The 144,179-nt window shown below is 42.1% G+C and overlaps 1 protein-coding gene and 1 long non-coding RNA gene across 9 annotated transcripts in view; both read left to right on the plus strand.

The window, feature by feature from the left end:
• The first annotated feature begins 16,746 nt into the window (after positions 1 to 16,746).
• FCRL5 (Fc receptor like 5) lies at positions 16,747 to 80,149 on the plus strand. Of its 6 annotated transcripts, none has more exons than XM_043452832.1 (19): positions 16,747 to 16,880; positions 32,234 to 32,254; positions 34,286 to 34,540; positions 35,625 to 35,876; positions 36,162 to 36,446; positions 38,598 to 38,867; positions 43,371 to 43,634; positions 46,293 to 46,571; positions 47,844 to 48,122; positions 49,397 to 49,675; positions 56,535 to 56,813; positions 61,336 to 61,614; positions 69,454 to 69,732; positions 70,175 to 70,291; positions 70,976 to 71,003; positions 72,351 to 72,433; positions 72,637 to 72,705; positions 78,600 to 78,631; positions 78,710 to 80,149. In XM_043452832.1, exons 1-19 carry the CDS (start codon positions 16,784 to 16,786, stop codon positions 78,797 to 78,799), a joined length of 3,537 nt encoding a protein of 1,178 aa, XP_043308767.1. In that variant the 5' UTR covers positions 16,747 to 16,783; the 3' UTR covers positions 78,800 to 80,149. The 6 variants fall into 6 exon arrangements, with proteins under 6 accessions (XP_043308767.1, XP_043308769.1, XP_043308768.1 ...); XM_043452834.1 differs by having other exon boundaries at positions 43,371 to 43,499; XM_043452833.1 differs by lacking the exon at positions 70,175 to 70,291.
• A 35,649-nt stretch (positions 80,150 to 115,798) lies between these two features.
• LOC122431628 overlaps positions 115,799 to 144,179 on the plus strand; it is a 107,412-nt gene continuing 79,031 nt past the window's right edge. For all 3 annotated transcript variants that reach the window (XR_006266581.1, XR_006266584.1, XR_006266582.1), the window contains exons 1-2: positions 115,799 to 116,015; positions 129,373 to 129,437. This is a non-coding gene — a long non-coding RNA (uncharacterized LOC122431628). The remainder of the gene's footprint in view (positions 116,016 to 129,372; positions 129,438 to 144,179) is intronic.

Genomic DNA, 144,179 nt, shown 5'->3' on the forward strand with positions numbered 1-144,179 from the left:
CATAAGTGGCTAGTCAGAAGTCTTCTCCAGTGGACCTTCCATAATCAAACAGGCCCAACACAAGTTCTAATTCTCTTTTTCTAAATTCTTTCTAACTATTTGAGCCCATCATTGGAATTTGTGATCATGCTAGTGCTGGTATTAGAAGGTGATTGGATCTAAAAACCTTTGGCTGAGGGCAGCCTTGGTGAAAGAGTCACTGTGTGAACATTACCGAACACAAGTTCATGTGCTCCACGAGCAGTGAGGCCAAAAAAACTGAAACGTCAGAGTTGGGAGCAGAGAAAGATCTACTTGCAGGACCATGAAAGGAGATGGGCGGCTCATGCCCCCTCCTCCCAAACTCGAACTCCTCAAAGGGTTTCAGCAAAGCATTTTAAAGGCCAGGTGAGGGAGGGGGGTGACAGGTTACATGATCAGCTTGTGCACAATTCTCCCATTGGTTGATGTTGAAGTAACGGGGTTGTTAATTTTATCAGTCCTTGTGTGTCAGTAGATCTGGGTGCTATGTTCTCATGATCACCAAGAAGCTAATTTCTTATATTTGGTGGTGGTTTTTAGCATCTGAAAAACTCAGGAAATACGCATGAGATACTAATATCTGGGTACTTCAGAGAGAAGCCAAAGCTGAGGATATGGGGGAGGGGTCTGTTCTGGGTAAGCTCCAGAGGCTGCTGGTTGGTTACATGAATGAAAAAAGAGAGCTGAGTTCAGTGTGACAGGTTAATAAACTTCATAACTGCCATTTATGCAGCATCTATTATATGCTTGTGATATATACTTTGCAAACATCTCATTTAATGTCAAAAATAACTAGAAGGCAAGTATAATTAATACCAGTTTTATAAATGAGAAAACTGGGTCTCAAAATCTCCTCTGTCCATGAGATTCTCCAGGCAAAGATACTGGAGTGGGTTGCCAGTTTCTTTTCCAGGGGATCTTCCCGACCCAGGAGTTGAACCCAGGTCTCCTGCATTGCAGGCAGATGCTTTACCAACTGAGCTACATGGGAAGCCCTACAAATGAGAAAACTGGGGCTCAAAATCTTGCCTAGTTTGCCAAAAGTCACCCAGAGGGGAACTGACAGCCAAAGATTCAGTTTCATGTCCATCTAATTTGAATACCAATGTTCTTCCCATACACCAAGCTTCCTCTCTGACCAGTTATCAGTTTATACAAGGCAGATGGTGTACTGAGAAGGCCAAGTTGGAAAAAAAGAAAAACACAGAGAGAAGAGTCTTTGCTCAGAGATTGTATGTGAGGTTCACCTTGGCAGGTCCAGCAAGTATTTTCAGATGGGGAGAGATTTGCTTGGCCATCCCAGTGAAGGGTGCCTCTTTGGATTACCTTTTAAAATGTAATCAGGTAGATAAATTAATAAGAAATAAAAATCAATAGAAAATGATGACTAGCACATATTCAGAGGTTGAACTAGGTGGAGGAAAAGGACAAAAATTAGAGAACTAATAAAAAGTTGGAAGGCTGGGGAGCTTTTGTTCTTTGCTACCTATTTAAGGTAGCAAAGCCACAGGCACATGAAAAGAATGTCCAGCTTTCCAAGACAGAGGTTAAGGGCAGCCTAATCTGACCTTATATCTTTTCTGGACATGGTCAGGAAAATGGTAGCAAGTATGTAAATTGACCCCTAGGGGTTGGTAGCTCCCCTCAGAACCCTACAAAATTCAGTGGTAGCTATTAGACATGTTCTTTCTTTGTTATCTATGATGATGATCTAGTTGCTAAATCGTATCCGACTCTTGCGACCTGATGGACTGTAGCCTGCCAGGCTCCTCTGTCCATGGGATTCTCAAGGCAAGAATACCGGAGTGGGTTGCCATTTCCTTCTCCATTTCTTCTGTTATCTATGACTGTTGCTCTTATCAGACTCAGGTTGATGTAGACGGTACCTTCATGGAAACTGTGAAATATTCAAATGTATTGTTAATAAATCTTGTTGTCCTAGCCAATAAGATTCAAACAACAAAACATACATTCACAGAAATACTCATGAATGCTAAAACATGAATGAGACTTGGAAACATACTGAGTGAAAGAAACCAGACACAAAAAACCACGTATTTTAGAATCAATTTCTATGCTCAGAATAGGTAAATCTACAGAGAAAGAAAGTAAATTAGTAATTTGTTGCCTGGGCTGTGGGTGGGAATGGAGAGTACAAATGGGTGCCAAGTTTCTATTTGGGGTGGTGGAAATTTTTTCAAAAATTAGATTGTGGTGATAAAGCAAGTGGATTATATCATTGAAAATTATACTTCAATAGAGTTGTTAAATATATATAGATTCATCCAGTGATTTTCAATAAGTGTTCATCACCGCAAATAAAGGCAATCTGGTAAAAAGATTGTAGAGTAGAAAGTGCATATTTAAAACAACGACACATTTTGGTTTCATGCAGATCTGAGTTTTGAATAGGTTGGCACCAACCTACTTATAAGGGTGGTGTTGTCTCCTTTATAAAGATGAAGGAGCCTGAGGTCAAGTTTGAAAACGTGCTTGAGGTCATCCCTCTTGTAAGCGGAAACACTATGAATCTTCCTGGTAACAGAGCCTGTGCTTCTTTACTTCTCTGTCACTGCAGAACCATTGCCTGTTAGACTTTCCCTCTGGAATATGACCTGATGGTAACATTTAAAGTAAATTCTACCTTTTTCTAGATTTGTTTATGCTGCCAGCACTCCTTCTTCATCTCTATCAATCCTCTCTCATCACTGCATCTGAGATTTTCCCTCCAGCTGTTGATAGCCAGAGAATAGAGAGGTTCCAACCCTTTTCCACAATGATTGACAGAGCCCTTGAGCTACATGGTTTATCCAATGATCATGAGATTACTGTGGCTAATTCCTCACATCCTACTTTAAATATGTCTCTTCCTTTGTCCTCCAAAAACCTCTAGCTTTATCCTGTACTGTTATAGAGAGTACAACATTTATTTACAGACTTCATAAAACCAAGTTTCCATTTCCTGCCACCAGGGACCCAGAATAGGTCCTTAGTAATTGCCTTTGAGATATAATCATTTGACCATGGAAAGTGTTGCTGCTACAGACGGCTTTCAGTTCAGTTCAGTTCAGTTCAGTTGCTCAGTCGTGTCCAACTCTTTGTGACCCCATGAACCGCAGCACGCCAGGCCTCCCTGTCCATCACCAACTCCTGAAGTCCACCCAAACCCATGTCCATCAAGTTGGTGATGCATCCAACCATCTCATACCCCATCATCCCCTTCTCCCCCTGCCCTCAATCTTTCCCAGCATCAGGGTCTTTCCCAAGGAGTCAGCTCTCTACATCAGGTGGCCAAAGTATTGGAGTTTCAGCTTCAGCATCAGTGTTCCACTGAACACCCAGGACTGATCTCCTTTAGGATGGACTGGTTGGATCTCCTTGCAGTCCAAGGGACTCTCAAGAGTCTTCTCCAACAAGGACAAGCTTGTATCTGGATTCCTATTCAAATGTTAGTACCTGTTGAATTTCTTTATTGAATTGGTTAGGTTAGTCTCAGATAGATCTGGGATGAAAGCCTGCTTCACTACTGCTTAAGAGTCTTCAGGCTTACAAGGTACTTGAAATTAAGATACTTAGTTTCTTTGAGCTTCAGTTTTCCTCATATATAAAATGAAGATGAGAATACCAACCTGACAGAAGATCGCCTCTGTTATTTCACTATTTAACTGTTTTAGTGTTGATGCAAACATTAAATAACATAATGTATACATAGTACCTGGTGTGATGTTATATTATCGTAAGCATCCAAAATATGGTAACTATTAGGAAAACCATCACTTTGAGCATATCTACCACATTTTACTTTCTGAGACAAACCACAAAAGATAAAAAGAGTTAAAAAAACCCTCTACCTTGAGTGAACCTTTTTTTGGGGGAGGAAAGGCTTTAGCAAAACAATTTTTCCAAGCATATTTTGTCTTGGTATTTAAACTCATGTAAAATTAACTCATGTGTATTTCAAGGAGAAAAAAAATCCATCTTTTTCTGATTCATTTATGCTTAACTTAGCAGGATGTTTCTGAAGAAGAGTTATTGAGTATCCAGGTCACTCCCTGTCATCCTCCTTAAACTTCTATCACTTCTTTTTTCATCTTAAATGTGTAGATTAATTTGGTAATATTTAAGGTCATCGTGTTGCTCTCCACAAAAATGATGCAATGCTCCATTTATCAGCTTTTTTAAGTCAATAAATTTTATAATTTTCTTAAAGTACTACCAAATTGGGTCTAACTGCTCAAAAATCTTTACTCAAGAGAAGCAAATGTGGGTAGAAAGGAAAGTTGCTTTTAATCAGAATGTCAGCATCTGGGAGATGGTAGACTCAGTTCAGTTCAGTTCAGTCACTCAGTCATATCCAACTCTCTGTGACCCCATGGAATGCAGCATGCCAGGCTTCCCTGTCCATCACCAACTCCTGGAGCTTACTCAAATTCCTGTTCATCAAGTTGGTGATGCCTTCCAATCATTTCATCCTCTGTCGTCCCCTTCTCTTCCCACCTTCAATCTTTCCCAGCATCAGGGTCTTTTCCAAGCAGTCAGTTCTTCTCATCAGGTGGCCAAAGTTTTGGAGTTTCACTTTAGCATCAGTCCTTCCAATGAATATTCAGGACTGATTTCCTTTAGGATGGACTGGTTGAATCTCCTTGCAGTCCAAGGGACTCTCAAGAGACTTTTCCAACACCACAGTTAAAAAGCATCAATTCTTCAGTTCTCAGCTTTCTTTACAGTCTAACTCTCACATCCATACATGACTACTGGGAAAACCATAGCTTTGACTATATAGACCTTTGTTGGCAAAGTAATGTCTCTGCTTTTTAGTATGCTGTCTAGGTTGGTCGCAGCTTTTCTTCCAAGGAGCAAGTGTCTTTTAATTTCATGGCTGCAGTCACCATCTGAAGTGATTTTGGAGCTCCCCTACTTCCCAAAAAAATCTGTCACTGTTTCCATTGCTTCCCCATCCATCTATTTGCCATGAAGTGATGGGACCACGTGCCATGATCTTAGTTTCCCAACTACAGTGTTTTAAGTCAGCTTTTTCACTCTCTTCTTTCACTTCCATCAAGAGTCTCTTTAGTTCTTCTTCACTTTCTGCCAGAAGGGTCATGTCATCTGCATATCTGAGGTTATTTGTATTTCTCCTGGCAATCTTGATTCCAGCTTGTGCTTCATCCAGTCCAGCATTTCTCATGACATACTCTGCATATTAGTTAAATAGGTAGGGTGACAAAATATACAGCCTTGATGTACTCCTTTCCCAATTTGGAAGTGGTCTGTTGTTCCATGTCTAGTTCTAGCTGTTGCTTCTTGACCTGCATACAGATTTCTCAGGAGGCAGGTCAGGTGGTCTGGTATTCCCATCTCTTTCAGAATTCTCCACAGTTTGTTGTGATCCACACAGTCAAAGGCTTTGGTGTAGTCAATAAAGCAGAAGCAGATGTTTTTCTGAAACTTTCTTACTTTTTTGATAATCCAACAGATGTTGGCGATTTGGTCTTTGGTTCCTCTGCCTTTTCTAAATTCAACTTGAACATCTGGAAGTTCACGGTTCACGTACTGTTGAAGCCTGGCTTGGAGAATTTTGAGCATTACTTTGCTAGCATGTGAGATGAGTGCAACTGTGTGGTAGTTTGAGCATTCTTTGGCATTGCCTTTCTTTGGGACTGAAATGAAAACTGACCTTTTCCTGTCCTGTGGCCACTGCTGAGTTTTCCAAATTTGCTGGCATATTGAGTGCAGCATCATTTTTTAGGATTTGAAATAGCTCAATTGGAATTCCATCACCTCCACTAGCTTTGTTCATAGTGATACTTCCTAAGGTCCACTTGACTTCACATTCCAGGATGTCTGGCTCTAGGTGAGTGATTACTCCATCATGTTTATCTGGCTCATGGAGATCTGTTTTGTATAGTTCTTCTGTGTATTGGTGCCAGCTTTTCTTAATTCTGCTTCTGCTAGGTCCATACCATTTCTGTCCTTTATTGTGCCCATCTTTGCATGAAGTATTCCCTTGGTATCTTTAATTTTCTTGAAGATATCTCTAGTGTTTCCCATTCTATTGTTTTCCTCTATTTCTTTGCGTTGATAACTGAGGAAGCGTTTCTCATCTGTCCTTGCTATTCTTTGGAACTCTGCATTCAAATGGGTATATGTTTTCTTTTCTCCGTTGCCTTTTGCTTCTCTTCTTTTCTCAACTATTTGTAAGCCTTTCTCAGACAACCATTTTGCCTTTTTGCATTTTTTCCCCCTTGGGGATGGTCTTGACCACTGCCTCCTGTACAGTATCACGAGCCTGCATCCATAGTTCTTCCGGCACTCTGTCTATCAGATCTAATCCCTTGAATCTATTTGTCACTTCCACTGTATAATCGTAAGGGATTTGATTTAGGTCATACCTGAATGGTCTCATTGTTTTTCCTACTTTCTTCAATTTCAGTCTGAATTTTGCAATAAGTAGTTTATGATGGTAGACTCGGTGTCCCGCAAAAACCACCTCCTAAAATTCTGCTCAGTAATGAAAGCTTTAAAGGGAAAAGGAGAAGTAATCTCAGTTAATCATTGAGCTGTGAGGTCAGAGTCATTGCCATCTCCTACTACATACAGACTTATTGTATAGGCTTGTCAACTTCTTGTGATATTTCTTTTGATGCCATCATGTTTACAAAGTTTGTTTGTGAGGTTACTGAAGGGGAAGTTAGGGGGGAGATCTGGTCATCTGCTTTATTTATTTTTCATTTCTACTTCTTTTATCTACAGAAAGAACCAATAGGTAAACAAGGTATTATTTGATCAAAAATTTGAAAGATGCTATGGCTAGAGATGAGAAGAGCATGGAGGTGCCTGGTTTAAGGTTTGTGACAAGACGGACAAAAGGGGCATCCTGCATAAAGCTCTTTCCTGCCAAAGGCTACTTACAAAAGGATTTGTACATTATTTTCCTTTTTTTCTTTTCATTACCTTCATAGGTTTCTCCTGCCCTAGACCCCCTGCTGCTTTCAGAACCACATGTAAGACAGATCATGTGGTATTTGTCTTTCCCTGTCACTGAGTATAATGTCCTTGAGGTCCACACATGTTGCCACAAATGACAAGATTTCACCTTTTTAAGGGCTGAATTCAGTTCAGTTCAGTTGTTCAGTCATGTCTGACTCTTTGCAACCCCATGGACTGCATGGATAATGCTCTACTGTGTGTATGTACCACAGCTTCTTTATCTATTCATCCATTAATGGACATTTGAATTGTTTTAATATCTTAGATATTGTTAATAATGCAGCAAGGTCTTGTTGTGTTTCAGTCACTCAGTCATGACTCTTTGTGACCCCTGTGGACAACAGCATGCTAGGCTTCCTTGTCCTTTACTATCTCCTGGAGTTTGCTCAAAGTCATGTCCAATGAGTCAATGATGCCATCCAACTATCTCATTCTCTGTCATCCCCTTCTCTCCCTGACTTGTCTCATTTCCAGCATCAGGGTCTTTTCCAATGAGTCAGTTCTTCCCATCAGGTGGCCAAAGTATTGGAGTTTCAGCTCCAGCATCAGTCCTTCCAATGAATATTCAGGACTTATTTCCTTTAGGATTGACTCCTTCAATCTCCTTGCAGTCCAAGGGACTCTCAAGAGTCTTCTCCAACACCACAGTTCAAAAGCATCAATTCTTCAGCACTCAGTTTTCTTCCTTTCTTCCTTCTACACTATCATCCATACATGACAATTGGAAAAGTCATAGCTTTGAATAGACAGGCCTTTGCAGCAAAGTAATGTCACTGCTTTTTAGTATGCTGTCTAGGTTGGTCATAGCATTTCTTCCAAGGAGCAAGTGTCTTTTAATTTCATGGCTGCAATCACCATCTGAAGTGATTTTGGAGCCCAAGAAAATAAAGTCTGTCACTGTTTCCATTGCTTCCCCATCCATCTATTTGCCATGAAGTGTGGGGACCAGATGCCATGATCTTAGTTTTTTGAATGTTGAGTTTTAAGCCAGCTTTTTCACTTTCATCAAAAGGCTCTTCAGTTTCTCTTCACTCTTTGCCATAAGGGTGGTGTCATCTCCATATCTGAGGTTATTGATATTTCCCCTGGCAATCTTGATTCCAGCTTGTGCTTCATCCAGTCCAGCATTTCTCATTATGTACTCTGCATATAAGTTAAATAAACAGGGTGACAATATACAGCCTTGATGTACTCCTTTCCCAATTTGGAAGCAGTCTGTTGTTCCATGTCTGGTTCTAACTGTTGCTTCTTGACCTGCATACAGATTTCTCAGGAGGCAGGTCAGGTGGTCTGGTATTCCCATCTCTTTCAGAATTTTCCACAGTTTGTTGTGATTCACACAGTCAAAGGCTTTGGTGTAGTCAATAAAGCAGAAGCAGATGTTTTTCTGGAACTCTCTTGCTTTTTCTGTGATCCAGTGGATGTTGTCAATGTACCTTTCATGCCAACATGTTCATGTACCTTTGCCAACAAAGGTCCGTCTAGTGAAGGCTATGGTTTTTCCAGTGGTCATGTATGGATATGAGAGTTGGACAGTAAAGAAAGCTGAGTGCTGAAGAATTGATGCTTTTGAACTATGGTGTTGGAGAGGACTCTTGAGAGTCCCTTGGACTGCAAGGAAATCCAACCAGTGCATCCTAAAGGAGATCAGTCCTGGGTGTTCATTGGAAGGACTGATGTTGAAGCTGAAACTCCAATACTTCGGCCACCTGATGCGAAGAGCTGACTCATTTGAAAAAACCCTGATGCTGGGAAAGATTGAGGGCAGGAGGAGAAGGAGACGACAGAGGATGGGATAGTTGGATGGCATCACTGACTCGATAGACATGGGTTGGGTAGACTCCGGGAGTTGGTGGTAGACAGGAAGACCTGGTGTGCTGGGGTTCATGAGGTCGCAAAGAGCCGGACACTACTGAGGGACTGAACTGAACCAACAAGGGTTCCTTTCCCTCCATATCCTTGCCAACATTTGTTATTCGTGGGTGGTTTTTTTTTTTTTTTTTTTTGGTGATAGCCATTCAGGTATATGTGAGGTGTTATCTCATTTTGGCTTTATTTGTATTTTCCTGATAATTAGTGATGTACCCATTGGCCATCTGCATTTCCTCTTTGGAAAAATATCTATTGAATTCTTCTGCCCATTTTAAAATCTGCTTTTTTTTTTTGCTGTTGAGTTGTATGAACTTGTTAGATATTAACCCCTTATTGGTTATATTATTTGCAAATATTTTCTCCTTTGACATGCAAAAGCTTTTCATTAGGTCCCATGTATTTATTTATTTATGTTTTTCTCTAGGCTTCTCTGGTGGCTCAGAGGTTAAAGCACCTGCCTGCAATGCAGGAGACCTCTGTTCGATCCCTGGGTAAGAAAGATCCCCTGGAGAAGGAAATGGCAACCCACTCCAGTATTCTTTTCTGGAGAATCCCATGGACGGAGGAGCCTGGCAGGCTACAGTTCACAGGGTTGCAAAGAGTCGGACACAACTGAGCAACTTCACTTTCACTTTGTTTATTTTTGCCTTTGTTTCTTTTCCCTTAGGCAATTGATCCATAAAAATATTACTATAGTTGATGTCAAGGAGTGTTCTGCCTATGTTCTCTCCTAAGAAGTTTTTCAAATCTGAATCCATTTTAAGTTTCTTTTGGTATATGGTTTGAGAAATTATACTAATTTCATCCTTTTATTTGTAACTGTCTGGTTTCCCAGCACCACTTACTGAATTTGCTCTCTTCCTTGTGGTTTAATGAGTTTTTCTTTCTTTCTTTTTTTTTTAACTGTTATATTTATGTTACTTTCTCTTTCTCTCATTCTGATTTATTTGTTTGCTTTAGTATTTACTAAAGGATAGCTTCGTGGTTACCAGGAGGCTTTCATATAATAACATAGCACTCTATTTTAAGTTGGTAAGAACATACGTTTGATCCCTAAAACTCAACATGTTTATTTTCCTCATCACAGTTTATGTCTTTATATCTTGTGTATCCCTTAAGTAGTGATTGTAATAGTTATTTTAATTACTTTTGTATTTTACTTTTTATGCTAGCTTTATAAGTGATTGAACCACTACTTTACTATATATTTGTGCTCTGTATCTAGTGCCCATGACTCTGCAGCAGGCCACTGTCAACCCACACCTCCCACAGAGACTCCTGGACATTCACAGGCAAGTCTGGTTTAGTCTCTTGTTGGGACACTGTTCCTTTCTCCTGGCTCCTGGCTCGCTTGCACAAGGTTTTGTTTGTGCCCTCCAAGAGTCTGTTTCCCAAGTCCTGTGGAAATCCCATTGGCCTCCAAAGTCAAATTCCCTGGGGATTCTTTGTCCGTTTGCTAGATCTCCAGGTTGGGAAATCTGTTGTGGGTCCTAGAACTTTCTTAACAGTATGAGGATTTCTTGGTATAATGGTTCTACAGTTTGTGGGTCATCTGCTCATGGGCTCTATGGTGGGGCTAATGGTAACCTCCTCCAAGAGGACTTATGCCACACGCTGCATGACCAGATCTGTCCCCATGGCAAGCCACTGCTGACCCATGGCTCTGCAGGGGACGCTCAAACACTCAAAGGCAGGTCTGGCTCAATCTCTGCAGGGTCTCTGGGTCCTGGTGCACACAAGATTTTGTTTGAGCCTTCCGAGCATCTCTGGTGGATATGGGGTTTGATTATAAACACGATTTTGCCCCTCCTACTGTCTTGTTGGGGTTTCTCCTTTGCCCTTGGATGTGGGGTATCTTTTTATAATGGAATCCAACATTCTCCTGTTGATGGTTGTTCAGCAGTGAGTTGCAATTTTGGAGTTCTTGCAGGAGAAGGTGAGCACACATCTTTCTATTCTGCCATCTTTACCTTCCCTAGGGTCTTGCTTATTTCAGACCTTACAGCACAGTTCCAGAGATTGGACACATAACTATTCTTGAATCAAACCTACTTGGAGCCTAAGCCTGGACACCATTTTTCCTGGTGACTGGGGATTCTTTAAATCTCCCATGAAGCACGGTTGGGACAAAGATCATAATATGCTCCTGCCATCTTACACAACAAATTTAAGGCAGCAGAGTAAGAAAGCTAAGATGCTCTTCCCCTACTTCTCATTCCCGCCCCCGCCCCCTTTTTTTTGGTCCTTTCCAGTCTCCTAAGATGAGCCTGGAAACCTAAGATGAGCCTTATCACTTCCACTCCCACCCCTTCACCCCCAACCCCTTTCCACTCTGCATCCCATGGCGGGATCACCAGACTTTGCCTTTCACTTACTTTGCCCTTCACTTTAGGAAACATCACTGAGAACAAAGCTAGTGGAGATGATGAAATTCCAGTTGAGCTATTTCAAATCCTTAAAAATGTTGCTGTTAAAGTGTTGCACTTAATATGCCAGCAAATATGGAAAACTCAGCGGTGGCCACAAGACTGGAAAAGGTGTTTTCATTCCAATCCTAAGAAAAGGCAAAGACAAAAAATGTTAAAACTACTGCACAATTGCACTTATCTCAGGCTAGCAAAGTAATGTTCAAAATTCTCCAAACCAGGCTTCAACAGTACGTGAACTATGAACTTCCAGATGTTCAAGCTGGTTTTAGAAAAGGCAGAGGAACCAGAGATCAAAAGAGCCAGCATCCGTTGGATCATACAAAAAGCAAGAGAGTTCCAGAAAAATATCTGCTTCTGCTTTATTGACTACACCAAAGCCTTTGACTGTGTGGATTACAACAAACTGGGAAATTCTGAAAGAGATGGGAATACCAGACCACCTGACCTGCTTCCTGAGAAATCTGTATGCAGGTCAAGAAGCAACAGTTAGAACCAGACATGGAACAACAGACTGCTTCCAAATTGGGAAAGGAGTACATCAAGTCTGTATATTGTCACCCTGCTTATATTCATATTTAACTTTTATGCAGACTACATCATATGAAATGCTGGACTGGATGAAGCACAAGCTGGAATCAAGATTGCCAGGGGAAATATCAATAACCTCAGATATGGAGATGACACCACCCTTATGGCAAAAAGTGAAGAGAAACTGAAGAGCCTTTTGATGAAAGTGAAAAAGCTGGCTTAAAACTCAACATTCAAAAAACTAAGATCATGGCATCTGGTCCCCACACTTCATGGCAAATAGATGGATGGGGAAGCAATGGAAACAGTGACAGACTTTATTTTCTTGGGCTCCAAAATCACTTCAGATGGTGATTGCAGCCATGAAATTAAAAGACACTTGCTCCTTGGAAGAAATGCTATGACCAACCTAGACAGCATACTAAAAAGCAGTGACATTACTTTGCTGCAAAGGCCTGTCTATTCAAAGCTATGACTTTTCCAATTGTCATGTATGGATGATAGTGTAGAAGGAAGAAAGGAAGAAAACTGAGTGCTGAAGAATTGATGCTTTTGAACTGTGGTGTTGGAGAAGACTCTTGAGAGTCCCTTGGACTGCAAGGAGATTGAAGGAGTCAATCCTAAAGGAAATAAGTCCTGAATATTCATTGGAAGGACTGATGCTGGAGCTGAAACTCCAATACTTTGGCCACTTGATGGGAAGAGCTGATTCATTGGAAAAGATCCTGATGCTGGGCAAGATTGAAGGCAGGAGGAGAAGGGGACGACAGAGGGTCAGATAGTTGGAAGGTATCACCAACTCGGTGGACATGACTGAGCAAGCTCCAGGAGTTGGTGGTGCACAGGGAAGCCTTGTGTGCTGCAGTCCATGGGGTCGCAAAGAGTGAGATATGACTGAGCAACTGAACTGATTGACTGGCTTCCTATATATTTATCTTTTTTACTGAAATATTTCCTTTTTTTTTTTTTTTTGTTAGAAACAAGACTTTCTTTTCTGTTTAAATAAGTCCCTTTTTACACTGCTTGTAAAGCCAGTTTAGTGGTGAAAAGTCCTTTAGGCTGTGCTTCTCTCTCCTTCTATTCCAGATGATAACTTTTCTGGGTAGAGTATTATTGGTTGTTTTTTTTTTTTTTTTATTCTTTTGTTTCAGCACTTTGAATATATCACTTCACTCCTTTCTGGCCTGCAGTTTCTGCTATATAATCTACTGATAATATTATGAATGGTCCCTTGTATGTAACAAAATGTTTACTCTAGATGCTTTTAATATTTTCTCTTCATCGTTAGCTTCTACCATTTTAATTATAATGTGTCTTGGTGTAGGTTTCCTTGGGTTCATCTTAATTAAACCCTGAACTTCCTGGATCTGGATATCTATTTCTTTACCCAAGTTAGGGAAGTTGTCATCCAATATTTTTTCAAGACTTTGACCATTTTCTCTCTCTCCTCTCCTTCTGGGACCCCCATAAGCTGAATGTGTGTCCACTGAGTTTTGTCTTATCAGCTCCTTAAGCTCTCTTAACTTTATTTGTTTATTTTTTTATTGCTCTAATTGGGTGAGTTCTACTGCCTTGTTTTAAAGTGGACTGCTGCTTTCTTATGTTTCATTCAGTCTGCTGTTGAATATGCCTACTGTATTTTTCAGTTCAGTTTTTGTATTCTTTAGCAGTAATTTCTTTTTCTTGTTTTCTATGAAATTGAAGAGGCACCTCAATTGAAATTTTATTCAGATTGCATCCAACCCTATGTCATAATGTCACACGTTATATATGTCACAATGGTCTAAGAAATATCTTAAGGTATGTAATATAATAATCTTTACTCTATGGGAGTAAGACATGAAATGATAAAGGCAAAAATAACATTTCCTTTATTTGTTACTGTATTCATTCTTTCAAGGCAATATCTTTACTTAAAAATGACCTGTAATATAGTCTTAATGATACCCTGGGCATAAGCTTTCACTAAGACTGTTACGGTTACTGTCCATGAATCTATGGCCTTTACAATGTCTTCACAATTATTTTCAGTTTATACTGATCCTCTGAGTCCACAGTTGAATACATTTGGTCATTGTCTTCTCTAGCTCACATCTCTCAGCTGGCATTACCTGGCAAATCTCACTGGCACCTGGGAAGTAGTGATATGTAAAGAGTTCCCAGTTTTCAAATGTAAATATCCTTGGGTTTCTTTTGCTATGTGCAGCAGATAGAAAACTGAAATCAGCAGTATTCCTATTTGTTCCTATTTGTCACTTTGTCGTATTTTCCAACTTTTTGTTGACATTTTCTGTATCTATTTATTCTTCTCCCCAGGTCAGTGAGAATTCTTATGACCATAACTTTGAACATTTTGTCAAGTAAATTACTTACCTCTGTTTCATGAAGCTTTTTTCTTTCAAGGTTTTATCTGATTCTTGTATTTGGAATATATTTCTCAGCTTTCTTTATTTTGCTTGACTCTGTTTTGATTTGTATACTGTAGATGTTTCAGCAGCCTCCCCCAACATTGAAGAGTGGCCTCAGTAGAAGACAAAACTTATTATTCAACTCTGCTCCAACTCTTTGTCATCTCTCTAATCTTTGTGCTTCTTCAAACAGCCTATTACATTTTTAAATGCTCCTAGTATTTGAGAATGTACCTAGATCTCTCAGTGTTCCTAAGAGGAGTATCTCAGTATCTTGCTTCAGGCTGTTTGAAAGCCAGAACTCAGGCAGCATCTTTTAAAAGTATGCAAATATATACAGCTTTGTGGGAACTTAAACATAAGTCCCACTAGCCAGGTGATCTGATGATGTACTCCAGGTTGCAGTGGCAAAAGCTGGGGCTTCAGACAATGGTATAGGCTCTATTTTATTAAAATATATTTGACTTACAATATTACAGTGGTTTCTAGTGTGCAACACAATGAGCAAAAACTTGAACATGAAGAGATGCTCAATTGCATAATTCACCAAGGACACGAAAATTAAAACTGCATTAAGATAATCCTAGCATACTGGCTAAAATGTACAAGATTATAATACTAATGTCAGCAGGTATTTTACAGTAATGAAAACTCTCAAACACCAGTTGATAAAGTTGGAACTAGCACAATCACTTTCAAAAATAATTTAGCAGTACCTTCTAAACTGAGCTTTCTAAAATAGTGTTATAAGCCAGGAATTCTATTCCCAGGTATATAAGCAACAGAAATGCAAGCCCACATGTACCAGGAGACCTGTACAAGAATATATGTAGTAGAGTTATTTGTATTAGCTTCAAAAGCAAGTTAAAGCTCTTTGTTGCCTTGAGGTCTTCCTGATGGACTGAGATGGAATAATCTCTATTTATCATTATATGCTTTCCTTGTCTCAGAGTGAAGTAGGTAGGATGTAACATAATATATGTATGTGATATGCATTTTAGATATGAAATTAAATGGATTTCTTGGTGGCTCAGATGGTAAAGAATCCACCTGCAGTAAGGGAGACGTGGGTTCCATCCCTGAGTTGGGAAGATCCCCTAGAGAAGGGAACAGCCATCCACTACAGTATTCTTTGGAGAAGGAAATGGCCCACCTGCAGTAAGGGAGACGTGGGTTCCATCCCTGAGTTGGGACGATCCCCTAGAGAAGGGAACAGCCATCCACTACAGTATTCTTTGGAGAAGGAAATGGCAACCCACGCCAATACTCTTGCCTGAAAAAGTCCATGGACAGAGGAACCTGGTGGGCTACAGTCCATGGGGTCGCAGAGAGTCGGACACGACTGAGTGACTTCACACTCACTCACTCATAGTATTCTTGTCTGGAGAATCCCATGGACAGAGGAGCCTGGTGGGCTACAGTCAGTGGGATTGCAAAGAGTTAGACACCAGTGCGGCACTTTCACTTTCACTTTACAAAGACCAGGATACAGACGCAGAAAGAAAAGGTGGGGAAAACTGTTTGAAAATAAGAAACTGGCATTCCTCATGGCAGGTAATGTCAGTATACCAGCATAAAATCCTGACTTTTAAAAAGTTATCGAAGCAATTCACATATACAGAAATTTTAAAATAAGCCAAACTGTATAGAAAGACATTGGAGAAGGAAACGGAAACCCACTCCAGTATTCTTGCCTTGAAAATCCCATGGACAGAGGAGCCTGGTGAACTACTGTCCATGGGTCACAAAGAGTCGGACACGACTGACTGACTAAGCATATAGCATGTATAGAAAGACATAAAATAAAATATCTCCTTCCATTCCATAGTTCTGCAAATATAACCACTATTTTAGGTTTATTTCCCAGGAAGTAAGAAAGGATTCTTATACCAATTTATTTATACATGTACTCTATTTTTTACATTTACCCCAATGTAATATTAGTATAAATACCAATCTACTCCCCACTTTTTTCTCTTCACATTGATCAAAGCTGTCTTGCTTTCTTATATGTGCAAGCTTATCTCATTCTTAATGTCTTCATGGTGTGTTATTATTTAGATGTATCAGAATATTCTTAAGTAGTCCAATGGTTATTCTGGAGAAGGAAATGGCAACCTACTCCAGTATTCTTGCCTGGAGAATCCCAGGCACAGGGGAGCCTGGTGGGCTACAATCCATGGGGTCACAAAAGTCGGACACAACTTAGTGACTAAACCAACACCATGTTTATTCAGTCCTATAATGTTTCTTCCAGTGTTTAGCTATTATGAATGATGTCATAATAAACATTATTTTAGATCTATCTTCCATGCTTTCCTTAACGCATTTTTCCAGCAATAGAAATGTGGTGTCAAAACCCCTAACATTTATTTTTATCACTTTGATCACAGAGCAGGAAACTTTGATTAGTAGTTAAAGATGGGAACTCCCACTTCCTTTTTTCTAGTTTACTAATGCATCCTGCTCTTTGAAAAAGCTACTTCACAGATGCCTTTCTTAGTGCTAGGGTGATAGTGTACAGCTGTGAGATCAATGACAAACACGCTATTCCTGAGAAAGCTTCTCTTTTGGCCTCAGCCCTGGGCAGACCAAGTCTTCATGCTGCTGTGGGTATCACTGCTGATCCTGGGTAAGTAGAACAGCTAAACATGGGCCCTGGGTGGGGCCATGGGGTTAGGACAGCATCTCTCTACCATGGACCTGGCTTTTTTGGGGGTCTCAGCCCCTGCTCAAAGATTCTTTCCTGCCTCGAGAGATTATGTTCTCTGACTTCACTATATAGCTCAGAGATTCTTCTTTTGAGGCTGCAAGAGTGATCAGAGCTTCAACTTTACAGAGAAGAAAACCACAGTGACCACAGCACTTAAGGGCACTTAAGGGATTATTCATTTTTTTTCTATAAAAAAATACTACATCATGAAGTGCAGCCAGTGTATTCTGTTTGCTTGTTCATATGGTCTCATTCAGAGAAGACCTTAACTTTCTGTCTGCAAAGGAGGTGTGTTTATTCCTTATGTGACAATCCCAGACTGTGGTGCTGGACATGGGAGTGCAAGTTTTCTAAGACAAAAGATGTCCCCTTCTTTGGCACACAGATGCAAATGATATCAGTGATTGGCAGTTAAAGAGCACAAAGAAGGGGAAATGAAGACAAGGACTCACGGGGGAAGTGGGCAAGGCAGGGGAAAATCCTAAGATGCTTGATATTTTTTTTTCCCCCTTTGGGTTTATTGAAGCATAATTGACAAATTAAAATTATATGTATTTAAGATGTATAATGGCAACCCACTCCAGTATTCTTGCCTGGAGAATCCCAGGGACAGAGGAGCCTGGGGGGCTGCCGTCTATGGGGTCGCGCAGAGTCGGACACGACTGGAGCGACTTAGCAGCAGCAGCAGCAACAAGGTGTATAAGATGTCTTGATACACATATATTGTGCAATAATGACCACAGTCAGCTAGTTAGCATTCCTCTCACTTCACATAATTAGTCACCTTGTGTGTGTGCTAAGAACACTCAGGATCAACTCTCAGCAAATTTCAACTTAACATTATTATTAACTAGTCACTGTACTCTACATTAGATCTCCAGTACTGCTTCATCTTACAACTGAAAGTTTGTTCCTTTGAGCAACATGTCCTCAGTTCTCCTACAGAGTACTCACTGTAGCAAACACCATTTTAGTCTCTGCTTTTGTGAGTTCAACTTTTTCAGATTGCACATGTAAGTGAGATCATGTAGTATTTGTCTTTCTTTGTAGCTTATTTCACTTAGCATAATGTCCTCCAGGTTTATTCATGTTGTCACAATGTCAGGATTTCTTTCTTTCTTTAAAAGTTGAATAATATTCCATTGCATATATGTGTGTGTGTGTGTATACACATACTACCTTTTATTTATCCATTAAACAGAAGACAGACACTTAAATTGTTTCAATATTCTAGCTACTGTGAATAATGTTGTAATGAATATGGGAGTGCAGGAATCTCATTGCGATACTAATTTCATTTCCTTCAGATATACACCCAGAAGTGGGATTACTGAATTATATGATAGTTTTACTTTTAATTTTTTATTTATTTATTTATTTATTTTTTATTAGTTGGAGGCTGATTACTTCACAACATTTCAGTGGGTTTTGTCATACATTGATATAACTTACAGACTGTTTCTGCATTATGACTGTGTGAATTATATTCTTGCCAACAATGTACAAGTTTTATCAACACTTGTCATCTTTTGTGTATTTGATAATAGCCAATCTAATTAGTGTGAGGTGTTATCTCCTGGTTTCCATTTGTGTTTCCCTGATTCTTACTAATGTTTGAGCATCTTTTTATAAACTTTTGGAGATTTTGTCTTCTATTGAGAATATCTATTCATATTCTTAACTGTTTTTTAATCAGGTTATTTGTATTTTGCTGTTTACTTGTTAAAGTTCCTCAGACATTTTAACCCCTTATTGGATAGATGGTTTTCTTTTATTTTCTCCCATTTCATAGGTTACTCTTTATATTGTTGATTATTTCCTTTGTTTGCAAAAGTTTTTATTTTTGATGCAATCCCATTTGTTTTAGTTCTTATTTTTGTTGCCTATGCTTTTGGGGTCATATCCAAAACTCATGTTCCAGGTCAATGCCAAGAAGCTTTCTCTCTTTTAGCAGTTCCCTTTTAGCAGTTTTACAGTTTCAGGTCATACATTTAAGTCATCTATTTCAAGTTGATTTTTGTATATGATGAGATACAAAAATCCAATTTTATTTGTTTTCATGTGGAAATTCAGTTTTCACAGAGTGATTTATGGAAGGAAGTGTTCTTTACCCTCTGTCTGTTTTTGGTACGGATTTTGAAGATCAGTTCAGTTCAGTTCAGTCGCTCAGTTTGTCCAACTCTTTGTGACCCAATGAACCGCAGCACGCCAGACCTCCCAGTCCATCACCAACTCCCGGAGTTTACCAAAACTCATGTCCATTAAGTCGGTGATGCCATCCAACCATCTCATCCTCTGTCGTCCCCTTCTCCTCCCACCTTCAATCTTTCCCAACATCAGGGTCTTTTCAAATGAGTCAGCTCTTCCAATCAGGTGGGCAAAATATTGGAGATTCAGCTTCAACATCAGTCCTTCCAATGAACACCCAGGACTGATTTGCTTTAGGATGGACTGATTGGATCTCCTTGCAGTCCAAGGGACTCTCAAGAGTCTTCTCCAACACCACAGTTCAAAAGCATCAATTCTTCAGTGCTCAGCTTTCTTTCTAGTCCAACTCTTACATCCATACATGACCACTGGAAGAACCATAGCCTCGACCAGACAGATCTTTGTTGGCAAAGTCATGTCTCTGCTTTTTAATATGCTGTCTAGTTTGGTCATAACTTTCCTCCAAGGAGTAGGCATCTTTTAATTTCATGGCTGCAATCACCATCTGCAGTGATTTTGGAGTCCCCCAGAATAAAGTCAGCCACTGTTTCCACTGTTTCCCCATTTGTTTGCCATGAAGTGATGGGACTGGATGCCATGATCTTAGTTTTCTGAATGTTGAGCTTTTTTTTTTTTTTTTTTAATTAGTTGGAGGCTAATTACTTCACAACATTTCAGTGGGTTTTGTCATACATTGATATGAATCAGCCATAGAGTTACACGTATTCCCCATCCCGATCCCCCCTCCCACCTCCCTCTCCACCCGATTCCTCTGGGTCTTCCCAGTGCACCAGGCCCGAGCACTTGTCTCATGCATCCCACCTGGGCTGGTGATCTGTTTCACCATAGATAATATACATACTGTTCTTTTGAAATATCCCACCCTCACCTTCTATGCTGAGCTTTAAGCCAACTTTTTCACTCTCTTCTTTCACTTTCTTCAAGAGGCTCTTTAGTTCTTCTCCACTTTCTGCCATAAGGGTGGTGTCATCTGCATATCTGAGGTTACTGGTATTTCTCCCGGCAATCTTGATTCCAGTGTGTGCTTCATCCAGCCCAGCATTTCTCATGATGTACTCTGCATAAAAGTTAAATCAGCAGGTGACAATATACAGGCTTGACATACTCCTTTCCCTATTTGGAACCAGTCTGTTGTTCCATGTTCAGTTTTAACTGTTGCTTCCTGACCTGCATACAGATTTCTCAAGAGGCAGGTCAGGTGGTCTGGTATTCCCATCTCTTTCAGAATTTTCCCCAGTTTATTTTGAAGATCAGTTGACTATAAAAGTGTGGATTCATTTCTAGGCTCTCTGTTCTGATCCATTGATCTATATGTATATTTTTATGCTAGTTTTGATTGTTTTTTATTGGAAAATAATTGTTCTACAATATTGTGTTAGCCTCTGCCATATATCAACATGAATAGTTTTTATTATTACCACAGCTTTGTAATAGTTAGAAGTCAGAAATTATGTTTTTTCCAGTTTTGTTCTTTTGGCTCAAGATAGTTTTGACTTTTGGGGAGTCCTTTGTATCTATTCAGATTTTTTCTTTGTGACTGCTATGGGACCTATATAAAATATAATAATTTAAATTAAGAAATTTATTTAAATCAAGTATTAAAACTTTACCCTTTAATTATCCTCCATTTTATTATAGATATCACAATTTACATACTTTTACATTGTGTATACATTAACAAATTATTGTAGCTATAGTTAATTTTTAGTACTTTTGTCTTTTAAAACTTTTTTGCTAGAGTTAAAAGTGTTTTACATACCACTATATAGGATTTTATGAATGTTTATTTCCCCTCAAACTTCATATATTAAAATTTTGACCCTGAAGGTGATAGTATTAGGAGATGGAGGGGCCTTTGGGAGATGATTATGTCATGAGGGCAAAACCATCATAAAAGAGATTAGTCCCCTTATAAAAGAGGTCAAAGAGAGTCCTCTTATGCTTCTTCAATGTGAGACTATAGGGAGAAGGTGGCTGTCTATGATGAAGTGGACTGTGCCAGAGACAGTCAGCCAGTGTTACTAGCCTTCAGAACTTTGAGAAATAAATTTCTGTTGTTTATAGGTTACCCAGTACAGCACTTTTGTCATAACAAATTGTATAGACTAAGACACAGTATTTAGCATATTCTGAATTTGATTATATTAATCTTCCTCAATTCATGATGGAGTTATGTCCTAATAAACTCATTATAAGCAGAAAATATCATAAGTCTAAAATGCATGTAATACACCCAGCCTATCAAATATTATAGCTTAACCTAGACTGCTTTAAACATGCTCAGAACACTACCTTAGCCTATAGTTGGGTAAAATCAGCTAACAGAAAGCCTATTTTATAATAGAGTGTTGAATAGTTCATGTAATTTACTGAATACTGCACTGAAAGTGAAAAATACGATGACCACATAGATATAGAATTGTTGTAAGTGTGTCTGTTGTTCACCCCTGTGATTATGTGGCTGACTGGGAGCACTGGCACACTGCTGCTGCCCAGCATCACAAGAGAGTATCATGCTGTGTGTTGCTGGCCCAGGAAAAGATCAAAATTCAAAGTCTGACTTCTACTAAATGCATATTGCTTTTGCACCATCACAAAGTTGAAAAATCATAGGTCAAACCATCTGTATATTCACCTTTACTAGTGAGTTTTACAATTTCATGTGTCTTCAAGTTGCCAGTGGCCTTTAATTTCAACTTGTAGAACTTCTCATATGTGTATGTATGTGTGTATATGTGTGTGTATGAAAGTCATTTAGTCATGTCTGACTCCTTGTGGCCATGTGGACTGTAACCCACCAGGCTCCTCTGCCCATGAAATTCTCCAGGCAACAATACTGAAGTGGGTAGCCATTCACTTTCTCTGGGGAATCTTTCCAACCCAGAGATCAAACCCAGTTACCCTGCATTCAGGCAGATTCTTTACTGTCTGTGCTACCAGGGAAGCCCCATATATAAGAATACATATAATTTCTCTCAGGCTGTGATTTGCCTTTGGATCTGGGTCACAGAACTGCTTCAGCAACAGAACTCAGTCTGAGGTTGATGGGCCTGCTACCAGGGGAATGGATGAGCATGGATTCCTTGGCAGAAGAGGCAGGTGGTAGGAGCATGGACAAGTGGGGCTAGAGTTGAGTCCACAGGAGAATGGGACAGCTTTCAGTCTGTAGCTGGGATGATAGTCAGTGAGTCACCTCCTAGGGCGTGTGCCTACCTTCTCAAGTGGCCCTTCTTTGGTATTGGGCTCCAGTGGGGTTTCACAATCTCCCATCTAGATCTCAAAGCTATCAGCTTTTGTTTAAAGTAGGCTGCCAAAAATTTGCTTCTGTAAGGGAAAGACTAGAGACCTCCTATTCTACCATCTTGTTTATGTCACTCCCAACAAATGACATTCTCATTGTGTCTGTGGGCATGTGTTAAGTCTATCAATTCACACATATCAACTGGTTGGTATTTTAACCAAAGTTGAAAATATTAGAATAAAATATATTTATTCATTTGTTCAACAAATTATTCAGTAACATTAATACACAGCATTATGTTAGGTGCTAAGAATGATGAGAAGACATGAAAGTGAAGGTCACTCAGTCATGTCCGACTCTTTGTGACCCCATGTACTATACAGTCCATGGAATTCTCCAGGCCGGAATACTGGAGTGGGTAGCCTTTCCCTTCTCCAGGGGTCTTCCCCACCAGGGATAGAACCTAGGTCTCCTGCATTGCAGGTGGTTTCTTTACCAGCTGAGCCACCAGGGAAGCAGATCATAATCTGCATATCCATAATTCAATACACTAACTCTGTCTTCTCAAAACGTGGGGATCAAGCTTCATTACAATAATACTGGATCATTACTCATATTCTCCACCAAAAAACAAACAAAAAACTGATAATGCTGGTATCATGATAACATTAAGTCCAGAAGAAATGTGTCCAGTACCCAGAGTACCTGCATTATATTGCCTAAAGTGTCAAGTTTATAATGGAAATATGAGACATGCATAGAAATAGGAGTTGGAACTGTATAGTGGGAATAAAGGGCATTTGAAAAATGACCAGTAAAATGACCCTAGTGAAATTAGGTGATATCTCAGCAAAAAAGCAGGGAGGCCAAAAGGCAGAGGGAAACATTCAAGGTACGCTAAGAAAAAAACCTATCAACCAAGAATTCCATCTTGACCAAAACTACCTTCTGAAAGATAGAGACAAAACAAGATGCTCTCAAATCAATAACTGAAAAAAATATATTAATAGACAGTTGCCTCACAGGAATTACAGGAGGAGTTCTTCAGCTTGAATACTAGGGATTTCAGAAAGTAGTTCATATTAACATTAACAAAGAGAAACACTTGTATATCTAATGCTATAAGAATAAAAGGCAGAAGTAATACAATTTTCTTTTAATTGATGTCAAAGGAACTATGTAAAATCCTATATATGTCATGTGTTAGTACACTACAATATATAGCAAAGTGATACCCACATTAGCATATTTGCCATTCAAAAGCACAAGTGTGGAGTAAACTGTACTGAGCAAAGGAAATGACCATAGATGGTACATAAGTGTACCAAAATATTTGAGGGGATTATATCATTAATATAGTCTGCATGACAATAATAAAAAAAGTGAAAAGAGTAAAGCTTTATATGAATGATTTCTTGTATCTCTGGGATTAAGCTATGATAGTATGTAATCAATACATATATTTTTAAAGAGGAACCTCTAAAAATTTTTTTAGATATCTAATGGAGAAATCATTTAGAAATCAAAGTACTAGAATATATTCATTTAATGAAAAATAACTTTATAAAGGACTAAGAATGAAAAATGTTAGTTGCTCAGTCATGTCCAACTCTTTGCAACCCCACGGACAATAGCCCACCAGGGTCCTCTGTTCATGGGTTTCTCCAGGCAAGAATACTGGAGTGGGTAGCCATCCCCTTCTCCAGGGGATCTTCCCAACTCAGGGATTGAACCTGGGTTTACTGTATTGCAGGCAGATTGTTTACCTTCTGGAAGAATTAAAAACTTAAGAACTGTAAAACACAAAAGGTAAATGCCAGGTGTATTGCATCTATGTCAATAATACTAACAGTGAATGAATGATATGGTCCAAACAGGAGGAAGAGAGTTTCACCTCATATGAAATACAAACCCTTATCCAAGTATGTACTATGTAGAAGAAGCAGACTGTATTTTTTTATTATCTTTTTTGTTTAATTTTATTTATTTATTCATTTATTTTCAGCTGTGCTGACTTTCTATTGCTGAGCATGGGTTTTTTTCTAGCTGTGATGCTCGGCCTTCTCATTTGCAGTGGCTTCTCCTGTTGTGGAGCACAGGCTCTAGAGTGCTGGCTCATTATTTGCGTAGCATGTCCTCAGTTGCCCTGAGGCATGTGGAATCTTCCTGGACCAGGGATTGAATCTGTGTCCTGAGCTCTGGCAGGGAGATTCTTAACCACTAGGCCACCAGGGAAGTCTAGAAAGCACACTTTAGATGAAAGATACTAAGAGTGAAAATCCAAGTGTGTGATAGATATACCTGTGAATAACACCAACTTGAAAAGAGGCTGTATAAATATTGTGCAAAATGGACTTGAGAACAAAAAATATTAATAGAGATATTGAGGGATATTATATCATTCCCAAAGTCTCAAATGTTATGGCTTGCATCTGAAGTGAAACCTAGAAAAAAAAGGTGTAGCCTTTAATGCCTCTGCTAGCAAATGAGGGAGACCGAAAATCAGTAACATGTCTATTGATCTTAACAGACTTTAAAGATGACTCACCAAACCTGATTTGAAGAGAAAAAGAAAGAATAAAATTTAAAGTAGAGATGAATGAAATGGGGAGTGGAAAAATCATAGAAAAAAACCAGTGAAACCAAAAGTGAGTTCTATATAAAACTTAACAAAATTGACAAATCTTAAGCAAGGTTGATCTAGGAAAAAGAGGGAATATTCAAATTTGTACAGTCAGGAAGAATGAGGGATATTACTATGGACATTGCAGAAATAAAAAAACTATGAAAGAATTCTAAACAGACATTTCTCCAAAAAAGATATACAGATGGCTAACAAACACATGAAAAGATGCTCAACATCACTCATTATCAGAGAAATGCAAATCAAAACCACAATGAGGTGCCATTACACGCCAGTCAGGATGGCTGCTATCCAAAAGTCTATAAGCAATAAATGCTGGAGAGGGTGTGGAGAAAAGGGAACCCTCTTCCACTGTTGGTGGGAATGCAAACTAGGACAGCCGCTATGGAAAACAGTGTGGAGATTTCTTTAAAAACTGGAAATAGAACTGCCAAATGACCCAGCAATCCCTCTCCTGGGCATACACACCGAGGAAACCAGATCTGAAAGAGACACGTGCACCCCAGTGTTCATCACAGCACTGTTTATAACAGCCAGGACATGGAAGCAACCTAGATGCCCACCAGCAGACGAATGGATAAGGAAGCTGTGGTACATATGCACCATGGAATATTACTCAGCCATTAAAAAGAATTCACTTGAATCAGTTCTAATGAGATGGATGAAACTGGAGCCCATTATACAGAGTGAAGTAAGCCAGAAAGATAAACACCAATACAGTATACTAATGCATATATATGGAATTTAGAAAGATAGTAACGATAACCCTATATGTAAAACAGAAAAAGAGACACAGATGTACAGAACAGACTTTTGGACTCTGTGGGAGAAGGCGAGGGTGGGATGTTTCGAGAGAAAAACATTGAAACATGTATATTATCAAGGGTGAAACAGATCACCAGCCCAGGTTGGAGGCATGAGACAAGTGTTCGGGCCTGGTGCACTGGGAAGACCCAGAGGGATCGGGTGGAGAGGGAGATGGGAGGGAGGATCAGGATGGGGAATACATGTAAATCCATGGCTGATTCACAGTCAATGCATGGCAAAAACCACTACAATATTGTAAAGTAATTAGTCTCCAACTAATAAAAATAAATGGAAAAAAATAGAAAAAAAAAAAGAATTCAATGAACAAATGTATGCCAACATCTAAGATGATTTACATGAGACGCATGATTTCCCCGAAGGAAACAAATTATTGAAACTATGAAAATAAAACAAAAATAAATAAACCAAAAACCCCAAAATCAAAACAACTACAAAAAGTGAAGTGCTTGAGGGACTTCCCCTGTGGCCCAGTGGTTAAGAATCCTTATTCCAATAAAGGGGATAGGGCTTGGATCCCTATTTGGGGAACTGTGATGCCAATGCCTCAGGGCAACCAAGGCTGTGCACCACAACTGATACCTGATGAAGCCAAATAAATATATAAATATACTTTAAAAAGGTGAAGTGTCTAAATTAGTAAATCAGAAAACACCCATAAAATAAACCTAGACTGTACCTCTGAGTAGATGACTTCTATACAAAATTATCCAAAAGTTTTCAAAAATATATATTACTGTTGTTCACAAAGTCTTCTCAAAGGAGACGATACTTCACACTTATTTTGTGAGACTGTTAGTACTGTGATATGAAAAGTGAAAAGTTAACTACCAAGACAAACAAACAAGTACTCAACCCTCAAAAAAACAAAAACTGTACACCTGAGACTTTCCTGGGGGTCCCCTGGCTAAGACTCCGAACTCCCATCTCAGGAGGCCCGGGTTCCATACCTGGTCAGGGAATAGATCCCACATGCCACAACTAAGAGTTCACAAGCTGCAACTGCGGGTTCTTCCCAAATATGGGTTCTTCATGAACTTTGACCCTCTTTTTAATACTGATAAGGTATTTAATACTGATAAGGACTCCAATAGGAGTCCTTTCATGGATTCAAAGAGACTTGCAGTTTCTGAATGCTTTCTCACAGTGTTTACATTGATAGGGTTTCTCTCTGGTGTGAAATCTTTCATGTGATTGAAAGCTTTTATGACTGCGAAAAGCTTTTTCACATTGTTTACATGGGTTTTCTCTCCAGTATGACTCCTTTCATGGAATCGAAGAGAACTGTGGTATCTGTATGCTTTCTTACAGTGTTTACATTGAGAAGACATGGGAAACAGCATGTTTGTACTTAGGAAGCTCACGGTATAGAAGGGTCTTCATTCAACGAGGACAATTTACAAGATATATCTATGCAACAAGATCTCATTTAAACAATTGTTCAAGCAAAAGTTACCAATGATGGTAAAAGAGGATAGTAAGCTATATGCCAAGTCATTGGTAATGACTTCATGAAACAGAGGGACAGTAAGAGCTGGAGGGGGCAGGGATGGAGTGCAGGAAAATGTAATTTAAAAGGACTTCACAGTTGGAAGCGGCATGGAAGAAATGGGAAGACGTCCTGGTGTGGCACCAAAACAGAGGAGCAGGACAGGGTAATGGCCAGGAGCATATGATTTGGGATCAAACAAAATGGGTTCAAATAAATGGGTTAAAAATTATATTCTGCCCCTCAGTTCAGTTCAGTTCAGTTCAGTCGTGTCTGACTCTGTGTTCCCATGGACTGCAGCATGCCAGGCCTCCCTGTCCATCACCAGTTCCCAGAGTTTGCTCAAACTCATGTCCATTGAGTCGGTGATGCCATCTCATCTTCTGTTGTCCCCTTCTCTTCCTGCCTTCAATCTTTCTCAGCATCAGGGTCTTTTCAAATAAGTCAGTTCTTCTCATCAGGTGGCCAAACTATTGGAGTTTCACTTCAGCATCAGTCCTTCCAATGAATATTCAGGATGGATTTCCTTTAGGATGGACTAATTGGATTTCCTTGCAGTCCAAAGGACTCTCAAGAGTCATCTCCAATACCACAGTTCAAAAGCACCAATTCTTCACTGCTCAGGTTTCTATATGTCCAACTTTCACACCCATACATGACTACTGGAAAAACTATAGCTTTGACTAGATGGACATTTGTTGGCAGAGTAATATCTCTGCTTTTTAATATGCTGTCGAGGTTGGTCATAACTTTTCTTCCAAGGAGCAAATGTCTTTTAATTTCATGGCTGCACTCACCATCTGCAGTGATTTTGGAGCCCAAAAAATAAAGTCTCTCACTGTTTTCCCATTTATTTGCCATGAAGTGATAGGACCAGATGCCGTGATCTTAGTTTTCTGAATGTTGAGTTTTAAGACAACTTTTTCACTCTCTTCTTTCACTTTCATCAAGAGGCTCTTTAGTTCTTCTTCACTTTCTGCCATAAGGGTGGTGTCATCTCCATATCTGAGGTTACTGATATTTCTCCCAGCAATCTTGATTCCACCTAGTGCTTCATCCAGTCCAGCATTTCTCATGATGTACTCTACATAGTAGTTAAATAAGCAAGGTGACAATATACAGCCTTGATGTACTCCTTTTCCTATTTGGAACCAGTCTGTTGTTCCATGTCTGGTTCTAACTGTTGCTTCTTGACCTGTATACAGATTTCTCAAGAGGCAGGTCAGGTGGTCTGGTATTCCCATCTCTTCCAGAATTTTCCACAGTTTGCTGTGATCCACACAGTCAAAGGCTCTGGTGTAGTCAATAAAGTGGAAATAGATTTTTTTTTTCCTGGAACTCTTGCTTTTTTGACGATACAATGGATTTCGGCAATTTGATCTCTGGTTCCTCTGCCTTTTCTAAATCCAGTTTAAACATCTGGAAGTTCACAGTTCACATACTGTTGAAGCCTGGCCTGGAGAATTTTGAGCATCATTTTGCTAGCATGTGAGATGAGTGCAATTGTGCAGTAGTTTGAACATTCTTTGACATTGACTTTCTTTGGGATTGGAATGAAAACTGATGTTTTCCAGTCCTGTGGCCACTGCTGCGTTTTCCAAATGTGCTGGCATATTGAATGCAGCACGTTAGCAGCAGCATCTTTTAGGATTTGAAATAGCTCAACTAGAATTCCATCACCTCCACTAGCTTTGTTCATAGTGATGCTTCCTAAGGCCCACTTGACTTCACATTCCAGGATGTCTGGCTCTAGATGAGTGATCACACCATCGTGATTATCTGGGTTGTGATGATTTTTTTGTACAGTTCTTCTGTGTATGCTTGCCACCTGTTCTTAATATCTTCTACTTCTGTTAGGTCCATACCGTTTCTGTCCTTTATTGTGCCCATCTTTGCGTGAAATGTTCCCTTGGTATCTCTAATTTTCTTGAAGAAATATCTAGTCTTTCCCATTCTATTGTTTTCCTCTATTTCTTTGCATTGATCACTGAGTAAGGTTTTCTTATCTCTCCTTGCTCTTCTTTGGAACTCTGCATTCAGATGGGTATATGTTTCCTTTTCTCCTTTGCCTTTCACTTCTTTTCTTTTCACAGCTATTTGTAAGGCCTCCTCAGACAACCATTTTGCCCTTTTGCATTTCTTTTTCTTTGGGATGGTCTTGATCACTGCCTCCTGTACAATATCACAAATATCCATCCTTAATTCTTCAGGCACTCTGTCTATCAGATCTAATCCCTTGAATCTCTTTGTCATTTCCACTGTATAATTGTAAGGGATTTGATTCAGGTCATATCTGAATGGTCTAGTGGTTTCCCCTACTTTCTTTAATTTAAGTTTGAATTTGGCAATAAGGAGTTCATGATTTGAACCACAGTCAGCTCCCGGTCTTATTTTTCTGGCTGTATAGAGCTTCTCCATCTTTAGCTGCAAAGAATATAATCAATCTGATTTTGGTATTGACCATTTGGTCATGTCCATGTGTAGAGTCTTCTGCCTCTACCAGCTACCAAACAGTTTCTCATCTGTAAAATGGGGATAATTGTAGAATTTTCCTCATAGGGATAGTGATAAGATTACATGAAATAACATAGGTGAATATCTACCATATAGAATACACTCAAAAAAGTATTTGTTGTTGTTGTTCATCATTCAGTTGCCAAGTTGCATTCAACTCTTGTGACCCCATGGACAGTAGCACACCAGGCTCCTTTGTCCTCCACTGTCTCCCACAGTTTGTTCACGCTTTGACTATATTGACCTTTGTTGGCATACTGATGTCACTGCTAGCCTAAACAGTTTCTTGTCTGTAAAAGGGGGACAATTATCAAACTTTCCTCATAAGGATAGTGAATAGATTACATGGAATGATATAGGTTGAATATCTACCATGTAGAATACACTCAGAAAAATTATTGCTACTTATAGAACAATACAAAATCCATGGTGTTGAGGTTTTCAGAAAATGGCAAATAATCCATTGTTCTGAATATAACACTTAGGTTTGGATTACTTCTCCATCAGCCCCACGTAGACAGAGATAATATCCCTTTTGCTCACTCACTGCTGGATTTCCATTGCCGTGTCCAGTTTCTAGATATGTTTAGACAAATTCCACAAATTCCTGTTGAATGAATGACTCAAGTCTGTTCCTCATTGGCATGTGTAATCAATGTACAAACTTGTCAATTTTGCCTTCTCTGCCTCTTGATGACCCCTTTCTCAAACCTGTATCCTCTCAAACTGGAGTTGAAAGAGACACATGTACCGCAGTGTTAATTACAGCACTGTTTACAATAGCTCGGACATGGAGGCAACCTAGATGTCCATCAGCAGATGGATGGATAAGGAAGTTGTGGTACATATACACAATGGAATATTACTCAGCTATAAAAAGGAACAAATTTGAGTCAGTTCTAATGAAGTGGATGAAATTGGAGCTTATTATACAGAATGAAGTAAGTCAGAAAGAGAAAGACAAATACTGTATTTTAATGCATACATATGGAATTTAGAAAGACAGTACCGACAATACAACATATAGGGCAACAGAGGAGGCACAGATGGAGAACAAAGGAGAACAGATTTTTGGATTCACCGGGAGAAGGCGGGGTGGGATGATTTGAGAGAATAACACTGAAACATCTACATTACCATATGTAAAATAGATGACCAGTGCAAGTTCGATGCATGAAGCAGGGCACCCAGCGGCAGTACTCTGGGAAAACACAGAGGGATAGGGAAGGGAGGGAGGTAGGAGCGGGGTTCAGGATGCGGGGACCACGTGTACCTGTGGCCAATTCATGTTGATGTATGGCAAAAACCGTTACAATATTGTAAAGTATTTACCCTTCAATTAAAATAAATAATTAAAAAACCCCATATCCTCTCAAGTAGAGATACTTACTGATCTAGTACTTCTGATTAATTCATTGTTCAATAATCATTCGTGAAACATGTCTGATGAGTTAGGCACTGTTATAAATTCTGTGTGATGTGTGGTAAAAATAAGAAGTCCCCGCTGTCATACAGATTCTATTGTAGAGAAGGGAAAGTGAACAAACAAACAAATAAGTAAGATAATTTCAAATAAATACTCTGAAGAAAATCAAGTATCGTTATACCTTGCTCTGCCTTCTCTCCAGTCTTTCTGATTTACCTCTTCCAAAGTGCTCCAACTAAGTTACAACTTTTAATCTTGTCACTCTTCCACTTGAAAAGTTTCCATGGTTCCCTGTTACTTTTATGATGAAACCATAGCTTCTTACCACTCATAATTTAGACCCTGTCTGCTTGTCCAATCTGATTTCCCTTAAATTCTCTACCTTCCAGAACCACTCTCCTACCCAGCTGAACACCAGTGCTGTTTCTTCACATCTGGGGCCTTTCTGTCTCAACTACCCTCTCCATCACCTCTTGCCACACAGAAACACCTTTCCCTGGCTGACTCCTATGTTCTCATTCAGTTTTCTCAAGCATCACTTCCTTTGCTACACACTCACTCCCACGCACAGACCCTACATATTGGGATGGGTGACCCTTCTGCCTTTATGATGCCCCCATGTGTATTTTTACCATTTACACCCTGTATTATAATACTTTCTTCAGGTTTCTGTTCATCAACCCTCTCCAAATTAACTTCATGCTATCAGATACTATTTTTTAAATTCATCTTAATAGTCCAAGCACAATGACCAGTATATATAGACATTTGCTAAATGACTGCTATATTTTAAAAATAAATTTTAATGAAAAATAATAAGTGAATGGGAAAAAACAAGTATTACTTTTGAAAAGCCAAAGAATCTCTGCTCTGTACTCATCTCTGGCTCTTTATATTTTTACAGCTCCTGTCAGTGGACAGTTTGGTGAGTTCTCCTTTCTTACGTTCTTCAGTGTCACTGGATAAGAGTGTCTCTCTAATAAATATGAAATATTTGTGACAATTGTCTGAGGATCTCTAATATCTCCTGTTTCTCTTGCTGACATTGACAAGGATGTGAAAGTGTTACCCGGTTTACTTGCATTGCCCTATGGCCTGGATAGCTACATAGTCATCTTCAGACCCTCCCTGGAAGAAGCAGCAAATGCTCAAGCAGCTACTGGCCTTCCCTGGGCCTGCACTTACTCCTGTTGCAAATGAACCTCAGATCACAAGGCAGGACACCTTAACTCCATGTCAAATGTTTAGGACTTGGGATAAAACGTTCTCCAGTCATCAAACCCAAAAAACTGCTCTGAAAACATCACAGTGGAAATGTTTCATTCTCTACAATTTTCTCTCCAGGAAATGTGTGGAGGATAGAGCATCCAACAAATGGGCCCTTAAAAGGAAGAAATGCACAATAAGAGGAGATTGGGGGAAAAGATAAATTGTCTGTATCCTACATTTTTTAGAGTACTGACTCTTCATTGACATTCGTTTGGATCAGAGGGCATCTTGGATATTTAAAGACCCATGAATAGCAAGAACTGTCTACAACCTCTCTCCTGTCCAAAATCAGATGCATCAGTGTTTCATCCTTATCTAGACCATCTCTGGATTCTAGCTAACACCTTGTCCATTCCTTGCTTTACCATAATTAGCTATGATGGACTTTTTATTTATTTTTTTTGATAGTGAAACAGTTAAGTGTTTATTAGGAGGAAAAAGGGTACAGTGCATGTGGATAGATACACAGGCAGACTCAGAGAGAGAATTGCTTCATCATGGTCATTTAAATCACTTACATGGGGCATTTCTTCCTGGTTCCCTTTGGCCAATCATTTTGATTTGCCTGGTTCTGAGTCTGTATTTGGTATATCTAAGGATCCTCCCACGTGTGTGTACGCATCTCTTAGCCAAGATGGATTCAGGTGAAGAGACCTGTGTATAGATTGAGCATCGCTATTTTTTTTTTTTTTGATAAGCAAGAATTAAATTTATTAATATAGGATGCTTGTAAGAGATGCAAATGGGCAGGCGAGGAAGCTCTGTCCCCAGGATTGAGTGGGCTATAGTTTTATAATGAAAAAAAAAAGAGGAGGGGAGAAGACCTCTTTCTTCAAGTACTTGTAGATGCAGACATAAGGCATACATCATTAGCTCCTCCTTCACATCAGGCAGAAAATTGTCTGACCCTATGAAGTCAAACTAGGATTATCATATTAGTGGAAGGGTGGTGACAGTTCTTCCGTCTAGTGACCTGGGGCATATCTTGTGGTTTTGTTTATGGTTTTATAATTAAGCAAGCTTGCTTCATTGACCAATGTTCCAATAACTTTCTTGGGCTATCATTAACTTGCAATGGCCTCCCAAATTTTCCTGTTTCCTTCCCTATCTATAGTCCCCTACTAGGATCATCACTCTCTTTCGTCAAGGAGCTTTCTAGTCGGGAAGGCTTTCTTGACTTTGAGAATGAGAAATATGTGGTCTTATCTTTATCTTTTTCCATATATCATCTATAAAATGAAAGTGTTAAGCAAGTTAATATCTCAAGCTTTCGTCAGTGCCAAAATCTTAATATGATTTATCCCTTTTTTGGTGCAAAGTGCAAAACTGTGATTTTAACAACTCCTTGGGAAGTTCTTATGAGTTTATGAAAATGATAAAGTGGCAGAGGATGACTTTTTCCGGGATCCAATTCCATAACAGACTAACCAACCATTTTTCCTATTGACATTTGGCAGTGAATCTTGCTGGTATTGCAATCTTAAAACCACTTTGCTCACTGCCGTCTCCTCAGCAGACACTTTCTTCTGGGTGAGAGCTCTGGTTGAAACAAAGCCATGAACAGTGACCTTTCCCAGGGGATTTCTTGGGGATCCTCCAAAGTCAAGGCCTCTGGTCTGTGCCTCACAAACCACTGCGATGGGACTGTAGGCCACTCCACCTCAGATTCTTTCTTTTTCCTCCACAGCAACTGAAGTAAAATCTGTTATTTCCCTCCATCCTCCATGGACCACTCTCTTCCAAGGAGAGACTGCAACACTGATTTGCAAAGCACTTCAGTTCAATGCAGCACAGAAAATAAAATGGTACCGTTGGTATCTTCCTGGAGAAATACAAACTGAGACAACACAAAACACCTATGAGGTCCGTGAATCTGGAGGATACAAATGCCAGGCCCAGGACTCACACTCAAGTGATCGCGTGGACTTGATCTTCTCTGCAGGTGGGAAGGAAATGAAAGGAAAAAAAGTTTAGGAATAATAACGTGACTCAAAACCCAGCTGCATTTACTAATCCAAAAGCTATAGAACTAGGGCCCAAGAATTTATGTATTTTACAAGCTGCTCAGGTAAAAGAAAATTTGAGAAGCAGTTTATTTGAATGGTTTCTGAATCTATGTTTAGTTTGAGGCTTATAAAATTTATTTGGAATAAAAATCTATGTGAGGATTTGTTAATATTTTATAGATAGGTAGGTAGAAGATAGAGAGGGAGTAATTTCCATTTCTGTCTTAAAACCACCTATTTTGAATGAATTTGAGGCAGTATCTTTCTAGTTATAATATAATGCTCTTTAATTTAGTGAAAAAGGAACAGTATAGTAGCAAAGAGCTAAGACAATGCTTAACCTCTTTGACCTGACAATTCTTCTCTTAAGAATTTACCTACTGAAATAGTCATACAACCAAAATTGAAGAATCTTAAATAGTCAAAAAGAGAAAATTCATTAAACAAATTATCTTACTGCCATTGAAGGAAAACGTTGTGGTCATTGAAAACCAGGTTAAGGAATGATATTGATGACATAGGAAAGTATTCATAGTAAAGTAAGTGAAAAGCAAATTATCAAGTGGATAAATATTTTAATTTCATAAAAAGAAATACATACAGACTTTTATGTACATGCACATAGATAAAAGAACTAGAAAAATATATGCTAAAATCTGGGTGGTGAGTTGATAAGATTAATTTGCATTTCTGTTTTAAGCGTTTTCTCAAGCGTATGTGTTCCTTTTAAAGCCAGGGGAAAAAGGGATTTCCCTGGTGGTCCAGTGGTTAGGACTCTGTGCTTTCATTTCAGGGAGCATGGATTTGATCCCTGGTTGAGGAACTAAGATCCCACAAGACATGTGGCATGGCCAAAAATAAATAAATTAATTAAATAGATAAAATCAGAAAAAATAAATGATGATTACTTTAAGAATACTTTTTCCTAGTCCCCAGTCTTTTAAAGTCTTTTAGAATAATAGTGAAAAGAAGGGAGAAACAGTCAGAAGAAACAAACAGCTGCCCTTGTGTTTCCTACAGCCAATCTGATCCTGCAGGCTCCATTTGATGTGTTTGAAGAAGACTCCGTGGTTCTGAGATGCCAAGCAAAGGCAAACATAGTACTAACTAACATGACATTGTACAAGAATGGGAAAATCCTGGAAACCCTTAACAAAACTTCTGACTTCCATATTCATCAAGCAAGTATGAAGGACAATGGTGAATATCACTGTAGTGGAGTTAAAGATAATCACTTGGTTTCTTCAAACAAAATTAAAATCATAGTCCAAGGTAAAGTGTTCTTTATTTTGTGAAATAGGTTAGTCAAAATGAGGACTCCTGAGATTGTACAGGATAAAAAGGGCAGACTGAAATGCTACTGAATCTCAGAGAGCATTCCTACAAGGAATAGAGAAAGTACTACTATGCTTTGGGCTGAAGGATATTAGTAATCAAAGGCTGCATCTTTTCTGCCTGCTTTTATATGTTCTGCTTGTGCTGAGGATGAACTGTGTTTTTCTCCAAAGCAGTTCCAAGCCTCAGTTCCCTGAGAAATATTGTGATCCTTCTCTCTAGAGCTGTTTCCAAGTCCCGTGCTGAGAGCCAGCTCCACCCAGCCCACTGAGAGGGACGCAGTGACCTTGACCTGTGAGACCCAGCTCTCTCAACAGAGGCCAGAAGGCCAGCTCCTGTTCCGCTTCGTCAAACAATCAAACAACGTGGGGTCAGACTGGAAAAACTCCCCAGAATTCCAGTTCTCTCCCATACGGAAAGAAAACTCAGGGTCTTATTGGTGTGAGGCACAGAGAGTGAATTCCCGTGTCCAGAAACGGAGCCAGGAATTACAGATACAGGTACAAGGTAAGTGTTAGTGGGTTCTGAGATTTGCCAGAATGGGGCTGAGAAGGGCCAGGCAGAATGACACAACAGTTTGTTTTTCTTTCAGTACTGTGAGGCACAACTTGTTCTTTTCCCTCTGAGGTTTGGCTTCCTTGACATCTTTTTTTTTTTTTTCCTGGTGGGCCTATAGGCATGGGCTTCCCAGGTGGTGCTAGTGGTAAAGAACCCGCCTACCAATGCAGGAGACATAAGAGCCCCGGGTTCGATCCCCGGGTGGGGAAGATCCCTTAGAGCAGGTCATGGCAACCCACTCCAGTATTCTTGCCTGGAGAGTTCCATGGACAAAGGAGCCTGGCAGGCTACAGTCCACAGGGTCACAAAGAGTTGGACACAACTGTAGAGACTGAGCACACACACATACTCTATAGGCATAAACCAGATGCTACCACAGAGCACTTTGACTGAGCTAGATGGACTCTACTCAGCCAGATGGACAGATTCTTAGAATGCTAGATGCCTGGAGCTGAGCACTTGAGAATAAGAAAACTAAAGGGCAAGAGCTTGGGGAGCAAATATTTCTAACTGGATGTATTTAGGGATGATGTTTTTCCCACTGGGGACACAGCTGAGCGACTTTCACTTTCACTTTGTACCCACTATTGCTTTTTCCTAAGTCTCTGAAACTGTATAGATCATCAAGCATGAATGCTAACCAATGGTTAAATGCCTCTTCTGATTTATTTTGACCTATTGATATTTCAAAGGAGCATTAGGAAGGATGCAGATCTGGGGTGCAGGCTCTCCTGGGTGAGGAAGGAGTGAAAATGGTTAGCATTCTCCATCAGTTTGCTCCCATTCCCAAGCAAAAGAGATGATTCCATGTTTCTTCCAAACTGTCTGAAATTGAAAGTGTTACTTGCTCAGTCCTGTCCAACTCTTTGTGACCCCATGGGCTAGAGCCCACCAGGCTCCTCTGTCCATGGAATTCCCCAGGCAAGAATACTGGAGTGGGTAGTCATTCCCTTCTCCAAGGGATCTTCTCAACCCAGGGATCAAACCCAGGTCTCCCACATTGCAGGCAGATTCTTTACCATCTGAGCCACCAGGGAAGCCCTTGATATTAGTCTAGATATTATTAATCTTTGTTCTCCAGTCATAGGCAACATTTTTTTCTTAGGTATATGATTTGGACTGGGCAATTCAGCGGAAGTGGAGAGGGTGTTGCTCAATAGTTGCAACACAGTGATTTCTAGCACAGGATCTCCCTTCGTGTTACTAATGGAACTCAGACCCCAAATCCTACTCCTTATCTGTTCCCAGGTATCTTCCTTTGTTCTTCAAGCCTCCAGGATGACTCAAAAAGGCATTGCCCTTAGCCAATATCCTAGTGTAAAACCATAACCGCCTGGAGTGTAGAACACTTTCATCCCAGATTTTCCTATTTTAGGAGGACTGTCACAGGTCCACCTCCTCTGACAATCTAACTGACAGGCAGAGGTGTTAAGAAGTGCTTACTCCAGGGCAAGCTTGCTGTATATGCCAATGACTGATTTCCAACAAAGCACCGAAGTTGTCACAGCTTCAGAACAAGTACCTCCAGGGCCAAGTCCTCCTGTCCTTCGCCATCCCCACCACTTCAATGTTGGGCACTGGGAGTAATTTCCAGGATGACTGGCCCATGCTTTGTCAGGAAGGGCATGAGGAGAGGGTGGGCATTTTATTCTTTGTGGAATAAATGCTTCCTGGTGGCTCAGATAGTAGAGAATCTGCCTGAAATGTGGGAGACCCGGGTTTGATCCCTGGGTTGAGAAGACCCCCCTGGAGAAAGGAATGACTACTCACTCCAGTATTCTTGCCTGGAAAATCCCATGGACAGAGGAGCCTGGTGGGCTCTAGTCCATGGGGTCACAAAGAGTTGGACAGGACTGAGCAAATAACACTTTCAGAAACTGGTGGATGCTCCACCAGTTCGTTAGGAATTGAAGTTCTCCCAAACCATTGTCTCTCCAACACTTTCTCCCTCTTCCCAAGCAGAAATCTCAATTTCCCCCCAGGTCAACTTCACATCAGGTCAGCAGACTTAGCCCTTCCCTTTCTGTGACTCCTTCTTCTGTGTCTCATTCTGTGACACCCCAATGCCAAGAATCTCACGTGTCATTTTTATTCATTTAGAAATTGTCCAAATACACTACTACCCAGAGTTCGTGTTTGAAGGTCAGGAGCTGGTTCTCATCTGCTCAGTAAATGGAGCTACAAAGCCCATCACAGTCTCCTGGTACAAAAAACAAGACAGACTGCAGAAGGATATAGAGCTTCAAACTTCCTCAAAAACAGAATTCACGATCCCTGTGGTGCAAAACAGCGATGCTGGAGAGTATTACTGTATTGCCAGAAACAGTCGCTTTTCCAAACAGAGCAACTCAGTGATCATCAGTGTGAAAGGTGTGTCTGCCAAGTATCATTTGCAGAATTGCTTTTCAAACTTTGTAAAGATCATGAGGTGGTTGAGTGGGAGTGGGTGTTGATTGTTGCCAATAATTTACTGCTATGAATAATCTACCAGAAGTTAGACTAGCAGCAGGGGGATTTAGGGGTAGAATGGGTGGGAGCTTTTGGAAACTCCTATAAATGGAGGACAGAAAAAGTATTCAATGATTGGCATATATGTGGGGTCTTCATATTTAAAAATTTCTTTTTAAATGCAATGGTTCCTGAACAAATAGAATTTTAGAGCTGGAATGATCTGGGGCCGTGTCTCTTGATAGGAGGGCCCTCTTTCTCTTGTAGTAGATCACCTTCTCTCTGTGTCTTCATATAATCTTTCCTCTCTGTCCTTGAAGAGAGAAAGGTCTCTGGTATCTTCCTCTCCTGTAAGGAAGCCAGTCCTATCTGATTAGGGGATCAATCTTCTCTTATGACCTCACTTAACCTTTGTTGTTGTTCAGTCTCTAAGTTGTGTGCCACTCTTCGCAACCCCATGGACTGCAGCATGCCAGGTTCCCCTATACTTCACTATCTTCCAGAGTTTGCTCAAATTCATGTCCATAGAGTCAGTGATGCTATCTAACCATCTCATACCCTGCCACCCCCTTCTCCTCTTACCCTCAATCTTTCCCAGCATCAGGGTCTTTTCCAATGAGTTGGATCTTCACAACAGGTGGCCAAAGTATTGGAGCTTTAGCTTCAGCATCAGTCCTTCCAATGAATATTCAGGGTTGATTTCCTTTAGGATTGACTGGTTTGATCTCCTTAGAGTCCAAAGGCCTCTCAAGAGTCTTCTCTAGCACAACAATTTGAAAGCATCAATTCTTTAGCACTCAGTCTTCTTTATGGTCCAGTTCTCATATTCATACCTGACTGACTACTGGAACAGCTGTATCATTGATGACTATACAGACCTTTGTCAGTAAAGTGATATTTCTGCTGTTTAATATGCTGTGTTTTAGGTTTGTCATAGCTTTCCTTCCAAGGAATAAGCATGTTTTAATTTCGTGGCTGTAGTTACCATCTGCAGTGATTTTGGAGCCCAAGAAAAGAAAATCTGTCACTGCTTCCACTTTTTCCCCCTTCTATTTGCCATGAAGTGATGGGATCAGATGTCATGATCTTCGCTTCATTGAAAAAGCTAGCTTTTTCACTCTCCTCTTTCACCCTCATCAAGAGGCTCTTTAGTTCCTCTTTACCTTCTGCCATTAGAGTGGTGTCATCTGCATATCTGAGGTTGTTGATACTTCTCCTGGCAATCTTGATTTCCACTTGTAATTCATCCAGTCTCGCATTTCACATGATGTGCACTGCATATAAGTTAAATAAGCAGGGTGACAATATACAATCTTGTTATACTCTCCCCAATTTTGAACCAGTCCATTGTTCCATGTCTGGTTCTAACTGTTTCTTCTTGACCTGCATATAGGTCCCTCAGGAGACAGGTAAGGTGGTCTGGTATTCCTGTCTCTTTCTTTAAAAAAAAAAAGTTTTATTTATTTATGGCTGCAATGGGTCTTTATTGCTGCACCTGGGCTTTCTCTAGTTGCAGTAGGGGCTACTCTTCATTGAAGTGAGGGCTACTCTTTGTTGCAGTGAGCAGACTTCTCATTGCAGTGGCTTCTTTTGTTATGGAACATGGGATCTAGGTGCTCGGGCTCAGTAGTTGTGGCAAACAGGCCTAGTTGCCCCATGGCATGTGGGAATCTTCCTGGACCAGGGCTCAAATCTGTATCCCCTGCATTGCAAGGCAGATTCTTAACCACTGAACCACCAGTGAAATCTGGTATTCCCATCTCTTTAAGAATTTTCCACATTTTGTTGTGATCCACACAGTCAAAGTCTTTAGCATTGTCAGAAGCAGATGTTTTACTGGAATTCCCTTGCTTTCTCTATGATCTAATGAATGTTGGCAATTTGATCTCTGATTCCTCTGCCTTTTCTAAATCCATCTTGTACATCTGGAAGTTCTCAGTTCACATACTGCTGAAGACTAGATTGAAGGATTTTGAACATAACCTTGCTAGTGAGTGAAATTAGCACAACTGAATGGTAGTTGGAACATCCTTTGGCATTGCCCTTCTTTGGGATTGGAATGAAAACTGACTTTTTCCAGTCCTGTGGCCACTGCTGTTTTCTAAATTTGCTGAAATGTTGAGTGCAGCACTTTGACAGCACCATCTTTTAGGATTTGAAATAGGTCAGCTGGAATTCCATCCTCTCCACTAACTTTGTTCATAGTATTGCTTCCTAAGGCCCACTTGACTTCACACTTCAGGATTTCTGGCTTTAGGTGAGCGACCACACCATTGTGGTTCTCCCAGTCATTAAGACCTATTTTGTATAGTTCTTCTGTATGTTCTTGCAACCTCTTCTTAATCTCATTTGCTTCTGTTAGGTCCATATTGTTTCTGTCCTTTATTGTGCCTATCCTTGCAAGACATGCTCCCTTGGTATCTCCAACTTTCTTGAAGAGATTTCTAGTCTTTCCCATTCTATTGTTTTCCTCTATTTCTTTGCATTGTTCATTTAAGATGGCCTTATCTCTCCTTGCTGTTCTCTGTAACTTTGCATTCAGTTGGGTATATCTTTCCCTTTCTCACTTACCTTTTGCTTCTCTTCTTTCCTCAAATATTTGACAGCCACTTTGCCTTCTTGCATTCCTTTTTCTTGGGGGTGGTTTTGGTCACTGCCTCCTCTACAGTGGTGTGAACTTCCATCCATCATTCTTCAAGCACTCTGTCTACCAGATCTATTCATCACCTTCACTATATAACCATGAGGGATTTGATTTAGGTCATACCTGAATGGTCTAGTGGTTTCTCCTACTTTCTTCAATTTAAGTCTGAATTTGGCAATAAGGAGCTCATGATCTGAACCATGGTCAGCTCAAGGTCTTGTTTTTGCTCACTGTATAGAGCTTTTCCATCTTCAGCTGCCAAGAATATAGTCAATCATTTAACCTTAATTATTTCCTTAAAGGCTCTATCCACAAATACAGTCATATTGGAGGTTATAACATCAATATATGTATTAAAGAGGGACACAGTTCACTCCATAACACCATCTCCATTGACTTTGAATAAGTGTCTCTATCTTGTGGGCTTCATCCTTCAACCAGTTCAGATACTATCATACCCCTTAATATGTCTGCAACCTCTCTCTCTCCCCTTTCTTGATCCCCAGCATCTGCAGAACTCACCATTTTTCTCTTTTCTTTCTTTATCCTTTGAATCCCCATATGCTTGAGTTTCCAATCAATCATAGCAGTTCTCAAATAATTTCTCTATCCCAGGGTTATGGAGATATCGGTTGTTCCAATCAACAGTTAATTATTTTCAATAACCAATGTGCAAATCCATGTAGGATACAGCAGCAGGTAGTAACATCAGTCACTCCAACCATGTAACTATGGTTACTGCTGCTGCTGGGGCTGCTAAGTCGCTTCAGTCGTGTCCGACTCCGTGAGACCCCATAGACGGCAGCACACCAGGCTCCCCCATCCCTGGGATTCTCCAGGCAAGAACACTGGAGTGGGTTGCCATTTCCTTCTCCAATGCTTGAAAGTGAAAGTGAAGTCACTCAGTCGTGTCCGACTCTTAGCAACCCCATGGACTGCAGCCTACCAGGCTCCTCCGTCCGTAGGACTTTCAGCAAGAGTACGGTACTACACCACCATAAACTACACTACCTCCTTTACCAGTACCTTACCCTCAGTACTGTTAAGGTAGTTGTGGTAGTGACAGGAAAATAGCTTTGATAGAGTCCTGTGCTGTTCCCTTCACTGGTGGCAAGCTCCATTTCCACTTTTAAGGAGTTGATGTTATTTAACTTTGGAACAGGAGTCAGGAGACAGACTTAGGTCCTGTCTGGCCCTGAAAACATCCTGCTGAGTTACCACAGACAGATCTCCTAACCTCTTCCTGACTCAGTTTTCTCACCTGTAAATAAAGAGGGTCAGGTTGGATACAGGGAGAGTGTAGGAACAGAGATTCTAGAAGAGTATGTGAATGTGGGGCAGAAAAGAGAAAGGGGCAGAGAGGCCTGAGGCCAATCTCAGCAAAGGAAAAAAGGAGAGCAGGGACTGACAGGAAGACTAAGAGTGGCTTGGGCAGGTGAGGGGAGAAATCTTCCAAGTCATATGGCAGAGGGAAGGAGCAAGGTAAATGTGTCAGTCTGGTGGTAGCAAAATCAGGGATTTCTTCCCCAAGAACATCATTTCCCCTGGAAAATGGGAGTAAGGTCACCTAACAAGGGGAGATAGGAGAGGAGAAGGGCCAGGTCTGATGAAAAAGGAGAAAACCTACATGGAGAATAGGAAAGAGCTGGGGAGAAAAGTCAGGAGACGGTGGGCTATCCTGAAAGCCAGCGGACATGAGACTGGACATTTCATTAGCCGCTGATTGACAGCTTCAGGAAGTGTCAGGAGCAACTGCTGACTAAGTTTTTTCTGTCCCTCAGTCCCTGTGTCTCAACCTGTCCTCACGCTTAGACCTCCTGGGACCTGGAATCTTGTGACAGATAAGATGAGCCTTCAGTGTGAAGTTCAGAGAGGTTCTCTGCCCATCTGGTACCAGTTTTTTCATGAAGGTGTGTTGCTTGAGGAGATAAAATCCACTTCAGAGAGAAAAATGTTCCATAGATTGTCTCCGACTGAAAAGCACTCTGGAAACTACTACTGCACAGCTAACAATGGCCTTGGCCCTCAGTGGAGTAAGGTTATGAGTAAGTAAGCCTCTCTATCATTAGTAAGCCCTAGGTTCTGTTGGAGACCTATACTTGACCTCTATCCCTGACTGCTCCAGAAATGTGTTCCCACCTTCAAGTTTTGCCTACTTTTTCATCTGGTCAAACCAATGTCCTTCTCAATAACCCAGCTCACTGAGACAGCTATCTGATGCTTTTAGCCTGGTTCCTTCAGCAGCCCGTGTGCCATTGTGCTCCTGGCTGCCTGCCCAGCAGCTCTATCTTTCCTGGACCCCAACCTCTGAGGAGTCAAGTGCTTCTCTCTTTTTGTCCTCTTGTCTTGCGAACCCCCTCAGATTCCTAATTTTCATCTATTACACTGTCCCCTGTAGCCACAAAATCATTTCTCCCTGAGGCACAGATTTGTCTCTTGTCCCTTTCATATCAGATACTGATCACTTACAGTGTACAAAACCAAGTAATATGTAAAGACAGGAAGCATGATCATAGTCACTCCAAATATGACCCTCTTTTTAAGAAAACATTTATTGGAGTGTAGTTGAATTACAGTGTTATGTTATTTCAAGTGAATACAAAGTGAATCAGTCATACATAAATATATACACATTCTTTTTTAGATTCTTTTCCCATATAGGTCATTACAGAATATTGAGTTAAGTTCCCTGTGCTTCATAGTAGTCTTTGTTAGTTATCTCTTCTATATATAGTAGTAATGTATATGTCAGTCCCGATCTCCCAGTTTATTCCCTCCCTCACTCCCTTACCCCCTGGTAACCACAAGTTTACCATAAGTAAACCATAAGTTTAATTCAACATAACTACATTGAGTAAGCTCTTTTAGAGTTGGTTAGGTAGCAATGTGAGAGGGGCCCAAATGAGGAAGGGCTGGCAGCAGATCAAGGGATAACCACTGTGAGCCAAGAGGAATTCACCTCTGCTTGCTTGAGTTAAGGCCCTGAAGGTGAATGTCAGCTCAAGTTAGACAGGTTTCAGTTGAGCTTTGAATCTCAGTTTTGTGTCATCTATGTGTGGCCAAAGTCCAAGCCCAATTTTAGGGAGCAGTGTGATTTGGGTTTGTACTGATGGTAGAGTCCAGTCCTGGCTGGTCCTGGAAGCAACCTGTTTTCTATTTGGGAAAAAAAAAAAAAAAGCAGAGCCAGGCTGGAGATAAGCCAGAATGCAGCCCCTCCCACAATAGATATACAAAAGATTTTAAAGGAAAGGATCAGGGAACCCTGGAAGGAGACATCAAGTGAAAGAGACAGAGAAGGTGTGCTCCTGACATCCACAGACCCAAGGAACTTGGAGGCAGGATGTCATCATCAGATGCTCTCAGAGATGAATAAAGTTCTATAGAATGGCTCCTTTATCCACCTCCTAAGTAATTACTGCATACATCTGTATGCCAGACTATACTAACATCTAAGGATACATAGGCTAGACCAACACTGTAGGAGTATTTAACAAAGTGAAACCAAGTGAGGGAGAGTTTTAAGCAAAAGACAGTAGAGGCCAAGTCAGAGAAGGCAGAGCTGATATATGATGAAAGATAAGAATTGAGTCACATCCCCTGAGTTTAGCCACAAAACACTGAAAAGAAAAGTGGAAGAATACAGGTGATAACCTGGTTTGACAGCTGGGTTTGATGGCTGCCTCACCACGTACTAGCTATGCGATTTAACCCCAGTGGGCCTTTTCCTCATCTGTGAAATAAAGGCAGTGATAATAGCTTCTCAAAATTGTTTTGATCATTAAATTAGTGTTTCCCTACATATGTTTACAAATGATATATGACAAATACACACCAGACACATAATTAAAAACATTATATTATATCATGTGAGTGAGTGAGTGAAGTCGCTCAGTTGTGTCCAACTCTTTGCAACCCCATGGACTGTAGCCTACCAGGCTCCTCCGTTCATGGAATTTTCTAGGCAAGAGTACTGGAGTGGGTTGCCATTTCCTTCTCCCATTTTATATCATAAGTATCTACTATTATCATGATTATCATTATAATCACAAACATGAAAAATCAAATTTAGTATGTTGGTGGGGAAAAACAAGGTTGTGTTGACCAAAAGATCAGAGTGAGAGAGAAAAGTAGAGACAATGCTTCTTCTATGAGTATTTTCACAGAAAAGAAACAGACATTGGGAACATTAAATGTAGATAGGGTTTTGTTTTGTTGTTTTACTAAAGGGGAGAGGATTAAACACATCTAAGTGGTGTTTGGAAGAAGTGAATAGATGCAGAGAATTTATATCTGGGACACATGGAGGTGAGCTCAGGGTCAAGAAAGAGCAGGATCCTCCTTGAGTTGGTGGAGGGGCAGCTTTTCCAAAGTCACCAGACAGGGGAGAAGCAAGAGGCTGATGCAGGTAAACAGTGTGAGTCTGGTGGCAGCAAAATAAGGGACTTCTTCCTCAATAACATCAATTCCTCTGGAAAATGGGAGTGAGGTGACCTAACAAGGGGAGATAGGAAAGGAGAAGGGCCAGGTCTAATGGGAAAGAAAACCAACAAGGAGAACAGGAGAGAGCCAGGGAGAAAAGCTAGGTAGGCTCTGGGCTGCCCCGAGGGCCAGTGTCCACGAGACTGAACATTTCACTAGCCACTGACTGACAGCTTCGGGACATGGCAGAAGCAACTGCTGACTAAGGTTTTTCTCTCCCTCAGTCCCTGTGTCTAAACCTGTCCTCACCTTCAGCTCTCCTGGGACCAGGACTTTGGGGGGAATTAAGATGAGCCTTCAGTGTGAAGTTCAGAGAGGTTCTCTGCCCATCTGGTACCAGTTTTTTCGTGAAGGTGTTTTGCTCAAAAAGAGAGAAGCCATTTCATGGAGAACAGTGTCCTATAGCTTCTCTGTGACTGGAGAGAATTCTGGAAACTACTACTGCACAGCTGACAATGGCTTTGGCCCTCAGAGGAGTGAGGCCATGAGCCTCTCTGTCACTGGTAAGCCTTAGGTTCTGTTAGTGACCCATCCCTGGCCTCTATCCTTGTGAAAGTGAAAGTCGCCCAGTCGTGTCCAACTCTTTGTGACCCCATGGACTATACAGTCCATGGAATTCTCCAGGCCAGAATACTAGAATGGGCAGCCTTTCCCTTCTCCAAGGTATCTTCTCAACCCAGGGATCAAACCCAGGTCTTCCACATTGCAGGCAGATTCTTTACCAGCCGAGTCACAAGGGAAGGCTGGCCTATATCCTTGACCCCTTCAGAACTGTGTTCCCACCTTCAAGTTTCCCCTGCTTCTTCCTCTGGCCAAACTTATGTCCTTCTCAACACCCAGGTTCTCTTGAGACAGCTGTCTGCTGCTTTTGAGCCCTGTACTGTGAGTAACTCAGATGTTATCACACCCCTGGCCTCCTGCAGGTCAGTTCTTTCTCTCCTGGGCCCCAACTCTGAGGAGCCATATGCTTCTCTCTTTCTGTCCTCTTGCCCTACCAATCCACAGATTTCTGATGTTCATTAATTGCATTGTTTCCCATATCTACAAAATCAGTTCCCAGGGTCACTGAGTTGTCACTTGTCCCTTTCCTATCAGATACTCCTAGATGGTTCAGTGGTAAAGAATTCACCCGCCAAAGCAGGAGATACAGGAGATGCTGTTTCGATTCCTGGGTTGGGAAGATAGTCTGGAGTAGGAAATGGTAACCCTCTCCAGTATTCTTGCCTGAAAATATTTCATGGACAGAGGAGCCTGGTAGGCTGTAGTCCATGTGGTCGCAAAGAGTTGGACATGACTGAGCAACTGAGCACGCAAGCACTGATCATTTACAGATACAAAACCATGAAAGGTGCAAAGACAGGGAGCAGGATCATGGTTATACCAAAGTTGTCCTTCTTGAGTCAGCACTTTTAGAGCTGGTTATGCAGCAGTGTGAGAGGACCCAGAGGGGAGGGGATGGAAGCAGGGCAGGGGGCATCCATTCTGAGCCAAGAGGAATTCACCTCTGCTTGCTTTGCTTAAGGTCCCAAACTCCACCAAGGTGACTGTCAGCTCAGTATAAAGTTAAAGTGGTTTCTGTTGAGCCTTGAATCTCAGGTTTTGTTTTTTTTTTCCCATCTATGTGTGCCCAAACTCCAAGCCCAATTTTAGGGGGCAGTGTGATTCATGCTGTCCTGAGGGCCAGGGGACATAAGACTGGATATTTCACTAGTCACTGATTAACAGCTCCAGGCAGTGGCAGAAGCAATTGTTGACTAAGTCTTTCTCTCCCTCAGTGCCCGTGTCTCAACCTGTCCTCAGCCTCAGCCCTCCTGGAACCCGGACTCTTGTGGGAAATGAGGTGAGACTTCAGTGTGAAGTTCAGAGAGGGTCTTTGCCCATCTGGTACCAGTTTTTTTTGGAAGATGTGTTGCTCACAAGGACAGAAGCTACTTCATGGAGAACAAAGTCCTATAGCTTCTCTGTGACTGGAGAGAATTCTGGAAACTACTACTGCACAGCTGACAATGGCTTTGGCCCTCAGAGGAGTGAGGCCATGAGCCTCTCTGTCATTGGTAAGCTCTGGATTCCTGCTAGTGACCCATCCCTGGCCTCTATCCTTGTGAAAGTGAAAGTTGCTCAGTCATGTCCAACTCTTTGTGACCCCATGGACTATACAGTCCATGGAATTCTCCAGGCCAGAATACTGGAGTGGGTAGCCTTTCCGTTCTCCAGGGTATCTTCTTAACCCAGGGATCAAACCCAGGTCTTCCACATTGCAGGCAGATTCTTTACCAGCCGAGTCACAAGGGAAGGCTGGCCTGTATCCTTGACCCCTCCAGAACTGTGTTCCCACCTTCAAGTTTCCCCTGCTTCTTCCTCTGGCCAAACCTATGTCCTTCTCAACACCCAGGTTCTCTTGAGACAGCTGTCTGCTGTTTTTGAGCCCTGTACTGTGAGTAACTCAGATGTTATCACACCCCTGGCATCCTGCAGGTCAGTTCTCCTGGGCCCCAACTCTGAGGAGCCATATGCTTCTCTCTTTCTGTCCTCTTGCCCTACCAATCCACAGATTTCTGATGTTCATTAATTGCATTGTTTCCCATAGCTACAAAATCAGTTCCCAGGGTCACTGAGTTGTCACTTGTCCCTTTCCTATCAGATACTCCTAGATGGTTCAGTGGTAAAGAATTCACCCGCCAAAGCAGGAGATACAGGAGATGCTGTTTCAATTCCTGGGTTGGGAAGATAGTCTGGAGTAGGAAATGGTAACCCTCTCCAGTATTCTTGCCTGAAAATATTTCATGGACAGAGGAGCCTGGTAGGCTGTAGTCCATGTGGTCGCAAAGAGTTGGACATGACTGAGCAACTGAGCACGCAAGCACTGATCATTTACATATACAAAACCATGAAAGGTGCAAAGACAGGGAGCAGGATCATGGTTATACCAAAGTTGTCCTTCTTGAGTCAGCACTTTTAGAGCTGGTTATGCAGCAGTGTGAGAAGACTCAGCGGGGAGGGGATGAAGCAGGGCAGGGGACATCCATTCTGAGCCAAGAGGAATTCACCTCTGCTTGCTTTGCTTAAGGTCCCAAACTCCACCAAGGTGACTGTCAGCTCAGTATGAAGTTAAAATGGTTTCTGTTGAGCCTTGAATCTTAGGTTTTGTTTTGTTTTGTTTTTTTTCCCATCTATGTGTGCCCAAACTCCAAGCCCAATTTTAGGGGGCAGTGTGATTCATGCTGTCCTGAGGGCCAGGGGACATAAGACTGGATATTTCACTAGTCACTGATTAACAGCTCCAGGCAGTGGCAGAAGCAATTGTTGACTAAGTCTTTCTCTCCCTCAGTGCCCGTGTCTCAACCTGTCTTCAGCCTCAGCCCTCGTGGAACCCAGACTCTTGTGGGAAATGAGGTGAGACTTCAGTGTGAAGTTCAGAGAGGGTCTTTGCCCATCTGGTACCAGTTTTTTTTGGAAGATGTGTTGCTCACAAGGACAGAAGCTACTTCATGGAGAACAGTGTCCTATAGCTTCTCTGTGACTGGAGAGAATTCTGGAAACTACTACTGCACAGCTGACAATGGCTTTGGCCCTCAGAGAAGTGAGAGCATCAACCTCTCTGTCATTGGTAAGCTCTGGATTCCTGCTAGTGACCCATCCCTGACCCAGATCCTTGTCATGCCAACTCCTTTCAGTGATTTTCACAGATCTTCCAGTTTCCTACTCCATCAACCTAATGCCCATCTTGTTTCCCTTCTCAAAGAACCATCCATCTGTGGGCTTCAGTCCTCATTCAGCCCTCACTCAACCAGGCCCCTAAAATAGCTCAACACCTTCCCCCACTTTTACCAAATGAATTCATTTTCTCAAAAGCCCCTGGTGCCTCAGATGGTAAAGAATATGCCTGCAATGCAGAAGACCCAGTTTCCAGGCCTGGGTCAGGAAATCCCCTAGAGTAGGAAATAGCAACCCACTCCAGCATTCTTGCCTGGAAAATTCCATGGACAGAGGAGACTGGCTGGTTACAGGCCACGGGATCACAAAGAGTTGAGACTAACACTTTTATGTTCTCAAATTATTTTTTCAGGCCCTGCATGTTCAGTCTTCAAGCCAATTTCTCTTAACTGAATGCACAGAAGCATCTCATATCTCCCCACTAATACCTACATATTAATTTAGCTACAAGCTCAAGCATATGGACATATAGTGGGCAAGAGCTTACTTTCTCCAAAGGGTTCTGAAACAGTTCAGACTCTTGCTGCTGCTACTGCCGCTAAGTCGCTTCAGTCATGTCTGACTCTGTGCGACGCCATAGACGGCAGCCCACCAGGCTCCGCTGTCCCTGGGATTCTCCAGGCAAGAACACTGGAGTGTGTTGCCATTTCCTTCTCCAATGCATGAATGTGAAAAGAGACAGTGCAGTCGCTCAGTCGTGTCCGACTCTTAGCAACCCCATGGACTGTAGCCTACCAGGCTCCTCCATCCATGGGATTTTCCAGGCAAGAGTACTGGAGTGGGGTGCCATTGCCTTCTCCAGTTCAGACTCTTGCAGTAGGTTTAAAGAGGGCTGAAAGTGAAAGGAAGGGAGGAAATGGCTTCCTGGAAGCCAACTCACTGGTTTTTCTGGGGTTTCTGAGATCTTTTGACTTAACCCAGTAATAGCACAAGTGTCATTTCTTTGTATTATGTTTTTTACAGTTTTGTTGCAGTATGACATATATTTGTAAATGTATACGAATCATCAGAGTATAGTTCATGGTTACCCATAGAACCATGAAAAAGTGTCATTTTAGGAGCAAAATTGCTTCTGTTTACTCTTGGAATCTTCGTGTAGAAGATTTCTTTTCAAAGAAGCAGAAAGAAAGAGAAATCTTGAGTCAGATGTATCAGATCATTTTAGATAAGAAATAAAAAGACCTTGATGTCTCTGGGGCGGGGGGTGAGGGTTTGCTAAGTAAATCCAGGGAATAAAAAAAAAAAAAAAAGGAAGACAACATATCCAGATTCGTGGAAACGGAACTGAGAGATTTCTCAGAATTCAACTTATTTCTCAAAAACAGGTTATATTGATGCTTGATGAGCTAGAGGCTTTCATTATTATCTACTCCTAGCCCTGCCATCTGTTTCCTTTCTCTGTCCTTCTGCCCCATTTTTCGTATTGCTCCTAAGTGCTTTCCACTCTCATTCTTAAGACTTTTATCTTATGACTTATCTTGCCTCAAACCTCCTGCAAATTTCATCACTGACTGCCTTAGACTTTGGAATAGGACATCCTACTCTATATTTCAACGTCTGCCCCAGCTGCCGGTGCTGTATGGCTTGCTACCAAAGCAGTGCTTCCAACAAGTCTAATTAGCCAAGCAGCCTAACTCTAAGACACCTCAGAAGCCACAGGCAAGTCTATACATGAAATGTTCTTAAACCAGCTGCCCACCTCCAGTTCAACAAGTGATGGCAGAGGGAGCAGGCTCAATTGGGACAACACGACATATAATGAACTACATTGAAGAAAATACTTTTTTCTAGGAATGATATACACAGCAAGACCTCTGAGGTTTCCTAGAAAGAGCCAGTGTACATGCAAAACATCTTTCTTGAGTTGTGTGATATCAGTGTGGATAAGAATATCCAAATTCTAGCTCTAGTTGTGAAAATAATTCATAATTTAGGCAAATTTAGTTCATAATTTAGGCAAAATTTAAAAATTTTCTTTGTCTTACTGTTTTCACTTTCTCTTGAAAGTTAGATAAGACAGTAATTAGTGTCCCTTAAAGCCCCAGAATTCTGTGATTTGAGTTGGAATAAGAACCCAAAGGTAATGAATTCATGATTCTCTGGAAGAAATGAGGTGAGGGTCCATGAGTGTCCCTTTTTTTACCTGGAAAAGCAAAGAAGAGCATCACTTTGACAGAGTCTCATCATCCCTCAAGGTGGTGGGGAGGAGTTAGGGGAGTCACTTTTAGGGTTTGAGAAACAGGAATTAGTCAGAGTATGATGGTAACTACAAGTGTGGTCTGGTCAGAACTTTAAATTAGGCAAGTTCCTGTTATGGTCTGTGGTCTTAGGAACCCATGGGTCCATCTGGAGTCGTTATTGCTTTGGTCCTATCTTGAAACTAATCAGTCTGAAAGATCTCTTGTTCCTTGACAGTTCTTGTTTCAGATCATAGTAAAACATGACCAAAGGAAGACACTGCCCCTATATAAATTGTTAAGTAAAGAGATTATTTGTGAAATGTAAATGCTCTGAGATTCAAACTCTAAAGCCTGAAGCTGAGCTATCTAGGAAAGTCCCAAGTCCTAAGACATCCTCTTTCTCATGATCATGTTTTATTTTCTTCTCAAATTTAATGTTATCTAAAACCCTCTTATTTTAAGCTTCATGAGAATGGAACCTTTTTAGTTTTGGTCTGCTCTGCATCCCTGTGCCTACTCGGTGTCTGGCACAAAGTAGGTCTTCAGTGAGCATTTGTAATTCCATGAACAAAAAGTCTTTCAGGTGAGATGAGGAAGAAAAGATTAGGGAAAGAACACTGGTCTTCACATCTGCTTATACCAACTGAACATAAATAAATGAGCCTTAAATTAACGCATAAATTGAGAAGCTTCACTGTGAGCCATGCAGACCTTCTGGCAAAATAATCTGTCTTGCGTGTTTTTTTTTTTTTTTCTTTTTGAGGGAATATACCCCAAAGAGAAGACATGGAAATTTCGTGGGAATATAAACTGATAAGATACGCCCATTTTGAATCTATCAACACACACACATGCACACACATACTCACACACACATACACAGAGCATTCTCAAGCAAATACAAGAGTCCAAATATAACTTTATTCATTGAAGTATAAGCCATAAACAAAAGAAGTCTAATATGGAAACTTTTGCATCGATGCATTTAAAACTATAAAAGGGAGAGAAAAGGCACAAAGTACCCAACACTTTTAAGGAGAAGGATTGCTTCAGGAAACAAAAAAGTTTTCTGGATATTCTTAATACAATTAAAGAAAATATGGACTCTGGCGGGGAGAAAAGTACAATGGGGAACTTAATGAGGTTAAAGAAGAGATGATAGGATAACAGGAAAGAAAAACAAGAATGTGAATATATATGTATATATATCTCAGAGCTCAGGAGAAAAACCAAAGAAAACAATAAAGCTATTTTAGAAATAAAATCCAAATTTGAAGGAGTAAGAATAGAATGCATACTTCTGAAATCTGTTAACAGAATGGAGTTGGTATGAGAAAATAATATGGAACCCAAGGTACAAACACACAGAGAAAGGAAAAAGAAATTAAAAAATGGAGATCAGACAATGAAGACCACAAGTGTTGATAATTAAGTGTCTAAAGAGAGAAACAAAACTCAAAGATTTAATTAAAAAACGTCTTGAGTTGAAGAAAACTTGAGTGTATAGATTAAAAGACATATCTTGATGAGGTTATTGATTTTCAAGGCTAAAAATATACACGTGCACATGCACGAGTATGTGTGGGTGTGTGTATGGTCAGGCAAAAAAAAAAAAACCCAGTCATCTCAGAAATAAAAATATTAAGTGGTCTTAGACTTTACATAGAAGTCAATACTAAAAGAGAGAAACAATGTTCAGACTCGCACTTTCAGAGGAGAAATGAGAATTGAGAATTTTATCAATAACCTCAGACATGCAGATGACACCACCCTTATGGCAGAAACTGAAGGAGAACTAAAGAGACTCTTGATGAAAGTGAAAGAGGAGAGTGAAAATGTTGGCTTAAAGCTCAACATTCAGAAAACAAAGATCATGGCATCTGGTCTCATCACTTCATGGCAAATAGATGTATAAACAATGGAAACAGTGACTTTATTTTTCTGGGCTCCAAAATCACTGCAGATGGTGACTGCAGCCATGAAATTAAAAGATGCTTACTCCTTGGAAGGAAAGTTATGACCAACCTAGACAGCATATTAAAAAGTAGAGGCATTATTTTGTCAACAAAGGTCTGTCTGGTCAAGGCTATGGTTTTACCAGTGGTCATGTATGGATGTGAGAGTTGGACTGTGAAGAAAGCTGAGCTCAGAAGAATTGATGCTTTTGAACTGTGGTGTTGGAGAAGACTCTTGAGAGTCCCTTGGACTGCAAGGAGATCCAACCAGTCCATCCTGAAGGAGATCAGTCCTGGGTGTTCATTGGAAGGACTGATGTTGAAGCTGAAACTCTAATGCTTTGGCCACCTCATGAGAAGAGCTGACTCATTTGAAAAGACCCTGATGCTGGGAAAGATTGGGGGCAGGAGGAGAAGCGGACGACAGAGGATGAGATGGTTGGATGGCATCACCAACTCAATGGACATGGGTTTGGGTGGACTCCGGGAGTTGGTGATGGACAGGGAGGCCTGGTGTGCTGCTGTTCATGGGGTCGCAGAGTCGGACACGACTGAGTGACTGAACTGAACTGAACTGAATTGAACTGATATCAAATCAAAAAGACGTTTTCAAAGGTGCAAGGATTCAAAGAACTTGGTACCCATTAACCCCTCTTGAAAAATTATTTGATGACAAACTCTAGCCCAGCAGAGATAAGAATCAATATAAAAGACTCAAAATGAAGAAACTGTGATATGAAAAGTGAATACTGAATCTATTCGCATCAGTAGGTCTCAGCCTTGGCTGCATATTAGATTGATGCTGATGTATGGAAGAATCATCACAATATTATAAAGTAATTATCCTCCAATTAAAAATTAAATTAAAAATGAGTCACCTAGCAATATTGAAAAAGGTATTTTACTAAGCTCTCTCCAGACCAATTTAGTTCAAAGTCTTTCAGATGAGGCCTCATAATCCCCCCCCCTTTTTTTAACACATCCTCAGTTGAAAATATTGTACAAATAGGGTTGAAAATCAGTGATTCAGACATAAAAACAAAGGCTAGGCAATATAAGAGTTATGGCTACAGAATAGAAAGCAACTATTATAAATGATAAAACAGTAAAAGGCAACAAAGGTCCATCTAGTCAAAGCTGTTTTTCCAGTAGTTGTGTATGAATGTGAGAGTTGGACCATAATGAAAGCTCAGCACCAAAGGATTGATGCTTTTGAACTGTGATGTTGGAGAAGACTCTTGAGAATCCCTTGGACTGCAAGGAGATCCTACCAGTCAATCCTAAAGGAAATCAGTCCTGAATATTCATTGGAAGGACTGACGCTGAAGCTGAAACTCTGGAACTTTGGCCACCTGATGAGAAGAACTGACTCATTTGAAAAGACCCTGATGCTGGGAAAGATTGAAGGCAGGAGGAGAAGGGGACAACAGAGGATGGGATGGTTGGATGGCATCACTGACTCGATGGACATGAGTTTGAGCAAGTTCCAGGAGTTGGTGATGGACAGGAAAGCCTGGTGTGCTGCTGTCCACGGGGTCATGAAGAATTGGACACAATTGAGCAACTGAACTTAACTGAACTGAAAACAGTTAAAAATACATGTAACAAAGAAAAATCAGTCAGAGGGAATAGAGGGAATAAAAAAAAAAACAATTTTCTTCTTATTTCACAATGGAGGACAAACATTCATTTGGTAATTTGGAAAAATTAATGACATATTCAAAGTTTTCACATTGCAAATAATTTCTGAATACTTTTATAGACTGCAACTCATCATTAATGGATTATAATTCACTAGCAGTCGATAAAAAATCAGTAAAGTGTAAGGTTCCCATAGGATAGAATAAGTAAATTCTTCAGACAAACAACTGTAAAGTTTAAGACTAGAAAAAGAGAACTCATAAGGAAAATAAGTCTGTGTGTGTTTATGTGACTGTAATTGATCAGAGAGTGGGGGAAGGAGACTCTTATAAACTGTGAGTGTAAGAGCAAATTGGTTGAAACTTTTTGAAGAACAATGTAGCATTATATATCATTATTTGAATGCTTATGTCTCAATTCCAGAAATCCCACTTGTAAGAATTTATCCTAAGACATGTATTGACAAAGCACAATGATATATATATACAGAATTGTGTATGGAGCCTTATTCAAAATTAGAAAATGATAACAACCTAAAGTTCCATAATGGGGAATTGCTTCAGTGTATTACAGTAAATTCATACTGTGGAATGCTTTGTGGTTGTTAAAAATAACCAAGCAATATTTACCCTAAAATATCAAATTTTAAAAGAGTTGCTTTAAAAAAAAAAAGAGTTGCTTTTTATGCGTGTAAATTATACTTCAATAAAGCTGATTTTTTAAGTGAGTGAGATAGATCCTTAAGTAATAACATAGAATGATGGTCATGATATTTTGCTAATTGGAAAAATCAGCTTGTAGACCAGTACGTATCTTGTGCTCCCATGCATATATGTGGGTTTTTTATGCTTTTATTTGTGTTGATAAGGCTGAGTGTTCTTACACATAGAAAAGATCTAGAAAATGTCACCAAATTATCAATAGAGATAAGCTCTGGAAAAGATACTGATATCAACTAACTCGTTTTTGCTTTCAGTTCCAGTATCTCGCCCTGTTCTCACGCTCAGGGCTCCCAGGGTCCAGGCTGTGGTGGGGGACGTGGTGGAGCTTCACTGTGAGGCCCAGAGAGGCTCTCCCCCGATCCTGTACCAGTTTTATCACGAGGATGTCACCCTCGGGAGCAGCTCAAGTCCCTCTGGAGGGGGTGCTTCCTTCAACCTCATTCTGAAGGCAGAGCATTCTGGGAACTACTTCTGTGAGGCCAACAATGGCCAGGGGGTCCAGCGCAGTCACATGGTGCCACTCAGTGTCAGAGGTAAGTGGACCCAACCATAGCACAACCAGAGATGGACCATCTCCCCCACCTTTCCCAGTAGCCGAGATTGGAGGCAGCCCAGGGCCACTTGCTGTGGGACATCATTGCTAGCCTGCTGCCTACACAGCCTCCATCTGAGGGCTCTGTATTCTACATTTTCAGGAACTTGAGCCTTCCCTTTGCTTGCTTTGCCTCTCCTGGCAGCAACACTGCAGCCATTGTGACCCAAAGTATCCTCATGTGGGATTAAAGGCTTTTCAAATGCAAGTTGCATCCTGGCCAACAATGATCAGCAAAAAAGTTTAAAAGAAATTATAAAGTTCAACCTGTCTCAGAAGAGATTTAGTTGGGGTTTCCTCTATCTGTCAGTCAATAAAAAGGCCAACTCATTCTTTCATGGGCTCGTGAATTTTGCTCTAGCCTCTCCTGCCTCTATCACAGGGCAGCTCAGACGCCCACCCTGAACTCCTGCTAAAAGGCTTCTCAACATCATTCTCCTGCATGCTCTCTTACCTGTCCTCCAGCAGTAGCACTCTCTCCCACCTGGCCATCATGGGCTGACCTCCTAGTCATCCCACTGTCAGTGAAAGCTTGACACCGCTCTCATAGTCTTCCACTCTATACTCCGTCATCAGTCTATGACTCTAATGTCCACATGGGGGACCCACTCAACACCATGGCTTGTCATCCTTTCCACAACTCTCATCCACTCCCCTGTACACAAACTACTCCAATTACCTGACCACAGCCTTCTATCCTTCTGCTTGTTTCTTCAACTTCTCTAATCACTTTTGTCCTCAGACCTCAACAGAACTCCCAGTTCATTAACGCCTTTACTTCCTCCCAGACAATTTCACTTGTGGTTCCCAACCACCCTAGTGAGTGTTTGTATCCATCCAGTAACTTATCCTTCCTCTTCCTAAGGTACAGAATAGAAGACTGCTTCCTATAAAAGGTGAAAATCACCATCTCATTTCTAAAATAGATTCCATCCTTGCTTGCATTCTCAGATAATTTGAACAACTTTCTGTCTATGTCCCTTAACACCTGCTCTATAGGATCCTTCCTACTGAGTTTCCCTCCCATGTCTAAGGGGGGAAAAAACCCATTTGACCTCATTTATGCCTCCAGTTGGGCTTCCCAGGTGGTAAAGAATCTTCCTGCTGATGCAAGAGACACAAGAGATGTGAGTTTGGTCCCTGGGTCAGGAAGATCCTCTAGAGTAGGAAATGGCAACCCATTCCAGCATTCTTGCCTGGGAAATTCTATGTGCAGAGGAGCTTGGCAGGCTACAGTCTGTGAGACCACAGAGTAGGACATGACTGAGCAACCGAGTACACATCCCTGCAGTCACTGTTCTCTTATGACTAAATTTCCAAAAGAAGAATCAGTTGCACAGGTTGCCTCCATTTCCTTATTATCCACTAGGATTAAACCTTGGTTTCTTCTGACCTTTATACCAAAATTATTCTTACAAAGGTCACCAATGACCTCCATGGCTTTAAATTCAATGGCCATTTTCCATTCCTCACCTTACTTGATCTCTCAGAAACAGTCCATGCTGTTTATCTTTTTATTCTTCTGGAAACCATCCCTTCCTTGTCTTCAATGACTTCACTGTCTCCTAGATCTCCTCTCTCTGCCACTCCTTCTCAGTCTCCTTTATTAGCTCCTCACCTTATAGATGAACTAAGCATTGGTGTGTTCCAGAACTTTGTCTGGCATGTATCCTCTTGTCTTATATATTAATATGTTCTTTCTCTGGATGATCCTGGAATGTCATCTATATAAATGATTCTTAAACTTTTAACTACAAAACCTCCCAAATAAGTACATGCTTATGCCATATCTCTTAAAAGTTCATAACCTGTAACACCTCTAAAATGCACGGAATTCCCCCCAGACCTGGTCCTTCAAGTATCCCCACTTCTGTGAAAGATACCTCCATTCATTCAGATACACAAGGCAAAAATCCAGGAGTCTTCCTTGACATTTCTATCCTTTGCTCTCCATAGCCAATTAATCATTAAGTCTTGTTGCTTTTATTTTTTCTAAATATTTCTCAGATTTCTTTTTCTATCTTTACTGCTACTATCATAGTTATATGTACCATCATTGCAATTACTGCAATGCCACTACTCTACTCCACTTCTAATAACCTTTCCACTTCAATTTTGTGCCGTTATGATCTATTTTACACACTGAGATCAGAATTGTCTTTTTTTTTTTTTAAAGACAGATTTGATCATCTCATGACTCTGTAGAGAGACACTTACAGATTTCCCATTGCTCTGTGAAGAAGGATCAAAAGCCATACCATGGCTTGTGAAGCTCTGCCTAGCTCTTCAGCCTCCTATTTCTTGGCACTCTTCAAATGCTTCCCACAGTGCTCCTGTTACCTTGTTTCAATAACACAAAAGCTCCAAAGTTCTTACCACCTCAGGGCCTTTGCACACACAGTTTCCCCACCTGTGCAGTCTTCATTCCCTTCTTCACCTCATTAATCCAAATGTCACTTTGTGAGGAAGCATTCCCTGACTAACCCATACTAGATCAAGCCCCAGTACTATACATTTCATAGCATCCTATTCTTTATATCAATGTTCTATATTTGTATTTTTATTTAACTGCTCCTTAACAGCTCATCTAGATTGTAGTCTTCATGAGAGGAGGAGCTGTGTCTTTCTTACTGTTGAATCCCCAGTATACCGTCCTGTTCCTAAGACTTATCAATTGCTTAATTATTTTCTGATAGATGAATAAATATAAAAATGAGCCAATAATTTGATCAATATCTATTCTCTTTTGGGTCTTATTTTTGATGCAGCCAAAGCTCAATTACATCCCTGGCTATGTAAGCAACAGTCTTCCTTGTCCTCATTTTCTATTGAACCAATCACTTCTTTTGACTACTCTGATACTTGAGTTTCAATTTAATCTTTATTTTCAGATTCCTCAAACATTTTTGAGATTGTGTATTAAGTACTCCCTGCTATTCTCTGGAAGTCTGCATTCAGCTGGATATATCTTTCCTTTTCTCCTTTGCCTTTCACTTCTCTTCTTTTCTCAGCTATTTGTAAGGCCTCCTCAGACAATCATTTAGCCTTTATCATTTCTTTTTCTTGGGGATGGTTTTGATCACCATCTCCTGTACAATGTTACGAACGTCCATCCATAGTTCTTCAGGCACTCTGTCTATCAGATCTAATCCCTTGAATCTATTTGTCACTTCCACTGTGTAAGAGTAAGGGATTTGATTTAGATCATACATGAATGGTCTAGTGGTTTTCCTTTACTTTCTTCAATTTAAATTTGAATTTTGCAATAAGGAGTTCATGATCTGAGGCACAGTCCACTCCCAGTGTTTTTTCTGCTGACTGTATAGAGTTTTTTCATTTTCGGTTCCAAAGAATATAATCAATCTGATTTCAGTATTGACCATCTGGTGATGTCCACGTATAGAGTTGTCTCTTGTATTGTTGGAAGAGGGTGTTTGCTATGATAAGTGTGAAATATCAATAACCTTAGATATGCAGATGTCCCCACCCTTATGGCAAAAAGTGAAGAGGAACTAAAGAGCCTCTTGATGAAAGTGAAAGAGGAGAGTGAAAAAGCTGGCTTAAAACTCAACATTCAAAAAACTAACATCATGGCATCTGGTCCCATCACTCCATGGCAAATAGATGGGGAAACAATGGAAACAGTGAGAGACTTTATTTTTTCATCTCAAAGATTACTGCAGATGGTGACTGCAGCCATGAAATTAAAAGACACTTGCTCCTTGGAAGAAAAACTATGACAAACCTAGACAGCATATGAAAAAGCAGACACATTACTTTGCCAACAAAGGTCTGTCTAGTCAAAGTTACAGTGTTTCCAGTATTCATGTATGGATGTGAGAGTTGGACTATAAAGAAAGCTGAGCACTGAAAAATTGATGCTTTTGAGTTGGAGAAGATTCTTGAGAATCCCTTGGACTTCAGGAGATCCAACCAGTCCACTCTAAAGGAAATCAGTCCTAAATACTCATTGGAAGGACTGATGCTGAGGCTGAAACTCCAGTACCTTGGCCACCTGATATGAATAACTGACTCTTGGAAAAGACCTTGATGCTGGGCAAGATTGAAGGCAGGAGGAGAAGGGGATGACAGAGGATGAGATGGTTGGATGGCCTCACTGACTCGATGTGAGTTTGAGTAAGCTCCAGAAGTTGGTGATGGACAGGGAAGCTTGGCGTGCTCCATTCCACAGGGTCACAGAGTTGGACATAACTGAGTGACTGAACTGAACTTATTAAGTATTCCACACTATATAACACTATATATATATAGTGGTATATATGATATATAGTGATATATATGATACTATTTCTTCAGATTTGAAGAAATTATAACTCAGTTCTTAGTGCTATCACAAGGTCGTTAAAAACTGAGAAAGATATTTTTCTGTTTGAAATGTCTTTTCTAAGGTGGAACACATTTAAACAATAGGAAATGATGGTTAACCCTTTTTCTTCCCTCAGTTCCAGTGTCTCATCCTGTCCTCACCCTCAGGACTCCCAGGGTCCAGGCTGTGGTGGGGGATGTACTGGAAATTCACTGTGAATCCCAGAGAGGCTCTCCCCCCATCCAGTACCAGTTTTATCATGAAGATGTCGCCCTGGGGAATAGCTCAAGCCTCTCTGGAGGAGGAACATCCTTCCACCTCTCCCTGACCACAGAACATTCTGGAAACTACTCCTGTGAAGCTGACAATGGCTTGGGGGTCCAGCGTAGTGAGGCAGTGTCACTCAATGTCAGAGGTGAGTTGGCCCCGCCCACAAACATTACAACCAGGGACTGTCTGTCTTCTCTCCCTGGCCTCTGAAATGGAGCTCCAGGACTACTGCTTGCTGGGTAACAGCCCAGCGTACTTCCTGCCCACAGAACCTCTAACTGAAGTCTGGGGTCCTTGCTGTGGTTACTGTTTAGGAGCCTTGACTTTCCCAACAGCAGTTAAATAAGTCTTCTTGAGTGTGATCAAACAACAACAACAACAACAAAAAAGCCTCGGTAAAAATGCAAATAAGGTTTTTAAGAACATAGGCTGCATTTTGATCTATGAATATGATACAAAAGGTAAACTAAAGAATTCTAATTATAGGTTTCTCTGCTCCAAAAATGTTGGGCCAGGTTTTTCTTTCATTGACTCCCGATGAACCTCTACTCTTGAACTTCTTTCACTACCAGGGATATGGCCTCACATATCTCCTTTAATCCTTAAGATGAAGCACTGAGTTATAAATGAGATCATTTTTTATCTTCAGTTTGCAGGAGAGGAAACTGAAGCTTAGAGAGGGGAAGTAATTAGCTTACAGACAGTTAACAATGGTAAAGCCAGGTTGAAAAACAAGCCTATCCAACTCTTAATGTAAATCTACATTATGACATCTCTCATCTTTTGATGAGATCTCATGCTTTAACATGACTTTTAAATAATTTATTATTTGAAAGAATGCATAAGCTTTTATTATAAAAAGAAATCAAATTGTACAAAAGGGACAATATGAAAAGTAAGGTTCTCTTTCTACCTGCATGCACACACTTTCATACCTACATGCTTCCAAGACATAACTTGTCTTGCAGGTGAATTTTTCTAGAAATATTAAAATATATTATAAAGGCATAGAAATTTTACAAGTAGAATCATACTACATGTATAGTTACGCAGCTTGCATTTTTTACTCAAAATTTTTTTTGGGGTATCTTTCATGTTTTACAAGTGAGTTGATTAGATTTTCTCTAGTTTTTAGCAACTGCAAAAAATCTACAACAGAAATATTTGTGCGAATATATTTGCAAATCCTTTTGTAAAATTACTTGTTTATTTATGTGTATTTGGCTGTGCTGGGTCTTTGTTGCTGTGCGTGGGCTATAGTTGCAGCAAGCACGGGCTACTCTCTAGTTGCGGTGTGGGGGCTCTCATTGTGGTGGCCTGCCCTGTTGCAGAGCAAAGGCTCTAGGGCACACAGGCTTCAGTAGTTGTGGTGCACGGGCTCACTCACCCCATGGCATGTGGAACCTTTCCCAACCAGGGATCAAACCCACATCCTCTGTGCTAGCAGACAGATTCTCAGCCACTGTCATCACCAGGGAATCTCTCCTTTTCTAAACTGAAGTATAATTATTTTACAATGATGTGTTAGTCATTTTTTAAATTTATTTATTTTTTGATTGAAGGATAATTTCTTTATAGAATTTTGTTATTTTCTGTCAAACCTCAGTTTGAATCAGCCATAGGTATACATATATCCCCTCCCTTTTGAACCTCCCTCCCAGCTCCCTCCCCACCCCACCCCTCTAGGTTGATGTAGAGCCCCTGTTTGAGTTTCCTGAACCATAGATCAAATTCCTGTTGGCTATTTATTTTATGTATGGTAATGTAAGTTTCCATGTTACTCTTTCCATTCATTTCACCCTCTCCTCTCCTCTCCCTATGTCCATAAGTCTGTTCTCTATGTCTGTTTCTCCATTGCTGCCCTGTAAATAAATTCTTCAGTACCATTTTTATAGATTATGGATATATGCATTAGAATACGATATTTATCTTTCTCTGTCTGACTTAATTCTCTCTGTGTAATAGGTTTTAGGTTCATCCACCTCATTAGAAATGACTCAAATGCTTTCCTTTTTATACTGAGTAATATTCCATTGTGTATATGTATAACAACTTCTTTATCCATTCATCTGTCGATGGACATCTAGGTTGCTTCCATGTTCTAGCTATTGTAAATAGTGCTGCAGTGAACAATGGGATACATATGTCTTTTTCAATTTTGATTTCCTCAGAATATATGCCTAGGAGTGGGATTGCTGGGTCATATGGTGGTTTTATTCCTAGTTTTTTTAGGGAGTCTCTATACCACCTTCCATAGTGTCTGTATCAATTTACATTCCCACCAACAGTGCAAGAGCATTCCCTTTTCTCCACAGCCTCTCCAGCATTTATTGTTTGTAGACTTTTGAAGGACGGTCATCCTGACTGGTGTGAGATGATATCTCATTGTAGTTTTGATTTGCATTTCTCTAATAGTGAGTGATGCTGAACATCTTTTCATGTGTTTGTTAGCCATCTATATGTCTTTGGAGAAATGTCTGTTTAGGTCTTTTCCCCACTTTTTAATTGGGTTAGTTGTTCTTCTGGTATTGAGTTGTATGAGCTGCTTGTATATTTTGGAAATTAATCCTTTGTCAGTTGTTTCATTTGCCATTATTTTCTCCTATTCTGAAGGTTGTCTTTTCACCTTGCTTAGAGTTTCCTTTGCTGTGCAAAAGCTTTTAAGTTTAATCAGGTCCCACTTGTTTACTTGTATTTTTATTTCCATTATTCTAGGAGGTGGGACCTTGCTTTGATTTATGTCACCGAGTCCTCTGCCTATGTTTTTCTCTAAGAGTTTTGTAGTTTCTGGTCTTACATTATGTCTGTAACCCACTTTGAGTTTATCTTTGTGTATGGTGTTAGGAAGTGTTCTCATTTCATTCTTTCACATGTAGCTGTCCAGTTTTCCCAGCACCATTTATTGAAGAGGCTGTCATCGCCCCATTGTATATTCTTGCCTCCTTTGTCAAAAAGGTACCCATAGGTGCATGAGTTTATTTCTAGGCTTTCTATCTTGTTCCATTGGCCTATATATTTTTTGTGTGCCAGTATCATATTATCTTGATGACTGTAGCTTTGTAGTATAATCTGAACTCAGGAAGCTTGATTCCACCAGCTCCATTCTTATTTCTCAAGACTGCTTTGACTATTCGGGGTCTTTTGTGTTTCCATATGAAGTGTGAAATTTTTTGTTCTAGTTCTGTGAAAAATGCCATTGGTAATTTAATAGGGATCTCATTGAATCTGTAGATTGCATTTGGTAGAATAGTCATTTTCACAATATTGATTCTTCCTACCCAGGTACATGGAATATCTCTCCATCTATTTATCCATATTTGATTTCTTTCATTAATGTCTTATAATTTTCTGTGTACAGTTCTTTTGTCTCCTTAGGTAAGTTTATCCCTAGATATTTAATTCTTCTTGTTGCAGTGCTGAATGGCATTGATTCCTTAATTTCTGTTTCTGATTTTTCATTGTTAGTGTATAGAAACATAAGTGATTTCTATGTATTGATTTTGTACCTTGAAACTTTGCTAAATTTACTGATTAGCTCTAGTAATTTTCTGATATTATCTTTAGGGTTTTCTATGTATGATATCATGTCATCTGCAAACAGTGAGAGCTTTACTTCTTCTTTTCTGATCTAGATTCCTTTCATTTCTTTTTCTTCTCTGATTGCTGTAGCTAGGACTTCCAGAACTATGTTGAATAATAGTGGTGAAAGTGAACACTCTTGTCTTGTTCCTGATATACTTGTCTTGTTCCTATATAGGGCGAATGTTTTCAGTTTTTCACCATTGAGAGTAATGTTTGCTGTAGGCTTATCATATATGACTCTTACTGAGGTAGGTTTTTGCTATGCCCATTTTTTGAAGAATTTTAATCATAAATGGGTGCTGAATTTTGTCAAAGACTTTTTCTGCATCTACTGAGATTATCATATGGTTTTTTTCAATTTGTTAATATGGTGTATCACCTTGATTGATTTCCATATATTGAAGAATCCTTGCATCCCTGGAATAAACCTAACTTAATCATGGTGTATGAGCTTTGTGATGTGTTCCTGAATTCTGTTTGCTAAAATTTTGTTGAGTTTGAAATCTATGTTCATCAGTGATATTGGCCTGTAGTTTTCTTTTTTTGTGTTGTCTTTTTCTGGTTTTGGTATCAGGGTGATGGTGGCCTCATAGAATGAGCTTGGAAGTGTTCCTTCCTCTGCAAGATTTTGAAAGAATTTTAGAAGGATAGGCATTAGCTCTTCTCTAAATGTTTGATAGAATTCTCCTGTGAAGCCATCTGGTCCTGGGCTTTTGGGAGATTTTTGATCACAGCTTTAATTTCAGTACTTGTAATTGGGTTGTTCGTAATTTCTATTTTTTTCCTGGATCAGTCTTGGAAGATTGAACTTTTCTAAGAATCTGTCCATTTTTTCCAAGTTATACATTGTATTGCCATATGGTTGTTTGTAATTGTCTCTTATAATCCTTTGTATTTAATAATATTAAACTATTATAATTATCATATTATATTATAACAGTATATAATATATTTATATATTATAATATATATAATATAATATAATATAATTATATTATAATGTATTATAATCCTCTGCATTCTCTGTTGTAACCTCTACTTTTTCATTTCTAATTTTGTTGATTTGATTCTTCTCTCTTCTTTCTTGATGAGTCTGGCTAAAGATTTGTCAATTTTGTTTATCTTCTCAAAGAACCACCTTTTAGTTTTATTAATCTTTATTACTGTTTCTTTCATTTATTTTTCATTTATTTCTGCTCAGATATTTACGATTTCTTTCCTTCTACTAATTTTGGGGTTTCTTTGTTCTTCATTTTGCAGCTGTTTTAGGTGTTAAGTTAGGTTGTCTATTAGATGTTTTTCTTGTTTCTTGAGGTAGGATTGTATTGCTATAAACTTCCCTCTCAGAACAGCTTTTGCTGTACCCCATAGGTTTTGAGTTTTCATGTTTTCATTGTTATTTATTTCTAGAAATTTTTTGACTTCCCTTTTGATTTCTTCAATGACTTGTTGGTTATTTAGAAATGTATTGTTTAATCTCCATGTGTTTGTGTTTTTTACAGTTTTTTTTTTCTTGTAATTGAGATCTAGTCTCATAGTGTTGTGGTCAGAGAAGATACTTGATATGATTTCAATTTTCTTAAATTTACTGAAGTTTGATTTGTGACCCAGGATGTGGTCTATTCTGGAGAATGTTCCATGTGCACTTGAGAAGAAGGTGTACTCTTCTGCATTTGGACAGAATGTGTTGAAGATATCAATGAGACCAATATCATCTAATGTATCATTTAAGACTTGTGTTTCCTTATTAATTTTCTGTTTTGATGACCTGTCCATTGGTGTGAGTGGCGTGTTTAAGTCTCCTAGTATTATTGTGTTACTGTCAGTTTCTCCTTTTATATATATTAGTGTTTGTCTTATGTATCAAGGTGCTCCTATATTGGGTGCACATATATTTACAATTGTTATCTCTTCCTCTTGGATTGATCCCTTGATCATTAAGTAGTGCCCTTCCTTATCTCTTGTAATCTGCTTTGACTTAAGGTCTATGTTGTCTGATATGAGGATTGCTACTCAAGTTTTCTTTTGCTTCCCATTTGCATGGAATATATTTCTCCATCTTCTCACTTTCAGTGTGTAAGTGTCTTTAGGTCTGAAGTGGGTTTCTTGTAGACAGTATATATATGGGTCTTGTTTTTGTATCCATTCAGCCAGTCTGTGTCTTTTGGTTAGAGCATTTAATCCATTTACATTTAAAGTAATTATTGATATATATGTTCCTATCGCCATTTTCTTAATTGTTTGGGGTTGGTTTTGTAGAACTTTTTCTTCTCACCTCCCTAGGATGCCCTCCAACACTGTGCTGGTCTCTGGACCTGCTCTGGGGGCAGCTTGGATTGTAATCTGGTCCTACTCCTGTGTGTTCTTGCCTCCAATGTCCACACCTATCAGAACTAGTGCATTTTCTTTTATGGGAGCTCTCAATGTCCTTTTATATATTCCATAGACACAGAGTCTGCCTAGTTGATCATGCGGATATAATCTGCAGCTTGTACAGCTGGTGGGAAGGTTTTGGGTCTTCTTCCTTAGCCACACTGCGCCTGGGTTTCAATTGTGGCTTTATTTCCACTTCTGATGTGGGTCGTCCACTGGAGTTTGTTCCTGAGGTTGCTCTCGAGGACTTGGGCCTGCCCCAGTGTGGGCTAGGGGTGGAGGTGGTGCAGCTGCTTGGGTCGCAGGGGTTCTGGCAGCACCAGGTACTCAGGGGAGTTGGCAACTAAGGCATCAGGAAATACAGTGCTCTAGAAGGGTATGGCAACAAGTATTGGCCAATACGTTCCAGTATTCTTGCCGGAGAACCCCCTGACAGAGAAGAGTTGGACATGACTGAAGCAACCCTGTGTGCATAGATGCAAGATTTTTTTTTTTTTTTTTTTTTTTTTGCCTATGGCAGCTCTGCCCCAGGGAGGTTTGCTCAGCTGCTTGTCCTGGGATCCTGGCAGCACCAAGTGTGTAGAGGACATGGACTGCCTCCACCACAGGAGTTATGGCCCTATCAGAGTCTGTTTTCAGGCTTATTGTAGCTGTCTATCAGAAGGCCTCTTTGACTGGTCTTTCTCCATAGCTCTGCCTGTTCAGGCACTTAGAGGGCTTCCTTGCCTGGGGTCCTTCTCTGTTGTTTGGTGTGTCTGACACATAGAGGGCCCCCCTTGACTGGGTTCCTACTCTGTAGATCAGTGCATCAGGCCCTTAAAGGGGCACCCTGGTTGGGGTCCTACTCTGTAGTTCAGTTCCTCAGGCATTTGATGGGCCAGCCTCTCTATTGTTTATGCTGGCATGTAGGAAGAGAAAGGGTATGGTGATGACTCCACCCCCTAAGTGTGACTCAGCAGTATAGCCTTGATTCCATGGCTGCCTGGCTTTCCTCCACAGGCATTTCCCACCACAATCTCCTCCCTCATATCCCCTCGATCCGTTTCTGCACAGTCAACAGCAGCCCTTGCCCTGGTATTGCTCCACAATCCCTACACTTCAGCTCCCAGCTACTGTGCCTTCCAGGGGACCTGTGTCCCTGTTTAGGGTATATATGGCTGTGGCAAGGACTGTCTGATTCTCATTCTATTTAGGCTGGCACAGATCAGCTGTTTCCTTCTCAGTCTTAAATGTTTCTCCTCTGACTAAGACATTGCCCCAGTGTGGGGATTGGACCCCTATTTCAGTTCTCCCATCTAAGAGGGCAGGTCCAGTCCTACTAACACTCCTGTCGTCCCCCCACCCCCACCCCCAGTTCCTTCATCCTACCGAATTTTGTGTGGTTCTACATATTCTTTTCTGCCGGTCAGGTATTCCTGTCCTCTCTCAGCTGGTGTTCTCCGTGCACTTCTGTGTCTGAAGGTGTATTTCTGATGTATCCGTGGAGAGAGATGTACTCCATGTCTGCCATCTTGTTCTCCCATGTTAGTCATGTTAGTAGCCCTAAAGAAAATAGTCTTATAAGTAGATTTGCTGGGTCAAAATTTAAGTGCATTTTCAATTTGGTCAATACTGCCAAATCTCCATTCAAGAAAGTGTCTCAAATATGCGTTCCCATCAAGAGCCTATCAAGGTGCCTGTTAATCCACAATTCCATCATAATTATCTGTGCTTTTATTAATCTTTTCCAATCTGATGAGTATTTTGTTTGTAAACAGTTAATCAGTAATGAGGAAGATAATATTTTTATATATTTATTGGCTATTTGAAGTTTCTAGTGGCTCATTGCCTTTTCACACTTTCCTGTTGGATATTTTTGTGCATTGAAAGCTGTTTGTGGATTCAGGTCATTAGCTTTGTCTGTCATACATGTTTTCAACCCATTTTCCTAGGTTGAGAACTGACTGTTATTATTTGTTTACATTATTTTTTGTTCATTTATAAATATGATGGTGATAGGGCCTTCTATTGACTTTTTGTTTTCCCCCAGTTCCAGTGTCTCGCCCTGTCCTCACCCTCAGGACCGCCAGGACCCAGGTTGTGGTGGGAGATGTATTAGAACTTCGCTGTGAGGCCCAGAGAGGCTCTCCCCAGATCCTGTACTGGTTTTATCACAATAATGTCACCCTGGAGACCAGCACGTCTCACTCTGGACAAGGAGTGTCCTTAAACCTGTTGCTGACTGCAGATCATTCTGGGACCTACTCCTGTAAGGCTGACAATGGCCTGGGTCCCCAGCACAGTGAGGCAGTGACACTTTCTGTCATGGGTAAGTTTTCCATGCCCAGGCTACAGGGCATGGAGGACAAAAAATGTTCTCCAAGGATGCTCTGTGTGCCCGCTCAATACTTGACCAGGGTGGTGCCTCTCAAGAACAGGTACACAAAGCTGGAAGCATTCCAAGTTGTTATTTTCAGAAGTGTTTCTGAGAGCATGTAATTTGGATGGGAAAGGAGAGCCAAAGAGGACCATTGAATTTAATGCTCATCAGTTAGTATCATCCATCCTGACCCCCAACCCTCGCATCAGCCACAGATATAATCTTCCCCACAAAGAGAAGAGCCATTTCCTGTGCCACATCTATACCTACTTAATCTCAAGAGTCCTGCTCCCCTTGGTTCATCCTCTCTCCCAGGCATCAGCTTCAGGGGTCAGGCAGTTCAAGACCACAAGCCTCTCCCTCTGGCTCATGCCTGGGGTCTCCCCCTCAGGGCTGACAGGGAGCAAAAGCAGCCTTATTGCCACCAGTGTCACCGGGGGGCTGCTCAGCATGATGGCCATTGCTGCCGTGGCAGTGCTGTTCTACTGCTGGCTCCTGAGAAAAGCAGGTGGGTGACTCCCTGGCTAACCTTCGCTTGAGTCCCTGTCCTTCCCATCTCTGCTCCTTTAGGCTCATGCTACCTTTGGAACCACCCCCAAGCTCTCAACAGCTCCTTTCTGCACAATTCAGCAGCTCCTACCTTCCCCTCTAGATCCTCCAGAATTTGTCTTCTTCAAATGCCAAGTTGCCAGAACAGCCCTTTTGGGTGGAAGTTACTTTTACAAGATGTATTTTATCCAACGCGACAAATTGCAGTGTATCTCCCTCTCTACCCTTGAAAGACTCCCAGGGGACAGGGATAGAAGAAGAAAAACTCTGAGAAGTAGGAGCAAGAACAGAAATCAAATGAAATTTTGATAACTTATTAATTTTATAAATGTATGGTACTTTCATAGTAGATAAGTCTCTTTTCCCACATCCAGTTATTGACCGTTTTTCTTCACAAACTCCAGGTTAAACAATTATGGATTGTGGGCTACCGTTTTGCATTATAACTATAAATTTCTGGAAGCCAGGATCAGTAGTTTTTGCCCAATCTGCCACCTCCATTGCAAATAACAAAGCAGGGTTCACATTTTAGGGACAGTGACTCCTGGCAGGTTCTAGATGAGCCTCCTATGAGCTCTGCTGATAGGAAGACTTGTGAAGTCTTCCTTTTCCTGGACTCAATGCTTCTCTGCTTTTCTTTCAGGAAGGAAGCCTACATTTGATTCCTCCAGGTAAGGCCTGACTGTATTCCCATATGGTTAATGAAATGCCCACTGGGTATAAAAATGAAATTGAATCTGGCTACTGCTAAGAACAGGGATTCCCTGGTGGCTCAGATGGTAAAGAATCTGCTCTCAATGTGGGAGACCTGGATTTTATCTCTGGATTGGGAAGAACCCCTGGAGAAGGAAATAGCTACCCTCTCCAGTATTCTTGCCTGGAGAATTTCAAGGACAGAGGAGCCTGACATGCTACAGTCCATGGGGTCTTAAAGAGTGGGACACGACTGAGGGACTAACACTTTTACTTTCACTGCTGAGAGCACAGTCACTGCTTCATGTCACTGAGATGGGTTATGTTAATTCCATGTTGCCACCTCCCTTGGGTTATCTAAAGGCAATTCCCCGGACTTTCTCACCCACCAATTTAGCTAAACAGACCTTTTTTTTTTTTTTCTTTCATGCCTGCATGCTCAGTCGCGTCTGACTCTTTGCAACCCCATGGACTGTAACCCTCCAGACTCCTCTGTCCATGGACTTCTCCAGGCAAGGATACTGTCATTTCCTTCTCCATATTTTTTTTTTCTTTCAGCAAGTAATTGCTTTTTATTTATAAACTTACATCCTTGGCCCACTGTTGCCTAGTTTGTATGAGTGATCACCATGACCACAGAATCCATCCATTTCCTAACATGCTCTAAGGTTAGTAAGCCTGGAAAGTTCTGATTAGGTCATGGCCAGCCCAGCCTAACCAATATCTGTTGTGATGACAGCCAAGAAGATGAAGTCACACAACTTGGCCATCCAGAGACACCTCTCTGCTAACAGGGGGTGGGGCCTGTGAAGGGGCTGCCACCTTGAATTCCCAAGGTTGACTTTAGGACCCACACCACAACTATTCCTGGGCAAGCTCATGGTAGCAACATCCAAACCACCCTGAGTTCCTCTGAGCCTTTCTAATTATGGGTTTCTCTGAGGTACCAATCTTTCTGAAAGTATAGACTTTGGAGCCAGGTTTGAATCTTGGTTCTTTCCTTTTCTAGTTACATAGTCTTCAGCAAGTCATCTGTTAGAACCTCAATTTTTCCCATCTATAAAATAGAGAAAAAAACAGAATCAATTTAATATTGCTATAGGTACTAGCACAGTGCTTGGTACATACCAGATACATACCATAAAGTCTGGATTAATATTATGATTTATAATTTAATAGTCCCTAACAATAGACTGTTTGTTATACACTCATCTATGTTTTCAGGCTTGGCAACTATCCTGTGATAAAGACTTGCTAACAGGGAATGATCCTTAGAACTACTTTTTTCAGGATTTCTGGGAAACATCAATGTTTCTATCTCATAGGAATCCTTCAGCCCCAGATCCCCAAGAGTCCACCTACCACAATGTACCAGGCTGGATAGAACTGCAACCAGTATACAGCAATGGTGAGGACTGAGGACCCTCCATTTGGGCAGGGACTCCAGGGTTGGTCTGGGAAGGGGTGGGACAGGAAATGAGGAAGGGGCAGTGCAGATGCTCAGAGGGCTCTGCTCCCTCTAGAGAATAAGCTATGACTGGGGGACAAAGAAGTAGCAAGACAAGGGGGCATGAATCTTAGAGTCCTCTCAAGTGTCAACTTCTCTCCAAGTAAATCCTAACAGAGGAGAAGTGGTGTACTCGGAAGTCTGGAGTGTGAAAAAGGAGAACAAAGTCACAGGTAAGACCCAAGGACCCTTGATTTTGGTGATTGATTGCTCTGTGTGACTCAGTCTCCACCCCTTCAGTAGGTCTGGGCTAACCAGACATAGAGATGCCCCTTGCGCTGGGTCACTGGACTTCTTGAGTTATGCCCACCTATATTCCTGTGATTAACCCAAGCTTATTGTGCAGAACTGCTTTCTCCATTCTCTATGGATGGCCTCAGCATCATCTGAGTAATGAAGCCACTGCCCTGGGCAGTCACTTAATTCCTCAGAGTTTCCATGTCCTGTCTGTGAAATGAGACAGGACTGTCTTCAATGCCTGTATCTATTTTTTACTGCTGCTGTGGCCAACAACCACAAGGGCTTAAACAATCAGTTCAGTTCAGTTCAATCGCTCAGTCATGTCTGACTCTTTGCAACCCCATGAATTGCAGCATGCCAGGCCTCCCTGTCCATCACCAACTCCTAGAGATTACTCAAACTCATGTCCATTGAGTCAGTGATGCCATCCAACCATCTCATCCTCTGTCGTCCCCCTTCTCCTCCTGCCCCCAATCCCTCCCAACATCAGGGTCTTTTTCCAATGGTCAACTCTTTGCATCAGGTGGCCAAAGTATTGAAATTTCAGCTTCAGCATCAGTCCTTCCAATGAACACCCAGGACTGATCTCCTTTAGGATGGGCTGGTTAGATCTCATTGCAGTCCAAAAGACTCTCAAGAGTCTTCTCACAGTTCAAAAGCATCAATTCTTCAGTGCTCGCTTTCTTCACAGTCCAACTCTCATATCCATACATGACCACTGAAAAAACCATAGCCGTGAATAGACAGACCTTTGTTGGCAAAATAATGTCTCTGCATTTTAATATGCTATCTAGGTGGGTCATAACTTTTCTTCCAAGGAGTAAACGTCTTTTAATTTCATGGCTGCAATTACCGTCTGCAGTGATTTTGGAGTCCCCCAAAATAAAGTCAGCCACTGTTTCCACTGTTTCCCCATCTATTTGCCATGAAGTGATAGGACCGGATGCCATGATCTTAGTTTTCTGAATGTTGAGCTTTACGCCAACTTTTTCACTCTCCTCTTTTGCTTTTATCAAGAGGCTTTTTAGTTCCTCTTCACTTTCTGCCATAATGGTGGTGTCATCTGCATATCTGAGGTTACTGATATTTCTCCCAGCAATTTTGATTCCAGCTTGTGCTTCTTCCAGCCCAGCATTTCTCATGATGTACGCCGCATAGAAGTTAAATAAGCAAGGTGACAATATATAGCCTTGACGTACTCCTTTTCTTATTTGGAACCGGTCTGTTGTTCCACATCCAGTTCTAACTGTTGCTCCCTGAGCTGCATACAGGTTTCTCAAGAGGCAGGTCAGGTGGTCTGGCATTCCCATCTCTTTCAGAATTTTCCACAGTTTATTGTGATCCACACAGTCGAAGGCTTTGGCATAGTCAATAAAGCAGAAATAGATGTTTTTCTGGAATTCTCTTGCTTTTTCAATGATCCAGCAGATGTTGGCAATTTGATCTCTGGCTCCTCTGCCTTTTCTAAAACCAGCTTGAACATCTGGAAGTTCATGGTTCATGTATTGTTGAAGCCTGGCTTGGAGAATTTTGAGCATTACTTTACTAGCATGTGATGTGAGTGCAATTGTGCAATAGTTTGAGCATTCTTTGGGATTGCCTTTCTCTGGGATTGGAATGAAAGGTGACATTTTCCAGTCCCGTGGCCACTGCTGAATTTTCCAAATTTGCTGGCATGTTGAGTGCAGCACTTCCACAGCATCATCTTTCAGGATTTGAAATAGCTCAACTGGAATTCCATCACCTCCACTAGATTTGTTCGTGGTGATGCTTTCCAAGGCCCACTTGACTTCACATTCCAGGATGTCTGGCTCTAGGTGAGTGATCACACCATCATGATTATCTGGGTCATGAAGGTCTTTTTTGTACAGTTCTTCTGTGTATTCTTGCCACCTCTTCTTAATATCTTCTGCTTCTGTTGTTAGGTCCATACCATTTCTGCCCTTTATCAAACCCATCTTTGCATGAAATGTTCCCTTGGTATCTCTAATTTTCTTGAAGAGATCTCTAATCTTTCCCATTCTGTTGTTTTCCTCTATTTCTTTACATTTATCACTGAGAAAAGCTTTTTTTTTTTTTTTTTCTGTCCTTGCTATTCTTTGGAACTCTGCATTCAAATGGGAATATCTTTCCTTTTCTCCTTTGCTTTTCACTTCTCTTCTTTTCACAGCTATTTGTAAGCCCTCCTCAGATAGCCGTTTTGCTTTTTTGCATTTCTTTTCCACGGGGATGGTCTTGATCCCTGTCTCCTGTACAATGTCATGAACCTCTGTCCATAGTTCATCAGGCACTCTATCAGATCTAGTCCCTTAAATCTATTTCTCACTTCCACTGTATAGTCATAAGGGATTTTATTTAGGTCGTACCTGAATGGTCTAGTGGTTTTCCCTACTTTCTTCAATTAATTCTGAATTTGGCAATAAGGAGTTCATGTTCTGAGCCATAGTCAGCTCCTGATCTTGTTTTTACTGACTGTGTAAAACTTCTCCATCTTTAGCTGCAAAGAATATAATCAATCTGATTTTGATGTTGACCATCTGGTGATGTCCATGTGTAGAGTCTTCTCTTGTGTTGTTGGAAGAGGGTGTTTGCTATTACGAATACATTCTCTTGGCAGAACTCTATTAGCCTTTGCCCTGCTTCATTCCATAATCCAAGGCCAAATTTACCTGTTACTCCAGGTGTTTCTTGACTTCCTATTTGGCAGGAGGAGAAGGGGACGACAGAGGATGAGATGGCTGGATGGCATCACAGACTTGATGGACATGTGTTTGAGTAAACTCCGTGAGTTTGTGATGGACAGGGAGGCCTGGCATGCTGCGATTCATGGGATCGCAGAGTAGGACACGACTGAGCAACTGAACTGTACTGAACTTTTGCATTCCAGTCCCCTATAATGAAAAGGACATCCTTTTTGGGTGTTAGTTCTAAAAGCTCTTGTAGGTCTTCATAGAACCATTCAACTTCAGCTTCTTCAGCATTACTGGCTGGGGCATAGCCTTAGATTACCATGATATTGAATGGTTTGCCTTGGAAAGGAACAGAGATCATTCTGTCATTTTTGAGATTGCATCCAAGTACTGCATTTTGGACTCTTTTGTTGACCATGATGACTACTCCATTTCTTCTAAGGGATTCCTGCCCACAGTAGGAGATATAACGGTCATCTGAGTTAAATTCTCCCATTCCAGTCTGTTTTAGTTCGCTGATTCCTAGAATGTCGACATTCACTCTTGCTATCTCCTGTTTGACCACTTCCGATTTGCTTTGATTCATAGACCTAACATTCTAGGTTCCTATGCAATATTGCTCTTTACAGCATAGGACCTTGCTTCTATCACCAGTCCCATCCACAACTGGGTATTGTTTTTGCTTTGGCTCCATCCCTTCATTCTTTCTGGAGTTACTTCTCCACTGATCTCCAGTAGCATATTGGGCACCTACAGACTTGGGGAGTTCCTCTTTCAGTATTCTATCATTTTGCCTTTTCATACTGTTCATGGGGTTCTCAAGGCAAGAATTCAGAAGTGGTTTGCCATTCCCTTTTCCAGTGGACCACATTCTGTCACACCTCTCCACCATGACCCGTCTGTCTTGGGTGGCCCCACATGGCATGGCTTAGTTTCATTGAGTTAGACAAGGCTGTGGTCCGTGCAATCAGATTGGCTAGTTTTCTGTGATTATGGTTTTAGTGTGTCTGCCCTCTGATGCCCTCTCACAACACCTACCCTTTTACTTGGGTTTCTCTTACCTTGGACATGGGGTATCTCTTCACGGCGGCTCCAGAGAAGCACAGCTGTTGCTCCTTATCTTGGACGAGGGGTATCTCCTCACCGCCATCCCTCCTGACCTTGAACATGGAGTAGCTCCTCTCGGCCCGCTGCAACCACGCAGCCACCACTCCTTGGATGGCTTAAACAATACTAGTTAATTATCTTAATGTGCTGTAAATCAGACACCTAACTCAGGTCTTACTGGGCTAAAATAAGTGTCCAAAGAGTTCCTTTCGGGAACCTCCAGGGAAGAATATATTTCCTTGCCTTTTCCAGCTTCTAAAGGATACCCCTTTCCATGGCTCATGGTTCCATCCCTCTGTCTTTAAAGCTAGCAATGTGGCATCTCTCTAACCATTCCTTCCATAGTCAGTGCTCCCTCTGATCACAGCTAGGAAAGGTTCTCAGGTTTTAAAGTTCTCCTTAAAATCCCACCTGGATAATCTAGGAAAATCCCTCCATTTCAAGGTCCTTAATCTTAATCACATCTTCAAAAATCCCTTTCTCCATCTAGGGTCATACATTCACAGGTTCTAGGGGTCAGGACATGGACATCTTTGTGGGAAACATTATTCAGCTAACCACACTCTCTCAGAGGGTTATTGTGAGGACCAGATGAGGAAGCAGATGTAGAGATGCTATAGCAGCAACAGAATCTGAGCACCTTTTATGATGAGTCTATGATGGTTGTCTGGCTGCGTCATTATTTCTCCCTCCTGGTAGACGGTCTGCAGTGAACAATCCCAGCCTGGCTTCTTCCTGCAGGCAAAAGAAAGAACAACCTTTGGGGCTATTCTAATTCTATTCTGAAAAAATCTGCCACATGATTTTAGCTATGCTGCTTCCCCACCCCCCCACCCCTTTTTTTCAATCCCTGTTATATAAAATCAAATGACAAATGAACTGTATTTTGTTCTTCTCTTGGTTCAGTGGCCTCTTGACCTCTAACATGAATGAATTCATTCACACTTATAATCCCCTTTGATGAAAGTATTTCTATTATCCCCACTTCGCAGATGAGGGAATGGAGGCAGAGACCTTAAATGACCAGCCTGAAGTCACAGAACAGTTTGTCTCCAGAATTCAAGTGTTGGGCCAAGCTCTGCTTCTCAGGACAGTTCCAGGGAGCCTTAGAATTCACTCCAAGCTAAAAGACAAAGTCCTGCTTGATGAATGCCATATTTCTTTCCACCTTTAAGAAAATATAGTAATAATAATAGCAGCTTCTAGTATTATATCAACATGTGTTGAGCAGTTCTTCTGTGCCTGGTACAGTTCTGAGTACTATAAATAAATGTTAAAATGTATATGCCCTAAATATATACATACATATTTATAGTTTGTTTGTTAATAGCCTTCAGAATTGGACCGTCACACTGGATTGCTCAATGTATAACAGATATTAGAAATCACACACACACACAACCCTATAGATAGATATTATTATTCCCATCATGCAGATGAGACAACTAAAGTGGGAGATACTGAGTGACTTGTCCAAGGCTGCAGAGGTGGTACTGGAGGTCAGTTTAGGTGGTCTGGATCTGGAATCTGCTCCAAGCCAGCTGCTTCTCCATAACATGCGTGCATGCTCAGTCATGTCTGACTCTTAGTGATTCCATGGTCTGTAACCCACCTGGCTTCTCTGTCCATGGGGTTCTCATGGCAAGAATACTGGAGTGGGTCGCCATTTCCTCCTCCAGGGGATCTTCCTGATCCAGGGATAGAACCCAAATCTACGTTTGCAGGTGGCTTCTTTACCACTGAACCACATGGGCAGACCCTCTTCATAACATCTATTATTAATCTATGATCAAAGCATAAGCAAGATAAAAGTAGAATTCTTCCTTTTGAGAGCCCCTGGGGGAGCTCCTCATGGGGAACAAAGAGTGTAGCGATGCTGCGGAGAGAGCTGGTGGAAGCTGTGAGGCTGAGAGTCTTAGTAAAGGTTCAGTGGCTGTGCAGGCCCCATGGAGAAGGCTGTGGCTGGGCTGATGGCTTGGGTACAAGTGGAGAATTGAGTTCACAGTTGAATGCTTCCCTTCTTTCCACAGCGGCCTCTGAACCAGAGCTTTTCAAGAACACGGTGAGTCCCAGGACCTGTGCACCCTCCCGTCTCAGGCCCACTGGTCTCCTGCCCTCACCTGTGTGCTCTTTCCCCCAGGATTCCTGTGTCATCTACGCCCAGGTGAAGGGCGCTTCCACCGCAGCCTCTAAGCCCCAGTTCTTGGATCCATTCACTCCTCACAGATGAGTCCACACAACTCCAGATTGTGTGGGAAGATTTAAGCCACCCCAGGCCACACCCAGCAGCCAGGGCCCCAAGTGCCCACACCTTCGTCTGAACAAAACACGGGGCCCCAAGGGACTCCTGTCTACTTCCAAATTGACAGCCTTGCCACGCATCCCAAGCAGCATATTGTTCCCAACCCAGGGCCCATGATGTTGCCTGGCTTCCTTATTGTGCTTGAGCTTCACACATATCCCCACTACTCCTCCATGAGGACGACACCTGAGCTCTGCCATGAATACAACCTGCCCTCAGTCAATGCTTTTCTCAGTTGCCATCAGTCTGGTATGGCTATGGTGGGCTCTGCCAAATGGGATAGCACACACCCATGGAGATGTGTACACTGGGTTTGTTATAGACCTCTCCATGGTGGGACTGCATTCCATACTCACCTGTCTGTCTGAAACTCTAAGCTCAGCATCTGGCACCAGGATAACTTCTCTCCTGCACATGTAACAATATCTACCTGTCCAAGTAAGTGGATTTCGCACACTAGGACCTCGATCCTTCCCATCCTGCCAGAAGGAACCCGGCACAGTCATGGCCAGGAGGACCAGAGATGCAGATAGGATACACATTGAAATATAGGAATGAATGGATATTCATAGAAATATTTGAATGAATGAATGAGCAAATGAGGAAGATATTATGGATCATTATGATGTATTCTTACCCTCAAACTGGCATCTGATACAGTGTGCTTCCTAGGAAATCCAAGAAATAGGAAATAAATTCAGAGAAGGAGTTTGGGTGAGGAGAAATCTGTTCAGAAAGCAAGAAGGCTTCTCAAACTTCAAAGTGCTTATGGGTCACCTGGGGATCGCATATTCACAGATTCTTTTTTTTTTTTTCACAGATTCTTATTCACATTTACAGATTCTTATTCATATTCACAGATTATTATTCAGTGGGCCTGGGTGGAGGCTAAGACCCTGTATCTATAACAAGCTCCCATGTAATGTTGATGCTTACTGATCCTACGAGTCTACTAATCCCGGGAGCCTACCAAGTACCCAGACCCTGTAGGTTTTGGCAGAGGTTCATGGAGAAGCAGTGAGGGCTCTGTCTGTCTATTGCCCAACTCCATGGGGGCCACTGATACAGCTCACATGATTCCTGCACTGTTCTTCCACCAGAACACCATCAGCTGTTATTACTAAAAGAACTTCTCTTCTACACGCTGGGATGCATCAGTCACCCTGGGTCCAGGAAAAAGTAACTGTCACTATCTTTGTTTCCTCACCTTGGGCCTCATATTTTTCCCATAAAGGGATTGAATACACTGTGAATAAATACACCCCTTAGTTTTCTCCATTCAAAGTTGATCTGTCTCACTTCTGAGCCATGGGATGTTTTGTTCCATTTTTATGATGCCCATCACACCTTATCTTGACCTCCACCCTCCAGTGGATTGTACAGAGGGAATCATTTCCAAGTCCCATTGCCTAAAATAAAACTCTTCTCAAGGAGTTTATGATCTTTCTCCGCCCAGTGCTGCCCACTTCCCTCCAGGCTTCCCACAATTGTTGTTCTCCACACCCTATTCTCAGTCACAGGGTGATCTTCCCCATTTTCTAATATAGACTCTTTGTACTTCCTCCATAGAAGGGCTTTTCTGTCACTTGCATATCATGGAATCCTGTTCATTCACAAGACCCAAGTCAAGTGTCAGCCCTTCCTAGGAGTGATCTGTCTTTGGGATCTTATAGCACTTTTGGGGGGGCAAGGGGGGCCACATTGTTTTTTTAACTGAATGATATTTGCTTCACAGAATTTTGTGGTTTTCTGTCATACATCAACAAGAATCAGTCATAGCTACATCCATCTTCCCTCCTTCCTGAACCTCCCTCCTATCTCCCTCCCCACCCCTTCCTTATGGATTGTCACAGAGCCCCTGTTTGAGTCCATATAATAGAGCCTATTATATGGAGTGAGGTAAGTCAGAAAGAGAAATATAAATATCATATACTGATGCACATACATGGAATCTAGAAAAATGGTACTGATGAATTTATTTTCAGGGCAGCAGTGGAGAAACAGACATAGAAAACAGACCTCAGGACACAGCGGGAGGGGAGGAGGGAGAGGGTGAGATGTATGGAGGGGGTAACATGGAAATTTATAATACCATATGTGAGACAGCCAATAGGGATTTGCCATACAACTTAGAGAACCCATAGCACTTTTATACAGTGAGGCTTGGAATCACTAATGGTTGATGTTTGGAGGGAACTTAGTTTAATCTAAACCACTTCTCTAACTTTGTGGTTGGAAGCTGAGAACCAGAGAGGAAGTGTAACTAGCTGAAAATTAAGCAACCAGTTAGTGGCAAAGCGCACACTAAACTAAACTAAACCCAGGAAAGTGCTCTTTCCTCTACATGGTTCCTCTGCTACAAAGACATGTGCATTTTTGAGTCATCAAGACTGAGTTCCTTAAAAGCAAAGCCCAGGCGGCCAGCATGGTGCCTGGTGTTCAACTGATGCTCCATGAATGGTTGTCAAATTGGATGTCTATCAAATCCCCTGACAAACAAACATCACCTCCACAAATTCATCTATAACCCAGAGAAGTGCATACATGTCCTTCAATCTCAGAGCTTTTATATATAAAATATATATATGTATATATAATATAAATATAATATATATAATATAAATATAATATATATAATATATATATAATCTCAGTAAAAATCACTGTTATGATATCCATCTATCAGTTTGAGATGAATGCTGTGTTTTGTTCAAAACCTAGGTGACCTGCAGGTATCTCAAACATGACATAAAACCCAGTCTGTTGTCGCCATGAAATCTGCTCTCCTTCCTGTGTTCTCTTTCTTCCTTCCTCCCCTCCTCTCTTCCTTTTCTTCCTTCTCTCCTTCCCTGTCTCTTCCTCCCCGCTCCTCCCTTTCCCTTCTCTTCCTCCCTTTCCCTTCTTCTTTTGCTTTTTCTTTGTCTCCTCTCTGCCCTCCTCTCTCTGTGTCTTCCATCTTCTTTTCCTAGTTGTAGATAGCACTCTAGTCACCCAAGACAGAAGATGCATAGCCATCTCTGAGTCTCTACAATGAATTGGTCACCCAAGCCAGTTCAGTCAACTTTCTTTCCTTGGACACACCACATAGCATGCAGGATCCTAGGCCCCCAATGAGGAATCAAATCCGGGGGCGGCCTGAAATAGAAGCACGGAGTCTTAATCACTGGACCACCATGGAATTCCTAGTCAATTTTATTTTTGAAATATCTCCCAAATCACATCTTCCTTTTCGTGTCCACCCCCACTGCCTTAGTACATGCCCTTGTCACCTACCACCAGGACTGCATAGTAGTCTCACAAGCACTTTCTCCACTTCCACATTCCCTCCTAGCACAACTACTCCCAACAGATGTGCCAGGAAGCCCTCCCAACAGAACTGTTAGTATGGTCTTTCTAAAATCCAGCTCTAGTTATTACTCTGCTTGAACTCCTTCAGTTATTCAGAGTTCAGGCTCCATCATGGGGCATAAGGCTCTTCCTGACCTAGATCCAACTTACATTTACAGCTCTATCTCCCAATATTTCCCTTAGCAGACAAGAACACATACCATGTATTCCTGCCACACAAACTTCTTTCCATTTCCTACACACACCACCTTCTTTAAAGTAGCCTTAACTTTCCCCCCTTTTTTGTTCTATCAGACTCACTCATCAAATGTCACCTCTCAGTGAGGCCTCATTTCTCTCAATGGGCTTCCATAACCTTTGGCATCTATGTTTCTTATACTTCTTACAAAAGTGTGTGTGTGTGTGTGTGTGTGTGTGTGTGTGTGTGTGTACTCCTCTCCCCAGACTATTTAAAGCCTGTCTAGAGTTGAGTATTACAGCTAGATCTAGTTTATAACCCTCCCATCATCCTCACATCAGCCCCAGAACACAACACAGGGCCTGGTGAATCATAGAGACTCAATTTACAGTGAATAAATGAATGTGCAACAGTATTGAATGCACTTTCCCTATTTTCTTCAGAATAACACCTAAAGCCTCAAAGCTGAGCTCAAAAGTTGATAGCAACTCACATGTGCTGCAGAGGAACTTTTGACACAATCCCACAGAATTGACTCGGAAGTGGCTGCATGACTCTTGAGCACCTCTCTGGCTTCTCACACCTCCTCTAGCAGCTTTTGGTCAGAGTTCTTGAAATGGGTGATGGGGGAGGAGATGGTGGTTGGTGAGGAGCAATGGGCATTTTACTTTCCCTCCCCACTCTAGCCAGGAGACGGTAGGACTCCTAGATAATGGCTTAAGGAAGGGAAGACTACCCCTCACCTCACCACTCAAGGAGAACTGTTGATCCTCCGGCAGAGAGAGAGAGCATTTAAGAGATCTTGACATGAGTGCCCTGGGGCTTGGGGATGTTAGAGAGCACACTTTATTTTCACTCTTGTAGTTTCCTCTCATGGGAAGAGAGTTCTATTAGCATCACACTTCTGGCCTCCAGTGATTTTAGAAGGAGAGCATAGTCCAGCCCTTTTGTCTTCTTTTTTCACAGCCAAGAGCTACCCACAGGATTGCATGTTCCTCTCTGTTCTAAATTCTAAAGGGTCTGCCTCTACAATGGGATACTGACGGTTTCACAGGCATAACCCTGACCTCAGTGTTTGGCACAGGAAGCTTCAAACCTTAAGAAGCAAAATAGAGAATTCAGGGAAGCCAAATGCACAGCAAGAGAAGAAGGCTTCTGTTCCAGGCAGGGAAGACAGCTCTATGCTTTGGTGGTGTTTACCAGATATAGACCATGTGGGTTTTTTACTGTGGTTTTGTTTTTATGACAATTTTTGGAGCTGAGTTGGCTTTCAGGGGCTGAACTCGAGAGAGGAGTTCTAAGCCTTAGACTGCGTTGTTTGGTGGCAGGTCACTAGAACTTGGGCAAAGTATTGACCAAGGCCTGTAGGGCTGGGAATGTGCACATTGACCATTAAGCTACGGTGAGCAAGTGCACAGGCTCTTCTGGTTGCAGTGGCCCCAGACATAGCTTGCACTATTCCTGTGGTTGTGAATTCAGGCAGCTGCTTCTGCTGGTCAAAGGTTCCAGTTCCTTCTGGCATTTGGGGGCACAACCTCTCTCATACACATGCCATGAACCTTTCCTTTATAGTCTAGGGCTTCCAATCAGGCTGAAGTGCAAATGTGCAGAGAAGTTGATTCTGATAATGGGATATTGGAAGCAATGGAAAGATTTTGCTCCTTTTCTCCTCTCCACAGTCCCCTGCCTAAATGCACCATTCAGAGATACAAAGCTTTATTTACATAACTTCTTTGAGGGCTCCCTGAGTGAACAAGCAATTGGTTTGTTGCAAAACTGTGGCAGGTTTGGGGTGCATGCATGCCAAACTGCTTCAGTTGTGTCCAATTCTTTCCCATCCTATGGACTGTAGCCAGCCAGGCCCCTCTGTTGATGGGAGTCTCCAGGCAAGAATACTAAAGTGGGTTGCCATGCCCTTCTCCAGGGGATCTTCCCAACCTGAGGATCAAACCTGTCTCTTAGGTCTCCTGCATTGGCAAGCAGGTTTTGTTTTTTAGTTTTTTTTTTTTAAACCACTAGCACCACCTGGAAATCCCAAGTTAGGGCTACACAATCTTAAATGTGTTCTTTCCCAGCCTCTCTCCTATCCCATTTCCCTCCTGCTTCCCTGAGATTATTCTCACCCACAGTGTGTTAGCTCATGAGCTTCTGCTTTAGGCTACCTCTAGATGAAAGTCAAGGGCCCAGCAAAGCTAGCAGCCTGGAAAAGGGGCTCATTTTTCCTTGAATTGAATGGTTTTTCTGAACAGCTATGGCTGTGGCCAAGATTCAGTCATAAAACAGAATATTTTCATTCAAGGCCTTTGGTGTATTGAAAGCCAGGGCAGTCTTTTCTGCTTTCAAAGCAATGGCAGCTGTTTATTTCCATGTGTGTCACAGAGCTTTGCAAGCTGTTCAACATTAGGGCCTTGCCAAGATAGGCAGGGCTGGGTCTGCTGGTGTAACTGCAGATTAGCGTTTTGACAAGGACACCAAACACTGGAGACATGAGCCTGAACTACAGCCCTGTGCTGCCTTACAGTGTACAAGGGAGGACGTTTGTCTCCATTACAGAACTTCAACTAATGCAAAGACAGAACAAGGGGAGCGTGTCCCTGGGAGCCAGGGTTTTAGGCCCAGCTGCAAATTCAGAGATGACAACAGCAAGAACAACTCAGGACTGAAGGAAAAGATCTGCTCGCTGTCTCTGATTTTGGGGCCACAGACCCAACACTGTTCACGCTCAGTGCGGCTCTGAGAAGGCGGTGCTACCAGGCTCTAAAAAGGAAATTTTAAAATTCTTCTGTGGAAAAGAAAGATGTCTCTTAGGTGAATTTCTACCCCTTTCCCAGGATGGTGAATTCATAGTTGCCGACAAACCTTAAGATTTCTTCCATTTTAGTTTTGTGGTAGGTCACAAATTATAGACTCTAAACTTTATAAAGATGTAATTCTGGTGAATCTTTTCCATCTACCCTCCGTGATTCAGACACCAGTCTCTTTGGCAATGCTAAAAGCTAGACTCTTGGGACCCAATTATGTTGGGATAAATGTTTTAGGACCTTGATATTAGCTTCTTTTCTAAAGTTAGTAAGTGTAGGGTTAGTGCTAAGATATTCTGACATATCCAGCCTCGGGAGGATCCAGGGGATACCCTCAGGATGAACGGCGTCAGCGAGAGATAGAAGACACGTGAGACCAGCCTTGATAGGGCCAAGTCCGCGAGGGAGGGAGAGAGAGAGAGAGAGAGAGACAGAGAGACAGAGAGAGAGAGAGACAGAGAGACAGAGAGAGAGAGAGACAGAGAGAGAGAATGACCAGACGGGGGTGTTTGCAGGGTCTGGCATAGTCTGGCAATGCTTTATTTTTTACCATAGCTTTTATACCCTAAGTTAGTACATTTCTAAGGGGAAGATAGTTTAACATTACGTCAGCTTGTCCTTCACAAAACCAGGGTGTTTTCTGCATACTTCTTTGTTTATGAGGGTCTTGTACATTATCTTCTGGCCTTGGGGCCTATTAACATTTTATGCAGGTCAGGTGAATGTAAACCTATTTTCCGTTTCTATGGTGAACTTAACTGAAAGGTAGCAGTCTCATAGGGCAACAGTACAGAGTGGAAGTATAACCTCGTTAATACAAAAATTAATCCTTCTGCAGAAGTTGTCAGTTGTGTTTATCTAAGAAGTTTACCCCACACTGACTCTGGGATTTTGGTGAGGCAGCTTCTGCCTAGCACTCTTGGCTGACAATTAACAACCATCTCATTGTTACCACACTAGGGCTAAGTTCTTATCTCTCTAGATCTTTAACTATATTAACAGTGGTTTCTATAACACAACCTTAGCACATTAAAAGCAAAAACACAGCAAGCAAAACACAGCAAGCAAACATCAACCCAATAAACACTTTTATAATAATTTTTTCTTATATTTTCTAATAAAACTCCTTCACCCCTAAAATGCTCTATGTCTATTAGGGCTTTTATATAATCAGATTCTTTATGCTATTTTATGATTAACATTAAAAGCAAAAACAGAGCAAGCAAAACACAGCAAGCAAACGTCAACCCAATAAACACTTTTATAATAATTTTTTCTTATATTTTCTAATAAAACTCCTTCACCCCTCAAAAATGCTCTCTATTAGGGCTTTTATATAATCAGATTCTTTATGCTATTTTATGATTAAAATATTATAAGCAATCATGCATATTAGTACCAAGGGCATAAATGCATTTGGCTAACAAACTACCAGCAAAGGATCTTAAATTAAAACACTCCTTTCACCCTAAATAATCTCATAAAATACCACCACCCAAAAAATTTATAGCTTAAAGTTCTAAATTGATTCTTATTTGGAAAGAAATCTGGGAAGGCCTTCTGCCTATGTTACAGAAATTAGGGAGTAATCTATTAAAGCAAGCATCAGAAGAACAGATACTATCTTTAAGGTGAGTGCCGGGGGCAGCTTTGGGGCAGCTTTTCGGAATCCCTGAAAACCTGATCCACCTTGCCCATCAGGCTTTCTCCCCATAACCTTGTCATGGGTAGGATCTCGTGTGCTGGCTCCTGGCACTATTAACTCTCTGGATTCTTTTAAATCATGTAGTTGTCCACTCTGGCTGCTGTAAAAAAAAACACCATAGACAGAGTAGCTTATGAACAGCAGAAATTTATTTCTTAGGGTGCTAGAATCTGTGAAATCCACAATCAAGGTGCTGGCAGATTTAGTATCTGGTGAGCATTTGCTTTTTTGGTACTTAAATGTGTCTTCACATGGAAGAAAGGGTAAAAGGAGCTCCTGCGGTCTTTTCATAAGGGCATTAATCCCCTTCATGAGGGTCTCTGCCTGCATGACCTACTCACCTACCAAAGGCCCTCACCTCCTAATACTATTATATTGAGGATTAGGTTTCAACATACAAATTTGGAGGGGTCACAAGCATTCAGTATATAGCAAATTGTAAGGTACGTAATCTATGAGTTTGCCTTTGGATAATTGGAGCATGAAAAATAATATTAGTAATAATAAGTGATAACACATTAAGCTTTAAAAGAATGTATGAGATAATTATTCTCAAAAGAAAAAAAGAGCAGGCAAAAGTTCTTATTTACAGAAGACAACAAATAATAAATATAGAAGGAATGCTGACATTAGGAAATCACCACTTTGCAATCTGCTGCTGCTGCTGCAAAGTCGCATCAGTCATGTCGGACTCTGTGCGACCCCATAGACAGCAGCCCACCAGGCTCCCCTGTCCCTGGGATTCTCCAGGCAAGAACACTAGAGTGGGTTGCCATTTCCTTCTCCAATGCATGAAAGTGGAAAGTGAAAGTGAAGTCGCTCAGTCGTGTCTGACTCTTAGCGACCCCATGACTGCAGCCTATCAGGCTCCTCTGTCCATGGGATTCTCCAGGCAAGAACAATGCCATGGTAACAATACACTCAGGCAAGGATCACCCATGGATGTTAAAATTATTGGATGAGAGGCTGCTAGGAAAAAAAGAGATCCACATGGTCTCAATTCATCTCTATCCACAGTACTTGCTAATCAAAAGGGGAAATTTACCTTTGCAATGGAGAGATCTGGCAGGGCCAGTCTTCACTAAGTGATCAAATGTGGCATCACTAGTAATGGGGGACACTGACCCTGGGTGATCTCTAATGTGGTGCAATGGGAAGTCCAGTTTCCCTTTCACAGAGCTGTTATCAAAGGAGCTGACCGAGAACCCACGTGAGGAGACAAATTCAGAATATGGGCCGTTTTGAGAGAGATTCCTCAAAACTGCCAGTGTCACAAAAGATAAAACAAAAGGGCAGTGAGACCAAGGGAGACTGAAGAGACATGACAACCTCATAGGAACCTTGATTGGATTCTGGATCCCCAAAAAAAGCCATAGGAGAAATTATGGAAAATTGAATATGAGCTATACATTATTGATAATATTGAATCAATAACCTAATATTATTGTGTAAATATTTTTAAAAATATTTTAAATGCTTTCAAATGATTCATGTGAAAGAAAGAAAGAGCACAAATGTGGCAAAAAAAACTTAATTGGTGAATGCAGAGAGAGCATACAGATTTTCATTGTAATTTTCATTCTCTTTTCCAGCTTTTCTGAGTTTTGAAAACTTAAAACTTTTAAAATAAAGCAGGTAGGGGAGAAACACCTCAGACACTGGGCATCAAACTGATCGGTGCCCTGAGGTGCTGAAAGAACTGCACCCAGCCCTGTGTGCGATCATTTCCCACTACTGGGGTCTTGAGAATCCTGTTTGTTTCAGGCACTAAGACACCTTGGCCAAGGATAAAGCCACATAGGACATCAGGGACGATGACTGAGGCTTTTCATTTAAAATATTTTACTTTAGAATCCTTGAGAATTTAATTTTTGAACTGCATTTCTTTCCCGAGCACGTCCTAATGGGATGGAGTTTGTTTTCAACATCAGAGTATCTTTGTGTTGGCATGTTATGACTGGAGAAGTAAATATCATCAGACCTCACTGCAGAACCTCTGATAGATGGTTAGGAAACATAGATGAGATAGCTAGTGATGGGTAATAGAGAAGAAACTCTCAGCGTCAGGTGAGCATGAGCTGGAGTGGACTTTCATTAGTCACTGTTCTGACCCATTTTGGAGCTCTCTATAAAACCCAAACTTCCCAGCTCTGTTCCCAGGAGGCTACACAGAGATGGAATATTTGGTTTGGGGATACAGTCTCACATAGATGGGATCAGTAGATATTTTTTCTGTTGCCCACACCTGTACCTGACCACAGGCTTAATAGATAACAACAGTGAGCTGAACAAAAATCTAGTGAGCTTTAAGATTTTCCCTGCTGCTAAGTCACTTCAGTCGTGTCCGACTCTGTGCGACCCCATCCCTGGGATTCTCCAGGCAAGAACACTGGAGTGGATTGCCATTTCCTTCTCCAATGCATAAAAATGAAAAGTGAAAGTGAAGATTTTCCTTAAACACTCCCTATTCTTCCCCAGTTAGTGGATGATGGCCATTTGTCCACATGTCTTCACTGACAAGTCTATTCTATCCAAATTCTAGGCATGGGATTTGTTCCCTGTTTTCTTCCTCTCTACCCAGGACCAGTGTGAGCCTGTAATCTAAATTAGTGTGTCTTCTCTGAGGACTGAAACTTTCCTTCAGGTGGCCTGTCTCAAGTTCCAGCCTGGGGAGAGGTAGTTAGCCACCCCATTTGGTTCTCATGCTTCAGTTTTATTAATAATTGCATTAAGATTCTCCAGAGAAACAGAGCTTATAGTAGATCTATCTATCTACTATCTATCTATCTAGAAGAGGGACTGATTTATTATAAGGAATTGGCTCATGCAATTATGGAAGCTGACAAGTCCCCAGTTTGCCAAATGCAAATCTGGGGAACCAGAAGAGCTGATGGTATAATTCCAGTCCCAAAGCCAAAAGGTTAGAGACCTAGGAAGAGCCAATATTTCAGTTTGAGTCCAAAATTGGAGAAAAGTGGATGTCCCTGCTAGTTAGGCAGGAGAAATTCTCTCTCACTTGGAAGAGGGCCTGCTTTTTTGTTTTTTCCAGCTTTCAACTGATTGATGAGGTCCACCCATATTAAAAAGGACAGTCTGCTTTACTCAGCTGGCCAATTCAGATGCTAATTTCATTCAAAAACACCTTTACAGACATACCTAGAATAATATTTGTACAACTGTCTAGGTACCACATGGCCCAATCAAGTTGTATTTAAAATTTATCATCATCAACATAAAAGCAGTCTACAGGCACCAATGTATGTTTTGGTTTTCTTCTTAATTGGTTCAGATCTCTGACAGGGAAGAGTAGTGTTTCTTTGGGGGTGGGGGTGGGGTAACCTCAAAGAGGAGAGGTACCTGCCTGGCCCCCCTCACTTTGGTGATTAAAAGAATGCTAAGCATTTCAAAGATACACTGGCTTTTTCTTTCTGTTTTTGTCCTTTGTCCCTTCTCAAGGTCAATCTTTCTCTTTGATATCTGGCTGACTCAAACAAAATCTCCTGATTTAACTTCTATGTCAACTAGACAACTTTGCTGTCTTTCCCCTCTTCTGATCTCCTCTGATCAATACTACCCAGTCAGCAGAGATCTAACTCATAAAAATAGTTGCTATTTATTGAAGAGTTAATAAATATAAGGCAGCATGCTAGGCATTATGCTAGATATGGAAGCAACCTAGATGTCTATGGATAAAGATGAGGTACATATATACAATGGAATATCAGTCAGACATAAAAAGGATGAAATAATGCCATTTACAGTAACATGGATGGTCCTAGAGATTATCATACTAAGTGAAGTAAATCAGACAAAGACAAATATAATATATTATGCTTATGTGGAATCTAAACAAAATGACACAAATGAAATTATGTACAAAACAGAAATAGATGCACAGATAGAAAACAAACTTATGGTTACCAAAGAGGAAAGGGTATGGGGGAAGGATAAATTAGGAAATTGGAATAAACATATACATACTGTTATATATAAAATAGATAACCAACAAGGATTTACTACGCAGCACAGGAAAATATATTCAATGTTTTGTACTAAGCTATAAGGGAAAACAATCTGAAAAAGAATATATATGTATAACTGAATGGGTTCTCCAGGCATGAATACTGGAATGAGTTGCCATGCCCTCCTCCAGGGGATCTTCCCAACCCAAGGATCGAACCTGAATTGCTTATGTCTCTGGCATTTCGGGCAGATTCTTTACCACTAGTGTCACCTGGGAAACCCCTTACATATAATATATATATATTCTTTGGAACTCTGCATTCAAATGGGTATATCTTTCCTTTTCTCCTTTGCTTTTCGCTTCTCTTCTTTTCACAGCTAATTGTAAGGCCTCCTCAGACAACCATTTTGCCTTTTTGCATTTCTTTTCCATGGGGATGGTCTTGATCCCTGTCTCCTGTACAATGTCACGAATCTCCGTCCATAGTTGATCAGGTGCTCTGTCTATCAGATCTAGTCCCTTAAATCTATTTCTCACTTCCACTGTATGGAAGGGATTTGATTTAGGTCATACCTGAATGGTCTAGTGGTTTTCCCTACTTTCTTCAGTGTAATTCTGAATTTGGCAATGAGGAGTTCATGATCTGAGCCACAGTCAGCTCCCAGTCTTGTCTTTGCTGACTGTATAGAGCTTCTCCTTCTTTGGCTGCAAAAAATATAATCAATCTGATTTCAGTGTTGACCATCTGGTGATGTCCATGTGTAGAGTCTTCTCTTGTGTTGTTGGAAGTGGGTGTTTGCTATGACCAGTACATTCTCTTGGCAGAACTCTATTAGCCTTTGCCCTGCTTCATTATGTACTCCAAGGCCAAATTTGCCTGTTACTCCAGGTGTTTCTTGACTTCCTACTTTTGCATTCCAGTCCCCTATAATGAAAAGGACATTTTTTTGGGTGTTAGTTCTAAAAGTTCTTGTATGTCTTCATAGAACTGTTTAACTTCAGCTTCTTCAGCATTACTGGTTGGGGCGTAGGCTTGGATTACCGTGATATTGAATGGATTGCCTTGGAAACGAACAGAGATCATTCTGTCATTTTTGAGATTGCATCCATTTCATACTCTTTTGTTGACTATGATGGCTACTCCATTTCTTCTAAGGGATTCCTGCCCACAGTAGTAGATATAATGGTCATCTGAGTTAAATTCACCCATTCCAGTCCATTCCAGTCAGTTTGCTGATTCCTAGAATGTCAGCATTCACTCTTGCCATCTCCTGTTTGACCACTTCCAATTTGCCTTGATTCATAGACCTAACAGTCCAGGTTCCTATGCAATATTGCTCTTTACAGCATCGGACCTTGCTTCTATAACCAGTCACATCCACAACTGGGTATTATTTTTGCTTTGGCTCCATCACTTCATTCTTTCTGGAGTTATTTCTCCACTGATCTCCAGTAGCATATTGGGCACCTACCAACCTGGGGAGTTCCTCTTTCAATATTCTATCATTTTGCCTTTTCATATCATTAATGGGATTTCTCAAGGCAAGAATGCTGAAGTAGAGGAAAACAAGAGAATGGGAAAGACTAGAGATCTCTTCAAGAAAATTAGAGATACCAAGGGAACATTTCATGCAAAGATGGGTTTGATAAAGGTCAGAAATGGTATGGACCTAACAGAAGCAGAAGATATTAAGAAGAAATACATGCAAACTGTTAGGGCAGTCACCAATAAATGATAAAAACTAATATTTTGGTGAATTTAAAGAAAGAGAGGAGTAAATTGTTGTGTTCATTGACCATTTGACCATCCTAAAACATGGCAGGCCACCAAAGTGAATTTCTGAAGTGATCAAGAAGGACCTCCCTGCCACGGGCACTCCCCTGATGGTCTTGTGCTGTCTTTATGCCAATGACTCCCAAAGGCATGTCTCCAGCCCTCTCTTTCTAGCCCAGACTTCCATCCCTGACTGTCTATTTGACATCTCCACTTACACATCCAATACACATCTCAAATTGCGACTTGTTCAAAACTAAACTCCTGATCTTTTCCCCCAAACTTGTTTCACTTCCACCATTCTCCAGCTCAGGACCGAGTTGTCATCCTTTTTGTTGCTCAGGTCAACTATTTCAGAGTCATGTTGATTTTTTTTTTCTCTCTTTCATATTCTACATCTACACTATCAGTAAATCTTGTGCACTCTGTGCCCAAAATATATCCAGTATTCCACCCCTTCTGATCACCACCCTTGTCTGAGTCATCATGACATCATCACCTTTCACGTGGACCAGGCAGTAGCCTCCTAACTGGTCTCCCCACCTCCACCATTGTTCCCTGCCATCTATTCTCAAATTTGTCAGATATAACACTGCCTTGCAGCCTATGCTCTCTTCCCAGGATCCTCCTCCCTTGAAGGCCTATTGGCTCTCCAGTGAGCCTATCCTGCCTTTGTTCGGATGTCACCTTTTCAGTGAGGACTTCCTTGACCACCCTACTTAAAACTGCAGCCTGCTGGCCACTCCTGATCCTCCTTACTCTGCTCTACATCTTCTTTCTCCATGGCACATGTCACCCTCTAAATACTACATCTGTTACTTATTATCATGTTTATTGTTTCATGTCTTTTCCTCAGCCAGGTTGTCAGCTTCTTGAAGGCTGAGTCTTGATCTATTGTGTTCACCGATGTATTCCAAGTGTCTAGTGTGCCGCCAGACTCAGTTGTAGGCACAAAATAAAATTTGGTGAACTAGTGAAAGAATGGCAGCGAGGAGAACTGGGGTTCTCCCACACTGGTGTGCTCCACCAGCCCAGCTGTTTGAAGGTGACCCCTGGAAGAAGCAATCTAGTTAATAAGTCCAAGGAGCAGAATCTCCTTAAAGGTGACAGTTGTAGGGAGTTGGCTTCCAGAGTGCAAGGTTAACAGGCAGCATGAGGATTTTCCACCACAACATTCACTGGTCCAGTTGGCCTCAAGGCTTCCCTCCACCTCCAACCTTCTATAATTTCAGACCACGTGAAGTGCTGAGCTTCCTGTACCTTGATATATTCCATCATAGGCTGGATGGTGCCTCAGGAAGGATAATGTGGAGGGGAATCAAGCATGAGAAAAGTACTAATAGTGGATGGCCTTCAAGTTCTCCTCTATAATTTGTTAATTAGACTGACCTCCCCCTGGTCTCTCACATCCCTCAAATCCCGAGTCACAGCCCTGGAATCCCTGGTCCTACTGGGTCCCCGAGCCATTCCCTGACCTTCTACACCCCTGTTACTCCATGTTTGTGGGCACATAAGTTCTCCTCCTCTTTCCCCGACACATATAACTTATTCTATTTTTGCCAAGGTGTATTTTTGTAAAGTGTCCTTGATGGAGAGAGGGTAGCCCGGACCAATAGAAGGTGGTTAAGTGAGGGATATCTTCCTCTCAACCTTATTCTTTCATCTCTTCTTCTAATTCTCACCCAGTTTCATTGACATGGCCACATGGCCAGCTCTGGGCCAGACATATCCATTGGATTTGCACTGTGATTCTCCACTTGAAGACTTATGTGGACATGCAGGTTCAGAAGTGTGGAATGAGCACAGGAGAGATGTGAGTGAGAACGGTAATGGTCAGGCAGAAAGGGAAGCTGAGAGCTGGAGCATGGAGAAACAGCCGTGAAATACCCATCACCCCAGGCACTCTCATTTTCTCTCTTTCATACCAACCTTTGATCTCTTCAGCTACCTGGTACCAGCAAACCTAGAGCTACGGGATATTCTGGGCCCTGGCCCAAGGAATTAGAATTTATTCATAGCTCTTTTGTAAGCAAACAACATGATCTTTTGTCAATAGGAGACCTGGGAGAGTATATCTAGCAAAATCACCCCTTTGCTTTTATTTCTCTGCTAAATGATCAGATAAAACCCAAATTACATAGGCCAGTCCCTGAAATACTAAAGGTACGTATTCTCACACCTCCCATCTAATTGTCTCATTCCTTTCGCATTAAAAGGGCTAACAAATTATTTTCCACTCTCTTCTTCTGGAGTATCTTTTTGGCAGTTCAGCAGCTGCTTCACTGTAATGATGGAGTAGGGACCAATAACAGCATTCAGATAGCAATACAAACTTTGTAATGAACACAGGTACCTCACCACCTGCTCTGAGAACACCTGCACGATGTTTATACAAACATTATCTCTTTCAATAAATAACACAGCCAAGCAGCTGTTGTTATTTTTTTCTGTTTTATAGATGAGGGAAACGGAGCTTAGAGAGGCTGGATAGTTAGCAGTAGGAGACCATACAGGACCCAGGCCTCTGACTCCAGGTATCATGATTCATGAAGCCTTCTACTACTGATGCATGAAGCCCTCTAAGGACCCTGGGTGAAGAGGTGATGAGTATGGACTGAAGAGTATGAAGCTGCTACCTCCAACTTACTAGTGTGTGCTCTTTTCTTTTTATGGCTAAAATGTATTTATCTTTTTATTTATTTTAAAAATGTAATTGAAGTATAATTCATTTACAATGTTGTGTTTGGTTCAGGTGTACATCAAAGTAATTCAGTTATATTATATGTGTGTGTGTGTGTGTGTGTGTGTGTATACACATATATATCAGTTCAGCTCAGTTCACTCATTCAGTCGTGTTCAACTCTTTGCAACCCCATGAACTGCAGCATGCCAGGTTTCCCTGTCCATCACCAACTCCCAGAGTTTACTCAAACTCATGTCCATCGAGTCGGTGATGCCATCCAGCCATCTCATCCTCTGTCATCCCCTTCTCCTCCTGCCCCTAATCCCTCCCAGCATCAGGTCTTTTCCAATGAGTCAACTCTTCGCATGAGGTGGCCCAAGTACTGGAGTTTCAGCTTCAGCATCAGTCCTTCCAATGAACACCCAGGACTAATCTCCTTTAGGATGAACTGGTTGGATCTCCTTGCAGTCCAAGGGACTCTCAAGAGTCTTCTCCAACACCACAGTTCAAAAGCATCAATTCTTTGGCGCTCAGCTTTCTTTATAGTCCAACTCTCACATCCATGTATGACTACTAGAGAAACCAAAGCTTTGTATTCTTAGCCCATCCTTAAATAATGAGTGAGGGAGCTGAATTATGCTCATTTTATAGATGATGATACCAAAGCCCTGCACACACAGTTGTCTAAGACCACAGAATGAATAAATGATGAAGCCAGGTTTCAAACTCAGGAAGCCAACTCTTAACTGGTATGTTATGGGAGTATGTGCTTCAGCAAATCTAAATTTTGGCAATAAAAGTAAATTCAAAGAAAAGTGATCCAAGATCCAAGAAAACATGAGACTTGGGTGTACAATGAGAAAAATCTGAAGCTGACAACAGCATAGCAGCCCCAGAAAGCAGTTGGTCCAAAGACAGAGGGCTCTGTGAAGATTGTATTCAGAAAGCAAGTCACCTCTACTGTACAAATTATATGAATAAGGACTCAAAGTAAAGATCCTAGGCAGGTCTGAGTTAATTCTAAATGATAAGATGAAGATATATGATTCCCCAGTAACAACAACTAAAATGACAATTAGGAACCTTGGGAAAAACTCAGTATAAGAAAGTCATGGTTCTTTGGAGAAATGTCTGTTTAGTTTTTTGGCCCACTTTTTGATTGGGTCAATTTATTTTTCTGGTATTGAGCTGCATGAGCTGCTTGTATATTTTTGATATTAATTCTTTGTCAGTTGCTTCATTTGTTATTATTTTCTCCCATTCTGAAGGCTGCCTTTTCACCTTTCTTATAATTTCCTTCACTGTGAAAAAGCTTTTAAATTTAATTAGGTCCCATTTGTTTATTTTTGCTTCTATTTCCATTACTCTGGGAGGTGGGTCATAGAGGATCCTACTGTGATTTATGTTGGAGGGTGTTTTGCCTATGTTTTCCCCTAGTAGTTTTATAGTTTCTGGTCTTACATTTATATCTTTAATCCATTTTGAGTCTATACTTCTGTATAGTATTTGAAAGTGTTCTAGTTTCATTCTTTTACAGGTGGTTGGCTAGTTTTCCCAGCACCACTTGTTAAAGAGATTGTCTTTTCTCCATTGTATTGCCTCCTTTGTCAAAGATAAGGTGTCCATAGGTGCATGGATTTATCTCTGGGCTTTCTATTTTGTTCCACTGATCTATATTTCTGTCTTTGTGCCAGTGCCATATTGTCTTGATGACTGTAGCTTTGTAGTATAGTCTAAAGTCAGGCAGGTTGATTCCTCCAGTTCCATTCTTCTTTCTCAAGATTGCTTTGGCTATTCTAATTTTTACATATTTCCACACAAATTTTGAAATTATTTGTTCTAGTTCTGTGAAAAATACTGTTGGTAGCTTGATAGGGATTGCATTGAATCTATACATTGCTTTGGGTAGTATACTCATTTTCATTATATTGATTCTTCTGATCCATGAACATCGTATATTTCTCCATCTATTTGTGTCCTCTTTGATTTCTTTCAAAGAAGACATACAGTGGCTAACAAACACATGAAAAGAAGCTCAACATTACACATTATCAGAAAAATGCAAATTAAAACCCCAGTGAGGTACCATCTCACACCAGTCAGAATAGCTGCTATCAAAAAGTCTACAAACAATAAACACCGGAGAGGGTGTGGAGAAAAGGGAGCCCTCTTACACTGTTGGTGGGAATGCAAACTAGTACAGCCACTATGGAGAATACAGTGTGGAGAATCATTAAACAACTGGAAATAGAACTGCCATACAAACCAGCAATCCCACTCACTGCTGGGCATACACACCGAGGAAACCAGAATTGAAAGAGACACGTGTACCCCAATGTTCATCACAGCACTGCTTACAATAACTAGGACATGGAAGCAACCTAGATGTTCATCATCAGACGAATGGCTAAGAATGCTATGGAACATACTGTTCTGCCCGTAGTCCGAGTCCCCGGTCGGGAAAGAAGACTCCTCGAAACAATGCAACTCGCAATAGGGGAATTTATTACTAACTCGAGCCAGGGCCTCCCGCCCTCACCAGGTGTGTGAGGACGAAAGGCCCTGAGCCCCAGTTCTCTCGGGTATTTATTAGGTCAAAATAAGCAGCAGGTAGTTGGCCCAATCGGATTGGTTACACAGTGGGTAGTTGGCGCAAGCGGATTGGTTACACAGTTGCGAGGTAATTTTTGTTGACCCAACGTGGGGCTTTCAGCTTTCCCCTGATAGGTTCCCTTTTTTCTGGCTAGGCATATGTTGATTGGCTGGCTCCAGGAGGCCTGATAATTAATTTACCCCGGGAAACCAGGCCTACTCCTAATCTAGGCTGCCTGCCATGGTGTTAGCCGTGACAGCCTCACACATACATACAATGGAATATTACTCAGCTATTAAAAAGAACACATTTGAATCAGTTCTAATGAGGTGGATGAAACTGGAGCCTATTATACAGAGTGAAGTAAGTCAGAAAGAAAAACACCATTACAGTATATTAACACATATATATGGTATTTAGAAAGATGGTAATGATGACCCTATATGTGAGACAGCAAAAGAGACACAGATATAAAGAACAGACTTTTGGACTCTGTGTGAGAAGGTGAGGGTGGGATGATTTGAGAGATTAGCATTGAAATATGTATATTACCATATGTGAAATAGATCACCAGTCCAAGTTTGATGCATGAAACAGGGCACTCAAAGCCGGTGCACTGGGATGACCCTAAAGGGTGGGATGGGGAGGGTGGTGGGAGGGGGATTCAGGATGGGGGCACATGTATACCCATGGCTGATTCATGTCAACGTATGGCAAAAACCACCACAATATTGTAAAGTAATTGGCCTCTAATTAAAATAAATTAATTAATTAAAAAAAGAAAGTCATGGTTCAAATTTGGTGCAAATTAAAGCGTGGGATATTTGAAAAAATGACAGAGTGGAAGAAAAGAGGATTTTATTCATAGAACATTCTCCTTTGAGTGCCCAAGGTTTAATTACATGTTACTTTTCTTTTTTGTGGGCTAATCACAGTACTTGGTTCTGCAATGAATAATGTTTACAAAATCATAATGATTTAAATACTACTTAAGGGGTTTCAGTTTTCAGAATCAACCTAAAACATAGAACATTTAATTATGGTTACTTCAGCATTTAGCTACTATAAACATGCTCAATATAAAAATGATAGTATGGCTGACAGAATGTGGAGGAGGAGAGCAGAGGGACATGTACATGAACTGATTTCCTTGTTTTGTGGAATGGAAAATCAGTATATTTTGTCCAACAATGACACACCAAGAAACAGAAGTGTTTCAGATGGCAAAGAATCTGCCTGCCATGTGGGAGACCTGGGTTTGACCCCTGGCGGGGGAAGATCCCCCAGAGAAGGAAATGGCAGCCCACTCCAGTACTCTTGCCTGGAGAATTCCGTGGACACAGGAGCCTGATGGGCTCCAGTTCATGGGGTCGCAAAGAGTTGGACACAAGAGAGCGACTAACACACATATAACCACTGGAAAACCTAGTAACCTTACAGATCAAAACCAGCAAGTAGAGAGGGCAGAGAGAAAGGAAGCCCTTCTAATGCCCTAAATTCCTTATCTTTCCTGCAAGGTAGTTAACAGATATTACTTAAAGTTGATAAATAAATAATTTACATATTATTACATTATTTACATTTGTGTGCTAGTATCCAGATGACTCAAAACAGAAATTGCTCATTGCAGGAGTAAACATGGAGCAACAAGGAAGAGAAACTTTAGCTTTTTTAAATTGCATATCTTCATCTATTGTTCTAGTTATAATCATGAACATGTATTTTTTTTTAACTTTTTATTTTGTATTAGAGTTTAGCCAATTAACAATGTTGTGATAGTTTCAGGTGGACAGCAAAGGAACTGAGCTATACATAGACATGTATCCCTGCTCTCCCAAACTCCTCTCCCATCCAGGCTGCGCCATAAATGAGCAGAGTTCCCTGTGCTATATAATAGGTCCTTGTTGGTTAGCCTTTTTAAATATAGCAGTGTGTACCTGTCCACCCCAAACTCCCTATCTCTTCCTCCCATTCTTTCCCCCCTGGAAACTATAAGTTCACGAACATGTATTTTTTACGCACGAATATGTTTATTTAGCATGAAGGTGCATCCAAGTAGTTATTACCGGCAAATTGAAAATTCAAAGTAAAGCCGTAGTTCTAACGAGTGACCACCAGATGTCACTGCTCTCTGGGCTGGTGCCAGGTCTGGGAGGAGAGTCCGCAGTAACAATCTCAGGGTTTGGACTGGGAAGGAGGCCTGAGGGAGGCAGCAGCTGGCGGCCAGTGGCTTTGCCAGCGGCAGGAGCTGGCGTTCTGTGCACAGCCAGCAGTGCCTCAGACATGGGCAGCCTCAGGTTAGATAGTGGGGAGCACACAACTCCCCTGTGTAAGGAGGGTCCTTTCGGGGGCAAGGAATTCAGCCTTGCTGATAGGGGGACTGGGATGCAGAGAGACAAGTAGGTCTCCTGATTCTTCGCTGTCAGCTCCTGCCTAAATACAACCCATGGTCTTTCTATCTCCACAGCCTCTGCGCACATTCTGCCCACCCATCCCCTAACACATACACACACACACACACACACACACACACACGTCAGTGCAAATAAGTGCTTTAGCATCAAAATGTTGGCACAGACTGCACTTCAGGCAGCTTGGGTAGTATACTGCTGGAATCCTCGAACAAAAAAGGATGGTGGGACTTCAATACTCAGACTCACCACCAGGAGGAGCTTTACTCGCATTTAGATGAGTGTGTGGAAATGCTTTTAGATAAGTTAAGTTATAAAAAATTAATTAGGGTAAGAATAAAAAGTGATTTGAAAATTTTCATAGGTTGGTACAAACAATTCAATAAACTTGTCAAACTTCCAAAATACACAGTCTTCAAGGATTTATTTTGAATGCTGAGAAGATAGTTGTAGTGTCAAGGGAATGATTTCATTATTCTCTTCCAACAACAAAATTTTAAGCAATTTCTGAATTTTTAAAAATTAAAACCTAAATCAAATGTAATGATTTTGTAATTTGGTGATCACTTTGTAGTGATTTGGTAATTACCGTCTTCCACTTCTCAAACAAACTCTGCCCTATTCCCAGCTCTCACAAAGGATGAAAAAAATACACCTGAGACTTGGGGTCATGACTCCCAACCATTCTCTCCTTCCTTAAGTTGGCAGCTGCCCCAGGGCCTGCAACCAATGTTTTCACAAAAGCTGTCAGCAGCTATTAAGCCTCAGGTTACACTACTATTAAGTCTCAGAGGTTACTGAACTTTATACCTTGCCTAATTTTGTATCCCTAGCTTATATTCCCTGAATAAGGTATTGGACCATAAAGAAGGCTGAGCACAGAAGAACTGATGCTTTTGAACTGTGGTGTTGGAGAACTGCTGAGAGTCCCTTGGACTGCAAGGAGATCAAACCAGTCAATCCTAAAGAAAATCAACCCTGAGTATCCATTGGAAAGACTGATGCTGAAGCTGAAGCTCCAATACTTTGGCCACCTGATGGGAAGAGCCAACTCATTAGAAAAGACCCTGATGCTGGGAAAGATTGAAAGCAGAAGGAGAAGAGGATGACAGAGGATGAGATGGTTGAATGGTATCACCAACTCAATGGACATGAGTTTGAGCAATCTCCAGCAGATGGTGAAGGAGAGGGAAGCCTGGCATGCTGCAGTCCATGGGGTTGCAAAGAATCAGACATGACTGAATGACTGAACAACAACAACGAAGCATTAATAAAATCCTCAAATCAAAGAGGTCCAGGAATAAGCAGGCACAAGGGAGCTGAGTCCAGAGTCAGAGTCAAGGGGAGAGAAAAGTCCAGTTGAAATGGCTGGTGAAAGCTTTAAAGGGAAAGAAAAACGTTAGGCCTTGGGCCCTGTGTAAGGGAAGGGATGGGGGTGTAGGCAGATCTAGGATTCCAACAGGAAGGCTGGCGAGATCACAGACACTGCTCAGGCTCTCAACCCACAGCAGGACCGGAGCCACATTTGTTAGGTCACTGGCCTCAAAACGGAGGGAATCGTCAGTTTCCATCCTTCCTCTAAAGCCCTTGAAAACCACTAAGCCTGTGTGGTGGGTGCACGGGGGCATAGAAACATAACATCTGCAGGGTTCAGGTGACCAAAAGCAGGGCACGTGGCAGCTTGTGGCCAGTGGGTGAGGCAGGTATCAGGTCTCCAGAGACAGCTTCATTGTCCGCCGTTTTCTAGAAGAGCCAGTGATAACAAGCAAGCATTCGAGTATCAGAGCGAGATGTTCCACAACAGGAAGTGCTTGATGAAAGAGAGGAAGCTGGAGGAAAAAAGCACATCAAGAAAATACATAAAATATCCAAACAATCATTTAAAAACTGGGCTTCAGGTCTCTGAATCCCTGACATATGCTAGAAGCACCCTTCTAGTGGGTTCCCACGTCTCATGGGTGAGAGAGCAGCCCCCTCACCTCTCACCTCCACCTGCCTCTGCCCATTCTGGTAAGAGGGCTATTTAAAAAAGAAAAACCAGAAATCTAAACTAAAAAAATTAAAATGTGACATTAAATTATTGTCACATGGACTTGAAGAAACATTTTGCTGCCCTTGGCACAGCTATGTAAGGGTACACAACACAATTCTCATGCATCCCTTTGGGGTGAGCTTGCTACTGTCACGTGAAGATAGTAACCATTTTCTCAAGAGGAATGTCAACTTTTTGATAATTAATGACTTACTGTCTGAAGCCTCAAAACCTCCCCACTTGGATGCAAAAGGCTTTCACAGTATGTGTGTGAAACACCTACACTTTATTCTTTGTGAAAAGCTATTTTTATAAGACTGACAATGCAAGTAATAAAATGAGTTCTTTCAAACAAATAGAAAAAAAAAAAAAAAAAACCCCTCAAGAAAAATGATGGGAAGCAGTCTCAGCCTGACAGATGAACTCAGGACACCCTCATTTCCACCAAGCAGGCACCAACAGAGCCACTAAAGGGCTAGTGGCTTCTCGATGGAGAAATTTATGCTTTCCCTCTCTCACAACCAGATCATCACTCCAGTCTGGCCATCTACATACAATTGCAAAATGGCCCTTGGTAATACTGCGGGAAGATGCTTGACTAGGACATAAATACCAGTGATCAATGTCTGTAAGAACACCAGCTTGCCCCAGCACATATAGAAGAATTTATCACCCAAACAGACACAGGCTATACCACGTGGGGCTATTACCAATGTTCTCATAAACACTCAGCAAAGGAGCATGCCTGTATTAAGAGAAAAGGAGACCTGTAAAAAGCCAGAGCAAAGCCAGAAGCATCCAGAAAGCAAGCTTCTGAGTAGGGCAATGGCAGAATGGGGAGGTAAGGTGGCTCAGTTTCTCACCTGAACAGCTCCCTGGTCTTTGGACTGACATCCACTTTGTGAATATACCAGAAAATTTGCCCTTGTGCTCTATGGAAAGGAGCTGGTAAACATTCAACCAGATGAAAGAAAGTGTACCAGTGCCCAGTATCTTCTAGAGGGGACATGTATGTGTGTTTCTCTCAGCCAGGGGCAAGAGGTGAGAAGAGGGAATTTGTTAGTTCACTTGCTTTGTCAGCCATGATGGTGAAAAGGGTCAAAAGGGTTAGAGCTTCCTTAAAGCAGTGCATGCACACTAAGTCACTTCAGTTGTGTCTGACTCTTTGCGATCCCATGGACTGTAGCCCACCAGGCTCACCTGTCCATGGGATTCTCCAGGCAAGAGTACTGGAGTGGGTTGCCATTCCCTTGTCCAGGAGGCCTTCCCGACCCAGGGGCTGAAGCCAGGTCTCCTGCATTGCAGGCAGGTTCTTTACCGACTGAGCCACCAGGGAAGCCCGGCACGACGGGGTAGGTGCAAATAATATACTCATGTTCTCATTTTAGAGAAAAGGGAAACAGAGACTCAGTGAAGTTCAGAACCCTGCCTGAGCTCACCCAGTTAGGATGTGACCTAGCTGGGCCTCTGCAGAGCCTGCCTGCTCACCAGTTGGCCCAGAGTATGTGGGACCCACAAAACTGTGCTTCATCCCCAGGTTAAACAACCACCTCCAATCCTTGTGGAACATCAGACACGCTCCCTCATGTCTCCATAGGGGCCATTCTGCCCCCACATGGAAACCCTAGGATTGCACTCAATGCTGCCATGTTGCCAGGGGCTCCCAAGTGAGCCCAAAGGTCAGACTCCCTGAAGAATTCTGATGTATTATGGAACCCAGCTTGGGTCTGCTCACCCAGGCAGAGTGAAGCCAATCTACTGACACAGGGTTGTGCTGAAGGAAAGTGCAGCCTTTATGGTAGGCTGACAAAGAGTTTATTGAGCCAGACAAGTAGTTCAAGCAGCTAATGCTCAAAAAGCCTGAACTTCCCAGTGGGTTTCAGGGAGGCCTTTTTAAAGACATGGCGAGGAGAGGAGTTGCAGGATGTGTGATCAGCTTATGCACAATTGTCTGACTGATTGATGGTGAGTAACAGGATGGTGTCACAGGGGTTAGTTAACGGTATCAATCAGTAAGCTCCAGTATGTCTGGACGCAATATGCTCATGGTCATCAAGCAGTTAACATCTTCCATTTTGGTGGGGGTTTAGCATCTGTAAAACAACTCAGGAAATTTGCACCAGGTACTGTTATCTAGGTACTTCAGAGAGAGGTAAAGCAGAGAGTATGGGGGAGGGGTCCTGCTTGGCTCCAAGTCTCCCAGGGCTCAAGGTCACTTGATCCCGATATAATTCTTGTCAAGCTTAGTCAAGTCACACACAATCTACAGTTGGTTGTTTGTAGGCAGGAAACCAATCACGGAGGGTATGGTCAGGTCATCGTGCATAACACGTGGATCTCAGAGCTTAGGTTAGGTAGATCTTCCAGGGTGCGTAGCATCTCCCTCCAACAGTACAGACCCAGGGCTTACAGCACAGGGCTCAATGGCCAGGAACCCAATTCCAAGGAAAGTCCTCTAGGCATCGCTGAGAAGGGCTATGCAGAAACTCTGTGCAGCCTATCTCTTCCTAATTCTGGAGAGCCTGAACAATGAGGCCGCCACACTTCTCTTACTGATAAGAGCCTCTTTCACTTAATGAGAATTCTCTCATGCTGCCCACACTCTCTGGGTCTGTAAGGACCTTGACAGTTCCTTTGTTCTTTTTTGTCTTTAACATTTCTTTAGAACACAAGTTCTTATCTCAGGATCCCTGTAACTCTCTCCTGTATAAATAGGACCTCAGTCACAGCAGCACTTGTTATGAATGTCTCATATCCTTTTAACACCTCTCTGTCCATGACCTTTCTAAATTTATCACATTTGTTTTAAGCAAACTTACATTGTTGTCATTCTCCTTCCTAGCCTTTGTTAAGGCCTGTTAGTGGATGGGCCTCACACTTGCGTTCTTGCCTATTGTTCTTATTGGGATTACTCGGTCAATCTACTGCCCTGACCCCTGGGTCTCCATTGGACACATTAAGCCCATGGCCACCTTTGACCCCTTCACAGTGACCAAGGCATAATTTTTTCCCTTGGTCTGTTCACAACTTGGAGCACAGCTCCTGTTTTCAAAAAGAGCTTTAAGAACCTCCTGTGTATAGGATGAGTAAACAACAGGTCCTACTGTATAGCACAGGGAACTATATTCAATATCCTGTGATAAACCATAGAGGAAAAGAATATGAAAAAGAATATATGTGAATAATTGAATCACTTTGCTCTACAGCAGAAATTAACACAATGTTGTAAATCAAATATACTTCAATAAAACTAAAAAAAAAAAAGACACACCAAGAATTAATACTCAACAAAGAAAGACCCTTCTCTGGGTTCAGGCATCTTCCTCTAGCGCAGGGGTTCTCAAACTCCAGGCTGCATCAGACTTACCTGGAGGGCCCATTGGACCATGGATTGCCTGGCCCCACTCAAAGAATTTATGATGTTCTGACATAGAGCCCATGAGCTTGCATTTCCGGTAAGTTCCGGGTGATGGCCATGCTTCTGGAACAGCGACCCACTCAGAACCAGTGGTTTAAGCAGTACCGTTGTCTCTGGAGCAGAGAAACTTGGTTCGTAGCACATGTGCCTCTTCCCGACTGGGTCACAGTGTCACAGAGTCTTTTATCCATTGGCCTCCAGAGTCAGGGGCATCACATGCCCAAAGGTACCAACATGTCCTGATGCAGAGGAGATGTCCTTTCCCAGGCCCTGTGAGTCAGAGATGCAGGAAGAGTCTTCTAAGTGGAACCTTATGTGTATGTGGTGAATAACAGCCCAAAGAATAAGACCCAGTTTTTACATGTGAAACTTTGATTACATCAGTTACAAAGTACGGGTGTGTCATTGCTTTAGTTTTATAGCTGGAACTCCTGTGACTATGGCAGTCAAACACACACACTTTTTTTCACACTCACATACACCCAATTAACCAAAAATAACTGGGGACACATACCCACTCCAAAGCAATTCCATACAGGGAACTACTTTTAAAAAGACAGTAACTTTTAAAAAGTTACACCCTCCAAATAAAATTAATAAGTCACAAAACAGTCAGATGCAACAGGTAACTTTAAAACACACACCAACAAGTCACAAACTGTTGAAGGCATCACAAACCACAAGTATCCTGGCACAAGTTGTAAGTCCATATTAATTCTCCATCATTTAACCAGTGTTTATTAGGCGTTTACCATATTCCAAGCCATCTTCTGCAGCCAAGGATGCACTAATTAAAAATGCAAACTCTCAAAGTCCCAATGTTCTAAAAGCAAATTAGTGGGCCATAAAATGGTAAAGTGAACTAGAATAGAAAACGATAGACACCGTCAAAGTTCATCACATGTCATAGGGTCAGTGATGTAATATGTATTTCTTACTGTGGGTCAGGGGCAAAAACATTTGAGAATCTCTGGTCCTTGCCAAGAGTTCCTTCAGCCTCTGCTCCATTACTTGTGGGGAGGAAAGCTACTTCATCCAGGCAGGGCACCTTCAACTTCAGGAGCTGAGAAGAGTCACATCCATGTGGGAGGCAGGGGTGACAAACAGGGGGTCAGAGTCATCTGTGGGCAGTCTTCAACATGTGTCTCCCTCACAATATTTTGTCTTTTGGAGTATTGTCCCCCATTAAGTTGATTTGGGGAGTGTCCCCAGTGTTTTGCTTAATCTTGTACCTATTTGGGGCTTTCATCATCACATAAATACCAGGTATAAAACTAACGCATTAACACATCTGTGCTCTATAACCTCACGTCATTAAGATTTCTCATGTAAACAACAGGTCTTATTTTTCAGCTGCAGTTCACTATAAGTAAAATGCTGCACTTTTCTCCTTTTTCTCTTGGGGCCACTCAAGACAGGGTCAGGGAAAGGCCTCCTTGGCTTCCATCCATAGACCATGTCCTGTCTCAAGCTCCATGGAGCTCTTGCACTGTGCCTGAGTGAAGGCGAGACCATCCTAAACCACCAGGACAAGGATTCTGAGCCCAACCTGCCCTGAGCTGACTGGGTTATCTCCTCATCCATTTGGCAAGACTCCCATCCCATAAGACAGAGCAGTACCCCCTCAGGTCTGGCTGAGGACAGTCCAGGGGCTGAGCACCACTGTCCTCTGGGAGGCAAAGTGACTTCTAGGATACCCCAGGGGAGAGGGCAGTGGCAACGTTTTGTTCAACTGACCCTGATAAGAGCTCCAGTGATGTGGAGATGGTGAAGGTGGAGACTTGAATGGACACATTTCAGAAGGGGATGGAGCAGAGTGGGCCTGAGCCCACGACCTGGATCCAGAGGTCCTGCCCACCTGCTCTGAAGCAGTCCCTTCTTTCTCTTCTCTAACTGCCATAGACTCACTGGAATCAGATTCAGTTCTGAGTTCAAAGATCCTCAAGGCAGCAAGGGGACCAAGAGGCTGTCTGATCCATCTCCTCGTCCAATGCAGAAGACACTTTAATACTTTGGCCAAAAAGTTCATCTGAGTTTTTGTACCATCATATGGAAAAGTCTGAATGAACTTTTTGGCCAACCTAGTAGAATTCCCTAACTAGTCATTGTCTGATGGTTAAACACTTCTGGTGGTGAGTAGCTTATTACCCAGATGGCACAAGTTCAAGGAATGTTAGAGCCACCACACATACAAAAAGAAAAAAAAAAAAAAACAGGAGAATTTCAAGTCAAACTGTGCATTGTCAGCCCACTGCAATGTTAGAAATGCCTTTCTGAAGACTTCCTCACTCTAAAAGTCATCATTTGTTTCCACGTCCTGTTCCTAGCACAGAAATATAATTCGCTGCTCCATATAGTTGCTCCAAATAGCTGCAGAACCACAGGGACTGGTGGTCACCTCATTTCAAGATCAGATAAATACTGCATTTACTCAAGAAGAGGTTTAAATCACCAGTGATTGTGCAGCTCTGCCTAAGGCCACTAGGTGGCGCTGACATAGCACATGACAGACATTACTTGCACTTAGGCTGAGAATCAGATCTCCTTTAAAAGTCACCACGCACACACCACGCACACTTTGAGCTGCAATTTTCACAAGCTTATTTCATTACTACATTACTCAAAGGTATACAAATAAAAAATCTATACACCATATGGTTACTTCATAAAAATAAAAATTTTAAGTATAAAATAGAAATGGAGCAATAGAATTCAACATAAGTTTAACGTGGTGGATAGTGTCATCCTGTCAGAACTAAGTTGGTAATTTCTACTTTAATTGGACTAATGTGCATTCACACTTTGAGGGGGGTCTACTGTTTATGGACGTGAGTCTACAAATACAATAAAGTGAAGTCGCTCAGTCGTGTCCGATTCTTTGTGACCCCATGGACTGTAGCCTGCCAGGCTCCTCCGTCCATGGGATTCTCTAGGCAAAAATACTGGAGTGGGTTGTCATTTCCTTCTCCAGGGGATCTTCGCCATCTAGGGATCCAACCCAGGTCTCACGCATTGCAGGCAGACCTTTTACCCTCTAAGCCACCAGGGAAATGAACACTTTAGAGAACAAACACGACGGATCATCATTAAAATCACTTTCAAAATTCTTATATAAAAGTGTACTCATTTTAAACTATCAGCCCATTCTTTTTTTATTTTTATTTTATTTTTCTTTATATTGTAGTGGTTTTTGTCATACATTGACTTGAGTTAGCCATGGATTTACATGTATTCCCCATCCCGATCCCCCCTCCCACCTCCCTCTCTACCCGCTCCCTCTGGGTCTTCCCAGTGCACCAGGCCCGAGCACTTGTCTCATGCATCCAACCTGGGCTGGTGATCTGTTTCACCCTAGATAATGTACATGTTTCGATGCTGTTCTCTTGAAATATCCCACCCTTGCCTTCTCCCACAGAGTCCAAAAGTCTGTTCTGACATCTGTGTCTCTTTCTGTTTTGTGTATAGGGTTATTGTTACCATCTTTCTAAATTCCGTATATATGTGTTAGTATACTGTAATGGTCTTTATCTTTCTGGCTTACCTCACTCTGTATAATGGGCTCCAGTTTCATCCATCCATTAGAACTGATTCAAATGAATTCTTTTTAATGCCTGAGTAATATTCCATGGTGTATATGTACCACAGCTTCCTTATCCATTCCTCTGCTGATGGGCATCTAGGTTGCTTCCATGTCCTGGCTATTATAAACAGTGCTGTGATGAACACTGGGGTGCACGTGTCTCTTTCAGATCTGTCAACCCATTCTTTGATGAGCCAATAATTTGAAGAATGCAATCTCATTAATTGAATGTACTCATATCCCATTCTACACAATCTTTTGCAGTTTTAATTCATTATAATGCTAATTATCTTTGAAATATCCTCCTAAAAGAGTTATATATAAATATAAACTGTTACAATTACTATTAACATTTTCCTTGTGCTTCTCAGCCAATGAGAGCTGGTCAGACCCTGGGCAGCAAAAACTACCAGATCCCCTCCATCCTTCCTGATAGCCCCATGATGTGCAGATGCATAGCTGCTTCACCCCTGCTCTGGAGGTCCTTCTAGCTCCAAGGCCCCACCATAGCTGCCTCCACCAACTTTTGTTTCAAACACCACTGACCCCAGAGCTACGAGCCTCTGCAGCTGGTCTCATCTGTGAGGCCAAGTATCTGGGTTCCTCTCCTACCTTGACTCAGCTTGGCTCAACAGCCTTAGTTCTGGGCCTTCAGAAGCAGGGTCTGAAAGGGGACTGGGCAGAACTGCATCAAATGCTGGGAAATCAACTGAAAAGTTAGGAATCCACGAGAGGGGTCCACTCACTCCCAGTCTCTGAAAATTAAAGGATAAGGAGAGTAGTCCCATCAGCTCACCTGAGCTATTAGTTCTTTCCCATGGTGCTACTGTACATGTGAGGATGTGTCCAAGCGTCTGTTGAAAAAAGTTTCCCAACTTCCCATTGTAGTTTCAACATTCTTGCTGAACTTTTGCATTGGGAATTCATCTGCACTAACACAGATTAACTTTTCAAGTGTGAGAAACTGCTTAATTCCAAGTGAACCGAAATATCAGCCCTGAAACAGACAAAATAGCCTGCTGTATCCCGTACAGAAAAAAACAAAAACAAAAAACTTTGTAACTTCTGCAAAGCTCTTCATTCTCACCCAAGAATTTCTCCCAAAGGGGGTTTTCAATGAGCAATGTTTGCCAGCCTACTGTTTTCCCCAAGCTTGGCTCCTAGAGATAATGGTATTAGTAATGATGGCTACCAGAGTGGTTGGGTCGTGTGGAAATGGAAAGACACACACACACACACAAACTCAAAGGGTCACTCTTCTCATCAGGAAATAGAACCAGCTTAAAAACCCAGGTGGCGCTGGTGGTAAAGAACCTGCCTGCCAATACAGGAGACAGAAGAGACATGTTCGACCCCATGCGTTCGACCCCTGGGTCAGGAAGATCCCCTGGAGGAGGGCATGGCAACCCACTCCAGTATTCTTGCCTGGAGAATCCCATGGACAGAGGAGCCTGGAGGGCTACAGTCCACAGGGTAACAAACAGTCAGACACGGCTGAAGTGACTTAGCACATAGAAGCCCAGGGTACTGGCCTGAAATGCAAGTGTTTCTAGCAAATTCAGAGAAAAACCACAGAGACTAAGCTCTCAGAATGGTTCCCATGTATAACCCCACCTGTTTCAGCAACTGAGTAGCTATGCAAACAACACCACCTGGCCCTAACATTTAGGTTCTAAGGGGAAGATCCAAACAGAAAGGGGGCACGGCCGTACTCATAATATATGGAGGCAAACACCAGACCCAAATGTCCCCACTCCAACCCAAGAGGTAAAAACCTGAGTGAATCTAACACACAGTTGCAGAAAAGTTAATACTTTTCTCTACCAAACACAAGAAAATCTTGTATGTTTAAAATCAGTGACTTTTACTCTATGTAAATTACATCTCAATAAAGACTGGGTCAGCCCTGAAAAGTGAACCTTACTCCCTCTTACCCCTAAGCCTCCTGTTTCTTCCAAATCCCAGCTTCATCCTACTAGATCTGGTCACTGGCATCCTTTACTTCGCCTTTGAAGCATGTATTATTTTTAATTAAGGACAGGTGTATGTCTTTACCACGAGGTTCTCCTTCAGCTGTATGCTCCATGGATGATGCTTGTTCATCACCGATGAGCCCAGGACGCTACCTCTCTGTCCTTAGAAGGTGAAAAGAAGAGGACTCTGAATAAATACTGGTCTGGCATTTGGGTCAGTTTCCAGTGCAGTCTGTATTTGTTCTTGAGACTCAGGGCTTCTAAGCATGCTTTTGGAATTCAATAAAGTCTGTTTGCCTTCAAAGGATGTATTCATTCACACATTTACTCAAATGTATACAATGAGGTCCACAATCAATAAAGCTGTTTCAACCACTTCAAAACTTCCTGTATCCCTTTGCGATCAATCCCCTTCCTCTGGATTCCGTTTGATCCAGGCCACGCTGATCTACTTTCCGACACTCTAATTTTGTCCTTTCTTAGAGTTTATGTAAATGGAATCTTACAGTATGTAGTCTTTTGTGTCTGACTTCTTTCATTTAGCATTAAGCATTGAGGAGTCCACCATGTTTTTGCATGTATTGGTTGTTCATTTCTTTTTGTTGCTGTGTAGTATTCCATTGTATGAATGTACCACAATGTGATTATCAAGTTACCAACTGATAGACACGTGGGTTGCTTCCAGATTTTGACTGTTATCAATAAAGACACTATGGCTTCCCTGGTGGCTCAGAGGGCAAAGCGCCTGCCTGCAATGGAGAAGACCCAGATTCAATCCTTAGGTCAGGAAGATTCCCTGGAGGAGGAAATGGCAACCCACTCCAGTATTCCTGATTGGGAAATTCCATGGGCAGAGGAGCCTAGCAGGCTGCAGTTCATGGGGTCAAAAAGAGTCAGATGTGACTGAGCAGCTAAGGAAACTAACACAACAAAGACAGTAAGAAGATGCCTGTCTTGGTGTAGACGTGTTTTCTCAAAACTAGAACTAGGGTGAGGCAAGGAAGACTCCTAAGGTACAAAATTTAAGGAGATACCAACTTTCAGGTCCTCCAAGTCAACCCTGGGAATTAAATTTTGCTTTCTGGGTACCTATATCGTGTTACCTAATCTCATCCTTGCTTTTCATTTTTTTAGCACTGTTGAGTCAATATTTGAGTAGAACAGTGAGTTATATGATAAGTGTACATTTAAAATGATAAGAAATTGCCAAATTCCCAGAGTGGATGTGCCATCTTCAGTACCTCCAGCAATGTGTAAAAATTCTGGTTGCTCCAAATCCTTCCCAACAATTGGCATTTTTGGTCTTCTTGTGTTAGCCGTGGTAGGGTTGTGTAATGTGTGATTTTAGTTTGCATTTCTCTAATAATTAATGATGTAAGCACTTTTTCCACCTTTCATGTGCTTCTTTGCAATTTTTCCTTCAGTGAAGTGTCTTTCAAATTATTCATTCATTTTCAGAAGTTGTTAACCAATGGCTTCCTTGCTTGTCATTAATCTTTCATTTTTGTCAGTTGTTCTGCCAGATCTGGACTCTGTTCTTTAAGCCTATCTGGCTTCAGCTTTTTACCAACAAGCTGTACAAAATTGGGGTATGAATTCAGTTTTTTTAAAAAAGATTCACAGGTCTGATTTTTTTGTATCTTTATCTGTCAGAAACAGATTTTTCTCTGCTATATACCTACTTTTCTATGGTCTCCCTCTTATATGCCTAGCTGCCACCCAGGGATTTAGATGATTTATTTTGTAACTTGGGTCTCATGCCTTTTAGATTGTCATGCTTCCAGATTCTTTCCCCTTTAAACTTCCAGGTGCTGACAGCCCTGAACTCTGATCTCCGGTACCTTTAGCTGGAAGGACTGTGGTTTCCCAATGTTGTGATCCATAACCATAACTGGGGCTTGGGGCTGCGGGGTCATGAGGCAGTGCCCTTGGGGGTGAAGAAGGAATTCATAGGGCCTGGACTCCATCTGAGGCCTGTCCGTGCTCGGCCGCCTCTCCAGTGGACTCTGAACTCTCTGCTTAGTGCCTATGGGAATGACAATGGAAGGATAAGACCCCCTCCGGGCAGGGGAACCTTGAAGATCGTATCCAGGTTACTCATTGCCTAAGAGAAAACAGACACTAATCACCCCTGCCTCGCTCGGACAGTATCTATCGGAATGTAACCACAGGTTTATTGGTTATTAACTGGTTGGAATGTAACCACGGGCTTATTGATTATTAACTGTTTGAACACATAACACGTGAATGATGGGGTTATTGTGATTGTATTTACCCTTCCTTTGTAAGTCTCAAGGAATTTGGGGTGGTGGGTTCAAATACGTATACATGGGGTATAAAAGCTTTTCACAAATGCTGGTTGGGGTCCTTGGCTAAGAGGACACTCTGCCTTGGGCCCGCCAGTGTAATAAACTGCACTCCACTATCTGCATTGTCTTCTGAGTGAGTTTGTTTCCCGGAAAGTGTGGCTATAACAGGGGCACTTCTCCCGACTCTGATGACAAGCTTAAATTACAATGAAGTAATCATAATTCACACAAAAATGGAGTTAGGTTTGAGGATCTGGTGTCAAACATGTTTCTGCACTACTAAAAACCTGAACTTTCTTCAAACTGTACCAGACCCAAGGACACCACCAGGAAATTCAGAATATCTGCCAGATGCAACCTTATGGTCTTAAGATCTCTCCTAGTAACCACGCAAACTTTTCATACCTCAACCAGTCCTTACTTAACCAGCACCCTTACTTCTTGCCAACTTTGATTATAATTCTTGAGAACTCTTGTAACTAACTATAACCTTGAAGGTTTTGACTTCATAAACCTCCCCCATTAGTTGTTCCATGGAACATAAATTCAAGTACTTCTTTTTTGTGTGTATATTTCTTTAAATAACTTTTTTCTTTTGCATTACGGTTTATTACAAGATATTGAATATAGTTCCCTGTGATAGGATCTTGGTGTTTATCCATTCTCTATATAATAGTTTGCTTCTGCTGGTCCCAAACTCCCAATCCATCCCTCCCCTCAGCCCCTCCCCTTTGGCAACTGCAAATTTGTTCTCTAAGTTTGTTTGTTTCTGTTTTGTAGATAAGTTTATTTGTGTCATATTTTAGATTCCATATGTAAGGGATATCATATACTATTTATCTTTATCTTTCTGACTTACCTCATTTAGAATGATAATCTCTAGGTCCATCCATGTTGCTGTAAGTAGCATTATTTCATCCTTTATTATGCTAAGTAGTATATATATACCAGATCTCTTTATCCACTCATCTGTTGACAGACATTTAGGTTGTTTCCGTGTTTTGGCTTTTGTGGACAGTGCTGCTGTGAGCATAAGGGTGTGTGCAGGTATGTAGCTATAATACCCATTTTCTTTTTCTGCTTCACTTGCTACTTCCTCTTCTTATGTTCCCTATCTTTCCACCTCTTTCTCTCCCTCATCCATTCCTGGCCCTTTACTCCTCCAAGTCCTCCTTTCTGGGCTAGAGGTTAAAGGCACAACAGTTTCAAGCACTTCTTGAATCTGTGTTTCCTAGGCTGCAGTCCTAACAAGTCCCCAATAAATACCTTTTTATGTCAATCAGATCTCCATTTCTAAAGTTTTGGTTAACAACTCTTTCACAGTTTCTCTATCAGCCCAGCCCCAGAGTCTTGGTCTGAGGCTCTGAAGAGTTCGAAGCATTCAGACCCCAGGTTAGGCAGCTGCCAACACAGAAGGGAAAAGTCCCTATAGAACTCTTAGGAGAGGGCTTGGTACCTAATAAGGGTTAGTAAATGTTAGCTGTCATTACAGCTAATCCTCCCAAATCCTGCAAGAGTTTATCATCCCCATACTGTTGTTGTGGAAACAAAGGCTCAGAGGTGAAGTAACTTGTCCAAGTCCCCCAGCCAGTCACTGGTGAGCAGAACTTCGTCCTTTCCATGAAGGAGGCACAGAAACATTCCAGGCTGCCTTCCTCATGTCCCCAGTGGAAATGCAGCTCTCCGACTCCAAAGCTCTCAGGGCTTCCAGTATAGAACTTACTACAGTGCGACTAACACCGCGGTGACGCCCTTGAGGGCAAGGCTGCTGCCTTACTCATCTTTTGTGACCTGGGTTGGAGCCCTGAAAAAGGCAGGGCTGGATGTGAGCCTGCATCTGGGCTGTTAGAGGAAGGAATGAAGATGACTCCAGATTTCCAGCCTCAGTGAGTGGGAGAAGGGTGGACCAGTTGGCCAAGACCCGAAGTTGGGAGAGGCTGATGGCTTGGATTTGAGAAGAAAGTGGGGAAAGGAGAAATATAAGGTTAGGTTTGGGCAAGTAGTGATGGAGAGACAGGGACCCTTTAATTAGGATTTGGAGCTGTAAAAATCCACACGTGGCTTCCCACCCGCTCTCCACATGGATTGGCTTGTGACCTGATGTCAAGGTCCTTGCCCTGGACTCGTTGCTAATGGGCGACACGAGGCACACCCAGGAAACCAGTGTTATGCAGCCACCTTTCAGAGCCCAGAAAAGGGTTTCTGGCCATTGTGGTGGGGATGAGGAGTCCTGGAACGCAGGGATGAGCTGGAGGAGGAACCCACCACAGCTGTGGTGAGGGGGCACGATCTCTGGGGAAACAGGACGAGAATAACCGCTGAAATGCCCAGCACCAGCCCCTGTGTGCTGCCTTCTCTCCTGTGTGTGTGCGAAGGTGAGGGTGGGGGCGGGGCGGGGGGGGGGACGCGGACGGGAGGGCTGGGGGGCGGGGGTGGGGGTGCCTAGGTGGGGGATGGGAGGTTGGGGTGGGACTTCGCCTCCTGCCACGTGGACACCCTCACGCTCACACTGTCCTTCCTCCCTCTCCTGTTCTCCTCACCCCAGCAGACCCTGTGTGGTGGGGGTAGGGGTGGGGGCCGGCGGACCACCACTTTCCAGCCCATGGGGGACAGTGGCTGGGTCTTGCCAGCTCTTTCCCAGCCCTCAGACAACACGATCAGATCCCCTCCTCCTAGGCCTGACAGGCAAACCAGGCACCCACCTCTCCGTGTCTCCTGGCCACCCCCCTCCACTGTGCCCCCAGCCCTCACCCTCTCTCCTGAGCAGGATGACAGTGATACAGCCAGATACCCAGAAGTGAAGGGTGTCCCCTCTCCCTCCTTCCGGGGCTTCTGGCCCTGCTCCCCGGTCTCCCCAGCTCCTCTCTCCTCTCTCCCCCAGCCCTGCCCCCCGGAGTGCCCTCAGCTCTCCGCCTGCCTGGCACTCCCTCTGCTGTGGGAGGGCCCAGCAGCTCCCTGCCGTGGCCTGGCCGCTGGGAGCCCCTGTGGGGCAAGGGAAGCTCGGCTCCCGGGATTTCCCCGGCCCCTGGCCAGCAGGAAGTCTGCCCTTGGAGAGGGAACTTTGCTCTTGGCCTCTGGCCAGCTACTCAGCCAGACCAAAGTTCAGGGGAGGTGCCTGGGGACTCCCGCTGATCTCTCCTCTTCAGGTTCGGGGTTCAGGCCTCAGAGGCCCAGAGAGCAGCCCCAGGTCAGGGTGGGGACCGGACGGAGGCACTGGAGGGCGGTGGGGGGAGCCCCGCATCAGCCCACGCTGGCTTCGGTCCCCCAGGCTGCGGAGCAGTGGGGAGGGGGCTCCCTGGACGTCTCTCCTCTCCGGGCTGGCTGTGTGTGCCAGGCGGGTGCGGCCTGGGCACAGAGCCCTGATAAGGGGCCGCAGCCCCGCCGCCCCAGCCCCGTGGGCTCCTGGTGGCCCGGAGCAGAGCGGCGCGCGCGCAGAGTCCGCCCCCCGCTTGTCCTGGTCCTGACACTTCCAGGAACCAGAGGCAGGAAAGGAGGTGCCTGGAAGCCTTTCTCTGGTGCCTCAGTCTCCCTCCCGGGGCTGTGGCTGATGGAAGGGGATAAACCCTGCGAGTGAGGTTAGGGGGAGAGCGGCCTCCTTTCCCAGGGGCTCTGGCGGGCAGAGGCCCCCTCTCCTCTGGGAATCTCTCTTCAGCTCTTGCTCCCGGGTTGCCCTGTTCCCTGGCTCCAAACGAGCCCCCGGGGACCCCTCAGCAGCAAACACAACAGGGAAAGAGCAAGAGCCAGCCCCGGGGGAGCAGGGTGGACGACACGGCGACTGTGCACACTCCCCCCGCCCGCCCCTCCGCGTCCCCAGCTCCTCCGCCCCTCAGACCCGGGCGGCGGGGGCGGCGTGCCCTTTCCAGAGCTCTTCCTCAGGCCGGGCGGGCTCAGCCCGCAGCTCGGGCAGAGGTAGGAGCGGGAGGGGAAGGCGGAGAGAGGGAAGGAGGAGACCAAGCGGGCAAGCCTGGGGGGAAGGAACCACCGCGGGGCGGGCGCTGGGGTTGGAGTCAGGGGGGGCAGTCCTGAGGGCCGAGACCGGGGAGTTTCCAGGGATGAGGGGAGAAGCGACGCGCTGGACCAGCGCCCAGCACACAGGGGCTCATTAATATAAGTAGAAGGAACCAGTGTACCATGGAAGGGGGTCTTTGGTAGGGGCAGACAGATCTACCTCAAACAGCTCACGTTTCATGCAGAGATGTGGTTGTGCTACTGACAATAAAATGGGGTTTCATTGAAAGGATCACATTTCTGATGAGCTACCGTAGGTGGGAAGTGGAGAGGAAGGTGAGGGCTCATGGGAAGAACAGAAAATAGCTTGTTCTCCTGCACACACTGTACCACAAGCTGGCGTTCAGTTTACCTACATCAGCAATTCCCAGTGTGCTTCATCAGTGTGCTCCAGACCATCCGTTCTGAGAAATACTTCCCAAGAAAAGAGATGGGACACAAATTCACAAAAAAATTGGGAAATGTACAGACTGGTCCCTTCTGAGATATTCACAATCCCTGTGGTAATAATCCTTGTGGGAACAATCCCTGTGGGAACATCAGTTTAAATTCTTTAATCTGTTATGTCACAAGGTACATAACCATGGGTTTCCATGTTCCTTCTTCTTTTTTCAAGCAAAAGCCTTCCTGAGCTTTACTAAATTATTGTCTGAGTCAAGTTATAACATGCTTTGGAAAATGCCAACTTACAAGGTAAAGTTTAACTCTGAGCATGACATCCAAGTCTAATCTCAAACATGCCCGACATTTCACCCATTCCATGCAGTTCCCTATTTGCTCACAGCTCTTTAAGCTTCTCCTCCCGCGCAGCTCCCCATGTCTGAACTTCTTGTTGCTGCGGTGGATCAGTCACTCAGTCGTGGCCAACTCTTTGCGACCCCACGGACTGTAACACACCAGGCTTACCTGTCCTTCACTATCTTCCAGAGTTTACTCAAACTCATGTCTGCTGAATCAGTGATGCCATCAAACCATCTCATCCTCTGTTGCACCCTTTTCCTCCTGCCCTCCATCTTTCCCAGCATAAAGGTCTTTTCTAGTGAGTCGGCTCTTCTCATCAGGTGGCCAAAGTATTGGAGCTTCAGCTTCAGCATCAGTCCTTCCAACCATTATTCAGAGTTGATTTCCTTAGGATTGACTAGTTTGATTTCTTTGCTGTCCAAGGAACTCTCAAGAATCTTCTTCACCACCACAGTTCCTCAGCAATCAGCCTCCTTAATGATCCAACTCTCACATCCATACATGACTACTGGAAAAACCATAGCTTCCTCTATACAGACCTTTGTTTGCAAAGTGATGTCTCTGCTTTTTAATACACAGTCTAGGTTTGTCATATCTTTTCTTCCAAGGAGCCAGTATCTCTCAATTCAGTTCAGTTCAGTCTCTCAGTCGTGTCCTACTCTTTGTGAACCCATGGACTGCAACACACCAGGCCTTCCTGTCCATCAAACTCATGTCCATTGAGTCGGTAATGCCATCCAACCATCTCATCCTCTGTCATCCCCTTCTCCTCCTGCCTTCAACCTTTTCCAGCATCAGGGTCTTTTCAAATGAATCAGCTCTTCACATCAGGTGGCCAAAGTATTGGAATTTCAGCTTCAACATCAGTCCTTCCAATGAACATTCAGGACTGATTTCCTTTAGGATGGACTGGCTGGATCTCCTTGCAGTCCAAGGGACTCTCAAGAGTCTTCTCCAATACCACAGTTCAAAAGCATCAATTCTTCAGCCCTCAGCTTTCTTTATAGTCCAACTCTCATATCCATACATGACTACTGGAAAAACCATAGCCTTGACTAGATGGATCTTTGTTGGCAAAGTAATGTCTCTGGTTTTTAATATGCTATCTAGGTTGGTCATAACTTTTCTTCCTAGGAGTAAGCATCTTTTAATTTCATGGCTGCAATCACCATCTGCAGTGATTTTGGAGACCAAAAAAATAAATAAATAAATAAAATTTCTCACTGTTTCTACTGTTTCTCCATCTATTTGGCATGAAGTGATGGGACTGGATGTCATGATCTTTGTTTTCTGAATGTTGAGCTTTAAGGCAATTTTTTCAATCTCCTCTTTCACTTTCATCAAGAAGCTCTTTAGTTCTTCTTCACTTTCTGCCATAAGGGTGGTGTCATCTGCATTTCTGAGGTTATTGATGTTTCTCCTAGCAGTCTTGATTCCAGCTTGTGCTTCATCCAGCCTGGCATTTCTCATGATGTACTCTGCATACAAGTTAAATAAGCACGGTGACAATATGCAGCCTTGACGTACTCCTTTTCCTATTTGGAACCAGTCTGTTGGTCCATGTCCAGTTATAACTGTTGCTTCCTGACCTGCATACAGATATCTCAAGAGGCAGGTCAGGTGGTCTGGTATTCCCATCTCTTTCAGAATTTTCCACAGTTTATTGTGATCCACACAGTCAAAGGCTTTGGCATAGTCAATAAAGCAGAAATAGATGTTTTTCTGGATCTCTCATGCTTTTTTGATGATCCAGCGGATGTTGGCAATTTGATCTCTGGTTCCTCTGCCTTTTCTAAATCCAGCTTAAACATTTGGAAGTTCATGGTTCACGTATTGCTGAAGCCTGGCTTGGAGAATTTTGAGCATTACTTTACTAGCATGTGAGATGAGTGCAATTGTGCGGTAGTTCGAGCATTCTTTGGGATTGCCTTTCTTAGGGATTGGAATGAAAACTGACCTTTTCCAGTCCTGTGGCCACTGCTGAGTTTTCCAAATTTTCTGGCATATTGAGTGCAGCACTTTCATAGCATCATCTTTCAGGATTTGAAATAGCTCAACTGGAGTTCCATCACATCCACTAGCTTTTGTTCATAGTGATGCTTCCTAAGGCCCACTTGACTTCACATTCCAGGATTTCTGGCTCTAAATGAGTGATCACACCATCATTATTATCTGGGTCATGAAGATCTTTTTTGTATAGTTCTTCTGTGTATTCTTGCTACCTCTTCTTAATATCTTCTGCTTCTGTTAGGTCCATACCATTTCTGCCCTTTATTGAGCCTATCTTTGCATGAAATGTTCCCTTGGTATCTCTAATTTTCTTGAAGAGATCTCTAGTCTTTCCCATTCTATTGTTTTCCTCTATTTCTTTGCACTGATCACTGAGGAAGGCTTTCTTATCTCTCCTTGCTCTTCTTTGGAACTCTGCATTTAGATGGGTATATCTTTCCTTTTCTCCTTTGCTTTTGGATTCTCTTCTTTTCACAACTATTTGTAAGGCCTCCTCAGACAGCCATTTTGCTTTTTGCATTTCTTTTTCTTGGGGATGGTCTTGCTCCCTGTCTCCTATACAATGTCAGGAACCTCTGTCCATAGTTCATCAGGTACTCTGTCTATCAGATCTAGTCCCTTAAATCTATTTCTCACTTCTGCTGTATAATCATTAGGGATTTGATTTAGGCCATACCTGAATGGTCTGGTGGTTTTCCTTACTTTCTTCAATTTAAGTCTGAATTTGACAATACAAAGTATCTTTGGCCCAGCTCAAGTGCTCCTCTCCACATTCTGCCTGTGTGTGTTGTCCACCCTACACCACTGTGTGTGTTCCATCCAGCCCTGTGTCTCAGCTGCCTTGTTTTGTTTTGTCTGGGCCCCTCTGGACCTGCTCCTCTCAGGCAGATAGGAAGTATGCTCACTCTGCATCCCAAGTCTTGTCCCATGCTGCTTCACTGGTGCTTTACCAAAAGTTTTACTTTTGTTTTAGGTTTGAAGTATTCATTAACAAAACAAACTGCTTGTCACACACAATAAACAATTTCAATATATAATAGAGGATTAATGGACTTAATTTCAATATACAGTCAATGAAAGAAGAGAAATAGAAACAATAGAAAAAAGTAACAGCACATGCATCACAAAATTGGGCCAACCAACATGCAGACTTAGCTCTGGGAAGTCCCTTGTTAACCACAGTCTGGAGTCCCAGTTGGGAAAAGGTCCCAGGTGATGCATCCATCCAATGGACAACACTACAAATTGCAGTTTATGAGTTTGCTCAGCTTATAGTCCCAGGCTGCAAACTGATACCATTATCAGTTTGAGAGCAAAAAATATAGCTCTGGTTTTACCTTAATCTTTTTACAATGCTGTTTGCTTCACATTGTGAACCATAGGATTTTGTTAGACTCCGGCAGGGTTGTTCAGACCTCCAGGGTCTAAAGAAGTCCAAGACCACTCCCTTTCTTATCTAAAGTGCCTCCTGACTTGCTGTGCTTGCAGGCAGGCACAGAATCCAGGCAGTGTCCAGGCAGGTCAGGAACAAGTTAGAGGCCTGGTCTCCTGCTTCTGAAGCATGAACAAGATTCCTCCCACAGGTGGAGCCAAACAGAAAGGATTCTGACAGCTCTGCATCTGCAGCCTGGGGACAGGACACCAGCTGCTCCCTCCAGTTACACCCTCCCCACTTGGTATCTTTAGTAGCTTCATCTCCATGGACACCTCTCTGCCTTCAAACTGCCAGCAGTCAGCATCCTAAACATGAATGGACTTCTCTAGTGAATAATTTTCAAAGATATGTATAAATAGTTCAGAAAGGAAAGATACAAGCACTTAATGGTCATTTGGGCACATGTTTAAACTTACTTGTAGTGGTAGAAATGCAAATGTAATGTGTATCAGGAACTATAAAATGTTCATGCCATCTGCTCTATTGCCTGTATCTGGGAATAAATCCTAAGGGAAAAACCCAAACATTGGAAACATTTTATGCTCCAAAGCTGTTCACAGTATTCTTTGTTAAAGACCTTTTTAGTTGTGAAAAACAATGCTGGAAGAACATAACAATTAATGTATAGCTTAATGAATTATAAAGAAACATCCACATAAGCACCACAGGTCACTAGATAGAACACTCCTGCACCCCAGGAATCCCTGTGTCCCCTACAAATCACAAGGTTCCCATCCCTAGAGATAAGCACTTCCTTGCTTTACTCCAGAGTTTGCCTACTTCAGTAGGCATCTGTGAACATGGTGAATTACTTCCTCTGTTTGGAGGGTTCACAAAAATGAATGCACAGAGTTTGTGTTCTCTCCTCTCTGGCTTTACCCAACATTAAAAGAGCCTTTTTCTCACGTCCCTTGAAGCCAGGTGAATGTATCCGTGCAAACCAGGTAGTTACGAACAGAACCAAACATTACATTACCAAACTATAACATTCTTCCATGTTATAGGATTGCATGGAAGAATGTGTATAAGCTCCTAGCACAATGCCCTGTATGTGGTGTGGACTTAATACAGTTTTATTCTCACCTTCCTGCTATGACTTGGGTCTAACTGCAGATCAAAACAGGATTCTGTCTGCTCCCACCCTCAGTACTGATCTGCTTCCTCTCCTGCTACCGCTAATTCTTTTTTTTTCTCACTAATTCTTACCAGCATCTAGAAACTGAGTTCTGTCGCCCTGGCCACCAGTGACAGAGCAGTCTCAGCGTTTTATCTTCTGCTGTTCACACAGCTCCCATCCTCCGAGAATTCCTTAGGATGTTCTATGAACAGGACAAAGCCAACCCAGGCAGAACTGACCCCTCTGTCTCCTACTCCTCATTCTTCACTATATCCTTCATTTCAGCAATAGTTGTAGTGATTTAATGTAGTAATTAAATTTACATGATCTAATTAAATCATTACATAGTAATGGTTTAATCTGTATTGCAGAGGAAAAAGGAAGAAAATACTCAGTCTTTTTGGAAATCTTTTTTAAAGAAGTGGAGGCAAGAGAAAAAAATCTGGAAAATGGAAACAGATGAATGTTCAGGGTTGAAGCATAGGGATGGTGGGGAAGCAGGGAAGCTGCCTGCTGGAGAGGGGCAGTGGTGGGCAGAGTGGAACCTGAAGAAATAGCCCTGGTGCCTTTGGTTTTCTGTCCTTTAAGAAAATCACTGTTGTGAACCCACTGCTCAGTTTCCAGGGTCTTGTGCCCTTTTGCAAAGTGGTTCTTTTGTGATTGCCACTATTGTATATCAGGTTTCAGGGAGAAAGTCCTTGAAAATTCCTATAGGAAAGGGGGCAGGCTTTATCGTGGAAACTTAGAGAAGTTGGCCAAGAACAAAAGAGGAAGGGACCCTGGCTCTCTAATCATCACTTGGAAAGGAGTGGCCAGACCTCAACAATTTGCTCGACACACAGATGGGAGCTGTGCTCCAGAGGAAGGACTCAGATCTTAGGTCTTTCCCACTTCTTACAAGGCAAGGGGTGAAAGCGGGCTTGACAGTAAGGGGATAGAAAGTAAGAGCCTGCATTAAGTGCCAGAAATTTATAAGCGTTTTCTGGGGTTGCAAGCAGCCTAGCACCAGTGTCTTGGGGGATGTGGGACATTTGTAAGCCCTTTGTAAGCCCTCTGTCCCATGGATAGAGCTCAGGACCTCATGGGACATTGACTGTGGGTGCAGACTCTTCAATTGCAAGTTCAGGTTGTCACCGTGATTCTGACCAACTGGCTTAAATCAAAAGATCCCATGATCCCCTCCTTAGGTTCAATTAATTTGCTAGAGTATCTCACAAAATGCAGAGGAACATTTTACTTAGTAGGTTACCAGTTCACTACAAAAAGCCATAATTCAGGATCAGCCAGATGGAAGAGATGCATAGGACAAAGTACGTGGGAGAGATGCATGGAGTTTCCATGATCTTGCTGGGCATGCCACTTACCCTGATTTCTGTGTTCATCAACCCAGAAACTCTCTGAACACGTTTTATTTCATTTTGTTTTTACTGGAAGCTTCATCACGTAGTCATAATTGGTTAAATAATTGGTAATAGGCAACTGATTCAACCTCCAGCCCCTAATGCTGGGAAGTGTGACTGAAAAAGTCTCAATGCTGTAATCACATAGTTTGTTCCCCTGGAAGCCAGTCCCATACTTAGGTTCTTTCTAAAAGTCATCCCGTCAACATAAGACACCTTCTAAGCTCTCCAAACTTTGGAAATTCCAAGGGTTTTAGGAGCTTTGTGCCTGGAATGGGGATGAAGATTAAATATGTACTTCTTCTTATAAATCATAATACCATAGAACACATGAATACAACAGACTGAAACTAGTATCAGTCTGAAGTACAAAAATCACTGGACTCTAGAGTAGTTATTTCGATAAATTCAGGAAAAGTATTTTACAAAATCCAATAGCTTTTTATAGTAAATACAGCCAAAAAACAAAGAATAGATAGAAATTCCTAGAACTGATGAAGCACATCAATGAAAAATCTACATCTAACATCATACTTAATGATGAAAGACTGGATGATTTCCCCCTAAGGTCAAAAACAAGACAAGGATATCTACTCTCACCACTTCTATTCAACCTTGTCCTAGATGTTCTAGTTAGGGTAATTAAGCAAGAAATGGGAATATAAACCATCATAAATAAAGAAGCAAAACTATTACAGTCTGCTGATAACATGATTTTCTACATAGAAAATCTTAAAGAATTCACTTAAAAGCTATTATAACTAATAAATGAGTTCAGCAAGGTCAGAGCATGCAAGTTTAATACACTTTTCTAAGGAACATAATATAGCCAAAATAATCCTGAAAAATAGGAGTAGGAGAACTCACACTTCCAGATTTCAAAAGTTATTAAAAAACAACAATAACAAAGATAACATGGTACTGGCACAAGGACAGACATAGATCAATGGAATAAATTGAGAGTTCAGGAATAAAACCAATACAATGAACTAATTTTAACAAGGGTGCCACAACTACTCAATGAAAAATGAAAAACCTTTTCAACAAATAGTGCTCAAAAACTTGGATAGTTTTGTGCCAAAGAATGATGTTAGACCCTTACCTCACACCAAGCTGTGCTTAGTTGCTCAGTCTTGTCTGACTCTTTGCAACCCTTTGGGCAATAGCCCATCAGGCTCCTCTGTCTGTGGCATTTTTCAGGCAAGAATACTGGAGTGGGTTGTCATTTTCTAACCCCAGGGGATCTTTTCAAACCAATAATCAAACCCACATCTCCTGTGTCTCCAGCACTGCAGACAGATTCTTTACCTGCTGAGCCATCAGGGAAGCCAAAAATGCAGTCTAGCTGATCCTTAAATGATTTCTATGTTTAAAATAGAATTACCCTATAACACAGCAATTCTTCTTCTGGGTATGTGCCTAAGAGAACTGAAAAGATACATTCTCAGAAACCTGTACACGAATGTTTGTGCTTAGTCACAGTCGTGTCCGATTCTTTGCAACCCCATGGACTGCAGCCCGTCAGACTCCTCTGCCCATGGGGATTCTCCAGGCAAGAATACTGGAGTGGGTTGTCATTCCCTCTTCCAGGGGACCTTCCCAATCCAGGGATCAAACCCAGGTCTCCTGCGTTGCAGGCAGATTCTTTACTGACTGAGCCACCAGGGAAGCCCACACGAATGTTTATAGCAACATTATTCATAATAACTAAAAGGTAGAAACAACTCAAATGTCAAACAGTGGATAAATAGATAAACAAAATGTTATACACACATACACACACACTGTCTCTCACACACACACAGACACATACACACACACCTTGTCACTGCTACCCACCATCTCTAAGTCCTAGAAACTCTGGACTTGTGGGGAAGGCAAGGCAACCTAAACAGTTCAACACAGCGAATATAACCACCCTAAATGAAGAATGGGGCTTCCCAGGTGGCTCGGAAATAAAGAATTTGCCTGCCTAGCAGGAGACATGAGTTCAGTCCTCAGACCAGGAAAAGCACCTGGAGAAGGAAGTGACAACCCCCTCCAATACTCTTGCCTGGGAAATCCCATGAACAGAGGAGCCTGGTGGGCTACAATCCATAGGGTTGCAAAGAGTCAGACATGACTGAGTGACTAAACAACAACAAATGAAGAATGAGGAGGTGGACCCCTCTGTTTGTGACTCTACATATTCTAGGAGGGGAGGTGCATCCTGCTTGGACAAGGACAGGTCTCTCTGGCTGAGTTCTTTACAGACACTTCCGTGATGCCTTTCATAGTCCTTGAGTGATGGCTTCATTTCAGCTGGAACAAAGCAGCTTCTTTATGGAGGAGTTATAGAGGAAATCAATCATTCAAATATATTTTTAAAAGTACATTCGCACTGAATACATTTGCTTAAAGTTACCACATCATCTGAAAAATAAATTTCTTAATCAATTAAGCTTACTACTCTTGAATGTGTAATTCCTGCCACTATACACTTTAAGTAATCTCTTCCAAATAATTTGCATGTAGCTGTTAGTCTTATCTGGAGAAGGAAATGGCAACCCACTCCAGTGTTCTTGCCTGGAGGATCCCAGGGACAGGGGAGCCTGGTGGGCTGCTGTCTATGGGGTCCCACAGTGTCGGACACGACTAAAGCGACTTAGCAGCAGCGGTGTTAGTCTTATCAAAAGACTTCAAAAAATTTATTTCTTGAGGAAGCATATGAACTCCTTTTGCTGATGTCAAACTGACTACAAGAAGACATTTCCAGACATTTCCCAGCAAAAATATTATCTTAATAGTTGCTGGAGGTACAGTGGTAAACAGAAGAGACAGGAACTCACAGTAACATAAACTAAGGAAAGAAAATCTAAACTGAAGAAGAATGCAGTGATATGACAAATTTTAAGATAGGTCTTAAGAGAAAGTAAATTTGACATATCATTCTCCAAGAGAGTTATGATTTATAATGTACATTTTAAATTTGCTTTATAGGTTACAAACATATACAGAAAAATTTCTGCTTCACTTCTACTGAGTATTCAACAAAAACCAGGTTTAAATTCTAGCAGCAAATTCAGTTTCAGAAATTATGGGTTTCAGCATTGGAAGTGAAGGAAATTCAATCCACCTAGTCCATCTTCTATTAAAAGGGGAATTGTTTGCACTTTCTATAGCAGGTAAGAGTCTCCTCCTTTAGGTGCAGAAAGTGGGTTTGACATCACAAGGGGTTTTTGCTATACTTTCCCTTAAATCCTCCTTAGGCTTGTGCTCAGGAAGAAAGGGATTTTCTTGGCCCTCTATCCCCCTTTCCCATGGCCCTAGTATCTGTGTCCCTTACTTCTTGGTGGTGACCAGTTATAGGGTTTCCTATGTGCCTTTGTGAAGACAAGAAACACAGAGAAGGTGCCTTGGAGATTGAGTGCCACAATCTCTGATCCACCTTACCCAACCCTCTGCCAAGGGCCCTGGGGCAGCCTTGTGACTGAACATGGTTCTCAGACCTACAACAATCTTCCTTCACACTGTCTTGTTTAATCTGCTGCTGTCAACCAAGAGAGTTCCATAAAACATCTTCCAATTTTAATTGCCTTGTTGTGTTCTTAGCCATGGTCTCAAATGAAACAGCAGATAGTATGAATGTATTTGTTAAAAATTATTTTGGCTGTGTATAACAGAAATACCTCAATGATTGTGGCTTACAGATAATAAAAGTTTAGCTTTTGCTCAGACAAAATGAAACAAATCCAAAATGTTGTATATCCATACAATGGAATATCAAGTCATAAAAAGAATGAAATACTGACACGTGACATGACATGGATGAGCTTGAAACATTATATTATGTGAAAGAAGCCAGATCACCAAAGACCATATACTGTAGGGTTCCTGTCATATGAAAGTCCAGTGAGGAACTCTACAGAGACAGAAGGTAGATGAGCAGTTTCTTAGGGTCTGGAGAGTGCAGGGAAAAGAAGGGAAAACAAATGATAGCTAAAGTGTATGAAGTTTCTTTTTGAGGTGATGAAAGTATTCTAAAATTGACTCTCAATGGCTGTACTTATCTAAAAATATACTCAAAAGTCATTGAATTGTGCTTTTTAAGTGTAAAATGTACATCTCAGATTTTAAAACGTGATTGTATTTGAAGTGTAGAATAAGAACAAGTGCTTTGGAAAGAGGCTGATCTGATTTGTCATTCTACTCCTCTCAGCCTCACTTTTCATCTGGAAAGTGGATATAATGGTCATACTTTCCTCACAGACTTTGAGAATTAATAAAGTATTGCTTATCAAGAGCTTAGGCTCAGAGCCGGGTACCTAGGAAGGAAAACGCATAGAGCAAATATCTGAGGCATCAAAGCCTTTTTAGACACCTGAAAAGAAGCTTTGTTAGAACAGCAGATTTTAGCCTTTATGTGTGGACAGCAATAGCAAATGAGTCAAAAATATTTCAAGGCCCAAAATGTAGTGACACTTAGGCAGAGAAATTAGTGGTAAATATTTTTCCCCAGGTTGGCAGGAGGTAGCGGCTGTTCTATTGCTGAGATTCTGATAAAGGATCCTCTTAGATCTGCCAGCCCCGTAGAGCAGGAAGGTAAGTGAGCTGCCCCTCTCCCCAACATGTTGCTAAGCAGAAGGCTCATGGGAATGAAAGAGTGGACAGGACAGCGGAATTTTTACATTAATGAAATATGCAGAGGCTAGCTGTCCATCCAGGTCTTGATGAGAATCAGAGGAAGATAAAAGCAGATGGATGGAGTTAGCCCATGGGAGAGTCATCCTGGCAAGAAAGGCTCTTCCTTCATCCATGTGGACAGACTTTGAGGAGTCTGGCAGTATATGTCAACATCATTTGTGGGGTCCCATGCACTCTGAAGGCCAGTGGGGAAGAAAGCATTCACTTTTTAATGGGGTTGGCATCTCAAATAATGGTGGTGGTAAGAACAAGACCTTTCTCTCTAAACAAATCCCTGAGTGGGATGCAGGGTCCTCTGCCTCATTATTAGTCTCTTTTTTCTCTGATTGTTCTTTCAGATGGTGAGGCCAGCAGGAAGTATGCATGCATTTAAAACTCCATACCAGAGACTGCAACACTAGAGGTGATCATTTATTCAGTTACCTCCTTTTTTCTAATGCATGTGTGAAATAATTGCATTTCTTGTTTTGTTACCTGCTTATTCCAGTCTTATGACCACAAATATATAGATGCATCTCCTTTTATTTATTGCATTTCACTTCATTGCATTTTACAAATACTGTGTTTTTTTTACAAATTGAAGATTCATGGCAATCCTGCATTAAGAAAACCTATCAGAGTTGTTTTCCCAATAGCATTAATTTTAAATTAATGTATGTACATGGTCTTTAAAGATACAATGCTATTGAACCTTTAATAGCTATAGTATAGTGTAAGTATAACTTTTATATGCACTGGGAAACAAAAAAATACTGTGTGACTTGCTTTATAGTGATGTTTGCTTTGTTGCAGTGGTCTGGTACCCAGCCCACAATATCTCCAAGGTATGTCTGTATAATTTATTTTGCTTATCCATTTGCTTTGATTTAATGGCTTTTCTTTCTGGTGAATGAAAAATCCAGTGTTTGTGAGAGCAAGTGAGTTACTGATGCATATCTACTGATGCATTTTTATTTCATTGTAAACAAGTTTCTGTGTCCCAAATTTAAAATGTAGAAATGAGCTTGTGAAAAACTTAGTATCTATCCTCAGTTATTTTCTATCCCCAAGAACAGTCTTACTTTTAAAAAAGAAAATTAGGAAAATGTGGTGCCATGAAGAGGCATTCTTGGAAACCTGATCCAGTGGTAGAGCCAAGTATTCATAAGAGAAGCATCTCCTGGAGAATGGGTTCTGAAGAACAGGTGTGTTTGTTGAGAATTTGTGGCCTCACTGGACACATCCAAAGGGTTTCACTTAGTAAACCCAGAGACTCCTGAAGCAGGAACACATCCCCAGTTCTGTGACAGCTCACAGGCTCAGATAAGTTCAGATATTTGTCCAGAGCACTCAGCTAATAAGTAAATAAGATGATTTTCAGACATAATAAGTAAATAAGATGTGGTACTGGGAGGAGGCACTTAGGGAGGATTTATAACCTCAAGGACACCGGTCAGCACTTAAAAAATGGTGGTCGCTGTGTGTCCTCATAATCACAACAATCTGCCCGCCAGCAACATGCTTCTAGCTGGGTCAGGAAGTTTCAGGAAGATTCTGAATGTGGGAGAAAGAGTCCCCATGCCGACCATCACAGGGTCAGTGCCCAGCAAGCCTCCTTGTTGTTGGGGAAAGACCTTGTTAATGAGACAGGGATGTCTAAGGTCCCTGGTCTGACATCTGCCCCCAGACTGAGGAGTCTTTTATAACAAATAAAAAACTTCTCACTTTATTCTGTATATCATCTTTCACATAATTTTGTCAGCATGAGTGTATCACAAAAAAAATCCAAGTATTATTGAAATATTGCTGTAAATGACACAACTGACAAAGGATTAATCTCCAAAACATACAAACAGCTTATACAGCCTAATATCAAAAACACAAACAATGCAACAGCAACAAAAAAGGGTCAGAAGATCTAAACAGATATTTCTCTAAAGAAGACATACAGATGGCCAAGATACTCATGAAAAGGTGCTCAACATTGCTAATTATTAGAGAAATGCAAATCAAAACTACAATGAGGCATCACCTCAGGTCAGTCAGAATGGCCATCATTTAAAAGTCTACAAACAATAAATGCTGGAGAGGGTGTGGAGAAGAGGGAACCCTCCTACTTTGTTGGTGGGAATTGTGAATTGCTACTGCCACTATAGAGAACAGTATGGAGGGTCCTTAAAAAACTAAAAATGGAGCTATCATATGCAATCCCACTCCTGAGTATATATCTGGCAAAAAGTATAATTTGAAAAAATACATTCATTCCAATCTTCACTGCAGCAATAATCAAGACAAGAAAGCAACCGAAATGTCAATCAACAGAGGAATGGATAAAGAAGGTGTGGTATATGTATATACAATGGAATTCTACTCAGTCGTAAAAAAGTATGAAATGATGCCATTTGCAGCAACATGAGTGGACTTACAGATTATCATACAAAGTGAAGTAAGCCAAAGACAAATATTATATGATATTGTTTGTAAGTGGAATCTAAAAAATAAAATACAAATGTACTATTTACAAAACAGAAATATAAAAAACAAACTATGATTACCAAAGGGGAAACAGAGGGGATAAATTAGGAGGTTGGGATTAATATATACATATTCAGTTCAATTCAGTTCAGTTCAGTTGCTCAGTCGTGTCCAAATATTTGCGACCCCATGAATCGCAGCATGCCAGGCCTCCCTGTCCATCACAAACTCCCGGAGTTTACTCAAACTCATGCCCATCGAGTCGGTGATGCCATCCAGTCATCTCATCCTCTGTCGTCCCCTTCTCCTCCTGCCCCCAATCCCTCCCAGCATCAGGGTCTTTTCCAATGAGTCAACTCTTTGCATCAGGTGGCCCAAGTATTGGAGTTTCAGCTTCAGCATCAGTCCTTCCAATGAACACCCAGGACTGATCTCCTTTAGCATGGACTGGTTGGATCTCCTTGCAGTCCAAGGGACTCTCAAGAGTCTTCTCCAACACCATAGGTCAAAAGCATCAATTTTTCGGTGCTCAGCTTTCTTCACAGTCCAACTCTCACATCCATACATGACCACTGGAAAAACCATAGCCTTGACTAGATGGACCTTTGTTGGCAAAGTAATGTCTCTGCTTTTTAATATTCTATCTAGATTGGTCATAACTTTCCTTCCAAGGAGTAAGCATCTTTTAATTTCATGGATGCAGTCACCATCTGCCGTGATTTTGGAGCCCAAAAAATAAAGTCTGACACTGTTTCCACTGTCTCCCCATCTACTTCCCATGAGGTGATGGGACCAGATGCCATGATCTTACTTTTCTGAATGTTAAGCTTTAAGCCAACTTTTTCACTCTCCTCTTTCACTTTCATCAAGAGGCTTTTCAGTTCCTCTTCACTTTCTGCCATAAGGGTGGTGTCATCTGCATATCTGAGGTTATTGATATTTCTCCCAGCAATCTTGATTCCAGCTTGTGCTTCTTCCAGCCCAGCATTTCTCATGATGTACTCTGCATACAAGTTAAATAAGCAGGGTGACAATATGCAGCCTTGACGTACTCCTTTTCCTAATTGGGATCAGTCTGTTGGTCCATGTCCAGTTATAACTGTTGCTTCCTGATCTGCATACAGGTTTCTCAAGAGGCAGATCAGGTGGTCTGGTATTCCCATCTCTTTCAGAATTTTCCACAGTTTATTGTGATCCACACAGTCAAAGGCTTTGGCATAGTCAATAAAGAAGAAATAGATGTTTTTCTGGAATTCTCTTGCTTTTTCAATGATCCAGCAGATATTGGCAATTTGATCTCTAGTTCCTCTTCCTTTTCTAAAACCAGCTTGACTATCTGGAAGTTCACGGTTTACGTATTGCTGAAGCCTGGCTTGGAGAATTTTGAGCATTACTTTACTAGCATGCGAGATGAGTGCAATTGTGAGGTAGTTTGAGCATTCTTTGGCATTGCCTTTCTTTGGGATTGGAATGAAAACTGACCTTTTCCAGTCCTGTGGCCACTGCTGAGTTTTCCAAATTTTCTGGCATATTGAGTGCAGCACTTTCACAGCATCATCTTTCATGATTTGAAATAGCTCAACTGGAATTCCATCACTTTCAATAGCTTTGTTCATAGTGATGCTTTCTAAGGCCCACTTGACTTCACATTCCAGGATTTCTGGCTCTAGGTGAGTGATCACACCATTGTGATTATCTGTCTTGTGAAGATTTTTTTTGTACAGTTCTTCTGTGTATTCTTGCCACCTCTTCTTAATATCTTCTGCTTCTGTTAGGTCCATACCATTTCTGTCCTTTATTGAACCCATCTTTGCCTGAAATGTTGCCTTGATATCTCTAATTTTCCTGAAGAGATCTCTAGTCTTTCCAATTCTGTTGTTTTCCTCTATTTCTTTGCATTGATCACTGAGGAAGGCTTTCTTATCTCTCCTGGCTATTCTTTGGAAATCTGCATTCAAATGGGTATATCTTTCCTTTTCTCCTTTGCTTTTTGCTTCTCTTTTTTTCACAGCTATTTGTAAGGCCTCCTCAGACAACCATTTTGCCTTTTTGCATTTCTTTTCCATGGGGATGGTCTTGCTCCCTGTCTCCTATACAATGTCAGGAACCTCTGTCCATAGTTCATCAGGCACTCTATCAGATCTAGTCCCTTAAATCTATTTCTCACTTCCACTGTATAGTCATAAGGGATTTGATTTAGGTCATACCTGAATGGTCTAGTGGTTATCCCTACTCTCTTCAGTTTTAGTCTGAATTTGGCAATAAGGAGTTCATGATCTGAGCCACAGTCAGCTCCTGGTCTTGTTTTTGCTGACTGTATAGAGCTTCTCCATCTTTGGCTCCACCTCCAAGGAGTAGCTGCTGCCGGACGCAGGAGGGCTGAGAGGAGGTACTCCATGTTCAAGGTCAGGAGAGGCTGCCATGAGAAGATACTCCTCCTCCAAGGTAAGGAGCAGTGGCTGTGCTTTGCTGGAGCAGCCGTGAAGAGATACCTCACATCCGAGGTAAGAGAAACCCAAGTAAGATGGTAGGTGTTGCGAGAGGGCATCAGAGGGCAGACACACTAAAACCATAATCATAGAAAACTAGCCAATCTGATCACAGGACCACAGTCTTGTCTAACTCAATGCAACTAAGCCATGCCGTGTGGGGCCACCCAAGACGGTTGGGTCATGGTGGAGAGCTCTGACAGAATGTGGTCCACGGGAGAAGGGAATGGCAAACCACTGCAGTATTCCTGCCTTGAGAACCCCATGAACAGTATGAGAAGGCAAAATGATAGGCTACTGAAAGAGGAGCTCCCCAGGTCGATAGGTGCCCAATATGCTACTGGAGATCATTGGAGAAATAACTCCAGAAAGAATGAAGGAATGGAGCTAAAGCAAAAAAAAATACTCAGTTGTGGATTGGACTGGTGATAGAAGCAAGGTCCGATGCTGTAAAGAGCAATATTGCATAGGAACCTGGAATTAGGTCCATGATCAAGGCACACTGGAAGTGGTCAAACACAAGATGGCAAAAGTGAATGTCGACATTCTAGGAATCAGCGAACTAAAATGGACTGGACTGGGTGAATTTAACTCAGATGACCATTATATCTACTACTGTGGGCAGGAATCCCTTAGAAGAAATGGAGTAGTCATCATAGTCAACAAAGGAGTCTGAAATGCAGTACTTGGATGCAGTCTCAAAAATGACAGAATGATCTCTGTTCGTTTCCAAGGCAAACCATTCAATATCATGGTAATCCAAGCCTATGCCCCAACCAGTAATGCTGAAGAAGCTGAAATTGAACGGTTCTATGAAGACCTACAAGACCTTTTAGAACTAACACCCCCAAAAATGTCCTTTTCATTATAGGGGACTGGAATGCAAAAGTAGGAAGTCAAGAAACACCTGGAGTAACAGGCAAATTTGGCCTTGGAGTACGGAATGAAGCGGGGCAAAGGCTAATAGAGTTTTGCCAAGAGAATGCACTGGTCATAGAAAACACCCTCTTCCAACAACACAAGAGAAGACTCTACACATGGACATCACCAGATTTACAGAATACTATATATGAAATAGATAATTAATAATGAAACTGTGTACAGGCCATTGTGTTCCTGTCTTTAAAATAAAATGTTGACTCAAGAGTTAATGATTGGGAAATGTGAAGACGTGGCATCCAGTCACAAAAACAAAGAATAGTTGGGCTAATGAACTGGTGACAATTTAGATTACAACTCTTCTGCTTATTTAACTTATATGCAGAGTACATCATGAGAAACATTGGGCTGGATGAAGCACAAGCTGGAATCAAGATTGCCGGGAGAAATATCAACAATAGATATGCAGATGACACCACCCATATGACAGAAAGTGAAGAAGAACTAAAAAACCTCTTGATGAAAGTGAAAGAGGTGAGCAAAAAAGCTTGCTTAAAACTCAACATTCAAAAAACTAAGATCATTGCATCTGGTCCCATCACTTCATGGGAAATAGATAGGGAAACAGTGGAAACAGTGAGAGAATTTATTTTGGGGGACTCCAAAATCACTGCAGATGGTGGCTGCAGCCATAAAATTAAAAGACACTTGCTCCTTGGAAGAAAAGTTATGACCAACCTAGAAAGCATATTAAAAACCAGAGACATTACTTTGCCAACAAAGGTCCATCTTATCAAATCTATGGTTTTTCCAGTAGTCATGTATGGATGTGAGAGTTGGACTATAAAGAAAGCTGAGCGCTGAAGAATTGATGCTTTTGAACTGTTGTATTGGAGAAGACTCTTGAGAGTCCCTTGGACTGCAAGCAGACCAAATAAGTCCATCCTAAAGGAAATCAGTCCTGAATATTCATTGGAAGGATTGATGCTGAAGCTGAAACTCCAATACTTTGGCCACCTGGTGCAGAGAAGTGACTCATTTGAAAAGACACTGATGCTGGGAGGGATTGAAGGCGTAAGGAGAAGGGGATGACAGAGGATGAGATGGTTGGATGGCATCACCCACTCAATGGACATGAGTTTGAATAAGCCCGGGAGTTGGTGATGGACAAGGAGGCCTAGCGTGCTGCAGTCCATGGTGTCACAAAGAGTTGGACATGACTGAGCGACTGAACTGAACTGAACTTTCACATAACAGAATCACTGAAATCCCAGTTCCCCAAAAGATATAAGTAAAGGCATGACACATATTTCTAAGTTGTTTTTCACAGGGAGCACACTCCCTCCAGATGAAAACTGCTGACCCCAAGAACATAGACCTTAGAGTTGAAACCAGAAGGTTGATGATGCTTGAAACTTCGCCTTAATGCCAACCAATCCAAGAACTTTCCAGAGCTGATCACGCCCTGCTCCTCGAACACTATAAAACTCCTCACTACCCCTTCCAAGGTGGGTCACATGGTCTTTGGGGTATTAGCTCCTGTGGCGTGCAAAAGTAATTAAAGCTATTCTTTTCCACTTCACCCAAAACTCTGTCTTCATTTTTCTATTTGGCACCAATGAACAGAGGCCGAGTTTCAACAATAATAAGAACTTATTGTATAGCACAGGGAACTACAGTATATGTATATATACATTTAGTGTGTGTGTGTGTGTGTGTGTGTGTGTGTGTGTGCGGGCGCACTGTGCTTAGTCACTCAGTCATGTCTGACTCTTTGCAACCTCATGGACAATAGCCTCTCAGGCTCCTCAGTCCATGAGGATTCTCCAGGCAAGAATACTGGAGTGGGTTGCCACACCCCAGGGCATCTTCCCAACCCAGGGATCAAACCCAGGTCTCCCACATTGCAGGTGGATTCTTTAATCTGAGCCACCAGGGAAGCCCAGGAATATTGGAGTGGGTAGCCTATCCCTTCTCCAGGGGAACTTCCCAACCCAGGGATCAAACGGGGGTCTCCTGCATTGCAAGCAGATTCTTTACCAGCTGAGCCACCCATGAAGCCTATATATATATGTGTGTGTGTGTGTGTGTGTGTGTGTGTGTGTGTGTATGTATATATACTGATTTATTTTCTGCACACTTGAAACTAACACAAAATTATAAATCAACTACTGTTGTTGTTGTTAGGTCGCTCAGTCATGTCTGTTTGCGATGCCATGGACTGCAGCACACCAGGCTTCCTTGTCCTTCACCATCTCCAGGAGTTTGCTCAAACTCAAGTCCATTGAGTTGGTGATATCATCCAACCATCTTGTCCTCTGTCATCCCCTTCTTCTCTTGCCTTCTATCTTTCCCAGAATCATGTTCTTTTCTAATGAGTTGGCTCTTCACATCAGGTGGCCAAAGTATTGGAGTTTCAGCATCAGTCCTTCCAATGAATATTCAGGACTGATTTCCTTTAGGATGGACTGGTTGGATCTCCTTGCAGTCCAAGGGACTCTCAAGAGTCTTCTCCAACACCACAGTTCAAAAGCATCAATTCTTTGGTGCTCAGCTTTCTTTATGGTCCAACTCTCACACTCACAGATGACTACTGGAAAAACCATAGCTTTGACAAGATGGACCTTTGTTGGCAAAGTAATATCTCTGCTTTTAATATGCTTTCTAGGTTGGTCCTATCTTTTCTTCCAAGGAGCAAGCATCCTTTAATTTCATGGCTGTGATCACCATCTGCAGTGATTTTTGAGCTCAAGAAAATAAAAAATCTTTCACTGTTTCCATTGTTTCCCCATCTATATGCCATGAAGTGATGGGACCAGATGCCATGATCTTAGATTTTTGAATATTGAATTTTAAGTCAGCTTTTTCACTCTCCTCTTTCACCTTCATCAAGAGGCTCTTTAGTTCCTCTTCTACTTCAATGAAAATTATATATATATATATATATATATATATATATATATAATATACATTTACAAATGCAAATGAAATGTTCTAAAAATTTAGAGTTTGGGGGCATGAAGTGCTGAAGATAAGCCTGTGGACTTTGCGATTTTCTTATTGAGGAGTGAGTGTCTTTAGAGAAATTAGCCAACACCCCTGAAAACAGAACTGATAAAATGTACTTGGTGGAATCACTGAGGAGTTATAAGAGGCAGTGAGATGATATGTATTAGGATCTGAGAAAGGAGAGCAGGAATAGGGGTCAAGAGCAATGAGGAGAGCAACAAACACTTATTGAGTGTGTATCTATTGATACAGAAATCATGGCCATTTTCAGACGAGGAATCTGAGGCTGAACTTAAATAACTTACTGAAGGTCAAACAGCTAATATCTGGCAGAACTATTACCTGAACCTGCTCGTGCCCCATATCCTTTTCATGATACCAGGTGCCCTCTTGGAAACCACGGTCTTGATCCTCCCCTGACCCTTACCAGCCCTTCCCTTCTCTAAGTGAAGGGAAGTCGCTAAGTCGTGTCCGACTCTTTGCGACCCCATGGACTGTAGCCTTCCAGCATCCTCAGTCCATGGGATTTTCCGGGCAAGAGTACTGGAGTGGGGTGTCATTTCTCAGATACAGAACAGCTGTGGGCCTTTTGGGCAATTCTGAGACCAGCCACCAGGAGGCGACATTGCCTGACTATGGTTCAGGCCGCCTCCCCTCGGAGGATAGGCGGAGGGATGTCTGTGGGGGTTGCCTGTGCTGGGTGGTTTTCACCGTATTTACTTAATTCTCCCAACAACTCTGGGAGATAGGTATTATCTCATTTTATAGAGGAGGACTTTGAGGATCTGCCCGTGATTATCCAGCCTGTGGTATCAGCAGCAATGGAATCAATGTGTGTCTGTCTGTAAAGTCCTGCCTCCCAGCAGGCTGGGCTCCCAAAGACAAAGTCGTTCTGTGCTCCCAGGAAACACAGCCCGGTGGGCAGGGTGACGAGGAGGGGTAGCCCACTTGAGCCTGGGCCGGGGTGTCTAGTGAAGGAGAAGGCTGGGTGAGGGTTGTCTAGGCCTTCGCTTTGGTTATTGCAGGGGAGAGTTAGGTTTTAGGGTGGAATAAAGTGAATACCACTCCTGTGGACCCCTAGGATGCTGCTGCGGTGCAGACCCATGGATCACCCTGGGGAAGTTGTCCTCCTGCCTTGAGGGAGGCTGCCTTTTCCTCCTAGTAAACAGTTGTTTGTGTTTCTGGGCAATGCTACATGAACATGTGTCTGCAGACTGAAATGTTAGATTCCCTCCCAGACAGTGATGTGCTAGAAACACCAGGAGCTGGCTTGTGAAAGCTGGCTTTGTGCATCTTTCCCCAAGTCTGTGCTCCGCGTCAGCATGCTGGTGGTTTGAAATGAGCCATGAAGCGGGTATCCACACCTCAGAGATTGACAAATGCTAGAGACCAGGGCTTTCTCCTTCTGAAGAGGCAGCTGTTAAACAGTTCCCAGCACCACTCCGCCCTGGGGAAAGTGGGTGGTAGCAGAGAGATGGACCAAGGGACCCAAAGGAACCTGTGGATTTCATCCATCAAGTGAGCTTCCATCTCAAGCTCACTCCAGGCCTTCAGTTTGAGAAGAGAGTAGGTTCTCCTAGAGTGGAATTGCTGCACAATTGAAATTGTTCTTCTCTCTTCTTTATTGTTGCTGAGAGCAAATAACTGACTATGAAACACGCATAAGCTGTGTCTCCACTGGAAGCAAGATGGTAGACACAGACTGTGTCTTTGGGCCCAACTCATGATGGACACTGCCTGGGTCCTAAAGAGGTGGGACGCCCGTAGGGGACTGGGTGGCTCTGGGGTTAACTGAGGAGGGATGGAGCACATGTGATGCTCACCTCGGGACTCAGCGACTGCAGCAGATGGTGACTGGACAGGAAAGGAGGGCCCTGGCGACGCGCTCCTTACAGAGGTGCTCAGTAAACATTTGCTGACTTGAAATCAGTCATGGGTGCAGCTTAGCTAAAAGCTGTCTGTCTTGTTTAAGAATATGGGTGATATCCCAGCTTTCATTCTACCAGGAGAGATGGGACCAGGCTGAGTCAACAGGACACCTACTGGGGTAGGACGGGGCAGAGTCTCAGGGGACCACTTTAGGGGGGCCATGTGGATTGACCCCTAAACTAGGGAGGTTTTTCCTAGTTACCTGCTCCTGCTGGGGCTGTCCCTCCCCTCTGTGTGAACATATTTTCAGGGCTGTGAGTAGGAATCTGCCTCTTCCCTGTGGGGCAGTTGTCCTGAGCCCTTGGTGTGGGTAGAACCTTGTGCTGGATGTTGTGCTTGGTCCAAATCCTGCTGGGTGAAAGACAGATGCTGAGAACTTGTCCAGCCAAGAACAAGAAGGGAAACCTTGTGATATACGAAGCCCAGAAGAAAGAGGCCTAACTGATGTGGTTCAAGTTGAGAGTCACCTACACACTGAGATTGGGCTGGGGCCCTCCCAGGAGCTGGGCATAAGATTGGGGTGGGAGCAGTCCCTCTACTGGGGGCATTCTCCAGGTTTAAAAGGTAATGTAGTTGTATGACTGATAGGATGGATGTTAAGACTAAGCTGGAAAGATCCTGTGAAAACTGGGCCATGAGACTCCCTAGGGGGACAGTTCACTGCCCCAGGGAGTAGCGCAGGTCCACCAGCCTGCAGCTCACAGACAGTAAGGCTCCCTGGGCCCTGCTGGGAGACCGACCAGCTGAGGCTTCTCAGCAGGCTTTGCAGGTCTGGGTTGTGGTGGGAGATAAGGCCTATTTGTGACTCACTAAATGCAGGGGGAAGTGGTTGTGGTTGACCAAAGGTCATCTTGATCTCAGAGATGGTTGAGATGCAGCCATGGGCCTTAGTTACTCTATCTGCAGTGTGTGAGGACGGTGAGAGGCTGCCCTGGGACAGTCCTGGCTTCCCTCCCTCTCATGTGGCTTCTCAAGGTTTGAAACCATCTTGAGTGGGAGATTCACTGCACCAAGAGGAACTTGGATCTGGAAAGACCAGTGATCGGAAAGAGCAGGGACCTGGTCTTAGGCCAGACTCCGCCATGGACTGACTTTCCACACCTTAGGGTTCACCAGTTAACCTCTCTGGAGCTTCAGTTTCCTCATCTGAAAAATGGGAAGGTAATCACAACAGTACTTATCTGCCTCTCACAGGTGAAAGTATTTTTGCACTGGAAAGTAACTAGACAGGTGGGAGGCGTTGATGGTGGTTTAGCTCCCGGGTGCCCCTGATGGGCTGGACATCAGAGGAAATGTCTGTTGTGTAGATTCCGCAGGAAGAGGTGAAGCAGTGCCCCGTGTATCCAAGGGTCAGACTTCTCCCATCCTTAATCCTTTAGAATTCAGTCCAGGGCTGGGCTCCCACCTCATGGTCATGGGCCCAGGGGCCCATCTCAATTACTTAAGCAGAGGACCTCCCATTGTCCACCTTTGGGGGCCCCTCACCCACCAGAGAGGTTTTCCTCTTATATTTGAAATGGAGCCAGGCAGCTCTGTGGGCAGCCAGGCTCCACCTTAGGGTGGGGGGCAGGGGACTGGTGTTTATGCTGGGAAAACCCTAAATGTCAGAATGAGAAGGATTTCCCGAGGTCCAGTACCCACACAAGCTGCTGAGTTCTCTCCAGACTGTGCTTTCAGGATTTTGAAGTTTTGTTTTTTGTTTTAGAAGAGCTTTCCTTTGTTTCTGTCAGGAAAGAAATGCCTGGGGTCATGGTCATTGGATGGTCACGCCTGGGCTAGGGGAGGGTTCAAGTGTTGACTGCTTCATGCCCAGACCTCCCAGTAGGTTGGTTCCCTGTTTCAGCCCCATTCTCACCCACTCTGCTTCCTACCTGGCCCTCTGAGCTTGGGTCCTCGTGGTTTCTCTGGGCAGACGACTCCATCCTCTGATGTGTCCCTGCATGTGTGTTCTAGGTCAGTGGTTCTCAAACTTGGCTGCACACTGGGCTCATCTGAGTCATTAACAAAATCCTGCCCCCCTGGGCACAACCCCAGAGATTCTGATGTAATTGGCCCCAGGTCTGACTCTGTTTTACTAGGCAACCACTCTCCTTGTCTCTGAGATTCCAGGCATCTCTGGTCTGCTGAATGGTTTCCTCCCTGTTTCTCTTTGATGTGACTGATACACTTAAGCAAAATACTTTTACCATAGTTTTATAGTTCCAGGGAAGAAGAGAACACACATGCATTTACCTGGTTCATGAACATCTTAAATAAGAAGTCCAAAACCTAACTTCAGTCTACATGTCCAACACCATCTTCAACCACAACTTTACACTCTGTAATTTAGCAAATGCAAACTCCAAAACTGTTTCCTTTCACCCATCTTCACACAGCTCTTTCCCCACATCTGTGGCATCACTCTTGCCGCTCCCTTGAGAAGAGCTTGCCAAAGCCCAGAGAAGAGCTATGGCTCAGCCTCTGCATCTCCTGACCTTCCTTCTGCTCTGAAATGGCTCCAACAGTTTCAAGCTCTTCACTGTCACACAGCCACAGTCAGAGGCAAAGACAAGAAGGGGGGGGGGGGTCTCCCTCCTTCCTCTAGTCAGGATGGAAGTCATTTTCGGAAGCTCCCAGAAAACTTTTCTTACCTATCATTGTCCAGAATAGGGTCACCTACCCACCATGAGGCTTCCCTGGTAGCTCAGGTGGTAAAGAATTCTCCTGCAAGGTAGGAGACCTGGGTTCAATCCCTGGGTCAGAAAGATCCCCTGGAGAAGGGAAAGGCTACCCACTCTAGTATCCTTGGACTGTATAGTCCATGGGGTTGCAAAGAGTCAGACATGACTGAGTGAATTTCACTTTCACCTGCCACAAGACCATGGGAATATCCCCACCTACACCCCATATATCAGATATCTCATCTTGCAGTAGGATCAGTCAGGGCTCTGTTAGTAAGAAAAGGGGAGGGTCTGGGGGAGGAAATGGAAGTATTTTATTTCTCCATTCCTTCTGTGTCTTTGTTGGGGAACTAGTTATCTACATGTTTGATTCCCATGGTCAGTCCATTTTGCTCTAATTGCTCCCCTCTTGTTTTCTATATTATTTTCTCATTCTGTCTTTCACATCACTGATGGGATTTTCTGTCATGTTGATGCTATTCTTTGTATTTTTAAATTCTTCAAAAGAATTTTCTCCTCAATTGTTTTCTTAGCTGCCTCACCCCAACTCCCTTCATATTCTATTAGTTCATCTTTTACCTGTGGTTTCATCAATCTTTTTTGCAAACTCTTGTTTCTTTCCTTTATTTTAGAGGACCAAATATTTGTGTAGGTCTCTGCTAGCTTTATTTTTTTTCACCCCCTGCATTTTCATCTTTGATTGGAGACTTTCTGTTTGTTCTGCTGTTTGCCTTGGCAAACCTGTGTATTTGGATTCCTTTTGATTTTGCCTTCTCTCAGGACCCTGAAGTCTGAGCACATGAGTTAGAGATCTGTATGTGAGGGCTGGTATTCTTTGTTTGGTCTATAGCTTCCTGGTGAAGGTGGGAGGAGAGCATGGGCTCTGGGCCATGGGAGGTGGAGAACCCTGCCTGCTCCACTTGCTTCAGTTCTTTAAAACCACAGAGAAACAGTCTCCTCTGGGTGGGGTCTTCCTGTTTCATGAGGAGTGCCTGTGTGATTCTGTTCCCTTTCCCCTCCTCCCCATCAGACTGGGCCGGCTGTGTGATGTGGTATCCTTGTGGTTCACGGGCTTTCTGTCTCTTCACCCCTCTACCTCTGTGTCTGCTGCCTTTCCCATCTGGGTCTCTTGCTCCTGGAATGGTGTTTCTCAAACTGGTGTGTTTTATAGTCTTGGGATCCTGCAAGTGCCCTGTTCAGTTCAGTTCAGTTCAGTTCAGTTCAGTTGCTCAGTCATGTCTGACTCCTTGTGACCCCATGAACCACAGCACACCAGGCCTCCCTGTCCATCACCAACTCCCGGAGTCCACCCAAACTCATGTCCATTGAGTCGGTGATGTCATCCAGCCGTCTCATCCTCTGTCGTCCCCTTCTCCTCCTGCCCTCAATCTTTCCCAGCATCAGGGTCTTTTCCAATGAGTCAACTCTTTGCATGAGGTGGCCAAAGTATTAGAGTTTCAGCTTCAACATCAGTCCTTCCAATGAACACCCAGGACTGATCTCCTTTAAGATAGACTGGTTGGATCTTCTTGTTAGAATGTTTATATTTCTTGCTTTCATTTCAATAATAATCTGAGAGTTTAATAATCTGATAATTAGTATGTATATATTTGGATCTTGCAGGTGCCTACCTTATAACAAAGGCATTTTCAGGGCTGCATTTGCTTTTGTGTTAAAGAATCTTCATGGGGGTGGGGGGACCAGATAATGGCACAGACCACCTGG

This window comes from Cervus canadensis, chromosome 2 (assembly GCF_019320065.1).
Source record: "Cervus canadensis isolate Bull #8, Minnesota chromosome 2, ASM1932006v1, whole genome shotgun sequence".
NCBI classification, from domain to species: domain Eukaryota; kingdom Metazoa; phylum Chordata; class Mammalia; order Artiodactyla; family Cervidae; genus Cervus; species Cervus canadensis.

Coding starts and splice junctions, on each gene's coding strand:
- FCRL5 (XM_043452832.1), top strand. CDS start 16,784: ATGACAAACACGCTATTCCTGAGAAAGCTTCTCTTTTGGCCTCAGCCC. Junction 71,004..72,350: donor CCTACATTTGATTCCTCCAG/GTAAGGCCTGAC, acceptor TCTATCTCATAG/GAATCCTTCAGCCCCAGATC. Junction 72,706..78,599: donor AAAGGAGAACAAAGTCACAG/GTAAGACCCAAG, acceptor TTCTTTCCACAG/CGGCCTCTGAACCAGAGCTT.